The 144,179-nt window shown below is 39.6% G+C and overlaps 2 non-coding genes and 1 pseudogene across 2 annotated transcripts; 1 reads left to right on the top strand and 2 right to left on the bottom strand.

Moving 5' to 3' along the window:
- Positions 1 to 15,476: 15,476 nt before the first annotated feature.
- On the bottom strand, positions 15,477 to 15,582 carry LOC148860890 (small nucleolar RNA R71). The gene has a single exon (XR_016095299.1). It is a non-coding gene; the product is annotated as a small nucleolar RNA R71 (small nucleolar RNA).
- A 13,719-nt stretch (positions 15,583 to 29,301) lies between these two features.
- On the top strand, positions 29,302 to 129,575 carry LOC148860888 (uncharacterized; annotated as a pseudogene).
- LOC148860889 (small nucleolar RNA R71) lies at positions 98,852 to 98,958 on the bottom strand. The gene has a single exon (XR_016095174.1). It is a non-coding gene; the product is annotated as a small nucleolar RNA R71 (small nucleolar RNA).
- Positions 129,576 to 144,179: the final 14,604 nt, after the last annotated feature.

The raw sequence follows: 144,179 nt of genomic DNA, 5'->3' as shown, positions 1-144,179 counted from the left end.
CAAGACCGAGAAGATGAATGGAGAGGGGTAGAAGCCTTGAATGATAGTTGTGACAGCCACTAACTAGTTCAGTGATCGGACATGTAAGGCCTCAGAATTGGACCTCGCTAGGTATTCTCTGAGGAACTCTCCTTTCCTCTGTCGTGTTAGACAGTGTATGCCCTTAGCTCCAATCAAAATGATGTACATTATGACATTTATTTTAAATGAACAAAATACATATTTGATTCATGTTATTATGCTGTGTTTCCATGTAATACCCTTAAATTAGACACATATGAGATTTGTTCTAATTTAGAATCTTCACAGTCGTTGGATAAGTCTGGGGAGATTTATCCTGCCAAGACTGACACTGATGTGCCACCAAGTTGTTTGGCGTGTCTTGTCTTAGCTAAAAGGGTGAGACCTGAGGTACATGCAGTGTAGGTTTACTTGAAACCCTGGACTTGAATTCCAGTATTGCCCTGGACCTTGGAGATTGATGGGCAAAACTAGAATATTACACCTGACCCCTAGACTCGATTACGATATTGCACTAGGTGTCGGATTGGGCTCTCTTTGATATGCCAACCAGTGAGATCCTTAGAGGGTGTCAAAACCTGGGTATGTTGGGACAGTCCGATAATTCATCTAAGTCGGTGATCATAGTGACAGGATCAGCCCCTTTGTCGGACAAAGGAGATGATCAGGGATGCACTCTCTCTGATGGAGACCAAAACTGTCGGAAGTTGATTTCAATCGTTAAAATTTGTTTTTACAAAATATATATATATACGGATATATATATATATATATTTATGGTTTCAAATTGTCTGTAAAAGGTTTTAATTCCCGGGATCCATGTGAGTAGAGAGTGCAACAATGTTCCTTGCAGCCGAGGGAGAGGTCCCCTCTTGTCGGGCAGTGTTTGTTCATTATGGGCTGAGAGGCTAGTGTAAAACCATTGAGGGTAATACCTGATGGGCTAATCCTGCATCTACCCATAGTCCCTGGGTTTTTATAAGGTGGCTTGACCCAAGGACCACACTACCACTTAAGAGCCCATGGTGATGGGCTCAGGGGTTCACTATCCATTACAGTGAATTCGGCCAGGCCTTGTAATTGAGGTTGGGCTGAACCCATGTGGTTGATGTGAAGATCAATGTTTAGGTCCCACGCCATACAAGGAAACCCAACTGTGCAACAGTTTGGAAGGTTAGTGAGCACATGGACTTAATGGGCCTAAAACCCAATTTGAACTAGTTTAATTAGATTAATTAAAGAGGGGCAGATCTAGGATTTGGATCAGCAGATAGGATAAGGAATTATCCTTATCCACTCAGAGAGTAGAGAACCAAATACAGATTTCGATTTGGAAACTCCTAATAAGATTAGGAGGGTTGATCTAATCAACACATTAGAATAATGATTTGAATTAGGAAATTCCTAATGGGATTAGGAGCTGATCTCTTTAAGGCTATAAAAGGAGGAGGAGGGCGAACCTCCAGTCACTCAATCATATCTCATATCACAGAAAGAGAGAAGATAGCAACAGTAAGACTGCGCCATCTTCTGCTCTTGCGCCCTCCTCCTGCTGCCATTGCCAGTTCATTCTCCACCTGTAGGAGCGATCAAGAATGGTTCTTGATATCAGTTTTTGGTGAAATTTTGATCTGAAGTCGTGCCCACATACCCTCCATCGAATTCTTGCTGAAGGATTCGGTTCTTGTGAAGAACTACCTGTTGATTCTCCTCCAACCTACTTTGTATCATCTTCAATGGGAGCAGTCTTTGGAGCTTTCCTTGGGTGTGAACACCTTCACTAGGAGTTACTGCTACTCTGTATCAGGTATATCACTCTCCTACTTTTTGGTTTTCGATCTAGTTCAGTTTAGGTTCAAGATTGATCCTTGAAAATGCAAATTTTCTAAAAAATGGAATGTCATTCCCACATGGGAGAGAGAAATTTTTGAAATTTCGCCCTACCTACCTATAGGGTCTGGCTATCCATATGATGGATCCCTCATCCCTTCAGTGGCATCAGAGCCAGGTTCAAATCTTGAACCGAAATATATCAGATCTGAACCTATGCAAATGGGCAGAAGGCGTTCTACCCGATTTGCGCAAATAATTGTTTTTCTCAAAAATCGGTTCCTAGATTAAGAGCGAATGATCTAAAATTAAATCTTTTTAAATTTGATATTTATTTGGAACTGTTCTTTATAATTATCTTGATTTATGGGTTGTTCGTACGATGGAGGTCGAATTCTTTATTGGCGTAGGAAATCGCAAATTTGCAGTTCTATTAATTTTGGTCTGTAATTATTTTTTTAATTTCTAGACTGAATGTATAGGAATTTGATCTGATATAATAATTATAGAAAATTAGGGTTTTTCTATTTTATTTTATTTCAAGATCGAAGCTGGATGCACGGGAGAAGGAGATTTCACAGATGGAGAAATCGCTATCTACGATTTGTAGTTTGTGAAACTACAAACTGTGATCTAGCATCTATTTTGTAGGTTGCAGATGTACGAACAGCCCTAGTTTTGACTTTTGATTGTCTTTAATCAGTGATTTAATTTTTCAGATCAATTCTTTAATTATTTCTTGAATTAAAGTCAAACCCTAGACCCATTCGAACCAAGTTGGACCAAACTGGTTGGACCGAATCTATGGTTCAATGAGGCTGATCTCAATCCTAATTTCCCACTCTTGGGTCAAGGGATTGATGTTTAATTGTAAGAATTAAATCGGCCCACACCTGTAAGGCCCAGTTTTAAAATGTTAAAACTGCTTGAGCCCACTAACTACAGAAAAGCTATATGGGTTGAATTGCTTAATGCAATTCAACCCATATACCTAGATAATATTAATTAGTAATATTATGGATTAAATTGGGCTTTAATGATGGGCTTTACAGATATTAATTGATTGGACCAATTTTATCCCTGCATGTAATGTATGGATGTGTGATATGCAACGTTCATGGGCCATTAGCACTTGGCCCAAGCAGATACGATATTGGCTCTTGCGCTCACCATGGTTGAATGCACATCATTGTCATGGTGTTCTTAAAGATCATTGGATGATCTCCCTTTGTGGTGGGCCCCACACCTCCCTAAAGAAGATCCGTGTGAAACCCTAGCTGTTTAGGGCCCATCGAAATCTGGCTTTATGAAAGTCTATGGGAGCCACTTTTGTTTGATCTAAATTAAACTAGGGCGTAATAACTTTGTTCCCTCCTGAAATATGAGTGCATGTGATAGGGAGATTCATATGATAAACTCTCTAAAGGCCTTCCATCATTAGCATGAAGATGGGTCCTTCAGTAATGAGGAAGCGCACCATAAAATTGGACTATCTATTTGTTGTTGGATCTGTTGGAATGTTTCATAAGATGATAGGAGCGTCATAGACCGATGTGGGAGGGGCCTATCCTAAAATGGAAGACTCTCACATGGTACCTTGGCGTTCATGAATATGATGGGTGAGCACTCACTGGACAGAAAGGTTTAACCTAAAATGGCAATGAACCTTGTCTGACAGAGGCCAAAGGGAAAACTCATATGATGAGTGGATATGATCCTTCACAGAAAGGTGGTGGGGTTATAAAGCTAAAACAGTTGGCTCCATGCCCCCTATGTGATTTCTCACATTTTCAGAGACATAAGTCGTTGTTCCATCATTGATATAAGAGGGAAATCTCAGAGATGAATAAATGGAAATGGAACATAGATTAAAAGCAATATCTATGTAGATAACATGAATCAAATTAGGTTGTGGACTAATGTTTGCTTTTTGCCATAAATGGCAAATGGACAATTTACAAAGTTGTTGGATGACAACAAACTGAAAGGACCAAACTATGCTGACTGGTATTGTAACCTTATGCTGGTCCTAACTTCTGAGAAGTTGAACAAGGTGGCGAAAAACCCTGCCCTGGAGAGTCCGGGAAATAAGGCTTCTGAGGCCCGCAAGAGGGACTACCAAGAATGGAAAGAGAAAAATTCCCTGGCCCGGTGTTACATCATTGCCTCCCTAGACAATCTGATATAGAGGCAGTTCGATCAGATCAAACTAGCTGAGAACATATTGGACAATCTAAAGACAGTGTACGAAGAGCATAACCATTCTACTCGCCAAAGTTCTTGAAGCAGTTCATGACCGCCCAAATGTGCAAGAACCAGTAGGTTCATGACCATTGTCTTCGGATGATGGATTATATCAATGAACTTGATGCTCTTGGATCTGGGCTTGACCATGTCACGAAAGTAGACGCCATCCTAAATTCTCAGCCTCCTTCCATCAATCCGTTCATCATGAACTATAACATGAACAAGCAGAATGACAACATTCAGGAACTCAGCAATATGTTGTAGAGGGCCAAAAAACTGATAAAGAAGGATGAGCCTCTTGCTATGCTTGTTGAAGCTAGAAAGTCGGGCAAGAAAAAGAGGAAGGCTAAGAGAAAGCCCCAGAATAAATCCGCCAAGTCCAAGATGCAGAAAAAATACAGAGCATCAGATGGTTGTCACTTCTGCAAACAGACCAGCCACTGGAAGAGGAACTGTCCTCAATACCTGGAATCCAAGAAAAGTAATTTCAAATCCTATGTCATAGAAACCAATTTGTTGATAACTTCTGCTTCCTAGTGTATTGACTCTGGGGCTTTGACTCATGCGTGTAACTCACTATAGGGGTTCAGGATAAGCAGAAGACTGAGTGATGGAGAAGTAACTCTTTACTTGGGGACTTCTACAAGTGTTGCAGCTGCAATTATAGGAACCGTAGAGTTCATTTTCAGAGAAGGAATTATAGTTCTAAAAGATTGTCTTTATATACAGAATTTGAGAAGAATTTGATTTTTGTTTCAAAATTGTGTGCGGATGGGTATTCTATTCTTTTTGGTAATACGATTACTGTTAAAAAAAATAACAATTTCATCGCATATGGAGAACTTGAGAATGGTCTTTATGTTCTCCATCCTTCTCTGAAAACTAACATAGCTGAAACTACGTCAGATGATATCCCCTAAAAAAGAACCCGTGATACAGTTAATCCCATGTGCTTGTGGCATTACCGACTTGGCCATATTAACATAGATTGTATCACAGGGTTGGGAAAGGATGATCCTTTGGATTTTCAAACTGTAGAAGATCTTCCTAAAGGGATGAGAGATCCATCGTATGGACGCCCAAAACTTGCAGAATAAAGGGCGAATTTAAAAAAAAAAAACTTTCTCTCTTCAACTGGAAATTGCATTCCCTATTTAGAAAATCATATTTTCAAAGATCAATCTTGAACCATAAATTGAATCAGATCTGAACCAAAAGGAATAGGAGAGGATTATACCATATACGGAGAAATAATATCTCCCAACGAAGGTGTTCACACCTAAGGAAGGATCCAAAGACTGCTCCCACTGAAGATGACACAATTTAGGATGGAGCAGAATCAGCAGTGTTCTTCTCCAAGAACTCTATCCTTCGCAAGAAACAGTAGGATGGCACGTGAGCACAGCTTCCTATCAATCCTTTCACAAAGAACTAATGTCAAGATTGAATCTTGACTTCTCCCACAACTGGAGATCAAACTAGCAAACTGGGCAGCAAGAACAAGGAGGCGGCAAGAAAGAGTTTTGTAGGTTGCTTAAATCTTTCTTTAATGATTTCAGCTCTGAAGAGGATGTGAATATGTGTCTTCTAAAGGCTGCCACCCCCTCCTTCTTTTGTAACCCTAAAGGATCAGCTCCTAATCCAATTAAGAGTTGCTGATCCAAATCATATTTGGATCAAACATGCTTTTAAGTGATAAGGATAAACCCTTATCTTATCTGCAGATTTGACCAGCCTTCTCCTAATCTCATTAGGAGGTTGCTAGATCTGAATCATATTCAGATATGCACTCTCTGAGTGGATTGGGTTAAGACCCCAACCTATCTGTTGATCCATCTCATAATTCGCCCATATTTAACTTACTAAATTAGTCCAGTTCAAAATGGACATTAGGCCCATTAAGGTTATGTGCTCACTTAGCCTTCCTAACTGCTGCCCAGTTGGGCTTCCTTGTATGGGACCCAAGCATAGATCTACACATCAGCCACATGGGTTTGGCCCAGCCTTTGTTACAAGGCCTGGTCGAATACACTGCTATGGACAGTGCACCCCCTGAAACCAATCAAATAGGCTCTATGGGCCCAACACTTACCCTAAGTGGTCCCTGGGCCAAGCCACCTTGTAACACCTAGGGACAATGGGCAGATGCAAGATTATCCCACCAGGTATTATCCTCAATGGTCTTATACTCAACCTCTCAGCCCATAATTATCATACACTACCCGACAAGAGAGCACCGCTCCCTCGGCTACAAGGAATAGTGTTGCACTCTCTGCTTATATGGATCTCGGGAATTGAAACTTTTTAAAAGCATTTTAGAAACCATAATATATATATATATATATATATATATATATATATATATATATATATATATATATATATATATATATATATATATATATATATCTTTTACATCTCATATAAAATATATTTTTCAAAACAAATCTCAATGATTGAAATCGGTTGCCGACAGTCTTTGTTTCCAACAGGGAGAATGCATCCCCGATCATTACCTTTGTCCGACAAAGGGGCTGATCCTGTCACTATGATCACCCACTCAGATGAATTATCAAACTGTCCCAATATACCCAGGTTTTGACCCCCCTAAGGATCTCACTGATTGGTACATCAAAGACAGCCCAATCCGACACCTAGTGCAATATTATAATCGAGTCAAGGGGTTGGGTGTAACTTTCCAGTTTTGCCCATTACTCTCCAAGGTCTAGGGAAATACTGGAAATTTGGTCCAGTTCAAAGATTCAATTAATCCTACACTGCATGTGCCTAAGGTCTCACCTTGGCAGCTAGGACAGGCCACCCCAACCGACTTGGTGGCACAATAGTGTCAACCTTATCAGGATAGGTCTCCCCAGACCGTCTCATTGGCTGTGAACATTCTAAACTAACATGAGTCTCATCAAGTGTCCAGTTTAAGGGTATTACATAGAAATATACCAAAGGAACATGAATCAAATATGTACTTTTATTCATTTACAATAAACTCATAATGTACATCATTCTGATTGAAGCTAAGGGCATACAAAACTGTCTAACACTTCCCACTTGTGAACCTTGCCTTCAGGGTAAGATGACGAAATGGCCATTTAATGGTAAGCCAGAAAGATGTACAGGCATGCTTGACCTTATACATACAGATGTATGTGGTCCCCTGAGTGTTAGGACACGTAACCAGCACATTTATTTCATAACATTCACCGATGACTACTCTCGACATGGTTACGTGTACCTAATGAGACACAAGTCTGTCCTTTGAAAAGTTTAGAGAGTTCAGACAAGAGGTTGAGAAATGGTTATGAGAGAAATTAAGACCCTTCAATCAGATCGAGGTGGCGAGTATCTCTCTGACGAATTCAGGGACTACTTGAAGGTCAACGGGATAGTATCACAGTTAGGTCCTCCTGCTACACCATAGCTAAATGGTGTTTCAGAAAGGAGGAATAAGACCTTATTGGATATGGTCCGGTCACTTCTCGTACACTCAGAGTTACCCACATCATTTTTGGGTTACGCATTGGAGACTGCGATATACATGCTACACTAGGTGCTAACCAAATCAGTTCCGAATACTCTCTATGAGCTTTGGACTGGAAAGTAACCAAGTGTGAGACTATAAGAGGAAGAAGGGCCCTGATGGTAAGGTTGAGCCCTACAAGGCTCATCTGGTGACGAAAGGGTATACTCAGAAAGAGGAAATCGATTATGAGGAAACCTTTTTGCCGGTGGCCATGCTTAAATCTATTAGGATTCTGCTAGTTATAACAACATACCATGATTACGAGATTTGGCAAATGGATGTCAAAATTGCGTTCCTGAATGGAGATCTTACTAAAGATATCTATATGTAGCAACGGCAAGGTTTCATAATTGTGGGTCAGGAACACATGGTATGTAAATTAAATAGATCCATATATGGACTTAAACAAGCTTCTAGGAGTTGAAACATCTGGTTTGACTCTACTATCAAAAAGTTTGACTTTGAGCAGATTCTGGATGAGCCTACGTTTACAGAAGTCTAGTGGAGAGAAGGTTACGTTCTTGGTTCTATATGTAGATGACATTTTAATCATTGGGAATGATGTAGGAATGTTAACTACGGTGAAAGTATGGCTTTCACAGCAATTCTCCATGAAAGATCTTGGAGAAGCCTCCTATATACTGGGTCTTCGACTCCATTGAGATAGATCGAACGGATAATAGGATTATCCCAATCTGCTTACATTGACAAAATAGTCAAGAGATACAGCATAGAGAACTCCAAGAAGGGAAATGTTCCTTTCAGGCACAAAGTCACTCTCTCCAAGAAGATGTCTCTCAAGACCTCTAAGGAGATTTGGGGCATGAAGGACGTTCCCTATGCCTCAGTCGTAGGGTGCATCATGTATGCCATGTTGTGCACTCGTCCAGACATTGCTAAGGCAGTGAGTGTGGTAAGTAGATTCCAGGCCAACCCAAGGCAGGAGCACTAGACTGCGGTGAAAAATATACTTAAGTACCTTCGAAGGACAAAAGAGTTTTGTTTGGTATTCGATTATAGCTCACTACAGATCTAGGGGTATACTGATTCCGATTTCCAATCGGATCCAGATGATAGAAAGTCTATATCTAGGTATGTTTTCACAATAAAATCGTTTGATGTTTCCTAAAAGTCAATAAACAGGGGTCCTAAGTAGCAAAGATAACAGTCCACAACCCAATCTGATCACATTGCTGTAAGTGAGGCTACCTTATGAATAAAGGTATTCATTCTGGAATTTGGAATTCCGCACATCACCCATTCCACTGTGTGTGACAACACTGGATCTACGGGAGATTGATGTTAAAAGGTAGCATCAACGAAAAATGTAGCAAATCCATTGACTAAGCCACTAACACAGAAAGTGTTTGAAAAACACGTAAAAAGTCTGGGACTCCGGCTTGTACCCGATTGGACTTAAGTGCAAGTGGGAGCTATTAGACAGTATATGCCATTAGCTCCAATCAGATTGATGTACCTTATGACATTTCATGTAAATGTATAAAGTACATATTTGATTCATGTTATTGTGGTGTGTTTCTGTGTAATACCCTTAAACTTGACACATAATGTGATTCGTGTTACTTTAGAATGTTCATAGCCATTGGATAAGTCTGGGGAGATTTATCCTGCTAAGGCTGACACTGGTGTGCCACCAAGTGTTGGGGTGGCCTGTCTCAGCTGCCAGGGTGAGACCCAAGGTACATGCAGTGTAGCTTTACTTGAAACCCTGAATTGGACCAAAATTCCACTTTTGCCCTAGGCCTTGGAGATTGATGGGCAAAACTGGAATGTTGCACCTGACCCCTAGACTCGATTATGATACTGCACTAGGTATCAGATTGGATTGTCTTTGATATGCCAATCAATGAGATCCATAGAGGGGGTCAAAACCTGGGTATGTTGGGACAGTCCGAGAATTCATCTGAGCGGGTGATCATAGTGACAGGATCAGCCCCTTTGTCGAACAAAGGTAATGATCAGGGATGCACTCTCTCTTATGGAAACCAAAACTGCCGGCAGTTGATTTCAATCATTAAAATTTGTTTTTGCAAATTATATTTATAAATGGATATATATATATTATGGTTTCAAATTGTTTGCAAAAGGTTTTAATTCCCGAGATCCATGTGAGTAGAGAGTGCAGCAATGTTCCTTGCAGCCGAGGGAGAGGTCCTCTCTTGTCGGGTAGTGTTTGATCATTATGGGCTGAGAGGGTAAGTGTAAAACCATTGAGGGTAATACCTGATGGGCTAATCTTGCATCTACCCACAGTCCCTGGGTTTTTATAAGGTGGCTTGGCCCAAGGACCACTTAGTGTAAGTGTTGGGCCCAATAAGAGCCCATGGTGATGGGCTCAAGGGTTCACTGTCCATTACAGTGAATTCGGCCAGGCCTTGTAACAAAGGTTGGGCTGAACTCCATAGGGTTGATGTGTAGATCAATGTTTGGGTCCCACGCCATACAAGGAAACCCAACTGGGCAATAGTTTGGAAGGTTAGTGAGCACATGGACTTAATGGGCCTAAAGACCATTTCAAACTAGTTTAATTAGATCAATTAAAGAGGGGCGGATATGGGATTTGGATCAGCAAATAGGATAAGGGATTATCCTTATCCACTCAAAGAGTGCAGATCCAAATACAGATTTCGATTTGGAAACTCCTAATAAGATTAGGAGGGTTGATCTAATCTGCAGATAAGATAAGGGCTTATCCTTATCTCTTAAAGAAAGTCCAGATTCAAATAAGGATTTGAATTAGGAAACTCCTAATGGGATTAGGAGTTGATCTCTTTAAGGCTATAAAAGGAGGAGGTGGGTGAACCTCCAGTAACTCAACCATATCTTAGATCACAGAAAGAGAGAAGACAGCAACAGTAAGACTACGCCATCTTCTGCTCTTGTGCCCTCCTCCTACTACTACCATTGCCAGTTCATTCTCCACCTATAGGAGCGATCAAGAAGGGTTCTTGATATCAGTTTTTGGTGAAAAATTCATCTGATGTCGAAGCCCTCAAAATTAATGCTAGTCCCACAATAGAATTTTTGTAGTAATAGTGGTACTATGTCGAATCCCATAGGGAGCTAGGGAATAATTTCTTAGTCGAATGTGCAATACAATAGAGTAGGAAAATTAAATAATTAAAATTTCTAAAAGAACAAGAAAGCAATAGCATTATCAAATAAGAGAAATCAGTCTTACCGAATTCCGATTCAAGGGTTCGGATTAATCAATTAGTCATCGATCATAGGTAAACTTCGGCAGTCTTGCATTTCAACCATTTAACCTAAGATTTATTAGGATAGACATAATAAACCTTGTGTTTTTCTAAATCAGCTTACAAACCCAGGATTCGATTAACACTTATCACTAATCGACTGGGTACGATAGCGCTCCTAATCAGTTTTGATCTAATCCTATCCTATCTCTTATCTAGTAATCCCTCTTATCTAGTAATCTAATATCAATCATCTTATCCTTCTAAGATTACATTTGAAATTTAAATCTGAAGGGACTCTTTATTCTTGAATTCGAGTTGGCCTCTTTAATAACTAGGGCCGCTACAAGGCTTTCCTGCGAATTGGGCTTCAGCTATGGGTTGGGCTTCTCTACAAATTTTCTCCGACTACGGGCCCGATTTCGTCTTCAATGCAGACTGAATCTGTTAAAATCCAAAACATAAAAGTTATGGGCCTATCCCTCAACTTTCCAGTGCATCTTGAATTATCCAAATCGGAGTCCAGAATAGAGAGTTATGCCCAGATTACTGAATGGTTCCGAAACTGTGCAAAATCATCAAATTAGCCTTATTTTCTTCCAATCGCCTTCTTGCTTGCTCTGAATCGAAATACAAGAGTAATGAGTCCAATTAAGTGCTAAAATAATGAAAAGGAGTGAATATTTGGGGATAAAAATAGGGAACTTTCTAGTCTCATCAAGGGCTCGCCATCTGGCTGGGGAGAGCTCATCCATGATGTCTTGGGTGAAGGGTGGCTCCTTGGCAGGCTGGTTGTTCGGCTCTGTGGGTCAGACCATGGGAGGGGCTGCACTTCGTTCTGCTTGGTTGCACTCCGACTTGGTCAGGCATTGTCGAAGTTCTCTGATCTCTGCATCCCAGTTGCCCGAGCCCACAGGCGTGATTCTTTCTTTCTTGGGCATTGCTACACGATCTTTAACCGAACTGGATTCGGCAATGGAGACCAGTTCTTCTTGCATCCATCCACCAAGCCTTTCTTTTGTCGGAATCTGTGCAAATCGGTGTGTTATGCTATGGTCATCACGTTCACGGGACTGGGCCGAGGAGCCCAATCTTCTTGATGTTTGTTGCTTTTCTTGATCGGACCATCCCTTCCCCTTGTCCGACTGGCACTTTTTGGGGTCCTCAGGACGAGGATCGACTGTAGTAAGGGGTAGGAGGAGAGACGGTTTGAGGAGGTTGTGCCGCAAACCCCAGTGTTTGCATCATCGCCAAGATCTAGTCGACGTTTTTTTGCATCATTTAGAATTAGGCAGGGTCGACCGTGGTTTGCTACTGAGGTTTCTGAGTTTCGCGATGAGGAGGGATGCGATGAGAGCGGGATCCCCGAGATGGGGATCAGCCTGTTGAGCATTCAAATGTGTTTCTCGACATCTTTCTTGATCACACAGAGAGAGGATTTGGAATAGATTTTTGTGCATTTCACACAAACGGCACTAATCTGATGCTGCTCAATCCGAGGTAGTTCTTGAACCAAGGCCGCAGTCAAATAATCTTGCCAACTGGGCGGAGCCCAGGTGGAAGGAGGAAGCTACGCTCCAAGATCTGGTACCAAGAAAGTAGTTAGAGGCCCGAGGAGTTGTCCTCGAGTAGGTGCTCCAACACTCAAGTCAGTCGAGAATAGTGGGCGGTTGAGCTGAGCAATTAGAGAATGGTGCTGGTCCGAGTAGAGTAACAGTATGGAAGTCAAAAGTTGGATGCCTTACCTTGAGCGGGAGGAACCTTTTTATAGTCAAGAATCCGTGTTCTAGTCTAATGATGCTTTTGGAGTTGTCAGGATAAGGTTGCCCACCGAGGTCTTTGGGATAAGATCTAATCCCCAGCGGAGTTGTCCTCATCCATACAATGTTCTCCTGTCTTGGACGAGCTTATCCATATGACGTGGTGCCGATGTGGCCAAAGTGATAAGGCGGTCACGGAGGTGACACGTGGCACTCAGACCCTACTCAACCATGACCCAAACACTATGTATTGACTAAGTTAATATATTTTTAGCACTTATTGTATTTTTGTAATTATTGTATTTCTTCATTATCAATATATTTTCAATAATTGTGTATTTTCGCTATAAATTTTCAATAATTATTGAAAATTAAACTATTGTTATTTATCAAAGATGAGAGTATTAATTTAGTTGAAATTATGAATGTTCATGACTTGGTTCGTTTTGGTCATAGGCTATTTGGCCAACCAAATTGACCTGGTCAGGTTGGGTAGTTGGTTAGCTAAAACTGATTGACCTTTTGTGAAAATTGACACACACAAGTTGTATCTGTTTGGGTTGATTTTTTTGTTTGGTTAGTTGATACAAAAGATTTAAACTTAAAAATTTAATTTAATTTTAAAAATTACTGTGTAATTATTAAAAAATAATTTTAAAAATTAGATTTATGATATAAAACATTTTAGACTAAGAAATATGGGAAAATTTCCACTTTTCTATATTAAAATTTATATTTAAAATATAAAAAATATATATATGTATATATATATATATATGGCCAGTTTACAAATGGCCAATGTAAAACTGATCCAACTTGATAGTATTGAGAATTTTTTGAACCAAAGCCAACCTAAAATACTAGAAAACCAACCAACTCGGGTTGAGTTGATCGAGTTGGTTGGTTTCATCAGTTTGATGAATAAACCTAACTAAAATTAATTATTGTTATTTTTGTATTATAAAAAATTATTAAAAATAGTATATAAAATATGAATAATTATTAATTATTTAAAAAGTTAAAAATATAAAACAATTATATACTCTTATGTGTAGTCTATTAGGGTCATTTACTAGAAACACCTACATGGTTTTGATGATGATTCCTAATGGTTTTTACCTTAATTGAGCTGAATTTCAGGAAATTGGGAATTTGGGACAATTTAGAGTTAAGAGAACATAATACATGGTGATATGGCAGCAAGGGAAGGACTTCGGCCCACCAAGGAGAGAGGCACAACCGCAGCACTATGGGAGGCTCCAAAAGGCAGCTGACTTTAGGAGAATTGAAAAAAGGGGAGGACTCTAAACAAAAGGCTGAAAAGAAAAGTATAAAAGAAAAAGAAGGAGAGGAAACTAGGGTTCGACCCCTTGACACATGAACAAAGAGGAGAAGTGCTAGGAGAAGGATCACAATGCTGTTGAACGCGAATTGGAGAAGAGATCGAAGATTGTTGCAGAATTCCTAAGTTGTCTTCTTCTTTGATTCTGCGAATTCGGTAACCTAGATTCAATTAGGGTTTTTTTTGTTGAATCTTTCTTTCTTTCTATTATGCGAACCATGATGGATGTTAATTTAGATTTGTAATTAATATTCTAAGTTGATCTAATTGATAGTGGTTCAGACTTGGAATTTCTTGATTAGGGTTTTCGATTATAAGAGTAGTTTTGGCCGAATTATTCTTGTTTCTTGGATTACTTGAATTGCTTGAGAAAGGGTTTAGGTAATCAGATCAACTGATCAAGAAAACAGATTGAATGTATCTTAGAGATAATATGCATGATTCATTTGGCATTCATTCAGCAAGATTCAATTTCCTTCAAATTCTTTGTCCTTAACGATTCTATGGCAATTAAATTCTTGATAGAAATATAAGAATTGTTGCTCATAGATAAAGTGGGCTGTGCTCGAAAGAGGCTGCTCATACAATTAGGAATTAGCCAACCCATGACTGAATTCAACTTCGATTGGTTAGCTTAATGGTGTAATCGTTGAACCGGTTCTGCTAGTATTTTCGTGAAGCACTTCCTCTCATTACTTAAGGTGGTTTGGTCCGAGAATACTTAGGATAATTGGCTAATTAGGAGTTAAGTTTTTCCTCGTTTAACCTTTCGGATTGTCAGATTTCAAAAGGCTAAGTCAGTACTAGTATTTGTTGGATTAATCCCTGTGGGAACGATACTCTACTCATCAGTATATTATTTGATTGGCTAGTGCACTTGCTAGTGTAATCTAAATGCATCAAGTTTTTGGCGTCGTTGCTGGGGATTATCACAACAATATTAGGAACCATCTACTATTGTTAATCTGATTTGGTACAATATGTTCATGATATGTGTGTATTAGTATCTTTATGACTTTGACTTGTTCAGTTTATGACACGTAGAAGTGAAAAGGAGAGCATCATCTACGATCCAGAGATTGAACGAACTCTCCACCATCGCCTTACAGTTTCTAAGAAAGGGAAAGCTGAAAGTACAAAGATGGCCGAGCAAAGGACTACAATGGACTATGCCAAGCCAACCTTCACCGGGGCAGCCTCGAGCATTGTGAGACCAGCAATAGCTGCTAATAACCTTGAGGTCAAACCAGCAATCATTTAGATGATCCAGAACATAGTTCAGTTCTGCAGCTTGGCTAATGATGATCCAAACACTCACATCGCCAACTTCTTGGAGATATGTGACACATTCAAGCACAACGGAGTTAGTGATGATGCTGTGAGGCTCAGATTAATTTCGTTTTCGTTGAAGGACAAGGCTAAGACTTGGCTGAACTCTCTACCAGCTGGATCGATCACAACTTGGGATGAAATGGCCAGCCGCTCCCTATCCAAGTATTTCCCTCCATCCAAGATTACAAAGATGCAGAATGATATCACCACTTTCTCTCAACAGGACGGGGAATCATTGTATGAGTCATGGGAGCGTTACAAGGAATTACTGAGGAAGGTCCCTGATCCTGGATTTCTTGTATGGCTCCAAGTTCAGATGTTCTACAACAGATTGACTGAAGCAAACAAGACCATTATGGACGCTACAGCTGAGGGATCCAATAACAACAAGACCTCTGAAGTTGCCCATGCTCTTATTGAGGAAATGGCTGCAAATAACTATCAGTGGAATTCCGAGAGAGCCCAAGTTAGGATACAAACCGGCCTTCACAATGCAGACACCTATATGGCACTATCTGCACAAATCGGTGCCCTCAGCAAGAAGATCAATGAAATGTAGTTGGCAGCCATGCATGTTCATCTGTGAATGGTGTGGGGGAGGTCATATCAACACCGAATGCCAAGTTGGAAATCAATTCATGCAGTCCTCTGAGCAAGTAGATTTCGTAGGGAATTTGCAAAGGTAGCGAGACAATCACTATCCTCGTGCCTTTAACCCCGGATGGAGGAATCACCCCAACCTGTCTTGGTCAAATCAAAATGCGGTTTAACCCCTCCCTCAAAACTTTGCTCAGTCAAAAAAGAAATCTAATCTAGAGGAGTTGATGACCAAGTTCATATCAATTGCGGAAACAAGATTTCAAAATCAAGAGGCATCGATCAAGAATTTGGAGACTCAAGTGGGGCAGTTGGCACAGATGATATCTTCTAGAGTCCAAGGTACCTTGCCCAGCAATACAGAAGTGAATCCAAGGGAACAAGTGCAAGCCATTACCTTGAGGAGTGGTAAGGAGCTGCAAGAGGTGGAGAAGAAAACAAAGGAAGAAGGTAAGATGGGCACAACCCTAGAAACCGAAAAGAAGGAGGAAGAGTAATCGGATTCAAAGAAAGAGACAAGCTAAAAGCCACAAGTGCCATTTCCCAATAGGCTTAAGTGACACAAAATGAAAAAGGAATTCGGTAAGTTTCTTGAAATTTTCAAGAGTTTACATATTAACATTCCTTTTGCAGATGCCTTAGCCCAGATGTCATATTATGCAAAGTTCCTTAAGGAAATCTTGGCGAACAAAAGAAAATTGGGAGACGTGGCTACAGTTGCACTGAATGAAGAATGCCTAGCAATCCTCCTCAACAAGTTACCTCAAAAACTGAAAGATCCAGAGAGTTTTATTATTCCTTGCACTATAGGCAGTTTAAAGATTAATAAGGCATTATGTGATTTAGGAGCTAGTATAAATCAAGCATCCTAGGGGAATCATAGAGGATGTACTTGTTAAGGTTGACAAATTTATTTTTCCCGTGGATTTCATAGTGTTAAACATGGAAGAAGACGTTGATGTCCCACTTATCCTAGGGTGACCCTTCCTAGCTACAAGAAAGGTAATGATTGGTGTCCAACAAGGGCAACTCATTCTTTGGATTCAAGATGAGGAAGTAATTTTTAAAATGTTTGATGCTATGAAACATGCACCTTCTAGTGATAATTTATGTTATATGATAGATGTCATTGATTATACGGTTGGTGGGTGTTTCCAGGTTAACAGGGCGGTCGATCCCCTTGATCTATGCATACAAGAAGGAGAAGCCATAATGAGAGAAAACGAAAAAATTCAAAGCATGTTGACATACCTGAATGCCAATCCTCGGTTTCAAGGAAAGGGTTTCATCAAGTTAGAGAGCTTGGACAGACCCTCGATGCCAGAAAGCAAGTCTTCAATCGAAGAGCCCCCCACCCTTGAGCTTAAACAACTCCCACCACATCTGGAGTATGCCTTCTTAGAAGCACCATCAGCCCTACCAGTGATAATATCATCAGCCTTGACCCCTTTGCAGACGGAAAAACTATTACGGATGCTATGGGAACACAAGACAGCTCTAGATTGGAAGATAGCAGATATCAAGGGTATCAACCTGTCCATATGCACTCACAAAATTCTGATAGAGGTGAAAGAATGGTAGGATCCATCTAATGGACGCCATGAAGGGTGCGGAATGGGTGGGCGAATTTCAAAAAAATTTCCTACCTTCTTCCAACTAGGAATCAAATTCCCTAAATTTAGAATACATTATTCAAATATTCTACTTGAACCATAATCAAACCAGATCTGAACAAAAGGAAACATGAAAAATTATACCTGATCCGGAGAAACAATATCTCCCAAAGTTGGTGTTCACGCCCAAAGAAGAAACCAAGATCTGTTCCTACTGAAGATGACACAACTGTGGATGGAACGGAACCAATAGGGTGCGTCCTACACTGGATTCTTCGCAAGAATCCTCTGGAAACCTTGAACACCGAATCTTTTGGTCTTTCTTTCAAAACTGTTGTTAAGAACTGATTTCTTGACTTCCTGTTGCTGCAAAGATCCAATCTTCCAATAGGGAATGGCAGCTGCTGGAGAAGGAGACATCCAGGGACGAAGAGGGTAGAACTGTCTCTTCTCTTTGGAGTCTGTGAGAGATCAAATCTCAATTCGCAGGAAGTGTCTCTTGCATACAAAACCCTAGTTCGAAATCTGATATTTCTGTTAGGGTTTTTCTCCTCTTTCTTCTTGATTAAGAAACCTCCCAATATTTTGGGAGTTATCCCAATCCGAATCAGTATTTAGATAGGGGATAATCTTAATCCTATCTGCAGATTAAGTTAGTTAACTCGTGATCTTATCAGGAGGTTACCAGATTCAAATCTAATTTGAATTTGGTCTCTTACAGTGCATAAGGTTAAAGACCCAATCCTTTTACTAACATTAATCTCATATTCGCCCCATGAACAGGTGATCATATCAGCCCGGTTCGAAATGGGCTTTTGGCCCATTAAGTGTTTAGTGTTTAACCAGTTTCCAATTTGCTGCCCAGTTGGGCTTCTTTGTATGGCATGGGACCCAAGCATTGATCTACACACCAGCCACATGGGTTCGGCCCAGCCTTTATTACAAGGCCCAGCCGAATTCACTGAAAGACTCAGTGACCCATTTGAGCCCATCACATGGACCCTATGGGCCCAACACTTACATTAAGTGGTCCTAGGGCCAAACCATCTTATAAAAACTTAGGGACTGTGGGCAGGTGCAAAATTAGCCCATCTGGTATTATCCTAAATGGTCTTACACTTAACCTCTCAACCCTTAATGATCAAGAACTTCCCGACAAGAGAAGACCTCTCTCTCGGCTACAAAGAACAGTGCCACACTCTCCACTCACATGGATCCCGGGAATTAAAACATTTTGAAAATCTTTTGAAACCGTATATATATATATATTAATTTTGTAAAACAAAGTTCCAACTATTGAAATCAACTGCCGGCAGTTTGGTTTCCATCAGAAAGAGTGAATTCCCGATCAGTACCATTGTCTCACAAAGGGGCTGATCCTGTCACTATGACCACTCACTCAGATGAATTCTCGGATTGCTCCAACATGTCTAGGTTTTGACCCCACTAAGGATCTCACTGATTGACACTAGTGATGTGTCATAATCGATTCTAGGGGTTCGGTGTAACTTTCCAATTTTGCCCATCTGCCTCCAAGGTCTAGGGCAATACTAGAAATCTGGTCCGGTTCAAGGGTTCAAGAAATCCCATACTACATGTGCCTTGGGTCTTACCCTGATGGCTGAAACAAGCCATCCCAACACTTGGTGGCATATCTGTATCAGCCTTGGTAGGATAAATCTCCCCAGAAGTATCCAATGGCTGTGAACATTTAAAACTAACACAAGTTTCTATAAGTGTCCAGTTTTAGGGTCTTACACAGAATTATACCAAACAACATGAATCAAACATGCACTTTAATTTATTTTCACTAAATAACAAAAGTGCATCAAATACGATTGAAGCTAAGGGCATACAAGACTGTCTAACAGCTCCCGCTTGCACTTAGGTCCAATCTGGTACAAGCCGGAGACCCATACTTTCCACGTGTTTCTCAAACACCTTCTGTGTCAGTGGCTTAGTCAATGGGACTGCCACATTATCTGTTGATGCTACCTTCTGAATTAGGACGTCCCCTCTACCAATGATCTCCCGCAGTACATGGTACTTCCTCTCGATGTGCTTTGACTTCGAGTGGGCCTGAGGCTCTTTAGTCTGAGCGATCACTCCACTGTTGTCACACAACAACGGGATGGGGGATGTGCTGGACGGAATCACTCCCAATTCATGTATGAATTTCTTCATCCACACGGCTTCCTTGGCAGCTTCACTTGCGGCAATGTACTCGGCCTCGGTTGTGGAGTCTGCATTGGACCCCTATTTGCTGCTTTTTCAGCAAACATCACACGATCCTATCGTGAAAACATACCTAGATGTAGACTTTCTATCATCTGAATCCGCCTGGAAATCAGCATCGGTATACCCTAGAACTTGTAGTGAACTACCATCGAATACCAAACAAAACCCTTTTGTCCTTCGAAGGTATTTAAGTATGTTCTTCACAATAGTCCAATGCTCCTGCACTGGGTTAGCCTGGAATCTGCTTACCACACTCACCGCTTGAGCTATGTCCGGGCGAGTGCATAGCATGGCGTACATGATGCTCTCTACGGCTGAGGCATAGGGAACGTCTCTCATACCCTCAATCTCCTTAGAAGTATTGGGAGACATGTTCTTGGAGAGAGTACTCCATTTCTAAAAGGAACATTTCCTTTCTTGGAATTTTCCATGCTGTACCTTTTGACAATTTTGTCAATGTAAGGAGCCCGGGATAATCCAATTAACCGCTTAGATCTATCTCTATAGAGTCGAAGACCCAGTATATATGAAGCTTCTCCAAGATCTTTCATGGAGAACTGCTGTGATAGCCATACCTTGTCCGAAGTCAACATTCCTACATCATTCCCAATGAGTAGGATATCCCCACTGAACTTCCTATAAACACAGGGCTCATCCGAATTCAGCTCAAAGTCAAACGTTTTGATGGCAGAATCAAAACGGATGTTCCAACTCCTAGAAGCATGCTTAAGTCCATATATGGATCTATTGAGTTTACATACCATGTGTTCCTGACCAGCAGCAATGAAGCCTTGCGGCTGTTGCATGTAGATATATTCACTAAGATCTCCATTCAGGAACACGGTTTTGACATCCATTTGCCAAATCTCATAGTTATGGTATGCTGCTACAGCTAACAGGATCCTAATGGATTTAAGCTTGGCCACGGGCGAAAAGGTTTCCCCATAATCGATGCCTTCTTTCTGAGTATACCCTTTCACCACGAAGTGAGCTTTGTAGGTCTCAATCCTGCCATCAGGGCCCTTTTTCCTCTTGTAGATCCATTTGCAACCAATTGCTTTTACCCCGGAGAGTGGATCTACTAAAGTCCAGACTCCATTGGCCTCCACCCACTTATAGGAATCTATGTCTAACATAGCTTCCGCATAAGTCACGGGATCCTCTTCACTAGTCACGGCTTCCACCAGGTAGGTATCCTGGTCATAACAATATCGGACTGGTGGTCTGGATACCCGGGTGGACTTTCTAGGTTGGTCACTATCTGGAACTTGTGGGACATCTCCCACTGCTCCTGAGCTCTCCTCATCAAGAACTATTTCCTAACGGTGAGTGTCCATGATGTATTCGGATTCTAAGAATTGGGTGTTTCAACTAAAGAACACTTTCTGCTCACTTGGGTCATAAAATAGATAACCCACTGAATCCTTTGGGTAGCCTATAAATAGGCAACGACTGGTTTTGGATTCCAACTTGTCCGCACTTGTTCTTTTAACGTGTGCAAGACAACCCCAAATCTTCAAATGTCTTACACTTGTCTTCCTTCCGGTCCATAGTTCATATGGAGTTTTCGGAACTGATTTGGTTGGAACGTGATTCAACACATAGATAGCAATCTCTAATGCATATCCCCAAAAAGGTATGGGTAATTCTTAGCGTACGAGAAGTGATCGGACCATGTCCAACAAGGTCCTATTCCTCCTCTCTGAGACACCATTGAGTTGAGGTGTAGCAGGAGGAACTAGTTGTGACACTATCCCATTGTCCATTAAGTAGTCCCTGAATTCCTCGGAGAGATACTCGCCACCTCGATCTGATCGAAGGACCTTAACTTCTCTCCCTAACTGTTTCTCGACTTCCTATCTGAACTCTTTGAACTTTTCAAAGGATTCAGACTTGTGTCTCATTAGATACACGTAACCATATCGTGAAAAATCATCTATAAAGGTGATGAAATACATGTGTTGATTCCATGTCCTAACACTCAGGGGACCACATACATTAGTATGTATTAGGTCAAGTATACCTCCAGATCTTTCAGGCTTACCGTCAAATGCTCGCTTAGTCATCTTACCTTGAAGGCAAGGGTCACATGTGGGAAGATTTTCTACGGTTAGAAAATCCAAAGGACCATCCTTTACCTGTCTTGTGATTCGGTCAACACCGATACGGCCAAGTCGGTAATGCCAGAGGCACGTGGGATTAACTGTATCACGATTCCTTTTCTTGGGATTTTCGACCGACGTAGTTTCGGTTAGGTTAGTTTCTAGAGAAGGATGTAGAACATAGAGACCATTCTCCAGTTCCCCGCATGCGATGAATTTGTTATTCCATTTAACAGTAATCATATTACTAAAATAAACAGTATATCCATCAGCACACAGTTAACAAACAGAAATTAAATTTCTTCTCAAGTTTTGTACATAAAGACAATCTTTAAATACAATGACTCTTTCCCTAAAAACTAATTCTACGGTTTCTAGCGCCGCAGCTGCAACACTTGCAGTCGTTCCCAAAATTACTGTTAGACAGTTATGCCCTTAGCTTCAATCAAATTGATGTACTTTATGAGTTTATTGTAAATGAATAAAAGTGCATATTTGATTCATGTTCCCTTGGTATGTTTCTGTGTAATACCCTTAAACTGGACACTTAATGAGACTCGTGTTAGTTTAGAATGTTCACAGTGGGTCGGTCTGGGGAGACCTATCCTGACAAGGCTGACACTGTGGTGCCCCCAAGTCGGTTGGGGTGGCTTGTCTCAGCTACCAAGGTGAGACCCTAAGCACATACAGTGTGGGATTAATTGAATCTTTGAACTGGAAAAGATTTCCAGTATTGCCCTGGACCTTGGAGATTGATGGGCAAAACTGGAAAGTTACACCTGACCCCTACACTCGATTATGATATTGCACTAGGTGTCGGATCGGGCTGTCTTTGATGTACCAATCAGTGAGATCCTTAGCGGGGGTCAAAACCTGGGTATGATTGGACAATCCGAGAATTCATCTGAGTGGTTGATCATAGTGATAGGATCAGCCCCTTTGTCGGACAAAGGTAATGATCGGGGATGCACTCTCACTGTTGGAAACCAAGACAGCCGGCAGCCGATTTCAACCATTGAGATTTTTTTTGCAAAGTATGTTTTATATGAGATATAAAAGTATATATATTATGGTTTCTAAAATGTTTGCAAAAAGGTTTTAATTCCCGAGATCAATATAAGTAGAGAGTGCAACACTGTTGCTTGCAGCCGAGGGAGAGGTCCTCTCTTGTCGGGCAGTGTATGATCATTAAGAGCTGAGAGGTTAAGTGTAAGACCATTGAGGATAATACCTGATTGGCTAATCTTGCATCTGCCCACGGTCCTTGGGGGTTACAAGGTGGCTTGGCCTAGGGACCACTTAGGGTAAGTGTTGGGCCCATAGAGCCCATTCGATGGGTTTCAGGGGTGCACTATCTTTAGCAGTGTATTCGACCAGGCCTTGTAACAAAGGCTGGGCCGAACCCATGTGGCGATGTGTAGATCAATGCTTGGGTCCCACACCATACAAGGAAGTCCAACTGGGCAGCAGTTAGGAAGGTTAAGTGAGCACATGAGCTTAATGGGCCTAAAGCCCATTTCGAACTGGGCTATTTATTTAGTTAATTAAAGGGCGAATTCTGAGATGGATTAGCAGATAGGATAGGGTCCTAATCCTATCCACTCAGAGAGTCCAGATCTGAATGTGATTCAGATCTAGAAACCTCCTAATGGGATTAGGAGAAAACTAATCTAATCCGTAGATAAGATAAGGGTTTATCCTTATCACTAGAAGAGAAGGCTAATCCAAATATGATTTGGATAAGCAGCTCCTAATGGGATTAGGAGCTGATCTTTTAAGTTAACAAAAAGAAGGAGGGGGCGGCAGCCTTTAGGTGACATACATCAGATCCTCTTTAGTGCTGAAATCAAGAAGAGAGAATTCTGCACCCTGCGAATACTCTCTTGCCGCCTCCCTGTTCTTGTCGCCCTATTTTCCAGTTCGATCTCCATTTGTGGGAGAAGTCAAGATTGGATCTTGACATCAGTTCTTTGAGAAATGATTGAAAGGAAGCTGTGCTCACGTACCATTCTACTGATTCTTGCGAAGGACAAATTTCTTGGGGAAGAACACTGTTGATTCTGCTCCATCATGCACTGTGCCATCTTCAGTGGGAGCAGTCTTTGGATACTTCCTTGGGCATGAACACCTTCGTTGGGAGATATTACTTCTCTGTATCAGGTATAATTCTCTCCTATTCCTTTTGGTTCAGATCTGGTTCAGTTTAAGGTTCAAAAATGATCCTTGAAAATATGATTTTCTAAATAGGGAATGTGATTCCCAGTTGAAGGGAGAGAAAAAAATTTTGAAATTCACCCCTTATTCCGCAATCTTTGGGCATCCATGGGATGGATCTCTCATCCCTTCAGTTACACGTATGATTTGAAGCCCCGGAGTCAACACACCAGGACACAGAAGTAACTAACATATTAGTTTCTATGACACAAGTTTTGATGTTACCTTTCTTAGATTCCAGGTAGGCAAGACGGTTCCTCTTCCAGTGGCCGGTCTGTTTGCAGAAGTGACAGACATCAGATGCCTTGTTCTTCTTCTGCTTCTTGGGTTTGTCAGCTTTATTCTAGGGCTTCTTTGCCTTTCTCTTTTTCATGCCCAATTTGTTAGCTTCATCAAGCATAACCACAGGCTCATCCTTCTTTAAAAGATCATCGGCCTTCTGCAACATATTGCTGAGTTCCTGGACGATGACATTCAGCTTATTCATATTGTAGTTCATTGTGAACGCATTGAAGGAAGAGGACAAAGAATTCAGGATGGCATCCACTTGTGTGCCAAGATCTAACCTGGATCCAAGAGCCTCGAGTTCGTTAATGTATCCCATCATCCGAAAATAATGGTCATGAACTTTCTGCCCTTTGGACATCTACGCGGTCATGAACAATTTCAGGACCTTCTGTCGAGTAGAACAGTTCTGTTCTTCATACATTGTTCTTAGACAGTCCAATATGTCCTTGGCTAGTTCGATCTGATCGAACTGCCTCTGTATTGATTTGTCAAATGAGGCAATGGCAAAGCAGCGGGCTAGGGAGTTCTTATCCTCCCAATCTTGGTAGTCCCTCCTATGGGCCTCAGAAGCCCTATCACCCGGACGTTCTGGGGTAGGATTTTTTCATCACCTTATCTAACTTTTCAGAAGTTAGGACCGGCATAAGATTTCTGTACAAGTCGGCATAGTTTGGGCCATTAAGCTTGTTATTGTCAAGAAACTTTGCAAATTGACCGTTTGCCATTTTTTGATAAAACAGCAAAGACGTTAGTCCACAACCTTAATTTGATTCATGTTAGCTACATAGATATGGCTTTTAATCTATGTTCCATTCTCATTTATTCATCTCTGAGATTTTCCCTCCTTTTTCAGTGACGGAGATGACGGAATGTCTCTAGAAATGTGGAAAATCACATAGGGTGCGTGAAACCAACTGTTTCAGCTGCATAACACCACCACCTCTCTGTGACGGATCATATCCACTCATCAGATGAGTTTCCCTTTGGCCTCTGTCAGACAAGGTTCAAAGCCGTTTTTAGGTAAACGTTTTTGTCTAGTGAGTGCACACCCATCATATTCAGGTTACGCCAATGTACCGTGAGAGAGTTCCAATTTTTTGGTGAAGCCCCTCCCATATCAGTCTATGACGCCCCTATCATCTAATTAAACACTCTAACAGATCCAACAGCAAATGGATAGCCCAATTTTATGATCCGTTTCCTCATTACTGATGGACCCATCATTGTGCTAATGACGGAAGGCCATTAGAGAATCCATCATATGGATCTCCCTATCACATGCATTCATATTTGCTGGAGGGAACAAAATTACGCCCAAGTTCTAATTTAGGTCAAACCAAAGTGGCTCCCACTAACTTTCATAAAGTCAGATTTCCGATGGGCCTTAAACGGCTAGGGGTTCCGTATGCATCCCTTTTCAGGGTTGAGGGGGCCCACCATGTAGAGAGGGGGTCATCCAATGACCTTAAGGGACACCATGGCTATGATGTGCATTCAGCCATGGTGTGCGCAAGAGCCACTAACGACTTAACATGGGCCAAGTGCTTATGGCCCATGGTCACAGCACATCAAACATCCAAACATCACATGTAAAGGAAGAATTGATCCAATCAATTAACTGTTATAAAGCCCATCGAATGGCCCATTTAAAACTTAAAGCATTAACAATTAATGTTACTAGGTGTATGGGCTAAATTGTCGTTAGCAGTTCGGCCCATACAACTTTTCTCACAACAATGGGCTTTTGCAGTTTTAACATTTAAAGCTGGGCTTTACAGGTGGGCTGAATTAATCCCTGTAATTGAACATCAGATTTGGAATACTCAGTGTGAGAAATATGGACTGAAAACAGCCCCCTTCGAATCTCAGATTCGGTCCAAACAATTTTGGTCCAATCTAGTCCGAAAAGGTCCAAAACTGATTTTCAATTCAAGAATTAATTCAAGAGAGATCTGAAATTAATAATTTTTGATTTTAGACAATCACAAATAAAAAATATGGACTGTTCGTACCACATGCAAAACAGAGGTTAATCACAAAAGTTACAGTTTCATAAACTGTAAATCGCAGTATGTGATTTCTCACAATAATGGGCTTTTGCAGTTTTAACCCTTTAAAACTGGGCTTTACAGGTGGGCCAAATTAATCCATGTAATTGAACATCAGATTTGGAATAACAAGTGTGAGAAAAATGGACTGAAAAACAATCCCTTTCGAATCTAAGATTCGGTCCAAACAGTTTTGGTCCAATCTAGTCCGAAATGGTCCAAAACTGATTTTCAATTCAAGAATTAATTCACGAGAGATCTGAAATTAATAATTTTGATTTTAGACAATCACAAATCAAATATGGAATGTTCGTACCACCTGCAAGATAGAGGTTAAACACAAATGTTATAGTTTCATAAACTGTAAATCGTAGGTGGCGATTTCTCCATCTGCAAATCTCCAGCGCCGCCATCTTCTTCCTTCTTCTTTAATCAAGAAAATAAATAAAAAATAAAAATCTTATTTCTATTAATTAATTACATTCTTGATCAAATCCTATACATTCAGTCTAGAAAAATAAAAAAAATTATTTATAGACCGAATAATAATAAAAAAAGAAAAAGGGTGTGCAGACCATCTACGCCAAATCTGCACTATAATCTCCATGTTCGAACAGTCCATTAAATCAAAAATTAAATAAAGAACAATTCTAAATAAATTTTGGATTTAACAAAATTAATTTCAGATCAATCGCCCTTAACAAGAAACCATTTCTTGAAGACAAAAAAAGAAAGCAATCTGCGCAGATCTTGGCAGAACATCTTCTGTCTATCTGCACAAGGTCAGATCTAATTTTCTTTTCAAGATTCGAACCCGTGGCTCTGATACCACTGAAAGAATGGTAGGATCCATCTAATAGATGCCATGAAGGGTGCAGAATGGGTGGGCGAAACAATATTCAAGGATTCTACTTGAACCATAATCAAACCAGATCTAAACAAAAGGAAACAGGAAAGATTATACCTGATCCGAAGAAACAATATCTCCCAAAGTTGGTGTTCACGCCCAAAGAAAAAACCAAGATCCGCTCCTGCTGAAAATGACACAACTGTGGATAGAACGAAACCAGCAGGGTGCGTCCTACACACTAGATTCTTCGCAAGAATCCTCTGGAAACCTTGAACACCAAATCTTTTGGTTTTCTTGCAAGACTGTTGTCAAAAACTGATTTCTTGACTTCCTGTTGCTGCAAAGATAAAATCTTCCTACAGGGAATGGCGGCTGTTAGAGGACGAGAAATCCAGGGACGAAGAGGGAAGAACTGTCTCTTCTCTCTGGAGTCTGTGAGAGATCAAATCTCAATTCGCAGGAAGTGTCTCTTGCATACAAAACCCTATCTCGAAATCTGATATTTCTGTTAGGGTTTTTATCCTCTTTCTTCTTGATTAAGAAACCTCCCAATATTTTGGGAGTTATCCCAATCCAAATCAGTATTTGGATAGGGGATAATCTTAATACTATCTGTAGATTAAGTTAGTTAACTCTTGATCTTATCAGAAGGTTACCAGATTCAAATCTAATTTGAATTTGGTCTCTTAGAGTGGATAAGGTTAAAGACCCAATCCTTTTACTAACATTAATCTCAGATTCGCCCCATGAACAGGTGATCATATCAGCCCAGTTCGAAATGGGCTTTTGGCCCATTAAGTGTTCAGTGTTTAACTAGTTTCAAAAGAGCTGCTCAGTTGGGCTTCTTTGTATGGCGTGGGACCCAAGCATTGATCTACACACCAGCCACATGAGTTAGGCCCAGCCTTTATTACAAGGCCTAGCCGAATTCACTGAAAGACTCAATGACCCCTTTGAGCCCATCACGTGGACCCTATGGGCCCAACACTTACATTAAGTAGTCCCTGGGCCAAGCCATCTTATAAAAACCCAGGGACTGTGGGCAGTTGCAAGATTAGCCCATCAGGTATTATCGTAAATGGTCTTACAATTAACCTCTCAGCCCTTAATGATCAAGAACTGCCCGACAAGAGAAGACATCTCTCTCGGCTGCAAGGAACAATGTCGCACTCTCCACTCACATGGATCCCGGGAATTAAAACCTTTTGCAAATCTTTCGAAACCGTACATATACATATATATATATATATATATATATATATATATTAATTTTGGAAAACAAAATTCCAACGATTGAAATCAACTGCCGGCAGATTGGTTTCCATCAGAGAGAGTGCATTCCCGATCATTATCATTGTCCAACAAAGGGGCTGATCCTGTCACTATGACCACTCACTCAGATGAATTCTCAGATTGCCCCAACATATCCAGGTTTTGACCCCACTACGGACCTCACTGATTGACACATCAAAGACAGCCCGATCCGACACCTAGTGATGTGTCATAATCGAGTCTAGGGGTCAGGTGTAACTTTCCAATTTTGCCCATCTGTCTCTAAGGTCTAGGGCAATACTGGAAATCTGGTCCGGTTCAAGGGTTCAAGCAATCCCATACTACATGTGCCTTGGGTCTTACCCTGATGGCCAAAACAAACCATCCCAACACTTGGTGGCACATCAGTATCAGCCTTGGCAGGATAAATCTCCCCAGACTTATCCAATGGTTGTGAACATTTAAAACTAACACAAGTTTCTATAAGTGTCCAGTTTTAGGGTCTTACACAGAATTATACCAAACAACATGAATCAAACATGCATTTTAATTTATTTCCACTAAATAACAAAAGTACATGAAATCCGATTGAAGCTAAGGGCATACAAGTCTGTCTAACAAGAGGATGGAAGAAAGCCTACGGTTCAGCCCCAAAGACGCCTGAACCCGAACATGAAGGATGTGGTGAAAGCAAAAGTCATCAAGTTATTAGATGCAGGTATTATCTATCCGATCTCCGACAGCTCATGGGTGAGCCCCATCCAAGTAGTGCCGAAGAAAGAGGCATGACTATGGTACCGAATGCGAAGAATGAACTCATACTGACTAGGACGGTTACAGGGTGGCAAGTGTGCATTGATTACAAAAGACTGAACGAAGCCACACACAAGGATCACTTCCCTCTACCCTTCATCAATCAAATGCTAGAGAGGCTATCTGGTCATGAGTTCTATTGTTTCCTAGATGGGTACTCGGAGTACAAATAGATACCGATTTCACCAGAAGATCAGGAGAAGACCACCTTCACATGTCCTTACGGTACCTTTGCTTACAAAAAGATGCCATTCGGTTTAGGCAATGCTCCAGCAACATTCCAGATGTGCATGATGGCTATATTCTCTAATATGGTGGAGAACTTCATGGAGATTTTCATGGATGACTTTTCAATCTTTGGCTCTTTCTTCGATTCATGTCTGTATAACTTGGAAAAGGTACTCAAGCGTTGCAAGGAAACCCATCTAGTGCTGAACTGGGAAAAATGCCACTTCATGGTGCAAGAAGGTATTGTGCTTGGACATAAGGTTTCACAGAGAGGGATTAAGGTTGATAGAGCCAAGGTGGAGACAATTGAGAAGTTTCCACCACCAACATCCATCCGATCTGTGAGAAGATTCTTGGGACACGCAGGATTCTACAGAAGGTTCATCAAAGATTTCTCCAAGATAGCTAAGCCATTGTCCAAAATGGTGCAGAAAGATGTGCCCTTCAATTTCACAAAGGAATGCCTAGAAGCGTACAACATCTTGAAGGACAAGCTGATTAATGCCCCGATCATAATAGCACTGGATTGGACACTCCCTTTTGAGTTGATGTGCGATGCGAGTGATTCAGCAGTTGGAGTTGTTCTAGGACAAAGAGTGAACAAACATTTCCAGCCAATTTACTATGCTAGTAGGACCTTGAATGGAGCTCAACAGAATTACACCACGATGGAAAAGGAACTACTAGCGGTAATTTTTGCTTTTGATAAATTCCATTCATACCTAATCTTGTCCAAGGTTATTGTGTATACAGATCACTCGGCACTTAGACATCTACTTGCAAAGAAGGATGCAAAGCCAAGGTTGATCAGGTGGATTTTGTTGCTACAAGAATTCGATGTCGAAATCCGTTATAAAAAAGGCACCGAGAACCTGGCCACAGACCATCTCTCCCGGTTAGAGGATTCAGATTTGGGAGGGAAGACACCCGGCACCCTCTGAGATGATTTTCCAAACAAGCAGCTCTACTTCACTCGGGTTGATACATCCCCTTGGTATGCTAATTTTGCCAACTATCTCGTAGGAAATGTCCTCCCTCCTAACCTTTCATATCAGTAGAGGAAGAAATTCTTCTCTGATGTGAAATAGTATTTGTGCGATGACCCCTTTTTGTAAAAGCTTTGTGCAGATTAGATCATTCAGAGGTGTGTCCCCGACGAGGAGATGGAGTCGGTACTCCGATGTTGCCATGACCGAGAAGCAGGATATCATTTTGGAGCCAACCGCACGGAAGCCAAAGTGTTACAATCAGGTTTCTATTGGCCCACCTTGTTCAAGGATGCTCACAGGTATGTGTCCACATTTGACCAATGCCAAAGGACAGGTAACATCTCTCGACAAAATGAAATGCCCCTTACTAACATATTAATATGTGAAATCTTTAATGTATGGGGTATTGACTTCATGGGACCTTTCCCAAATTCTTTTGGAAATAAATACATCCTACTTGTTGTTGACTATGTGTCCAAATGGGTTGAAGCCATGGCTTTACCCACAAATGACTCTAGGAGAGTAGTCCAATTCCTTAAGAAGCTATTCACTCGATTCGGCACACCCCGCACCATAATTAGTGATAGGGGAACTCATTTCTACAACACCCAATTTGAGTGGCTGATGCGAAAATATGGTGTTACGCATAAATTTGCAACCCCATATCACCCTCAAATCAGTGGCCAAGTCAAATTAGATAATAGGGAATTAAAAAGAATTTTGGAGAAGACGGTATCCTCTTCCATAAAGGATTGGTCAGTCAAGTTAGATGATGCATTGTGGGCAAATAAGACTGCATACAAAACACCTATTGGCATGTCCCCATATAGGTTGGCCTTTGACAAACCATGTCATTTACCTGTTGAACTTGAGCATAAAGCATATTGGTCCCTGAAACTATTAAATTTTGATTTGCGGGCCACAGGTGCACATAGACGAATGCAATTGAATGAGATGGATGAATTTAGACTTGCAGCCTATGAGAATGCCAAGATCTATAAGGAAAGAACCAAACGATGGCATGACAAGAATTTACTAAGGCATGACTTTCAGAAAGGACAGCAAATACTATTATATAATTCACGCCCCCAGTTGTTCCCAGGTAAGCTAAAATCAAGGTGGTCCAGACCATTCACCATATCACAAGTTTTCCCTCATGGAGCTGTAGAGGCCACTCACCCGACACAAAGAACGTTTAAGGTCAATGGTCAGCACCTAAAACCATATATAGTGGATGAATGTTGCCTACCCCATCAATACAGAAGGTGTTTGAGAAACACGTGGAAAGTATGGGACTCCGGCAAGGACCAGATTGGACCTAAGTGCAAATGGAAGCTGTTAGACAGTCTTGTATGCCCTTAGCTTCATTCGGATTTGATGTACTTTTGTTATTTAGTGGAAATAAATTAAAGTGCATGTTTGATTCATGTTGTTTGGTATAATTCTGTGTAAGACCCTAAAACTGGACACTTATAGAAACTTGTGTTAGTTTTAAATGTTCACAGCCATTGGATAAATTTGGGGAGATAGATCCTGCCAAGGCTGATACTGGTGTGCCACCAAGTGTTGGGATGGCTTCTTTCAGCCATCAGGGTAAGACCCAAGTTACATGTAGTATGGGATTGCTTGAACCCTTGAACCGGACCAGATTTCCAGTATTGCCCTAAACCTTGGAGACAGATGTGCAAAACTGAAAAGTTACACCTGACCCCTAGACTCGATTATTACACATCACTAGGTGCCGGATCAGGCTGTCTTTGATGTGTCAATCAGTGAGATCCTTATTGGGGGTAGAAACCTGGACATGTTGGGGTAGTCTGAGAATTCATCTGAGTGAATGGTCATAGTGACAGGATCAGCCCCTTTGTCGGACAATGGTAATGATCGGGAATGCACTCTCTCTGATGGAAACCAAACTGCCGGCAGTTGATTTTAATCATTGGAATTTTGTTTTGCAAAAATAAATATATGTATATGTACGGTTTCAAAAGATTTGCAAAAGGTTTTAATTCCCGGGATCCATGTGAGTAGAGAGTGCGGCACTGTTCTTTGCAGCCGAGAGAGGGGTCTTCTCTTATTGGATAGTTCTTGATCATTAAGGGCTGAGAGGTTAAGTGTAAGACCATTTAGGATAATACCTGATGGGATAATCTTGCACCTGCCCACAATCCTTGGGTTTTTATAAGATGGCTTGGCCCAGGGACTACTTAATGTACGTGTCGGGCCCATAGGGTCCATGTGATTGGCTCAAGGGGGTCACTGAGTTTTTCAGTGAATTTGGATGGACCTTGTAATAAAGGCTGGGCTGAACCCATGTGGTTGGTTTGTAGATCAATGCTTGGGTCCAATGCCATACAAAGAAGCCCAACTGGGCAGCAGGTTGGAAACTAATTAAACACTGAACACTTAATGGGCCAAAAGCCCATTTCGAACTGGGCAGATATGATCACCTGTTCATAGGGAAAATCTGAGATTAGTGTTAGTAAAAGGATTGGGTCTTTGACCTTATCCATTCTAAGAGACCAAATTCAAATTAGATTTGAATCTGGTAACCTCCTGATAAGATCAGGAGTTAACTAACTTAATGTGCAGATAGGATTAAGATTAACCTCTATCCAAATACTGATTTGGATTGGGATAACTCCCAAAATATTGGGAGGTTTCTTAATCAAGAAAAAAGAGAAAACCCTAGCAGAAATATCAGATTTTGAACTAGGGGGTTGGAGTAAGCAAGAAACACATCTTGCAATCTAAGATTTGATCTCACAGACTCCAGAGAGAAGAGACAATTCTGCCCTCTTCGTCCCTGGACTTCTCCTCCTTTAGCCGCCGCCACTACCTGTTGGAAGATTGGATCTTTGCAGCAACAGGAAGTCAAGAAAGCAGTTCTTGATAATAGTCTTGTAAGAAAGACAAAAGGATTCGGTGTTCAAGGTTTCCAGAGGGTTCTTGTGAAGAATCCAGTGTGTAGGACGCACCCTGCTGGTTCCGTTCCATCCACAACTGTGTCATCTTCAGCAGGAGCGGATCTTGGTTATTTCTTCGGGCGTGAACACCAACTTTGGGACCAAAAAGATGTGGGTAATTCTGAGCGTGTGAGAAGTGACCGGACCATGTCTAACAATGTCCTATTACTCCTCTCGGAAACACCATTAAGTTGTGGTGTTGCACAATGGTGGGGCATGAACTCCTGGGCTTCATGGATGTGTTCATTGGTTACAATCAGATCCAAATGCATCTCAATGGCCCAGAGAACACTGCTTTCATCATCGACTGTGGACTCTACTGCTACAAGGTGATGCCCTTTGGCCTTAAGAACACCGGCGCTACCTATCAGTGGTTGGTGAATGAGGTGTTCAAAGATCAGCTCTGTCGTAATGTAGAGGCTTACGTGGATGACATGCTGGTGAAGATCAAGAAGGATGAACACCACCTAGCTGACCTCAAGGAAGTCTTCGGCATCCTTAGGAAATACAGAATGAAGCTGAACCTGAAAAAATGTGCTTTCGAGGTCAGCTCTGAAAAATTCCTGGGGTTCATGGTTACATAGAGAGGAATTGAAGCCAATCCAGAGAAGATCCAAGCCATCCTCGACATGCAGTCACCCCAGACCTACAAAGAAGTGTAGCGCCTCATTGAACTAGTAGCTGCCCTCAACAGGTTTATGTCAGAGTCCACAGATTGGTGTTGCCCTTCCTCAAGGCCTTGCAGAAGATGAAGGACTTCTAGTGGACCAAGGAATGTGAAAGGTCCTTTCAAGAGTTGAAGAGGTATCTGAGTTTTCCACCTTTCCTCACAAAGGTGAGCCCTGGGATGGGCTGTTACTCTATCTCTTGGTTGGATATGAGGTGGTCACCTCAGTACTGGTCAAGGAAGAAGGCCGAGTACAAAGGTTGATTTACTACACCAGCAATGTCCTCAATGACGTAGAAACCTCGTGCACAAATTTGGAGAAGGTAGCCCTGGCCCTAGTCACCTCAACAAGAAAGCTCAGGCCATACTTCCAAGCCTACAACGTCCGAGTGCTTACCGATCAACCTCTTAAGCAAGTTCTACAGAGGCTAGAAGCATCTGCCCGCCTAGTCAAGTGGAGTGTAGAGCTGAGTGAGTTCGACATTGACTACGCATCATGGCCCACCATCAAGGCCCATGCCTTGGCTGATTTCCTTGTAGAGTGCACCTTCACGTCATAGGATCCAGCCTCAGCATCGTAGATATGGACTCTCCATGTGGACGGTTCATCTACCAAGCAAGGCAGCGGGCCGGCCTCATCCTCCTTGGTCCAGACAACACGGTACTAGAGCATGCCCTCAGGTTCAAGTTCAAGGCATCCAACAACAATGCTAAATACGAAGCCTTGATTGCCAAACTTCGGCTTGCCCTAGACCTCAGTGCCCGGCGACTCGAGTCCTTCAGCAACACTCAACTAGTGGTCAACTACATCCATGACCAGATCCCCGAGCTGAGAACATATGAGCTCATTCAATGGCTTGAACACTTCGTCATTCAACAGATCCCCGAGCTGAGAACATATGAGCTGACACACTCTCAAAGCTAGCTAGCTCACCGCGAACCGACCTTGACACAACAATTCAGATTGACACTTTGGCCCAGTCCAACATCACCTTCCTCATCCTTCCAGTTTTGCAAGGGCCATCTTGGATGGACCCCCTAGTACAATACTTACAGGACGAAACACTACCAGAAGACCGAGTCGAATGCAAAAGACTTGCATACAAGGCGGCCAGATATTGCCTCATCTAGGGACAACTCTACTATTGGTCACATACTCTCCCCTACCTGAGGTGTCTCCCTCCCCCCTTCCGAGGCCAACTATGTCCTCAAGGAGATACATCAAGGTATCTGCGGAGATCACCCTAGCGCCCGAACTCTAGCTCACAAGGCACTTCAGCAAGGTTACTTCTGGCCAACCATGAAGCAAGATTCCACCCAGCTCGTCAGAAAGTGCGACCGCTGTCAAAGGCATTCCAACCTCCATCACCAACCAGCAGTTCCCTTGAATCCAATCACTAGACCATGGCCCTTCATGCTGTGGGGAATGGATATCCTCGGCCCCTTCCCTACTGCGGTCGGGCAAAAGAAGTTTCTCTTGGTTGTAGTGAACTACTTCACCAAGTGGGTGGAAGCCAAGGCCCTGACAAGGTATTGTTTTCCGGTTTGGCATACCTCAGGTCCTCATCACTAACAATGGCGCATAGTTCATTGATCACAAGTTTGAAGCCTACTGTGCCGACCTGAAGATCGATTATCAGACTACGTCCGTTCACCGACCTCAGAGCAATGGACAGACCAAAGTGACCAACCGAACCCTACTGCATGGCCTGAAAACCAGACATGACCAGGCCAAGGGAAGGTGGGTCAAGGAGTTGCCTGGCATTCTCTGGGCATACAAGACCACACTGCGGACAACTACTGGAGAGATGCCCTTTAGCCTAGCCTACGAGGCTAAAGCTGTGATCCCCGTGGAAATAGGCTCACCAACTCTCCCAACCGAGTTATATGATGAGGAGTGATAGCTATAATTATAACCCTAGCAAGTGCTCTAGTTATCAAGTAGTATAAAAGAATAGAAAAAGAAAATAAAAGCAAGGGCAATCAATAACTGAATATGCAATGATTAAGTGAAATCGCTAGGACAATTGGTCCGCCTAACCATTCCAATGAATATTAATGGATGAGATTAACCAAGATAATTTGTCATTCCCATAAGCTAAGGTTTTTCCAATTTTATTTAATATTCTTTCCCAAGATATATTAAACCTACTTCTATCAAGTCACCCCTCGATCCCTCGACTAGAGTTCTCAAGATAGAAATGCATTAAGTGCAAGAAAAACTTATATATTTCGATGAATCGTGTGTATATATCCCTATATACCATTCAATTCACACCATGAATTATGTGGTCTAATATATGAATTCCTCTCCCGATTCATTCATATAAACCTAATCAATTAAGAGATGGCCACTCCTAATCGCATTAAGCAAATAACTCATAGACTATATGAAAATTATGATCTTGGAAGAATCATATTAATAAAAATATATTCATTGTCATGGTTAGGCTTTCCACAGCCCTAGCTATAAATAAATCAGTTCATGATAAAGGAAATAAAGAAAACAAGAGTAAAGAAAGAACTCATGATTTCGCCCTTGGAGCTGAGATCTCCTCTTCTTCTTGCCGCCACCTCCTTCTTGCTAATCTCCTTCTTGAAGTTTTCTTGATGATATTCTTGATTAATTCAGAGGAAACTTCAGTAATTGATTGATTGAGTGATAGTTCACCCCGCCTTTATATAGCTTTAGGAGGAGGGGCTGTTTCCAACTCCTTCTTGGAGTTCTTCCTCAAAAATAGAAAGTCCTAATCTAATCCTATCCTTATCTCTTATCTAGTAATCTCAGTCTCCTTTATCTTTCTAGAATTACATCAGGAAATTAAATCTGATAGGGTTCTTTATTCTTGCATTTGTATTGGGCTTCTTTAACGAATTGGGCCGCTGCAAGGCTACTCTACGAACTAGGCTTCAGCTGCGAACTGTGCTTCTCTACGAATTTGGTTATACTTCGGGCCAGATTTTGACCTTGATGCAGTCTGAATCTATCAAAAATAAAAACATGAAAGTTGTGGAGTTTTTCTTTATTTTTCCAATGCATCTTGAATCTTCTCAATCAGAGTCTAGATGGGAGAGTTATTCCAAAATCATCTCGTGGTGCCGAAATTGGGTAAAATTACCATATTTGCCTTGTTTTTCTCCTGATGCCTTTTTTCATGCCCTGAATCGAAATACAAGAATAATGAGTCCAATTAAGTACTAATTAAGTATAAAAGACTGAATATTTGGGGATAAAAATATGATAATTTTTATTCTCATCAAGGAGTAGAACAATGAAGATCTCCACATAGAACTCGACTTGGTGGAGAAAGCACGGGACCAAGCATACATCAAGATGGCAGCATAGCTACACCAAATGGCTTAGTACTACAACTCCAAAGTCCGAAGAAGGGAGTTCAAGACTGGTAACCTCATTCTTCACAAAGTCATAGTACCCGTGCCAATAGAAGGAAAGCTCGGACCGAACTGGGAAGGACCATACAAAGTCATCAAAGTGCTCGGACCTGGTACCTACAACCTAGAAGACCTCGACGGGAAGCCCGTACCAAGGAGTTGGAATACTGGGAAACTGAGAATGTACTATCAGTGAGTCTACATCAATAAAGAGCCTTTTTTACAATCGGTTGTTCAACAGGTTGCACGACACACACTGCATACACGACACAACACATACCGCATAGTATACGCCGCGCAACACACGCTACCTAGCCTAACTCTCAAACGGTTGGAACGTCTGTGCACTAACTTGGCCGACCCTTAAATGGCCAAAGCCTAAAATGCATAGCCACATGCTAGCTTGACAACGCATAGCCGACCAAGTAAGTTGACTCAACTGACGATGGCTAGAGCCCAAAGTGGGGAAGAACAATCCCGCCTCCAAAGGACAAAGGGCAGTCACCAAACTCTGCACACCTTGTTGACGAACCGTTAGAGTAGAGCTAGTTGAGGAACGACTAGCCCTTGAAGAGCACAAAGCTCTCTGAGACCATGTGCCACTAAGCATCCCCCGAGTGACGAGAGCTAGGAAGCACTTCGGCTAGTGCAAGCCGAAGACTGAAGAACTTGGCTACACTAGACCTTGGCTAGGATAAGACTGATGCTTACAACTAAGTTCAATAGAATAAAACAGAAAATGGGACACAACAAGCTCAGAACCAAAAAGCATATTTTCTATTAATTATCAAAATTTGTACTAGTATAAAGGCTCAACATACCAAGCCGTTTACATCATGAAAAAAAAGAGAAAAAAAAGAGAACAAACACTAGAAAGGAAAAAAAATGACAGGAGAGTAGTAGGCGAACACCTTACTCCCTGATAGGACATCCCTTAACCTCCTCAGGGATAACTCCTCGAGCCTCTAACTACTTTCTTGGTTTCAAATCTTGGAGCACGACTTCGTCCTTCCTCCTCGGCTTCACCTAGTTGGTAGGATTATCTGAGTGTGACCTCCGTTCAAGAACTACCTCGGATTGAACAACATTATATTAGTGTCGTCTGTGGGAATTGTTAGTACATAATTTGGTGATATATTTTGTAAAAAAATAAAATTATTTTTTATGATTTTAATAAATATTTTAAAGTTATTATATAATTTTTTAGAATATTTAAATAATTCTTACATTTTTTTAATCCAAACCTTCTTTAGATAAATATAGATAAAAAGTTGGAGAGAGGATAAATAGGAATTATAGATAATTTAGGAGAGAAACTATCTACTACCTACTAAATTAGAGATAATTTTGGAGATAAATAAGAATTAGAGATAATTTAGAAGATAAATAGGAATTAGAGATAATTTTAGAGAAAGTGGCGGATAGTAGTGGAAGTAGTTTAGGAGAAATTTTAGGAGAAGAGATTATTTATGTTATTGGGAAAGTGCATCCCCTTGGTTGTTTCAAAAATGACATGGAATTAAAAAATAAAAAATTCAAAAGAAGGAGAAAATTTCTAGACTTCCTTGTTTTAATATATATACTAGTGGGAACCCGTGCGATGCATGGGATTTATTAAGTGAAAGATAAATAATAGAAATGGTCATTTACTAAAATACCCTTATAGTTTTATGGATTTACTAAAATCTACCCTATAATTAGCATTTTACTAAAACACCAATTATAATTTACAATTGATTTAATCAATCTTCCATTAGATGATACTAGAAAATGACAGTGTTGACCCTAATGTTCATTTAAATAAATTTAATCAAAAGAAATAGAAATAAAATACCATGTTTACCCTTAATAAGAAATGTGCAACCACTCATGGGCCTAATGGCAAAACAAACACTACTTAATGAAAGGTTGATTAAGTAAAGAAATTGTAAAATATATGGGATGTTTTAGTAAAATGAAAATTATAAGGTAGGTTTAAGTAAATATGTAAGACTATAAGGTGTGTTCTAGTAATTGACCCTAATAGAAACACATAAGAGTATACAATTGTTTTATATTTTCAACTTTTTATATAATTAATAATTATTCATATTTTATATACTACTTTTAATAATTTTTTATAATATAAAAATAATAATAATTAATTTCAATTAGGTTCATTCATTAAACTTATGAAACCGACCAACCTGATCAACTCGGCTCGAGTTGGTCTGTTTTCTTGTATTTTAGGTTGGCTTTGGTTAAAAAATTTCCCAATTCGATCAAGTTGGATCAGTTTCACTTTGGCCATTTGTAAACTGACCAAAATCGAACAACCTAATCTTGGATATATATTAATATTTTATATTTTAAATATAATTTTTAATGTGAAAAAGTGAGAAATTTCCCATATTTATTAGTCTAAAATATTTTATTTCATAAATCTAATTTTTAAATTTATTTTTTAATAATTGCATTGTAATTTTTGAAATTAAATTTGTTATTTTGTAAAAATATAAAATTAATTTTTTTGTTTTTAATAAATATTTTAAAGTTATTATATAATTTTGTTAGAATATTTAAATAGTTCTTAATTTTTTAAATGAAACTTTCTTTAGATAGATATAATTTTTTAAACGAAACTTTCTATTAAATTAGAGATAATTTTGGAGATAAATAGGAATTAGAGATAATTTAGAAGATTAAGAGGAATTAGAGATAATTTTGGAGAAAGTGGGAGATAGTGGGGGACATAGTTTAGGAGAAATTTTAGGAGAAGAGATTATTTAGGTTTTGTGAAAATGCATCTCATTGGTTGTTTCAAAAATGACATGGAATAAAAAAATAAAAAATGAGAAAAGATGAGAAAATTTCTTTATTGCCATGTTTTAATGTTTACTAGCGGGGACTCGTGCGATGCACAAGATTTATTAAGCAGAAGTTAAATAATAGAAAGGGTCATTTACTAAATTATCCCTTATAGTTTCATGGATTTAGTAAAATTTACCCTATAGTTAGCATCTTACTAAAACACCACTTATAATTTGCAAGTTGGGCTTCAGCTGCAAATTTGGCCTTCCTACGAATTTTCCCCAACTTTGGGCCCGGATTTGACTTTGATGCAGGCCGAATCTGCAAAAGCCCAAAACATAAAATTTGTAGCTTTCTCTCTTATATTTTCAGTGAGTCTTGAATCATCCCAATCGAATCTCGGATACAAGAGTTAGGTCCAGATTACTGAATGGTGCCGAAACTATGAAAAATCATCCGACTTGCCTTGCTTTTTCTCCTGATGCATTCTTTCATGCCCTGCACCGAAATACAAGAAGTATGAGTCCAATTAAGTACTAATTCAGTATAAAAGACAAAATATTTGGGGATAAAAATATGATAAATTTTATTCTCTCAAATCCCCCCACACTTAAACTTTGCCTGTCCTCGGGCAAGACAAAACTCAAGCTAAAATAAAACAAGAACAAACTAACTATCCTACCGATTTTTAAACTCAACTCTCCTTCATCTTTTTCTACAAATATTCTAGGTTAAATATTGTAACCGTTAAATCAACATAACCAATCCATACATGACTCATTCATCAGTCAATCCAATTCTAGCTACTACAAATCAGGTAGAAAACTAGGGAAAACATTTTTACCTCCTCTCTCTCTCTCTCTCTCTCTCTCTCTTTTTCTTTTTTTTTCTCTCTTTTTTTCTCTTTGGTGGAAGTGAGTGCATTTTATGCTCCATCTCACTTTTAGGATTACTTGGTCAGTAAGTGCATTTTATGCTCCATCCTACTGTTTGAATTGTTGGCTAGTAGGTGCATTTTATGCTCCATCCTACTATTGAATTACTTGACTGGTAGGTGCATTTTAGGCTCCATCCTACAAAAAATATTCACCCTAGTTACTTAAACCTGAATTTAGGACTAGCTTAATTGGAAATGGCTTCAGATAAGTCACACACCCCCGGATCGTACCTCATTACTAGGTTCGCAAGAGTTTTCCTAGAACATTGTTTCAATTGATTTCAAAAAGAGTTGAGGTTTTGATTTTTTATTAAAGCAAATGCAGAAAACATGACCTAAATCAAATTTTAAAACACAACCTAAATTCTAACCTAAATCCTAAATCCCCTTCCCCACACTTAAAACTTACATTGTCCCCAATGTGAGGTTAAATGCAAAGAAAGGGCAAAAAAACTTAACTAGAATTGTAAAAACAAAAAGAAAAAGAAAAAAAAAAACAAGCTTCCCTTATCATAAACCGGATCCTCTAGGTCTTGTTGTTGCAACTTTTGATGTTTTCCCCTCTCATCCATTAAGGGTGTGTTTAAATATGGAATAGGGGCTTGCAAAACAGAGGGTAATGGTCTCTTATAAGAAATCGACAACATCATATAATGAGCATTACCTTGTTTGGGCTTGGACCCTTCTTGACCGACCTCCAAATTGTTCAAAACCTCATTAACTTCCTCATCCAAGTTATCTTTCAAATCTCTTTCAGGATAAGGGAGAGGAAGTTTAACAACATCTAAACTCAGTTTAGGTGTACTCCCTTCGATCTCCATTTGAGAATCGGCTACCTCAACTTCCTAGTCATTATTTTGGATCTCACCAATAGTCTTCCTGCTTCTTAAGGCAATGCCATTCACTTGCTCCCTTGGGTTCTTCTCCGTGTTGCTGGGTAGTCGTCCCTCTTTTCTTTCCGACAACAGATTCACAATCTGCCCCATTTGAACTTCTAAGTTCTTGATCGATGCTTCTGTTAGACAGTTGTATGCACTTAGCTCTAATTAGAATGATGTACATTATGAATTTATTGTAAATGGATAAAGTACATATTTGATTCATGTTCCTGTGGTGTGTTTCTGTGTAATACCCTTAAACTGGACACTTATGAGACTTGTGTTAGTTTAGAATGTTCACAGCCGTTGGATAAGTATGGGGGGATTTATCCTGCCAAGGGTGACACTGGTGTGCTGCCAAATGTTGGGGTGGCCTGTCTCAGCTGCCAGGGTGAGACCCAAGGCACATGCAGTGTAGGATTAATTGAACCTTTGAATCGGACCAGATTTCCAATATTGCCCTGGACATTGGAGATTGATGGGCAGAACTGGAAAGTTACACTTAACCCCTAGACTCGATTATGATACTGCACTAGGTGTCGGATTAGGCTGTCTTTGATATGCCAATCAGTGAGATCCTTAGCGGGGGGTCAAAACCTGGGTATGTTAGGATAGTCTAAGAATTCATCTGAGTGGGTGATCATAGTGACAGAATCAGCCCTTTGTCGGACAAAGGTAATGATCGGGGATGCACTCTTTCTGATGGAAACCAAGACTGCTGGCAACCGATTTCAATCGTAGAGAATGCAACACTGTTCCTTGTAGTCGAGGGAGAGGTCCTCTCTTGTCGGGCAGTGTTTGATCATTATGGGCTGAGAGGTTAAGTATAAGACCATTGAGGGTAATGCCTAATGGGAAAATCTTGCAGCTACCCATAGTCCCTGGGTGTTACATGGTGGCTTGGCCCAGGGACCACTTAGGGTAAGTGTTGGGCCCATAGAGCCCATGTGATGAGTTTTTGGGGGTGCACTGTCCATAACATTGTATTCGGCCAGGCCTTGTAACAAAGGCTAGGATGAACCCATATGGCTGATGTGTAGATCAATGTTTGGGTCTCACACCATACAAGGAAGCCCAACTGGGCAGCAGTTTGGAAGGCTAAGTGAGCACATAACCTTACTGGGCCTAAAGCCCATTTCGAACTGGGCTGATTTGATCAGTTAAATAAGGGGTGAATTCTGAGATTGGATTAGCAGATACGATTGGGTCTTAACCCGATCCACTTTGAGAGTCCAGATCTAAATGAGATTCAGATATGGAAACCTCCTAATGAGATTAAGAGAAGGTTGATCCAATCTATAGATAAGATAAGGGTTTACCCTTATCACTTGAATGGAATTCTGATCCAAATCATATTTGGATCAGCAACTCCTAATGCGATTAGGAGCTGATCCCTTTAAGGTTATAAAAGGAGGTGGGAGCGGCAACCTTTTAAAACACTTCACATCCTGTCTATAGAGCTGGAATCACAGAAAGGAGAATTTCGCAGCTCTACGAAATTCATTCTTTCCGCCTCCTTCTAGCCGTCGCCTCACCTGCCAGTTTGATCTCCAGTTCAGTGGGAGAAATCAAGATAGGATTTTGATATTAGTTCCTTGTGAAGGGATTGATAGGAAGTTGTGCTCACGTGCTATCCTGCTAATTCTTGCGAAGGATCAGGTTCTTGGGAAGAACACTGCTAATTCTGCTCCATCCTGCATTGTGCCATCTTCAGTGGGAGCAGTCTTTGGATCCTTCTTTGGGTGTGAACACCTTCGTTGGGAGATATTATTTCACCGTATCAGGTATATCCCTCTCCTACTACTTTTGTTCAGATCTGGTTCGGTTCATGGTTCAAGAATGATCCTTGAAAAATATGAATTTTCTAAAATAGGGAATGCGATTCCCAATAGGATAGAGAGAAATTTTTGAAATTTGCCCATTCTATTCCTTAAGATTCGGGCGTTCATACGATGGATATCTCATCCCTTCAGTGGTATCAGAGCCGTGTCGAAGTCTTGAATTGAATTGGATCAAATCTGAACCTGCGCAAATGGGCAGAAGGTGTTCTATCCGATATGCGCAGATATAAGGTTTTTCGGGAAAATTTGTTTCCAGTTAATGGGTGATTAATCTGAAATTAAATTTTATAAATCTGATTATTATTTAGAACTATTCTTTATAATTTTCTTGATTTATGGGTTGTTCGTACACATGGAGATCAAAATCTTGATTGGCGAAAGGAACCTGCGATTTTGCAGTTTCTTGATTATTTTATTACATTTGGTTTGTAAAATAATTTTTTTTTTTTTAGACTGAATGTATAGGCATTCAGTCTGATGTAATTATAATAGAAATTAGGTTTTCTATTTATTTTTATTTTGGATCGAAGATGGCAGTGCAAGGAAGGAGATTTCGCAGATGGGAGAATCACTATCTATGATTTGCAGTTTATGAAATTGCAAACTGTGATCTAACCTCTGTTTTGTAGGATGGATTATAAGAACCGCCCTATTTGACTGATTCTTGTTATTCTTTTATCAGTATTTAATTTGAGATTAATTTCTTGAATTAAATCATTAATTAAAGATCAAACCCTAGACCCATTCAAACCAAATTGGTCCAAACTGGTTGGACCAAATCTAGGGTTTGATCAAGGCTGAATGTCACCCCCTTTTCTCCCACTAATGGGCCTAAGGATTGATGATTAATTGAAAGTTTAATTCAGCCCAACCTGTAAAGGCCCAATTTTAATATGTTAAAACTACTAAAAGCCCACTTCGCAAATAAAACTATATGGACCAAATTCATCAACTCTAATTTCGGCCCATATACCTAGATAATATTAATGGTTAATATTATGGGCTTTAAATGGGCATTATAGATATTAATTGATTGAATCAATTCTTTCCTGCATGTGATGTATGGATATGTGATGTGCTACGTTCATGGGCCATAAGTGCTTGGCCCATGTTGATTCGAGAGTGGCTCTTGCGCACACCATGGCTGAATGCACTTCATTTCCATGGTGTCCCTAATGGTCATTGGATGACCTCCCTTAGTGGTGGGCCCCACACCTCCTAAAGAGGATACTTGCGGAACCCTAGCCGATTTGGGCCCACCAAAATCTAGCTTTATGAAAGTTAGTGGGAGCCACTTTGGATTGACCTAGATCAAACTAGGGTGTAATTTCTCGTTCACTCTAGCAAATATGAGTGCATGTGATAGGGAGATTCATATGATGAACTCTCTAAAAGCCATCCATCATTAGCATGAGGATGGATCCTTCAGTAATGAGGAAACACACCAGAAATTGGGCTATCCATTTGTTGTTGGGCTTGTCTGAGTGTTTCATAAGATGATAGGGGCGTCATAGACCGATGTGGGAGGGGCTTCACCAGAAAATGACTCTGAACCTTGGCGTTCACGAATATGATGGGTGAGCACTCACTGGACAGAAAGGTTTACCTAAAAACGGCTCTGAACCTTGTTTGAAAGAGGCCAAAGGGAAAACTCATATGATGAGTGGATATGATCCTTCACTGAAAGGTGGTGGGGTTTTGCAGCTGAAACAGCTGGCTCCATGCACCATATATGGTTTCCCACATTTCTAGAGACAAGTCACTGTCTCCATCACTGAGATGGGAGGGAAATCTCAAAGATGAACAAATGGAAATGGAACATAGATTAAAATCCATATCTATGTAATGAACATGAATCAAATTAGGTTGTAGACTGATATTTGTTGTTTAACAAAAAAATGGCAAACAACCAATTTACAAAGCTTCTTGACGACAACAAGCTTAAGGGACCGAACTATGCCGATTGGTACCACAATCTCATGCTGGTCCTAACATCTGAAAAATTGGATAAGGTAGTTAAAAATCCTGCCCCGGAGCATCCGAGCGACAGGGCTTTTGAGGCTAGAAGGAGGGAATTCCAAGATTGGGAGGGTAAAATCTCCCTAGCCCATTGCTATGTCATTGGCTCTCTAGACAATCCGATACAGAGGCAGTTTGATCAAATCGAACTAGCCAAGGACATATTGCTCAGACAGTGAGTGTGGTAAGCAGATTTCAGGCCAACCCAGGGCAGGAGCACTGGATTGATATAAAAAACATACTTAAATACCTTCGAAGGACAAAAGAGTTTTGTCTGGTATTCGATGGTAGTTCACTATAGATCCAGGGGTATACTGATGCCGATTTCCAATCGGATCCAGATGATAGAAAGTCTACATTTGGGTATGTTTTCATGATAGGATCGTGTTCTGTTTGCTGGAAAAGCAGCAAACAGTGGTCCACGGCAGACTCCACAACCGAAGCCAAATACGTAGCCATAAACGAAGCTGCCAAGGAAGTCGTGTAGATGAAGAAATTTGTTCGCAAATTGGGAGTAGTTCCATCTAGCACATCACCCATCCCGTTGTTGTGTGACAACAATGGAGTGATTGCTCAGGCTAAGGAGCCATGAGCCCACTCGAATTCGAAGCACATCGAGAGGAAGTACCACATACTGCGGGATATTGTTGGCAGAGGGAACGTCCTGATTCAGAAGGTAGCGTCAGTGGAGAATGGGACTCCGGCTTGTACCAGATTGGACTTAAGTGCAAGTGGGAGCTATTAGACAGTTGTATGCCCTTAGCTCCAATCAGAATGATGTACATTATGAATTTATTGTAAATGAGTACATAATCGATTCATGTTCCTGTGGTGTGTTTCTGTGTAATACCCTTAAAGTGGACACTTACACGACTCGTGTTAGTTTAGAATGTTCACAGCCGTTGGATAAGTTTGGGGAGATTTTTCCTGCCAAGGCTGACACTGGTGTGTTGCCAAATGTTGGGGTGGCCTGTCTCGGCCGCAAGGGTGAGACCCAAGGCACATGCATTGTAGGATTAATTGAATGTTTGAACCGGACCAGATTTCTAGTACTACCCTGGACCTTGGAGATTGATGGGCAAAATTGGAAAGTTACACCTAACCCCTAGGATCAATTATGATACTACACTAGGTGTCGGATTGGGCTATCTTTGATATGCCAATTAGTGAGATCCTTAGTGGGGGTCAAAACCTAGGTATGTTGGGATAGTCTGAGAATTCATCTAACTGGGTGATCATAGTGACAGGATTAGCCTCTTTCTTGGACAAAGGTAATGATCGGGGGTGCACTCTCTCTGATGGAAACCAAGACTGCCGGCAGCCAATTTCAATCGTTGAGATTTGTTTTGCAAAATATATTTTATATGAGATATAAAAGTATATATATTATGGTTTTCAAACGTTTACAAAAGGTTTTAATTCCTGGGATCCATGTGAGTAGAGAGTGCAGCTCTGTTCCTTGTAGCCAAGGGAGAGGTCATCTCTTGTCGGGTAGTGTTTCGTCATTATGGGTTGAGAGGTTAAGTGTAAGACCATTGAGGGTAATGTCTGATGGGCTAATCTTGCATCTACCCACAGTCCCTAGGTGTTACAATGTGGTTTGGCCAAGGGACCACTTAGTGTAAGTGTTGGGCCCATAGAGCCCATGTGATGGGTTTCAGGGGGTGCACTGTCCATAATAGTGTATTCGGCCAGGCCTTGTAATAAAGGCTGGGCTGAACCTATGTGGTTGATGTGTAGATCAGTGTTTTGGTCCCACGCCATGCAAGGAAGCCCAACTGGGTAACAGTTTGGAAGGCAAAGTGAGCACATAACCTTATTGGGCCTAAAGCCCATTTCAAACTAGGCTAATTTGATGAGTTAAATAAGGGGCGAATTCTGAGATTGGATTAGCAGATAAGATTGAGTCTTAACCCTGTCCACTCACAGAGTCTAGATCTAAATGAGATTCAGATTTGGAAACGTCCTAATGAGATTAGGAGAAGGTTGATCCAATCTATAGATAAGATAAGGGTTTACCCTTATCACTTAAAGGGAATTTTGATCCAAATATGATTTGGATTAGCAACACCTAATGGGACTAGGAGCTGATCCCTTTAAGGTTATAAAAGGAGGTGGGGGCGGCAACCTTTTAAAACACTTCACATCCTATCTTCAGAGCTGAAATCACAGAATGGAGAATTTAGCAGCCCTGCGAAATTCATTCTTACCGCCTCCTTCCTGCCGTCGCATCACCTGCCAGTTCGATCTCCAGTTCAGTTGGAGAAATCAAGATTGGATCTTGATATCATTTCCTTGTGAAGGGACTGATAGGAAGCTGTGCTCACGTGCCATCCTGCTAATTCTTGTAAAGGATTAGGTTCTTGGGAAGAACACTACTGATTCTGCTCCATCCTGCACTGCACCATCTTCAGTGGGAGCAGTCTTTAGATCCTTCCTTAGGCGTGAACACATTCGTTGGGAGATATTATTTCTCCGTATCAGGTATATCCCTCTCCTACTACTTTTGTTTTGATTTGGTTCGGTTCATGGTTCAAGAATGATCCTTGAAAAATATGATTTTTCTAAAATAGGGAGTTCGATTCCCAATAGGATATAAAGAAATTTTTGAAATTTCCCCATTCTATTCCACAAGATTCGGCCGTCCATACGATGGATATCTCATCCCTTCAGTGGTATCAGAGCCAGGTCCAAGTCTTGAACCAAATTGGATCAAATCTGAACCTGCGCAAATATAAGGTTTTTCTGGAAAATTTGTTTCCAGTTAATGGGCGATTAATCTGAAATTAAATTTTATAAATCTAATTATTATTTAGAACTGTTCTTTATAATTTTCTTGATTTATGGGTTGTTCGTACACATGGAGATCAAAATCTTGATTGGCGCAGGGAACCTATGATTTTGCAGTTTATTGATTATTTTGTTACATTTGGTCTGTAAAATAATTTTTCTTTTATTTTTAGACTTAATGTATTGGCATTTGATTTGATGTAATTATAATAGAAATTAGGTTTTCTGTTTATTTTTATTTTGGATCAAAGATGGCGGTGCAAGGAAGGAGATTTCGCATATGGGAGAATTACTATCTGCGATTTGCAGTTTATGAAACTGCAAACTGTGATCTAACCTCTGTTTTGCAGGATGTATTGTGCGAACAACCCTATCTGACTGATTCTTGTTTTTCTTTTATCAGTATTTAATTTTAGATTAATTTCTTGAATTAAATATTTAATTAAATATCAAACCCTAGACCCATTCGAACCAGATTTGTCCAAACTAGTAGGACCGAATCTAGGGTTTGATCAAGGCTGAATGTCAGCCCCTTTTCTCCCACTAATGGGCCTAAGGATTGATGATTAATTGAAAGTTTAATTCGGCCCAACCTGTAAAGGCCCAATTTTAATCTGTTAAAACTGCTAAAAGCCTGCTTCGCAAATAAAGCTATATGGACCAAATTGATCAACCCTAATTTTGGCCCATATACCTAGATAATATTAATGGTTAGTATTATGGGCTTTAAATGGGCTTTACATATATTAATTGATTGGATCAATTCTTCCCTGCATGTGATGTATGAATGTGTGATGTGCTACGTACATGGGCCATAAGTGCTTGGCCCATGCTGATTCGATAGTGGCTCTTGCGCACACCATGGCTGAATGCACTTTATTGCCATGGTGTCCCTAATGGTCATTGGATGACCTCCCTCAGTGGTGGTCCCCACACTTCCTGAAGAGGATACTTATGGAACCCTAGCCGATTTGGGCCCACCGAAATTTTGCTTTACGAAAGTCAGTGGGAGCCACTTTGGTTTGACCTAGATCAAACTAGGGCGTAATTTCTTGTTCCCTCCAACAAATATGAGTGCATGTGTGTAAAGGCCTTCCATCATTAGCATGAGGATTGGTCCTTCAGTAATGAGGAAACACACTAGAAAATGGGCTATCCAATTGCTGTTGGGCTTGTCTGAGTGTTTCATAGGATGATAGGGGCATCATAGACCGATGTGGGAGGGGCTTCACCAGAAAATGGGAACTCATATGATGAGTGGATATGATCCTTCATAGAAAAGTGGTGGTGTTTTGCAGCTGAAACAGTTGGCTCCATGCACCCTATGTGGTTTCCCACATTTCCAGAGACAAGTCGCTGTCTCCGTCACTGAGATGGGAGGGAAATCTCAGAGATGAACAAATGGAAATGGATCATAGATTAAAAGCCATATTTATGTAGTGAACATGAATCAAATTAGGTTGTGGGCTGATATTTGCTATTTTATTAGAAATTGGCAAATGAACAATTTGCAAAGCTTCTTGACGACAACAAGCTTAAGGGCCCGAACTATGCCGATTGGTTTCGTAACCTCATGTTGGTCCTAACATCTGAAAAATTGGATAAGGGCCCGAGCGATAGGGCTTCTGAGGCTAGAAGGAGGGAATTTCAAGATTGGGAGGATAAAAACTCCCTAGCCTGTTGCTATGTCATTGCCTCTCTAGACAATCCGATATAGAGGTAGTTCGATCAGATCGAACTAGCCAAGGACATATTGGATAGTTTGAAGATGTTGTACGAAGAGCAGAATCGTTCTACTCGGCAGAAGGTCTTGAAGCAGTTCATGACCGCTCAAATGTCCAAAGGGCGAAAAGTTCACGATCATTGTCTTCGGATGATGGGATATATCAACGAGCTTGAAGCCCTTGGATTCGGGCTAGATCTTGGAACGCAAGTGGATGCCATCCTTAACTGTTTGCCTCCTTCCTTCAACCCATTTATAATGAATTACAATATCAACAAGCTGAATTCCAGCGTCCAGGAACTCAGCAACATGTTGCAGAGAGCTGAGGATTTAATTAGGAAGGATGAGCCTGTGGCTATGCTTGCTGAAGCTAACAAATTGGGTAAGAAAAAGAGGAAGGCAAATCGGGCATCGGATGTGTGTCACTTCTGCAAACAGACCGGCCACTGGAAGAGGAATTGTCCTCAGTACCTGGAATCCAAGAAAGGTAATTTCGAATCTTGTGTCATAGAAACCAATTTATTGGTGGCTTTTGCGCCCTATTGCATTGACTCCAGGGCTTCAACTCATGTGTGTAAGTCACTACAGGGCTTCAAGGTAAGCAGAAGGCTGAATGAAGGTGAAGTGATACTCTACTTGGGGACTTCTACAAGTGTTGTAGCTACGACAATAGGAACCGTAGAGTTATTTTTTAGAGAATGATCCATTGTACTTAAAGATTTTTTTTTTGTGTAAAATTTAAGAAGAAATTTGATTTTTGTCTCAAAACTGTGTGCGGAGGGATATTTTGTCTTTTTCAGTAATACGATTACTATTAAAAGGAATAACAGATTCATCGCATACGGGGAACTGGAGAGCAGTCTCTATGTTCTACATCCTTCTCTAGAAACTAACATAGCCAAAACTACGTCGGCTGACATCCCCCCAGAAAAGAGTATGTGATATAGTTAATCCCACGTGCCTGTGGCATTACCGACTTGGCCATATCGGTATTGACCGAATCATAAGACTGGTAAAGGATGGTCCTTTGGATTTTCTAACTGTAGAAGATCCTCCCACTTGTGAGCCTTGTCTTCAGGGTAAGATGACAAAGAGGCCATTTAACGGTAAGCCTGAAAGATGTATAGGCATGCTTGACCTTATACATACTATAATGTATGTGGTCCTCTGAGTGTTAGGACCTGTAACCCGCATGTGTATTTCATTACATTTACTGATGATTATTCTTGGTATGGTTATGTGTACCTAAGGAGACATAAGTCTGAATCCTTTAAAAAGTTCAAAGAGTTTAGACAAGAGGTCGAGAAACAGTTAGGGAGAGAAATTAGGACCCTTCGATCAAATCGAGGTGGCGAGTATCTCTCTGACGAATTTAGGGACTACTTAAAGGTCAAAGGGATAGTATCATAGTTGACTCCTCTTGCTACACACAACTTAACGGTGTTTCAGAGAGTAGGAATAGGACCTTATTGGATATGGTCCGGTCACTTCTCGTCTGTTCAGAGTTATCCACATCCTTTTGGGGACATGCATTGGAGACTGCGATATACGTGCTGAATCGGGTTCCAACCAAATCAGTTCCGAAGACTCCCTATGCGCTTTGGACCAGAAAGAAACCAAGTGTATGACACTTGAAGATTTGGGGTTGTCCGGCACACGTTAAAAGAACGAGTCCGGACAAATTGGAATCCAAGACCCGCCGTTGCCTATTTGTAGGCTACCCAAAAGGCTCTGTAGGTTACCTATTCTATGACCCAAGTGAGCAGAAGGTGTTCTGCAGTTGAAATGCACAATTCTTGAAATATGATTACATCTTGGACAATCATTGTTAGGAAATTGTTCTTGATGAGGAGAGCTCGGATGTAGTGGGAGGCGTCCCACAAGTTCCAGTTAGTGACCAGCCTAGAAGATCTACCCGGGTATCCAGGCCACCAGTCTGTTTTGGTTATGACCTAGATAGTTACTGATGAGAGTAGAATTTATCACATTTTTATCCCCAAATATTTTGTCTTTCATACCTAATTAGTAGTTAATTGGACTCATATCTCTTGTATTTCGGTTCAGGGCATGAAAGAAGGCATCAGGAGCAAAGAAAGACAAATCAGATGATTTTTCATAGTTTCGACATTGTTCAGTAATCAGGGCCTAATTCATGTACCCGAACTCCGATTGGGCTGATTCAAGACCCACTGGAATTATAATAGGAAAAGCCACAACTTTCATGTTTTGGGCTTTCACATATTTGAACTGAGTTGAGGTCAAATCCGGGCCCAAAATTGAGACAAATTCATAGGAAGGCCCAATCCGCAACTGAAGCCCAACTTGCAAAAAAGCCTGGCTGAAGCCCAATTCGCAGAGGAGGTCTAATACGAATCCAAGAACAAGAAACTGAGAAGAGTCATCCTAGATCTAAATTCTTGATGTAATCTTAGAGAGATAAAGGGATTGAGTTCATTAGATAAAGTGATAAGAGTAGAATTAGGATAGAACTTTCTATTTTTGTAAGATCAACTTCAAGAGAAAGTAGGAGACCACCCCTCCCCTTTAAGCTATATAAGGGAGGGGGAGGACCTGCTTTAGGCATCACTCAATCTTTGGAGAGAATCAAGAAGCAAAGGAGCAATCAGTCAAGAAAGGAGAAGAAAATCAAGAAATTGAGGGAAGGTGATCAAGAATTCAAGAAACTTCAAGAAGAAGGTGGCGGCAAGAAGAGGATATCTCAGCACCATGGGTGAATTCAAGAGTTTTTTCTTTCCCTTTGTTTGCATTGATTCTTTTATCATGAACTGATTTGTTTCTTGCTAGGACTATGGAAAGCCTAACCATGTTAATGAATATATTTTTATCTCTATGATTTATCGAATATTGTGATTTCCATATAGTCTATGAATTATTGTGCTTAATGCAATTAAGAGCTTGGCCACCTCTTAATTGATTTGTGTTATGTGAATGAATTGAGAGAGGAATTCACATAACCGACTGAATAATTCATAGTGTGAATTGAATGGTATATAGGGATATATATATATATATATACATTCATATGAATTTAATGGTTTTTCTTGGACTTAATGCACTTCCATCTTGAGAGCTCTACTTGAGAGATCGAAGGGTTACCTAATGGGCGTAGGTTTAGTATATCTTGAGAGAGAATATTAAATAAATTTGGGAAGACCTCAGCTTATGGGAATGATAAATAATCTTGGTTAATCGAACCCATCAACATTCATTACATTGGTTAGGTGGACCAAAAGTCCTAGCGATTTCATCCATTGCATATTCAGTTAGTGATCACCTTTGTTTCTATTTTCTCTTTCTAGTGTTTATTTTCAGTAGTTCTTGCTCAAATCTGAATTTCGATTGTCCAGATAATTAGGGAAGATGGTGGTTCTAATACTTGTTTTGTTAAATGTCCGTGGGAACGATATTATTATACTACTTGATAACTAGTGCACTTGCTAGGGTTATATATTTATAGCTATCAGTTACCACATGGAAGCCTTGACTAGTGAGGAGGATCCCGTGACTTATGCGGAAGCTATGTTGGACATAGATTCCCTTAAGTGGGTAGATGCCATGAGAGCTGAGATGGACTCAATGGAGACCAATGAAGTCTGGACTCTAATAGATCTTCCCCCCGGGGTAAAAGCAATTGGTTGCAAATGGATCTATAAAATGAAGAAGGGCCCCGATGGTAGGGTTGAGACCTACAAAGCTCGTCTGGTGACGAAAGGGTACACTCAGAAAGAGGGCATCAATTATGAGGAAACATTTTCGCTTGTGGCCATGCTTAAATCCATTAGGATCCTACTATCTGTAGCAACATACCATGACTATGAGATTTGTCAAATGGATGCCAAAACTGCGTTCCTGAATGGAGATCTTACTGAAGATATCTATTTGTAGCAGCCGCACGGCTTCATAGCTACAGGTTAGGAACACATGGTGTGTAAACTAAATAGATCCATATATGGACTTAAGCAAGCTTCTAGGAGTTGGAACATCCGATTTGACTCTACTGTCAAAATGTTTGACTTTGAGCAGAATCCGGATAAGCCCTTTATTTAAAGGAAGACCAGTGGGGACAGGGTTACGTTCTTGGTTCTGTATGTAGACGACATTCTACTCATTGAGAATGATGTAGGAATGTTAACTATGGTGAAAGTGTGGCTCTCACAACAATTTTCCATGAAAGATCTTGGAGAGGCCTCCTATATACTAGGTCTTTGACTCTATAGAGATAGATCGAGGTGGATAATAGGATTATCCCAATCTGCTTACTTTGACAAAATTGTCAAGAGATACAACATGGAGAACTCCAAGAAGGGAAATGTTCCTTTCAGGCTCGGGGTCATTCTCTCCAAGAAGATGTCTCCCAAGACCTCTGAGGGGATTGAGGGCATGAAGGACGTTCCCTATGCCTCAGCCATAGGGATCATCATGTATGCCATGCTATGCATTCGTCTTGACATTGCTCAGGCTGTGAGTGTGGTAAGCAGATTTCAGGCCAACCCAGGGAAGGAACACTGGACTGCTGTGAAAAACATACTGAAATACCTTCGAAGGACAATAGAGTTTTGTCTGGTATTTGACGGTAGTTCACTACAGATCCAGGGGTATACTGATGTCGATTTCCAATCAGATCCAGAGGATAGAAAGTCTACATCTGGGTATATTTTCATGATAGGATCATGTGTTGTTTACTAGAAAAGCAACAAACAGGGGTCCATGGCAGACTCCACAACCGAAGCCAAATACATAGCCGCAAGTGAAGCTGCCAAGGAAGCCGTGTGGATAAAGAAGTTTATTCATGAATTGTGAGTAGTTCCATCTAGCACATCACCCATCCCATTGTTGTATGACAACAATGGAGTGATTGCTTAGGCTAAGGAGCCACGAGCCCACTCAAAGTTGAAGCACATTGAGAGGAAGTATCACGTACTGCGAGATATTGTTGGTAGAGGGGATGTCCTGATTCAGAAGGTAGCGTCAACAAAGAATGTAGCAAACCCATTGACTAAGCCACTGACAAAGAAATTGTTTGAGAGACACGTGGAAAGTATGGGTGTCCGGTTTGTACCAAATTGGACCTAAGTGCAAGTGGGAGCTGTTAGACAATTGTATGCCCTTAGCTCCAATCAGAATGGTGTACATTATGGATTTATTGTAAATGAATAAAGTACATATTTGATTCATGTTCCTGTGGTGTGTTTCTGTGTAATACCCTTAAACTGGACACTTATGAGACTCGTGTTAGTTTAGAATGTTCACAGCCGTTGGATAAGTTTGGGGAGATTTATCCTATCAAGGCTGACACTGGTGTGCTGCCAAATGTTGGGGTGGCCTGTCTCAACCGCCAGGGTGAGACCCAAGGCACATGCAGTGTAGGATTAATTGAACCTTTGAACCGGACCAGATTTCCAGTATTGCCCTGGACCTTGGAGATTGATGGGCAAAACTAGAAAGTTACACCTGACCCCTAGACTCGATTATGATATTGCACTAGGTGTCGGATTGGGCTATCTTGGATATGCCAATCAGTTAGATCCTTAGCGGGGGTCAAAACCTAGGTATGTTGGGATAGTCTAAGAATTCATGTAAGTGGGTGATCATAGTGACAGGATCAGCCCCTTTGTCGGACAAAGGTAATGATCGGGGATGCACTCTCTCTAATGGAAACCAAGACTGCCGACAGCCGATATCAATCATGGAAATTTGTTTTGCAAAATATATTTTTTATGAGATATAAAAGTATATATATTATGGTTTTCAAACATTTGCAAAAGGTTTTAATTCCTGGGATCCATGTGAGTAGAGAATGCAGCACTGTTCCTTGTAGCTGAGGGAGAGGTCCTCTCTTGTCGGGCTATGTTTGATCATTATGGGCTGAGAGGTTAAGTGTAAAACCATTGAGGGTAATGCCTGATGGGCTAATCTTGCATTTGCCCACAGTCCCTGGGTGTTACAAGGTGGCTTGGCCCAAGGACAACTTAGGGTAAATGTTGGGCCCATAGAGCCCATGTGATGGGTTTCAGGGGGTGCATTGTCCATAATAGTGTATTCGGCCAGGCCTTGTAACAAAGGCTGGGATGAACCCATGTGGTTGATGTGTAGATAGACCTTTTCATGTGTCGACCGGAACCAGGCTCGGGCTGGGCTTTTACTGTGTATTAACAAATTTTTTTAAGGCTCGAGCCCGAGCTCGGCCCGACCATCGGGCCTACAACTTGGGCCTGAGCCCGACTCTCATAAAAAGCTCGAAGCCCGAGTTTGGGCCCGGGCCCGAAATTTAGCCTATACTATTATTATTATTAAAGTTGAAGCAGCTAAATAGATAGAGAGAGAGATTGAAATTATAAAAAAAGAATAAAAAATATATATATATATATTAAATTATAAATATATATTTTAATAAATATTATATTATTTATATATTTTATATAATATAAAATACATATTATATATTTATAAAATATATAATACTGAGTCGGGCTAGGCCGGGCTCGGGTCGGGCTTTTTTGACAAATCCTGAGCCCGGCCCGAAACACAGTCGGGCTTACTGTGTTAAGCCCGAGGTTAGTCCTGCATGCCTAATTATATGACTAAGCCTGGTTGGGGTGCGGGCCGGGCCGTCGGGCTACCGGCCCATGAACAGGTCTATGTGTAGATCAATGTTTGGGTGCCACGCCATACAAGGAAGCCCAACTGGGCAGCAGTTTGGAAGGCTAAGTGAGCACATAAACTTATTGGGCCTAAAGCCCATATCGAAATGGGCTGATTTGATCAGTTAAATAAGGGGCAAATTCTGAGATTGGATTAGTAGATAGGATTGGTTTTTAACCCTATCCACTTAGTCCAGATCTAAATGGGATTCAGATTTGGAAACCTCCTAATGAAATTAGGAGAAGGCTGATCCAATCTATAGATAAGATAAGGGTTTACCCTTATCACTTAAAGGGAATTCTAATCCAAATATGATTTGGATCAACAACTACTAATTGGATTAGGAGCTGATCCCTTTAAGGTTATAAAAGGAGGAGGGGGCAGCAGCCTATTGACACACTTCACATCCTGTCTTTAGAGCTGAAATCACAAGGGAGAATTTAGCAGCCTTGCGAAATTCTTTCTTGCCGCCTCCTTCCTACCGCCGCATCACTTGCCAGTTCGATCTCCAGTTTAGTGGGAGAAATCAAGATTGGACCTTGATATCAGTTCCTTGTGAAGGGACTGATAGGAAGCAATGCTTATGTGCCATCCTGCTAATTCTTGCGAAGGATTAGGTTCTTGGGAAGAACACTGCTGATTCTGCTCCATCTTGCACTGCGCCATCCATCTTCAGTGCGAGTAGTCTTTGGATCATTCCTTGGGCGTGAACACCTTCGTTGGGAGATATTATTTCTCCATATCAAGTATATCCCTCTCCTACTGCTTTTGTTCAGACCTGGTTTGGTTCATGGTTCAAGAATGATCCTTGAAAAATATGATTTTTCTAAAATAGGGAATGCGATTCCCAGTAGGATAGAGAGAAAATTTTGAAATTCACCCATTCTATTCCGCAAGATTCGGGTGTCCATACAATGGATATATCATCCCTTCAGCTTCATGACTTAAAAGTCTCTTATCTTGTTCTTGGAATTTTGCTTCAGTAGCATTGATGAACTTAGAAATCATCTCTTCCAAATTACTCTTTTTTTCTTGTGGGGGCGGCTGTTGTTGGAATCCCATGGGTGCCTTTTGCTGATTGTTGTTCCATGAAAAGTTTGGATGATTCCTCCCCCCTGGGTTGTATGTATTTGAGTAGGGGTTGAAATTTGACCTACCAGTATGAGAGATAAAATTAGCATTCTCATGTGAGGCAAAAGGACTACCTAATGGATAATCATAATTAGTATGTCCTATTTGACTACAGAAATCACATGGGATGCTAGATGATGTATTTATTGTTGCAACATTAGTACTCCCCTCTGATTGGTACGATCATTGCTCCACTGGTAACTGTTTGACACCATCTCCTCCACTAGGTCAAAGGCTTCCTTTGGTGTTTTTCTCATGATTGTGCCACTTGCTGCTGCATCAATAATGGAGCAATAGGATGGAGTAATACCATTATAAAAAGTTTGAATTTGATGCCAAACTAGTATTCCATGGTGAGGATACTTCCCAAGCATCTCTTTAAATAAAGAAAAAAAATCCAAATTAACCAAGGTTAACAAGTTCTAATATTATTTTAAGATTAAATCCCTCGTAACGACTTCAAAAACTTGATAGCTATATTTATAACCCTAGCAAGTGCACTAGTTATCAAGTAGTATAAAAATATTGTTCCCACAAGGATTTAACAAAATAAGTATTAGAACTACAGCCTTTCCTAATTATTTGGACAATCGAATTTCATATTTAAGAGTAAAACTAATGAAAAGCAGAAAAAGAAAACAAGAGCAGAAGTAACCAATCCTGAAGTATAAAACGATTGATTGAATCCACTAGGACTTTTGGTCCACCTAACTATTCCAATGAGTATTAATGTATGAGATTATCCAAGATAATTTATCATTCCCATAAGTTGAAGTCTTTCCAATTTTATTTAATATTCTCTCTCAAGATAATACTAAAACTACTTCTATCAAGTAACCCTTCGATCTCTCGACTAGAGTTCTCAAGGTAGAAGTGCATTAAGTTCAAGGAAAAACTATTACATTTAGATGAATCATGTGTATATACCCCTATATACCATTCAATTCACGCCATGAATTATGTGGTCTGCTATATGAATTCCTCCCTCTATTCATTCACATTAACCTAATCAATTAAGAGATGGTCACTCCTAATAGCATTAAGCAAGATAACTTACAGACTATATGAAAATCATGATCTTGGATAAATCAGAATAAAAATATATTCATTGTTATGATTAGGCTTTCCATAGTCCTATCTACAAATAAATCAGTTCATACTAGAGGAAATAAAATAAACAAGAGGAAAGAAAGAACTCATGGTGTCGCCCTTAGAGCTGAGGTCTCCTCTTCTCCTTGCTGCCACCTTCTTCTTGTAGTCTTCTTGCTTCTTGACTGATTGCTCCTCTCCTTCTTGATGCCTCAAGCTGGTCTGCCCCCCACCCTCTTTATATAGCTTTAGGAGGAGGGGCTCTCTCCAACTCCTCTTAGGAGATTATCCTCAAAATTAGAAAATCCTAATCTAATCCTATTTTATCTCTTTATCTTTCTAGGATTACATCACAAATTTAAATCTGATAGGAATCTTCTCAGTTTCTTGTTCTTGCATTCGTATTAGGCTGCCTCTGTGAATTGGGCTACTGCAAGGCTTTTCTGCAAGTTGGGCTTCAGTTGTGAATTTGGCCTTCTTGCGAATTTGCCCCGACTTCGGGCCCGGATTTGACTTCGATTCAGGTCAAATCTACGAAAGCCCAAAACATGAAAGTTGTAGCTTTCTTTCTCTTTCTAGCGAGTCTTGAATCAGCCCAATCGGACCTCGGATACGAGAGTTAGGCCCAGATTATTGAATGGTGCCGAAACTATGAAAAATCATCCGATTTGCCTTGTTTTTTCTCTTGATGCCTTCTTTCATGCCTTGCATCGAAATACTAGAAGTATGAGTCCAATTAAGTACTAATTCAGTATAAAAGACAGAATATTTAGTGATAAAAGTATGATAAATTTTATTCTAATCAATGGTAGTGAAAAATTATAGTGTTGATCCTAATGTTCATTTAAATAAATTTAATCAAAAGAAAATAAAAATAGAAATACCATTTTTGCCCTTAATAAGACACAGGCAACCACTTTGTTGGTTATATTTGGTCAATTTTGTTTTTATACAAAAAAATGTGTTAAGGGTATTTTTGGAATAAAAAATTGTGGGTCTAATGGCAAAACAAACACTCTTTAATGAAAGGTTGATTAAGTAAATAGTTGTAAAATATTTGGGATGTTTTAGTAAAATGAAAACTATAAGGTAGGTTTAAGTAAATATGTAAAACTATAAGGTGTGTAGGAATGGCAACAGGGCATGGATCATATTCCCCATCCCCGACTCCGATTCTGAAATTAACCCCCATCCCCGATCGCCGATGGGGATGGATTCCCTATCGGGACCCAAATGTTTTTAGATAATGGTATTTTTTAATTAAATTTATTTAAAGTAAATAAAAATTTTAAATTATAAATAATGTTTTAAATTTGTTTTGATATATATATATATATATATATATATATATATATATATATATTGTATATATGTATATGTATATGTATATACATATACAAATATATATGTATATACATATATACATATATATGTATATGTATATATATATCCCTATCCCTGCCCCCTCCCTGCCAAAACAATCCCTATCCTTGACCCCATCGGGTCGGGAAAGTCGGGTCCCTGTCGAGGATGGGGAAAATTGCCATCCCTAAAGGTGCATTCTAGTAAATGACCCTAATAAAAACACATAAGAGTATATAATTGTTTTATATTTTCAACTTTGTAAATAATTAAAAATTATTCATATTTTATATTTCTACTTTTAATAAAATTTTTATAATACAAAAATAACAATAATTAATTTCAGTTAGGTTTATTCATCAAACTAATGAAACCGACCAACCCGATTAACTCGATTCGAGTTGGTCGGTTTTCTAGTATTTTAGGTTGGCTTTGGTTAAAAAATTTCCCAATTTGACCAAGTTGGATCAATTTCACTTTGGCCATTTGTAAACTAACCAACATCAAATGACCTAACCATGGATAGATACTAATATTTTATATTTTAAATATAATTTTTAATATGGAAAAGTGGGAAATTTCCCATATTTCTTAGCCTAAAATTTTTATATCATAAATCTAAATTTTAAATTTATTTTTAACAATTGCACTATAATTTATAAATTATTATTTTTCTACTTTTATAAAAATTAATATTTATTAATAATAATTTTATACTTTAATTTATATTTATTATATAATTATATATACTAATATTAATATTTATTGCATTTTAGTAATTATTAATTGTTTTTTGTGATAAATTTATTTTCAATAATTATGTATAAATTTATTTTTGTTTCGTTATTTAATAGAAAACTTTCACTAATTATTAGGTTTAAACTACTGTAGGTATGTACAGCCCACCCGTACCCTCAGAGAACACTTAGACACCAAGAGTAATACCATAGAAGCACTTACGAGTGGCTTGCAATCAACCCCCACGCTGCAATGAACTTATGGTACACCGCCACCTTTACAATGAACCCGCAAAACATTAAGCAAAACCGCGATAAACCCGTGGTCCACCAAGTCCAGTCAACGTCCGAACCTAAATGAACCTCAAAAAGTCCCGCGCAAGAGACCTAAACACACCTAAGTGTGTGATGGAGCCACACTTACTGTGACATGCGATGAACTCACAACCCACAGGCCTACTCTTAATTCTAAGCGTTTGTTATTGATACTCTCGAGCATCCACAACTCTCTCATTTTTCTAAGCTCTTTACCTAAAGATCTTCACCTTCCTTCACTCTCGAGGCTTCTCTTCGTCTTTCAAAGAGACCACTCCCCAACCTAGCCTTACCCCACCATTCTATAGTAGAATTTCTGGTTCGTCTTTGATTACAAAGAATGGCCTCAAGAAGGATCAAATTTACCGCCATCCCCTGAGGAGCAAAGCAACATCCAGGAAAACAACAAACCTAGAGTCAAAAACCAGCAGGAGATGGAAACGCCCTTCCAGGCTGATATCGAGATCTTATCAAACAATGTCTATGGGTTTGAAGCGCTCTTCGAAGAATGGTTTAGGAAACTCGACCAGAACATGGAAGAAATGAGGAGCGCCCTCCAGATCCTGCTCATCCATTTAGCCCAAGCTGAACAGACCCCCACTACTACTACCCCTCGCGTCCCGAATTCCAACCCTAACCCTAGTCGCCTTGACCATCGTCCCAGAACAGCCCCATAGGGCCAATCCGACCCCAACCCAAGCAGGCTCCCTGCCTACTCACCAGTTTTGTGCTTTCCCCTGTGCCGACCCGGTATCAGAGACCCCTCTTAGTAGAGACGAGTTGAGGGAGTACATTCAGGGACTGGTGGTTGAAAGTCGCAGTCGGGCCCAAGATTCAACAATCCTATAGAAAGGGGTAGCCCGCAGGAGCACATCAGCAAGTTCGAGGACATCCTAGGCTCCTTCGCTCTCAATGGGGATTTATAAGTGTGAGAGTTTTCAAAGTTGCTGACCAGCCCAGCGTATACATTGTTCGTAAGTTTCACCTCTAGGAACATTGATTCATGGGGCAAGCTAGCCAAGAAGTTCTTATCCAAATGGTTCACCTTAGAAAGGAAGTTGACAATGGCCAATCTACGGAATGTAGAGCAGGGATCGAGAGAGGACTTCTTGGCATATGTCATGATGTTCCAGAAATGTACGCATTCTATTTTCGATGAGCATACCGCCGAAAGAATTTTTGTTGAGCGGTGCATCCAAGGTATACGTCGTACCTATACAATTAACATAAAAAATATCGAAGTCAAAAACCTTCAGCAAGCCTTGGAGATGCACGGAGAGAATGGTGCGAACGTCAAAGACACTTCCCCTTACAACAGAAATGAGGCGGACACGATTGACAGGAGGCCCAGGAATAACGGAGGAGCCAGACAAGGGATGTATCAACGAGTACCATCAGATGCCAGGAGTAGACCTAGAGAAAGACAAGCATGGAGGATGGTGGTGTAACTACCATCAAATACCTCATCATGACCTAATGGACTGTTTCACCTTGAGGAGGATATTCACATAGAAAGTAAAGCAAGAGCGGTTTGTAACGAAAGACTCGACTCTCGTGGAAATCGACCCCTTCTCGTTCTATACCCAAGGAGGCAACATCAACATGGTAGGGCACCCAAACAGTACTTAGCTAATGCTTTGATAGAGAAGCTGGAGCAAAGTGAAGAGTTATGATAATTCTTCACCAAACAGGGGGCCAACACAACAACATAGAAGTTGGCCATCAGGGTGTTAGACAGTTTTGTATGCCCTTAGCTTCAATCAAAATGACGTACTTTATGAGTTTATTGTAAATGAATAAAAGTGCATATTTGATTCATGTTCCCTTGGTATGTTTCTGTGTAATACCCTTAAATTGGACACTTAATGAGACTCGTGTTAGTTTAGAATGTTCACAGCAGGTGGGTCGGTCTGGGGAGACCTATCCTGACAAGGCTGACACTGTGGTGCCACCAAGTCAGTTGGGGTGGCTTGTCTCAGCTACCGGGGTGAGACCCTAGGCACATACAGTGTAGGATTATTTGAATCTTTGAACTGGACCAAATTTCCAGTATTGCCCTGGACCTTGGAGATTGATGGGCAAAACTAGAAAGTTACACCCGATCCCTAGACTCGATTATGATACTGCACTAGGTGTCGGATTGGGCTGTCAATGATGTACCAATTAGTGAGATCCTTAGCAGGGGTCAAAACCTGGGTATGTTGGGACAATGAGAAATCATCTGAGTGGGTGATCATAGTGACAGGATCAGCCCCTTTGTCGGACAAAGGTAATGATCGGAGATGCACTCTCACTGATGGAAACCAAGACTACTGGCAACCGATTTCAATTGTTGAGATTTGTTTTACAAAATATATTTTATATGAGATATAAAAGTATATACATTATGATTTCGAAATGATTTGCAAAAGGTTTAAATTCCCGGGATCCATACTTGAGAGAGTGCAACGCTGTTCCTTGCAGTCGAGGGAGAGGTCCTCTCTTGTTGGGCAGTGTATGATCATTATGGGCTGAGAGGTTAAGTGTAAGACCATTGAGGATAATACCTGATGGAGTAATCTTGCATCTGCCCACAGTCCCTGGGTGTTACAAGGTGGCTTGGCCCAGGGACCATTTAGGGTAAGTGTTGGGCCCATAGAGCCCATCTGATGGGTTTCAGGGGGTGCACTGTCTATAACAGTGTATTCGGCCAGGCCTTGTAACAAAGGCAGGACTGAACCCATGTGGCTGATGTGTAGATCAATGTTTGGGTCCCACGCCATACAAGGAAGCCCAACTGGGCAGCAGTTTGGAAGGCTAAATGAATACATAACCCTAAATGGGCCTTAGGCCCATTTCGAACTGGGCTAATTTGATTAGTCATTAAGGGGCGAATTCTGAGATAAGATCAGCTGATAGGATTGGGCTCACACCCTATCCATTCAGAGGGTCCTAGATCTAAATGAGATTTAGATCTAGAAATTTCCTAATTAGATTAGGAGATGGCTGATCTAATCTGCATATAAGATAAGGGTTATCCCTTATTTTAAAGGGACTTCTAATCTAGATATGATTTGGGTTAGCAACTCCTAATGGGATTAGGAGCTGATCCCTTTAAGTCTATAAAAGGAAGAGGGGGCGGCAACCTTTAGACACAACAGACAACCACCAGCAACAGTCTTGTCTTCAGAGTTGAAATTACAGAAGAGAGAATTCTGCACCCTGCAAATTCTCTCTAGCCGTCTCCTTCTTGCAGCCGCCGCCTACAGAAGTTCGATCTCCATTCCTTAGGAGAAATCAAGATTGGATCTTGATTCCAATCTTTTGGATAAAAGATTGGTGGGAGTTGTATTCACAAGCCGTCCAGGTGAATTTTAGAAGGATCAAGTTCTTTTGGAAGAACACTGTTGATTCTGCTCCACCCTGCACTGCACCATCTTCAGTGGGAGTAGATTTTGAATCCTACCTTTGGTGTGAACACTTCCATTGAGAGATATTATTTCTCTGTATCAGGTATTATCTCTCCCTACTCCTTTTGGTTCAGATCTGGTTCAGTTTATGGTTCAAGAATGATCATTGAAAATATGATTTTCTAAATAGGGAATTCAATTCCCAGTTGAAGGGAGAGAATTTTTTTTTTTGAAATTCACCCCCCTATTCCACAATCTTTGGGCGTCCATGTGATGGATTTCCTATCCCTTCAGTGGTATTAGAGCCATGGTTCAAATCTTGAACCATTCTGTTTCAGATTTGAACCTACACAAATATTGAGAAGGCGTTCTACCCAATTTGCGCAGATATGGGTTTTGGGAAATTTGTTCGCAAAACAGATGGGCAAATAATCTGAAATTAATTTTAAATAAATTTGATTATTATTTAGAATAGTTCTTTATCATTTTCTTGATTTATGGGCTATTCGTACAAGAGGCGATCGAATTCTTGGTTTGCGTAGGGAGAACTGCAAGATTTGTAGTTTATTGAATTTATTTATTACATTTGGTCTATAAATAATTTTATTTTATTTTTAGACTCAATGTATAGGCATTTGATCTGATGTAATAATTAATAGAAATAGGATTTTTATTTATTTTTAATTTTGGATCGAAGATGGCGGCGCAGAGAAGGAGATTTCACAGATGGGAGATTCGATATCTGCGATTTGCAGTTTGAGAAACTGCAATCTGTGATCTAACCTTTGTTTTACAGGATGGAGTGTGCGAATGACCCTGATTAACTTATTCTTGTTTTTCTTTTATCAGTTATTTAATTTCAGATTATTTTCTTGAATTAAGGATTTAATTAAAGATCAAACCCTAGACCCATTCGAACCAAGATTGGTTGAAACTGTTTGGACCAAATTTAGGGTTTAATCAAGGCTGAAAGTCAGCCCTAATTTTCCCACTAATGGGCTTGAGGATTGATATTTAATTAAATGGTTAATTCGGCCCAACCTGTAAAGGCCCAGTTTTAAATAGTTAAAACTGTTAAAAGCCCACTTTAAAGGATAAAGCAATATGGGCCGAACTGGGTAACCCTAATTTAGCCCATATACCTAGATAATATTAATGGTTATGTTATGGAATTTTAACGGGCTTCCAATGGGCCTTACAGATAATTAATTGATTGGATCAATTTATTCCTACATGAGATGTATGGATGTGTGATGTGCTGCGTACATGGGCCATAAGTGCTTGGCCCATGCTCATTCAACAATGCCTCTTGCGCACACCATGGCTGAATGCACATCATTTCCATGGTGTCCCTTTTGGTCATTGGATGACATCTCTTAGTGGTGGGCCACACACCTCATCAAGAGGTTACGTGCAGAACCCTAGCCGATTTGAGGCCCACCGAAATATGGCTTTATGAAAGTCAGTGGGAGCCACTTTGGTTTGACCTAAATCAAATTAAGGCGTAATTAACTGTTCCCTCCAGCTAATATGAGTGCACGTGATAGGGAGATTCATATGATGAACTCTCTAAAGGCCTTTCATCATTAGCATGAGGATGGGTCCTTCAGTAATGAGGAAACACACCAGAAAATGGGCTATCCATTTGCTGTTGGGCTTGTCTAAGTGTTTCATAAGACGATAGGGGCGTTATAGACCGATGTGGGAGGGGCTTCACCAGAAAATGGGAATCTTTCACGGTACCTTGGTGTTCACGAATATGATGGGTAAGCACTCACTGGACAGAAAGGTTTACCTGAAAACGGTTTTGAACCTTGTCTGACCGAGGCCAAAGGGAAAAATCATATGATGAGTGGTTATGATCATTCACAGAAAGATGGTGGGGTTATGCAGCTGAAACTGTTGGCTCCATGCATCCTATGTGATTTCCCACATTTCCAGAGACAACCCGTAGTCTCCGTCACTGAGAAAGGAGGGAAATCTCAGAGATGAATAAAAAGAAATGGATTGTAGATTAAAATCCATATCTATGAAATGAACATGAATCAAATTAGGTTGTGGACTGATGTTTGCTCTTTTATCAGAAAATGGCAAACGGAACTTTTGCAAAGCTTCTTGATGACAACAAGCTTAAGGGCCCAAACTACGCCGACTAGTACAGGAACCTTACGCTGGTCCTAGCTTCTAAAAGGTTGGACACAGTTGCGAAGAATCCTGCCCCGGAGCGTCCAGGTGACAGGGCTTCTGAGGCCCGAACGAGAGACCATCAGGAATGGGAGGACAAAAACTCCCTAGCCCGGTGTTACAGCATTGCCTCCTTGGACAACCCAATATAGAGGCAGTTTGATCAGATCGAACTTCCCAAAGACATATTGGACATCCTGAGGACAATGTACGAAGAGCAGAATCATTCTACTCGACAAAAGGTCTTGAAACAATTCAAGACCACTCAAATGTCCAAGGGCCAATAGGTTCACGACCATTGTCTTCAGATGATGGGTTACATCAACGAACTGGAGGCTCTTGGATCCGGGCTGGACCTTTCAACCCAGATAGATGCTATCCTTAATTCTTTGCCTCCTTCCTTTAATCAGTTCATCATGAACTACAACATGAACAAGCTGAATGTCAGCTTGCAAGAGCTCAGCAATATGTTGCAAAAAGCTGAAGAACTAATTAGAAAGGATGAGCCTGTAGCTATGCTTGTTGAATCTAGCAAAACGGGCAAGAGAAAGAGGAAGGCAAAGAAGCCTCAGAAGAAAGCCACTAAGGGTAAGAAGTAGAAGAAAGACAAAGCATCGGATGCTTGTCACTTCTGCAAGAAGACCGGCCACTGGAAAAGGAATTGTCTTGCCTACCTGGAATCCAAGAAAGGTAATTTCGAAACTTGTGTTATAGAAACCAATTTATTGGTAGCTTCTGCGTCCTGGTGTATTGACTCCGGGGCTTCAACTCATGCGTGTAACTCACTACAGGGGTTCAAGGTAAGCAGAAGGATGAGTGAAGGAGAAGTCACTCTCTACTTGGGGACTACTGCAACTGTTGCAGCCCGGTAATAGGAACTCTGGAGTTAATTTTTAGAGAAGGAAAAGTTGTACTGAAAAATTGTCTTTATGTACAAAACTTAAGAAGAAATTTGATTTCTGTTTCAAAACTGTGTGCAGATGGTTATTCTGTCTTCTTTAGTAATACGATTACTATTAAAAGAAATAACAGATTCATCGCATATGGGAACTGGAGAACGGTCTCTATGTTCTACATCCTTCTTTAGAAACTAACATAACCGAAACTATGTCAGCTGAAATCCCCAAGAAGAGAGCCCGTGATACAGTTAATCCCACATGTCTGTGGCATTACCAACTTGGCCACATCGGTGTTGACCGAATCACAAGGTTGGTAAATGATGGTCTTTTGGATTTTCTAACTATAGAAGATCTTCCCACCTGTGAGCCTTGCCTACAAGGCAAGATGACAAAACGGCCATTTAATGGTAAGCCTGAAAGATGTACAGGCACACTTGACTTAATACATACTGATGTATGTGGTCCCCTGAGTGTTAGGACACGAAATCAACATGTGTATTTCATCACCTTCACAGATGATTTTTCACGATATGGTTACATGTACCTAATGAGACAAGTCTAAATCCTTTGAAAAGTTCAAAGAATTTAGACAAGAGGTCGAGAAACAGTTGGGATAGTATCACAATTAGCTCAGGGACTACTTAAAGGACAATGGGATGGTATCACAATTAGCTCCTCCTACTACGCCACAACTGAACGGTGTTTCAGAGAGGAGGAATAGGACCTTATTGGATTTGGTTCGGTCACTTCTCATACACTCAGAGTTACCCACATCCTTTTGGGGTTATGCATTAGAGACTGCGATTTACATGCTGAATCGGGTTCCAACCAAATTGGTTCCGAACACTCCATATGAACTTTGGACCGGAAAGAAAACAAGTGTTAGACACTTGAAGATTTGGGGTTGTCCAGCACACGTTAAAAGAACGAGTGCAGACAAGTTGCAATCCAAGACCAGCCATTGCCTATTTGTAGGCTACCCAAAAGGCTCTGTAGGTTACCTTTTCCAAGTGAGCAGAAAGTGTTCTGCAGTCGAAATGCCCAGTTCTTGGAGACTGATTATATCCTGGACACCCATCGTCAGGAAATTGTTCTTGATTAGGAGAGCTCAGGAGTAGTGGGAGATGTCCCACAAGTTCCAAGTAGTGACCAACCTAGAAGATCCACAAGTCCCACAAGTTCCCAGAAGTGGGTGGAGGCCATGAGAGCAGAGATGAACTCAATGGATACCAATGGAGTCTGGACTCTAGTAAATCCGTCCTCTGGGGTAAAAGCAATCGGTTGCAAATGGATTTATAAGAGGAAGAAGGGCCCCGATGGTAGGGTTGAGACCTTCAAAGCTCGTCTGGTGGTGAAAGGGTATACTCAGAAAGAGGGCATCGATTATGAGGAAACCTTTTCGCCTGTGGCCATGCTTAAATCCATTAGGATCCTGCTAGCTGTAGCAGCATGCCATGATTATGAGATTTGGCAAATGGATGTCAAAACTGCATTCCTGAATGGAGATCTTACTGAAGATATCTATTTGCAGCAGTCGCAAGGCTTCATAGCTGCGGGTCAGGAAAACATGGTATGTAAACATAATAGATCCATTTATGGACTTAAGCAAGCTTCTAGAAGTTGGAACATCCGTTTTGAATCTCCTGTCAAATCGTTTGACTTCGAGCAGAATCCGGATGAACCCTGTGTTTATAGGAAGTACAGTGGAGATAAAGTTACCTTTTTGGTTCTGTATGTAGATGACATTCTACTCATTGGGAATGATGTAGGAATGTTGCTACGGTGAAAGTATGGCTTTCACAGCAATTCTCCATGAAAGATCTTGGAGAAGCCTCCTATATACTGGGTCTTCGACTCTATAGAGATAGATCGAAGCGGATAATAGGATTATCCCAATCTGCCTACATTGACAAAATAGTCAAAAGATACAACATGGAAAACTCCAAGAAAGGAAATGTTCCTTTCAGGCACAGAGTCACTCTCTCCAAGAAGATGTCTCCCAAGACTTTTGAGGAGACTGATGGCATGAAAGACGTTCCCTATGCCTCTGCCATTGGGAGCATCATGTATGCCAACCCAGGGCAGGAGCACTGGACTGCTGTGAAAAACATACTTAAGTACCTTCAAAGGACAAAAGAGTTTTGTCTAGTATTCGATGATAATTCACTACAGATCGAAGGGTATACTGATGCCGATTTCCAATCGGATCCAGATGATAGAATGTCTACATCTGGATATGTTTTCACGAAAGGATCGTGTGTTGTTTTGTTAAATGTTAGCAAACAGAGGTCCTAAGTAGCAAATTAATAGTCCGCAACTCAAGCCGAACGAATTGCCATAAGTGAGGCTGCCTTATGAATGAAGGTGTTCATTCCTAGATTTAGAATTCAGCACATCACCCATTCCACTGTTGTATGACAACACTGGACCTATGGGAGGATGATGCTAAGAGGTAGCATCAGCGGAGAATGTGGTAGACCCATTGACTAAGCCACTGACACAGAAAGTGTTTATGAAACACAGGGAAAGTCTGGGACTCCGGCTAGTACCTGAATGTACCTAAGTGCAAGTGGGAGCTGTTAGACAGTTTTGTATGCCCTTAGCTTCAATCAAAATGATGTACTTTATGAGTTTATTGTAAATGAATAAAAGTGAATATTTGATTCATGTTCCCTTGGTATGTTTTTGTGTAATACCCTTAAACTAGACACTTAATGAGACTCGTGTTAGTTTAGAATGTTCACATCCAGTGGGTCGGTCTGGGGAGACCTATCCTGACAAGGCTGACACTGTGGTGCCACCAAGTCGATTGGGGTGGCTTGTCTCAGCTACCGGGGTGAGACCCTAGGCACATACAGTGTAGGATTATTTGAATCTTTGAACTGGACTAGATTTCTAGTATTGCCCTGGACCTTGGTGATTGATGGGCAAAACTAGAAAGTTACACCCGACCCCTAAACTCGATTATGATACTGCACTAGGTGTCGGATTAGGCTGTCTTTGATGTACCAATCAGTGAGATGCTTAGTGGGGGTCAAAACCTAGGTATGTTGGGACAGTCTGAGAATTCATCTGAGTGGGTGATCATAGTGACAGGATCAGCCCCTTTGTCGGATAAAGGTAATGATCGGGGATGCACTCTCACTAATGGAAACCAAGACTGCCGACAGTCGATTTCAATCCTTGAGATTTGTTTTGCAAAATATATTTTATATGAGATATAAAAGTATATACATTATGGTTTCAAAATGATTTGCAAAAGGTTTTAAATTCCAGGATCCATACTTGAGAGGGTGCAACACTGTTCCTTGCAGCCGAGGGAGAGGTCCTCTCTTGTCGGGCAGTGTATGATCATTATGGGCCGAGAGGTTAAGTGTAAGACCATTGAGGATAATACCTGATGGGCTAATCTTGCATCTGCCCATAGTCCCTGGGTGTTACAAGGTGGCTTGGCCCAGGGACCACTTAGGGTAAGTGTTGGGCCCATAGAGCCCATCTGATGGGTTTCAGGGGGTGCACTGTCTATAACAGCTTATTCGGCCAGGCCTTGTAATAAAGGCTGGGCTGAACCCATGTGGCTGATGTGTAGATCAATGTTTGGGTCCCATGCCATACAAGGAAGCCCAACTGGGCAGTAGTTTGGAAGGCTAAATGAATACATAACTTTAAATGGACCTTAAGCCCATTTCGAACTGGGCTAATTTGATTAGTCATTAAGGGGCGAATTCTGAGATAAGATCAACTGATAGGATTGGGCTCACACCCTATCCAATCAGAGAGTCCTAGATCTAAATGAGTTTTAGATCTGGAAATTTCCTAATTAGATTAGGAGATGGCTGATCTACTCTGTAGATAAGATAAGGGTTATCCCTTATCTTAAAGGGAATTTTAATCCAGATATGATTTGGGTTAGCAACTCCTAATGGGATTAGGAGTTGATCCCTTTAAGTCTATGAAAGGAAGAGGGGGCGGCAGCCTTTAGACACAACAGACAACCACCAGCAACAGTCTTGTTTTCAGAGCTGAGATCACAAAAGAGAGAATTTTGCACCCTACAAATACTCTCTAGCCGCCTCCTTCCCGCAGCCGCCGCCTACAGCAGTTCGATCTCCATTCCTTGGGAGAAATGAAGATTGGATCTTGATTCCAATCTTTTCTTAAAAAGATTGGTGGGAGTTGTATTCACAAGCCGTCCAGGTGATTTTTGAGAAGGATCAAGTTCTTTTGGAAGAACACTACTGATTCTGCTCCATCCTGCTCTACGCCATCCTGCTCTACGCCATCTTCAGTGGGTGCAGATTTTGGATCCTACCTTGGTCGTGAACACCTCCATTGAGAGATATTATTTCTCTGTATCAGGTATTATCTCTTCTTACTCCTTTTGGTTCAGATCTGATTCAGTTTATGGTTCAAGAATGATCCTTGAAAATATGATTTTCTAAATAGGGAATTCGATTCCTAGTTGAAGGGAGAGAATTTTTTTTTTGAAATTTTCCCCCTTATTCCGCAATCTTTGGGCGTCCATGTGATGGATTTCCTATCCCTTCACAGGGTGCTGGCCGAAGTATTTTGACACCCCTATAACCGTACAACTGCGACCATTGCAGTGTCAAGTTCACAGCGGAGGACATGTTGGCCGCTAACCCTCATCACAACAGACCCCTATACATCATGGCGAAGATAGGGGGTTTTGACATGAGAAGATCGATGGTCAACCTAGGAAGCTCTGCTAACCTCATTTCCATCCATACACTAGAATTAATGAATTTTCTAAAAGAGGATATCAAAGGATTGCCTTTAGAGGTACCAAATTTCAGCGGGAACCTGTTTATCATCGAAGGGTCTATCGAACTGCAGAATGCGATCGGGCGATTTACCATAATGCAACAATTCCAAGTAATCCTAGGAAGGACCTGCTATTACTCCCTCTTAGGTCATCCACTAATCTATGTCCTCGCCTTTGTCCCTTCGAGTTACCACTAATGCATCAAAGCCAGATACCGAGGGAGATCGATAAGGATCCCAGCCACCAGGGCCCCGTTCGATAAGTCCGAAATGCACTTCTAAGACGCCATCTACTTCACGGAGTTAGCAGAAGATGACAAAATAAGGATAGCCAAAGTCGAGGGAATGAAGCTACCGCACCAACCGGAACGTCGAAAGAAAATCAGATGCGTCTGGATAACAGGGGACGATAGGAAGGAACACTACACCATCGTCGAGGACAATTGTGAGTTCCGGGAAGCTCATGGCTGGCTCAAAGGAGTTGGAGTCACCACCCATTTTTTAGAGGAAATGGGCCCTCACTTTCGGGTTTGAAAAACTCGATTTAGGTCTTTGATAGTGGCTCCATTTTCCAAGGTAAAGGTATACAACCAAGAGATTTCAAGTTCTAAGGATTGGGAGAGGGAAGGTATTAGGCACCCCTCTCTCCAAGCTGCTGTAGCTGCCCAAAACGGGAGTTATTCAGGCTCAAAATCTGACAAAACACCAATTAATGGGATTTCTCAAAGCTCTTGAATCTCGGCAAAAACATTCACAACTTTGCCCAAAATTAAATCTGGAGGAAGCTGGGAATGCAAGTTTGCCAAAATTTAAGATTTTAAGTAGTCTGAAACTAAACTAAAGCAGGGAGGTGGGGGGCGAGAGGCTTACCTCTCGTATACAACCTTAAAACCAACTTTCCAACAATTGAAAGGACTTCAAATGGAACTTGAGCATGGCAGGGGCTGGTCTGAATGCTTCTGGTGTTAGGTCTAAAAAGCTGGGGATGGGGCTTGAGCTTGGCTTCAGGGATTTCGGGATTGTAAGCAGAATGGGGGGGGGGTATAGAAGTTGGAAAACTGCCCTCTTCCCCTCTTCTTCTCTTTTCTGGGGCCTTTCTTAAGTTTCCTTTTCTCCCTTTCTTCCGTCCCCCCCCAAGCTCGAGCTGGGCCTCTATTTATAGAGAAAATGGAAGGAGATGGGCGGAGCTCTTTTACCGAAATAGGCAAAGATTCTTCAAAGAAATATGTGTATAGCCATGCTTTGTTGTTTGGTGAAACATTTTCTTTGATTTGGAGGTGGTTTTCATGGGTTTTGTGCCTCCAATGGGAGTGCCATATGACATGGGTTTGACATCAGTCATCACCCTTTTGAGACTTAGGTTGGGATAGATGACGTGGCAATTTGATCTATTACGTCAAAATGGTATATTTTTAGTTTAATGGTCAAGAGAATGAGTCTGGTCATGAAATTTGGCATAGTGGTGAGGTCTGATCGGACAAATGGGGTTGGGATGATGGAGATCTATGGTTGACAAGTTCGGATTTACGTAATTTGCTGAAATAGAACCTTTGTTCGATGAAGGGTCAAATGGAGGAATTTTGGGGTGAAATTTGGTGGGTTGGTACTTTTGATCATCAAAAATCTAATTGAAGTGATGGATCTTTGATCAGGGGTGCAGATTGATTGATTTAGTTCAGATCATGGTCTTACCTTATGGAATCTTACTTTTTCAACGGTCAAATGGAGGTGTTTGGTTGTGAGATTTGACATCCTAGGGTTTTCTAGGTCTCCGAATACAGTGGCAAGGTCTGATTTATCATGTGAGGTTGGGATGATGGATGGTAGATTCTAATTAATGAGATTTATTGGAATAGGGTCTAGGCTTGATGGGGGGTTAAACGAGGGAATTTTGAGCTACAATTTGGTAGGTAGGCATGGATTAGGGTGAGGAGTCAAGTGGATGGTTCTGATCTTAGAAATATATTGTCAGCCTTGGTAATTATTCAGTGCCATCCGAATGGGATCTTGATGTTTTTGCGGTTGGTTATTGAAGATTTGTGGTGGGATTTGCTAGTTGATTATTTCCTAACGATCATGGGGTGATGGATATGTTGGATTAAATTTTGGAGTTGGAATTTGGATATCGCATAGATTAGGGCCATTCGAAAGGAGGTTGGTGTGATGAATGGTGGATCTTTTGAGTTTAGTCATGGAAATTGATGTGTAACTAAGTTATAGTTTTTTAAGTCCAGGGATGATTACTGATTAAGGTTCTTGTTTGTCCTATGGATTGTGTCAAAGTAGGGTTTTTGTTGGGTTTGGAAAGTCTCAAGTTGATCTAGTTGTGTTTCTGAATTTTTGGGGTCTAAGAGGGAGTACAAAGAGGTAGTGCGAAGGGACTGAGCAAAAATTGGGTGCTAACAGCTGCCCCTCTTTGTTGGAGGTAGCAAGATGTCGGACAACAAAGATAAAGAAGAGCAAGAAGATTTTTGTGAGTGCCAAGAGTTTGGAGGAGGAAATTTTGCTATTGGAATTTTAGTCAAGGTTGAAGTTGATGTAGTACAAAACTTTTACTTGGTAGGTGTTGTATCGTCCCATGCCTTGGAAGGCAATTGCAACTATCAAACAAACACGAGAAAAACATAGTGGTGCCACCTCAAAAATAGTTAGCATTAGTTGATGTTTGATTTTTTGTTGTTTGCTTGCATATGTTTTGAAGGATTTGATATTTTTTAATTTGGGATCAAGCTCCTTAAGTTTTTATTTTTTTTTTATAGTTTTCTAATTTGTTATTTGTTGGATGTCTATAGGTTAAGTTTGTGTGTGTTTGACCCTTTTCTGTTGTGGCATTTGAATTGATGATTTGATGAAAGACTATAAATCTTGATTTGATTTGATTTTTTTTACTAATTTAGGTTTTTGAAGATCGAATTGTTATTTGATTCAAATGTTTGGTGAAAGTTTACTAAGTTGATATGGATTTTGGTTTTACTATTTGAGTCCTTTTTAGGTTTTGATTTTGATTTAAATGTTTGATGAATTTTGAATTTTCATGAGTTTTGATTTTTTGAATATGTTTGATTTTTTTTGCAGGTTTCATTTAATTTAAATATTTGATCGACTTTGGCTCTCGATTTTGATTTTTGAAATTGGATATTTGATTTGAATATTTTATGGTTTTGAATTTTTATGGGTTTTGATTTTTAAAAATATTTGATTTTTATGGGTTTTATTTTATTTAAATATTTGATGGGCTTTGGCTTTTGATTAGTAATTGATTTGAATATTTGATGGTTTTTGACTTTTGATTTGAATTTTTATGGGTTTTGATTTTTGAAAATTTTTTATTTTTTATGGGTTTTATTCGATTTAAATATTTGTTGGACTTTGGCTCTTGATTTTGATTTTTTTAAATTGGCTATTTGATTTGAATATTTTATGGTTTTTGAATTTTTATGGGTCTTGAGTTATGAAAATATTTGATTTTTATGAGTTTTAATTAATTTAAATATTTGATGGTCTTCGACTTTTGAATATCTGATGCTTTTTGACTTTTGATTTGAATTTGAAAATATTGAAATTGGCTATCTGATTTAAATATTTGATGGTTTTGGACCTTTGATTTTTGTATTTGAATTGAATATTTGATGAATTTTGTCTTTTGATTGGCTATTTGAATTTTTTATGGTTTTTGACCTTGGACTGATTTTGGATTTTCATTAGCTATTTGATTTACATATTTAAAGGTTTTTTTACCTATTATTTGGATTTTTATGGGTTTTAATTTTTAAAATTTGATTTGAATATTCGATGGATTTTGACTCTTGATTTGAATTAGTTGATTAATTTATGGATTTAAAATATTTGATGGAAGCATATCAACTTAATATGGATTTTGATTTTTTTTTGAATTCAGTTATTTGAAATGGTTAACAAAAGTTTATGGGTTTTGATTTTCCCTTCTTTTTTTGGGTTTGTTTTGATTTTTGAAAACATTCGATGGAAGTTTAATATGGATTTTGATTTGAGTTTTTACGGGTTTTTGTTTTTTGAAAGGATTTTGATTTTTTGTTTGTTTTTTTTATGTATTTTGATTTTTGTTTTGGGATGGATTTTGATTTCTACTTTGGATTTTTACAGGTTTTGATTTTGAATGTATTTGATGGATTTTGATTTTTGTTTTGGGTTTTTCACAGGTTTTGATTTTGAACATATTTGATGGATTTTGATTTTTGTTTTGGGTTTTTTACAAGTTTTGATTTTTGAAATTAGTTATTTGATTTTGAGTTTTTACAGGTTTCGATTTTTTAAAATATTTGATGCAAGTTTAATATGGATTTTGATTTTTTTTACAAGTTTGGATTTTTGATGTTTGATGTTGAAATCATTTTAGGAAATCATTTTGAAAACTTAACAAAGGTCCTGTGATTGATATATCACGTGTTGTCATTTTGAGAGGTAATAAGATCCCTTCGGATAGGAGTTACTTGTGCATTAAAACATTGATAATTCAGGCGACGAAAACTATGTGGTGCAAAGCGTATGGTGTTAAAGTAAGTCTAATGCCCCTTGCAATGGTCTGGATTTCATAAAATGTGGTTTGGTCATAATTTATCAAGCTTTTTGTGCTTCTGGACATTCTACCATGCATTGGGGGAAAAAGATCTTTGAATTCTACAATTGATCTTAGGAATGCTCGAAATGAAAGTTTTTTCTCTTCTTTGAGTGATTTGCCTAGAGGTATCTCACATGGGATTTTTTTTTTTGGATTAGGCCAAGTGATTGCTTTTGATCGACTCCAAGATTTTGCACGAAAGTAGGCCGTGCAAGGTGATAAATTTTGATGGTAAGAGATTATTGCAGAGAGATTTTGGTGAATTTGGATGGGTATTTGATTATGCCCGAACGCCAAGTGCACAAAGAAAAAAATTTTGATGGGTATTCGACTATGCCCGAAGGTGGATCACACAAAGTGAGAAATTTCGATGATATTTGATGGGTATTCGATTATGCCCGAAGGCAAATCATACCAAGCAAGAAATTTTAGTGATATTTGATGGGTATTTGGTTATGCCTGAAGGTTGATTGCACAAAGCGAGAAATTTCGATGATATTCGATTGGTATTCTATTATGCCCAAGGTAGGATCACCCAAAGTGAGAAATTTTGACGATATTTGATGGGTATTCGATTATGCTTGAATGCGGATCACACAAAGTGAGAAATTTTGAAGATATTTGATGGGTATTCAATTATGCCCGAAGGCAGATTGCACAAAGCAAGAGATTTCAATGAATATTCGATTATGCTCGAAGGTGGATTGCACGAAGCGAGAGATTTTGGTGATATTTGATCTCAATTTTGATGATTTTTATGGGTATTCGATTATGGCTAAAGGTGGATTACACAAAGCAAGAGATTTTGATGATTTTCGATGGATATTTGATTATGCCCGAAGGTGGATTGCACAAAGCAAGAGATTTTGATGATTTTTGATGGATATTTGATTATGCCCGAAGGCAGATTGCACAAAGCATGAGATTTTGATGATTTTTTATGGATATTTGATTATGCCTAAAGGTGGATTGCATGAAGCAATAGATTTCAGTGATGTTTGATTTTGATTTTGATGATTTTTGATGGGTATTCGATTATGCCCGAAAGCGGATTGCAAAAAGCATGAGATTTGGATGGATATTTGATTATTCTTGAAGGCGGATTGCACGAATGATGAACCTTCAATTTATCTATAATTTTTTAAGACTTTAGCATGGATTTTTATGTCGGTTTTATTAATTTTTGCCTTAATTTAGCTTAATGCTAAGAATAAGTTTCAGGGATAATTAATCCAAGAAAAGGAAGGAAAAAGGCAAGAAAAGAATGTTCAAAAAGACCAATTTCAGCCCAGCCCGGTTGTGGAAGCAAGAGAGAGCACTTCAGCTCAAGAAGAGCAAGTGGATTCCTTGAGAAAACCCAAAAAAAGAAAGCCAAGCTAAGAGTAGAATTCAGCCAGCTAAGAAGGCTCATTCTCAGCCCAAAAGAGCAGCTCAAAGTATAGCTATCATGTGCTAAGAGAGAGCCTAAGTGCAGTCCAAATAGCAGTTCTTAGGAGGCTTTCAAGATAGCTCTAGAAAGTTCAAGAAAGGGGTGTAATACACCCCATTCTAGAGGCTTCAAGAAGGGGTAAGAGCCCCCTTGAAAAACTATATAATGAGGCCTCTAAGAGGGGGGAGAGGTGTTCAATTGCTTGAGAGGAAGGCTCTCCCACTCTTAGAGGTTCAGTCACCTTGAGAGAAGAGAAGAGAAGAAGGCTAGGTGCAAGGAAGAAGAAGAAGAAAGGTTGAAGGAAGTTCTACTCAAGCAAGCAAGAAGAAGAAGAAGGTGAGTTCGAAATTGGGGGTTTGTGATTCAAAGATCTTTTGTAATAACTCAATTGTAGTTTCATTCTCCTTTAATTTGAATTCAGTTTCTTTGTTATATTTTCTTTCCTCTTTTTCCTTTTTCCATTCTTTCTTGATGTATTTCAGCTTGTAAAATTTCAGTTTAGCAATCAAATTCTTTTTGATTCATTCGAATGGTTATGAATTGTACTTGAAGTTTCTTGAATAGGGGTTAAATTGTAGATTAATTCGGCCAATTAACCTTCAAAACTCAATCAGATCTGAGATTGCAAGATCTGAATTGATTGAAAAAGAATTCAGATCTGCAAATTTCAGATTGGCCGAATGGATTTAAAGCTTGGAATTCCTACAGTGCTTGAGAGAGGTTCTAGGAATTCGGATCTACTATTCAAGAACTGAATTGAGTGCAAGGTTAGAGATTGAAGGGATAGGATATCCATCACATGGATGCCCAAAGATTGTGGAATAAAGGGGCGAATTTCAAAATTTTTCTCTCCCTTCAACTGGGAATCGTATTCCCTATTTAGAAAATCATATTTTCAAGGATCATTCTTGAACCATAAACTAAACCAGATCTGAACCAAAAGGAGTAGGGGGGATTATACCTGATACGGAGAAATGGTATCTCCCAATGGAGGTGTTCATGCCCAAGGAAGGATCCAAAATCTACTCCCACTAAAGATGGCGCAATGCAGGATGGAGTAGAATCAGCAGTGTTCTTCCAAAAGAACTTGACCGTTCACAAGAATCAACAGGATGGCTTGTGAATACAACTCCAATCAATCTTTTCTCCAAAAGATTGTTATCAAGATCAAATCTTGATTACTCCTATAGAGAGTAGGAGATCGAACTACTGGAGGCGGTGGCTGCAGGAAGAAGGCGGCAAGAGAGTATTCGTAGGGAGTAGAATTTTCTCTTCTTGTGATTTCAGCTTTGAAGACAGGAGTTGTGTATTGCATGTCTAAAGGCTGCCGCCCCCTCCTCATTTTATAATCTTAAAGGGATCAGCTCGTAATCCCATCAGGAGTTGGTGATCCAAATCATATTTGGATTAGAAGTCCCTTTAAGTGATAAGGGATAACCCTTATCTTATCTGCAGATCAAATCAGCCATCTCCTAATCTAATTAGGAGACTTCCAGATCTAAATCATATTTAGATCTTGGACTCTTTAAGTGGATAGGGTCTGGAGCCAATCCTTTCAACTGATACATCTCAGAATTCGCCTCTTTAAGTGATTAATCAAATTAGCCCAGTTCGAAATGGGCTTAAGGCCCATTTAAGGTTATGTATTCATTTAGCCTTTCAAACTGCTGCCCAGTTGGGCTTCTTTGTATGGCGTGGGACACAAACATTGATCTATTCATCAGCCACATGGGTTCAGCCCAGCCTTTATTACAAGGCCAGGCCGAATACACTGTTATGGACAGTGCACCCCCTGAAAATCATCTCTTGGTCTCTATGGGCCCAACACTTATTCTAAGTGATCTCTGGGCTAAACCACCTTATAACACCCAGGGACTGTGGGTAAATGCAAGATTAGCCCATCAGGTATTATCATCAATGGTCTTACACCTAACCTCTCAGCCTATAATGATCATACACTGCCCGACAAGAGAGGACCTCTCCCTCGGCCGCAAGGAACAGTGTTGCACTCTCTGCTTATATGAATCCGGGAATTAAAACCTTCTTGCAAACATTTTAGAAACTATAATATATATACTTTTATATCTCATATAAAATATATTTTGCAAAACAAATCTCAACGATTGAAATCGGCTGCCGGCAGTCTTGGTTTCCATCAGTGAGAGTGCATCCTTGATCATTACCTTTGTCCGACAAAGGGGCTGATCCTGTCACTATGATCACCCACTCAGATGAATTCTCAGACTGTCCCAACATACCTAGGTTTTGACCCCCACTAAGCATCTCACTGATTGGTACATCAAAGACAGCCTAATCCGACACCTAGTGCAGTATCATAATCGAGTTTAGGGGTCAGGTGTAACTTTCTAGTTTTGCCCATCAATCTCCAAGGTCCAGGGCAATACTGGAAATCTGGTCCAGTTCATAGATTCAATTAATCCTACACTGTATGTGCCTAGGGTCTCACCCTGGTAGCTGAGACAGGCCACCCCAACCGACTTGGTGGCACCATAGTGTCAGCCTTGTTAGGATAGGTCTCCCCTGACCGACCCACTGGCTGTGAACATTCTAAACTAACACGAGTCTCATTAAGTGTCCAGTTTAAGGGTATTACACAAAAACATGCCAAAGGAACATGAATCAAATATGCACTTTCATTCATTTACAATAAACTCATAAAGTAAATCATCTTGATTAAAGCTAAGGGCATACAAAATTGTCTAACAGGTCCCACTTGCACTTAGGTCCAATCAGGTATTAGCCGGAGTCCCATGCTTTCCACGTGTTTTTCAAACACTTTCTGTGATAGTGACTTTGTCAATGGGTCTGCTACATTTTCCACTGACGCTACCTTCTGAATCAGGACGTCCCCTCTACCAACAATCTACCGGAGTACGTGGTACTTCCTCTCGATGTGCTTCGACTTTGAATGGGATTGTGGCTCCTTAACCTGAGCAATGGCTCCATTGTTTTCACACAACAATGAGATGGGTGATGTGCTGGACAGAACTACTCCCAACTCATGAACGAACTTCTTCATCCACACGGCTTCTTTGGCAGTCTCACTTGCGGCAATGTAGTCAGCCTCGATCGTTGAGTTTGTAGTGGACCCCTGTTTGCTGCTTTTATAGCAAACAACACATGATCCTATCGTGAAAATATATCCAGATGTAGACTTTTCTATCATCTGCATCCGATTGAAAATCGGCATCTGTATACCCTTGGATCTGTAGTGAATTACCATTGAATACTAGACAAAACTCTTTTGTCCTTCGAATGTACTTAAGTATGTTTTTCACAACAGTCCAGTGCTCCTGCCCTGGATTGGCCTGAAATTTGCTTACTACACTCACTACCTGAGCAATGTCAGGACGAGTGCACAGCATGGCATACATGATGCTTCCTATGACAGAGGCATAGGGAACGTCTTTCATGCCATCAATCTCCTCAGAAGTCTTGGGAGACATCTTCTTGGAGAGAGTGACTCCGTGCCTGAAAGGAACATTTCCTTTCTTTGAGTTCTCCTTGCTGTATCTTTTGACTATTTTGTCAATGTAGGCAGATTGGGACAATCCTATTATCTGCTTCGATCTATCTCTATAGAGTCAAAGGCCCAGTATATAGGAGGCTTCTCCAAGATTTTTCATGGAGAATTGCGGTGAAAGCCATACTTTCTACTCGAGGTCAAACGATTTGACAGCATGTCAAAATGGATGCTCCAACTTCTAAAAGCTTGCTTAAGTCCATAAATGGATTTATTAAGTTTACATACCATGTTTTCCTGACCTGCAGCAATGAAGCCTTGCGGCTGCTACATATAGATATCTTCAATAAGATCTCCATTCTGGAATGCAGTTTTGACATCCATCTATCAAATCTCATATTCAGGGTATGCTGCTACATCTAGCAGGATCCTAATGGATTTAAGCATGGCCACAGGCGAAAAAGTTTCCTCATAATCGAAGCCCTCTTTCTGAGTGTACCCTTTCACCACCAGATGAGCTTTGAAGGTCTCAACCCCACCATCGGGGCCCTTCTTCCTCTTGTAAATCCATTTACAACTGATTGCTTTTACCACGGAGGGTGGATCTACTAGAGTCCAGACTCCATTGATCTCTATTGTGTCCATCTCTGCTCTCATGGCCTCCATCCACTTCTTGGAATCTATGTCCAACATAGCTTCCGTGTAAGTCACGGGATTCTCCTCACTAGTTAAGGTTTCCACCAGGTAACTATCCTGGTCATAACCATAACGGACTGGTGGCCTGGATACCCGAGTGGATATTCTAGGTTGGTCACTACCTAAAACCAGCGGGACATCTCCCACGATGGGTGTCCAAGATGTAATCGGTTTCCAAGAATTGTGCATTTCGATTGTAGAACACTTTCTGCTCACTTGGGTCATAGAATAGATAACCTATAGAGCCTTTTGGGTAGCCTACAAACAGGCAACGACTAGTCTTGGATTCCAACTTGTCTGCACTCGTTCTTTTAACGTGTGCTGGACAACCCCAAATTTCAAGTGTTTGACACTTGGTTTCTTTCCAGTCCAATGTTCATATGGAGTATTTAGAACCGATTTGGTTGGAACCCGATTCAGCACGTAAATCACAATCTCTAATGCGTAACCCCAAAAGGATGTGGGTAACTCTGAGTGTATGAGAAGCGACCGGACCATATCCAATAAGTTCCTATTCCTCCTCTCTGAAACACCATTAAGTTGTGGTGTAGTAGGAGGAGCTCATTTTGATACTATCCCATTGTCCTTTAAGTAGTCCCTGAATTCGTCAGAGAGATACTCGCCACCTCGATCTGATCGAAGGGCTTTAATTTATCTCCCTAACTGTTTCTTGGCCTCTTGTCTAAACTCTTTGAACTTTTCAAAGGATTCAAACTTGTGTCTCATTAGGTACACGTAACCATATCGTGAGAAATCAGCTGTAAGGGTGATGAAATACATGTATTGATTCTGTGTCCTAACACTCAGGGGACCACATACATCAGTATGTATTAGGTCAAGTGTGCCTGTACATCTTTCAGACGTACCGTTAAATGGCCGTTTTGTCATCTTGCCTTGTAGGCAAGGCTCACAGGTAGGAAGATCTTCTACAGTTAGAAAATCCAAACGACCATCTTTTACCAACCTTGTGATCCGGTCAACACCGATGTGGCCAAGTCGGTAATGCCACAGACACATGGGATTACTGTATCATGGGCTCTCTTCTTGGGGATTTCAGCCGACATAGTTTCGGTTATGTTAGTTTCTAGAGAAGGATGTAGAACATAGAGACCGTTCTCCAGTTCCCCGTATGCGATGAATCTATTATTTCTTTTAATAGTAATCATATTACTAAAGAAGACATAATAACCATCTGCACACAGTTTTGAGATAGAAATCAAATTTCTCCTTAAATTTTGTACATAAAGACAATCTTTAGTACAATTGTTCATTCTCTAAAAAGTAACTCCACAGTTCCTATGGTCGCGACTGCAATAGTTGCAGTAGTCCCCAAGTAGAGTGTGGCTTCTCCTTCACTCAACCTTCTGCTTATCTTGAACCCCTGCAGTGAGTTACACGCATGAGTTGAAGCCCCAGAGTCAATACACCAGGACGTAGAAGCTACCAACAGATTGGTATCTATAACACAAGTTTCGAAATTACATATCTTGGATTCCAGGTAGGCAGGACAGTACCTTTTCCAGTGGTCAGTCTTTTTACAGAAGTGATAGGCATCCGATGCTTTGTCTTTCTTCTGCTTCTTCGGTTTGGCAACCTTCTTCTAGGGCTTTCTCTTTGCCTTCCTTTTCTTGCCCGATTTGCCTGTTTCAACAAGCATGGCAATGGGCTCATCCTTTTAATCAATTCTTCGGCCCTCTGCAACATATTGCTGAGTTCCTACAAGCTAACGTTCGGCTTGTTCATGTTGTAGTTCATGATGAATGGATTAAAGGATAGAGGCAGAGAGTTGAGAATAGCATCAATCTGTGTTACCAGATCCAGCCCGGATCCAAGAGCCTCCAGTTCGTTGATATAACCCATCATCCGAAGACAATGGTCGTGAACTTGTTGGCCCTTGGACATCTGCGCGGTCATGAACTGTTTCAAGACCTTCGGCCGAGTAGAACGATTTAGCTCTTCATACATTGCCTTGAGACTATCCAATACGTCTTTGGCAAGTTCGATTTGATCGAACTACCTTTGAATTGGATTGTCCAAGGAGGTAATGATATAGCAGCGGGCAAGGGAGTTTTTCTCCTCCCATTCTTGGTATTCTCTTCTACGGGCCTTAGAAGCCCAATCTCCCGGACGATCCGGGGCAGGATTATTGGCTACCTTATCCAACTTTTCAGAGGTTAAGACCAACATAAGGTTTTTGTACCAATCAGCATAGTTTGGGCCCTTAAGCTTGTTGTCATCAAGAAGCTTTGCAAAAGATCCGTTTGCCATTTTTTAATAAAAGAGCAAACATCAATCCACAACCTAATTTGATTCATGTTCATTATATAGATACGGATTTTAATCTACATTCCATTTCCATTTATTCATCTCTGAGATTTCTTTCCTTTCTCAGTGACGGAGACTACGGGTTGTCTCTGGAAATGTGGGAAATCACATAGGGTGCATGGAGCCAACTGTTTCAGTTGCATAACCCCATCACCTTTCTGTGAAGGATCATATCCACATCATATGAGTTTTCCCTTTGGCCTCTGTCAGACAAGGTTCAGAGCCATTTTTAGGTAAACCTTTCTATCTAGTGAGTGCTTACCCATCATATTCGTGAACGCCGAGGTACCGTGAGAGAGTTTTCATTTTCTGGTGAAGCCCCTCCCATATCAGTCTATGACACCCCTATCATCTTATGAAACACTTAGACAAGCCCAACACCAAATGGATAACCCATTTTCTGGTGTGTTTCCTCATTACTGAAGGACCCATCCTCATGCTAATGATGGAAGGCCTTTAGAGAGCTCATCATATGAATCTCCCTATCACTTGCACTCATATTAGCTGGAGGGAACAGTTATTACGCCCTAGTTTGATTTAGGTCAAACCAAAGTCTCTCCCACTGACTTTCATAAAGTCAGATTTTGGTGAGCCTTAATAGGATAGGGTTCCGCACGTAACCTCTCGATGAGGTGTGGGGCCCACCACTGAGGGAGGCCATCCAATGACCAAAAGGGACACCATGGCAATGATGTGCATTCAGCCATGGTGTGGGCAAGAGCCACTATCGATTAAGCATAGGCCAAGCACTTATGGCCCATGTACGTAGCACATCACACATCCATACATCTCATGCAGGGATAAATTGATCCGATCAATTACATTCACATAATCCATCATGCAAAACAGAGGTTAGATCACAATTTGCAGTTTCATAAACTGCAAATCGTAGATTGCGAATGTCCCATCTGCGAAATCTCCTTCTTTGTGAAATATCCCTTTCTGCGCCGCCATCTTCGATCCAAAAATAAAAATAAATAGAAATCCTATTTCTATTAATGATTACATCAAATCGAATAACTATACGTTGAGTCTAAAAATAAAAAAAAAATTTACAGACCCAATGTAATAAATAAATCAAGAAACTGCAAATCTTGCAAGTTCCCTGCGTAAACCAAGAATTCGATCTCCTCTTGTACGAACAACCCATAAATCAAGAAAATTATAAAGAACTATTCTAAACAATAATCATATTTATAGAAAATTAATTTCAGATTATTCGCCCATTAATTTTGGGAACAAATTTCCCAAAACCCATATCTGCACAAATCGGGTAAAATGGCTTCTTCCCATTTGCGCAGGTTCAGATCTGAAACAAAATGGTTCAAGATTTAAAACTTGGCTTTGATACAACTGAAGGGATAGGATATCCATCACATGGATGTCCAATGATTGCGGAATAAGGGGGTGAATTTCAAAATTTTTTCTCTCCCTTCAACTGGGAATTGTATTCCCTAATTAGAAAATCAGATTTTCAAGGATCATTCTTGAACCATAAAATGAACCAGATCTGTACCAAAAGGAGTAGAGAGGGATTATACCTGATATGGAGAAACAGTATCTTCCAGTGGAGGTGTTCATGCCCAATGAAGGATCCAAAATCTGCTCCCACTGAAGATAGCGCAGTGAAGGATGGAGCAGAATCAACAGTGTTCTTCCAAAAGAACTTGACCCTTCGCAAGAATCAACAGGATGGGTTGTGAATACAACTCCAATCAATCTTTTTTCCAAAAGATTGTTATCAAGATCAAATCTTGATTACTTTTGTAGAGAGTAGGAGATCGAACTGCTAGAGGTGGCGACTGTAGGAAGAAGGCGGCAAGAGAGTATTCGTAGGGAGAAGAATTCTCTCTTCTTGTGATTTCATCTCTGAAGACAGGAGTTGTGTATTGCATGTCTAAAGGCTGCCGCCCCCTCCTCCTTTTATAATCTTAAAGGGATCAGCTCGTAATCCCATTAGGAGTTGGTGATCCAAATCATATTTGGATTAGAAGTCCCTTTAAGTGATAAGGGATAACCCTTATCTTATCTGCAGATCAGATCAGCCATCTCCTAATCTAATTAGGAGGCTTCCAATTCTAAATCTTATTTAGATCTTGGACTCTTTAAGTGGATAGGGTCTGGGCCCAATCCTATCAGCTGATCCATCTTAGAATTCGCCCTTTTAAGTGACTAATCAAATTAGCCTAGTTCGAAATGGGCTTAATCTCCATTTATGGTTTTATATTCACTTAACCTTCCAAACTACTGCCCAGTTGGGCTTTCTTGTATGGCGTGGGACCTAAACATTAATCTACACATCAGCTACATGGGTTCAGCCCAACCTTTGTTACAAGGCCAGGCCAAATACACTGTTATGGACAGTGCACCCCCTGAAAACCATCTCATGGTCTCTATGGGCCCAACACTTACCCTAAGTGGTCCTTGGGCCAAGCCACCTTGTAACGCCCAGGGACTGTGGGCAGATGCAAGATTAGCTCATCAGGTATTATCCTCAATGGTCTTACACTTAACCTCTCAGCCTATAATGATCATACACTGCCCGACAAGAGAGGACCTCTCCCTCGGCTGCAAGGAACAGTGTTGCACTCTCTGCTTATATGGATCCCAGGAATTAAAACCTTCTTGCAAACATTTTAGAAACCATAATATATATACTTTTATATCTAATATAAAATATATTTTGCAAAACAAATCTCAATGATTGAAATCGGCTGCTGGCAGTCTTGGTTTCCATCAGTGAGATTGCATCCCTGATCATTACCTTTGTCCGACAAAGGGTCTGATCCTATCACTATGATCACCCACTCAGATGAATTCTCAGACTGCCCCAACATACCCAGGTTTTGACCCCCGCTAAGGATTTCACTGAGTGGTATATCAAAGATAGCCCAATCCAACACCTCGTGCAGTATCATAATCGAGTTTAGGGGTCGGGTGTAACTTTCTAGTTTTGCCCATCAATCTCCAAGGTCCAGGGCAATACTGGAAATCTGGTCTAGTTCATAGATTCAATTAATCATACACTGTATCTGCCTAGGGTCTCACCCTGGTAGCTGAGACAGGCCACCCCAACTGATTTGGTGGCACCACAGTGTCAGCCTTGCTAGAATAGGTCTCCCCAGACCGACCCACTGGCCGTGAACATTCTAAACTAACATGAGTCTAATTAAGTGTCCAGTTTAAGGGTATTACACAGAAACGTACCAAACTGTCTAATAGAGATAACTTGCACAATTCAATTGGTGATCAATTCAGATTTGAATTGATGTTTTAGAAGTGTTTGAAGAAATGCATGCATGGGGATTAGATTCTTGCTGGAGATAGAAGAATCGCCACTCATGCATAGGATGAACATGCGCTTGAGAGAGGTTGTTCATGACCTTGGAGTTTCACCAAAACAAGGCTCAATCATGATTTATTCGAATGATCCAAATTGATAGATTGCTGAATTCTGAGATTGTCATTTACTGCTTACTCTTCTAACCTGATTTAAAGGCAATTGGGCCAATGATTTAGATAGATTTTAGTTTAGAATTTTTAGCTTTCATTAAAATTTTGATTTATTTGTTAAACAGATAAGAAATACTCAATTTAGTATTGGTAATTGTTTCCTAAATCCTCGTGGACACGATACTTCACTCACTACTTTATTACTTGAACGGCTAGTGCACTTGCTAGTGTCACAATGAGCCACACATCAAGTTTTTGGCGCCGTTGCGGAGGATTTAGGGAAGCAATATTAGGAAACATTAGGCATTCTTAATTTGGTCTCAGTCATCATTGCATTCATAGATGGTTTTAATTGCTTCATTTTACATTTTAGCTTTGAATGCAACAGCTATACTGATTTAATTATGTTTCTTCTTTCTTCAGTAGATTACTTCATTTCCTTGTTTCGGTTTCATTTTAATAAAGATAGATTTGATTTCCTTTCAATCTTGGTGTTGTTACTTTCAAAATGAAAAAAAAAAGAAGAAAAATTCATTACAACATAAGTGTTGTAGATCTGAGTTGCATTCGACACTCAGATTAGCAGAACTCAGAGCTGTAGCACTCTGCTGAAAAGACTTAGTTAGTTTGTGTTTCAGCCTTTTATTTTTTTATTTTTTTCATTACAAAAAGGAAAATAATATAAAGTGAAAAGGAAAAAAAAATGAGATCATATGAACAACAAGAGGGGCAATTGAGAATTCAGATCAGCACTCAGATCTGAGTTTAGATCTGAGTTCCTCTTAACACAGATCTGAACTGATGCAAATTTGAGGTGAATTGGGTGTCATAACCACCCCAATTTACCATAGGACACTTCTGCTGCTCCTCAAAGGAAATTTGGTAGCAATGAATGAAGGTAAGGCAATTGAGAATTCAGATCCAAACTCAGACTTGAGTTTAGATCTAAATTCTACTATTACAGATCTGCTCAGTTCAGATCTGAATTCCTTTGAACTCAAACCTAAACCGATGCAAGTTTGAGGTGAATTGGGTGCCATCACTACCCCAATCCACCCTATGATACATCCAACCTGACTCAAGGGTGAATGGATAGCAAAGAATGAGAGAAATTCAAATCTGAAATGCAATTGATATGGATAGCAAAGAACTGATTTTTAATTCTGCATCTTAGAATTCAGATTTGAATGCAGTAGCTTTTATTACTGATGAAGCTGATCTTCTTTCCTAATGCTGAATTGCTTCATCTTTGGTTCCTGTTTTAGTTTAGGTAGTTTAGTTGATTGCTGGTTTGTTTATCAAAAATTTCATTGCTGATTTCTTTAACTGTTAGCTGATTTCAGTTCTTTACAAATCTACATATATTATTCTTCATTACTGATATTACTACTCTATTTTTTTCTATTGCTGATTTGTTTGGTTTTGATTACTGTTTTAGTGCTTCTAGTTTAGCTGGTTTTTGGGTCTATATAGCTCATAAAAACAGGGGAGTTCAGATCTGTACACAATAGATTTCAGTACTGAAATAAAAAATCAGATTTGAGAACACCGAAAAAAAAAAAAGATTTTGTTTAGTAGTATAGTTGCACTACTGCTTTGTGTTCTATTTCATCTCAAAAGAAAAGAAAAAAAAATCAGATCCCAGCAGCCACACCATGGTGAATACAGGTCTGATTTCAGATCTTTTTACTACTAATTGAATTTGGTTTTGTGTAGATCTGTATACAACATGTTTCATTGCTGATATCAGTGGGTTATCCTGCTGATTTGCTCAGCTTTAGTATGGCTATGGTGTTTGGTGATGCATAGCTCATCAAAACAGTGGGTTCAGATCTGATATTTAGTAGCCTTCCAATATGGAAATCAGACCTGAGCACAACTGTACTATTATTAGTAATTGTTGTTATATTTGTTGCTGTTCTCAGTGGCTTCTGAGATTTCAGAGCTGATCTCAATTTTGTGTGTTAGATAGTTTTGTATGCCCTTAGCTTCAATCAAAATGATGTACTTTATGATTTTATTGTAAATGAATAAAAGTGCATATTTGATTCATGTTCCCTTGGCATGTTTCTATGTAATACCCTTAAACTGGACACTTAATGAGACTCGTGTTAGTTTAGAATGTTCACAGCCAGTGGGTCGGTCTGGGGAGACCTATCCAAACAAGGCTGACACTATGGTACCACCAAGTCGGTTGGGGTGGCCAATCTCAGCTGCCAAGGTGAGACGCTAGGCACATACAGTGTAGGATTAATTGAATCTTTGAACTGGACCAGATTTCCAGTATTGCCCTGGACCTTGGAGATTGATGGGCAAAACTGGAAAATTACACCCGACCCCTAGACTTGATTATGATACTGCAATAGGGGTCGGATTGGGCTGTCTTTGATGTACCAATCAGTGAGATCCTTAGCGGGGGTCAAAACCTGGGTATGTTGGGACAGCCTGAGAATTCATCTTAGTGCGTAATCATAGTGATAGGATCAGCCCCTTTGTCGGACAAAGGTAATGATCGGGGATGCACTCTCACTGATGGAAACCAAGATTGCCGGCAACCGATTTCAATCGCTGAGATTTGCTTTTGCAAAATATATTTTGTATGAGATATAAAAGTATATATATTATGGTTTCTAAATGATTTGCAAAAGGTTTTAATTCCTGGGATCCATATAAGCAGAGATTGCAACACTATTCCTTGCAGCCAAGGGAGAGGTCCTCTTGCCGGGTAGTGTATGATCATTATGGGCTGAGAGGTTAAGTGTAAGACCATTAAGGAGAATACTTGATGGGCTAATCTTGCATCTGCCCATAGTCCCTGGGTGTTACAAGGTGACTTGGCCCAGGGACCACTTAGGGTAAGTGTTGGGCCCATAGAGACAATGAGATGGTTTTCAGGGGGTGCACTGTCCATAACAGTGTATTCGGCTAGGCCTTGTAACAAAGGCTGGGCCGAACCCATGTGGCTGATGTGTAGATCAATATTTGGTTCCCACGCCATACAAGGAAGCCCAACTGGGTGGTAGTTTAGAAGGCTAAATGAATACATAACCTTAAATGGGCCTTAAGCCCATTTCGAACAGGGCTAATTTGATTAGTCACTTAAGGGGCGAATTCTGAGATGGATCAACTGATAGGATTGGGCCCAGACCCTATCCACTTAGAGAGTGCAAGATCTAAATAAGATTTAGATATGGAAACTTCCTAATTAGATTAGGAGATGGCTGATCTGATCTGCAGATAAGATAAGGGTTATCCCTTATCACTTAAAGGGACTTCTAATCCAAATATGATTTGGGTTAGCAACTCCTAATGGGATTAGGAGCTGATCCCTTTAAGTCTATAAAAGGAGGAGGGGGCGGTAGCCTTTAGACATGCAAGCTACACACTCTTGTCTTCAGAGCTGAGATTACAAGAAGAGAGAATTCTGCACCCTACAAATACTCTGTTGCTGCCTCCTTCCTACAGTCGCCGCCTACAGTAGTTCGATCTCCAGTTCTTGGGAGAAATCAAGATTTGATCTTGATACCAATCTTTTGGAGAAAATATTGGTGGGAGTTGTATTCACAAGCCGTCCAGTTGATTCTTGCGAAGGGTCAAGTTCTTTTGGAAGAACACTGCTGATTTTGCTCCACCCTGCACTGTGCCATCTTCAGTTGGAGTAGATTTTGGATCCTTCCTTGGGCGCGAACACCTCCATTGGGAGATACTGCTTCTCTATATCAGGTATTATCCCTCCCTACTCCTTTTGGTTTAGATCTGGTTCAGTTTATGGTTCAAGAATGATCTTTGAAAATATGATTTTCTAAATAGGGAATTTGATTCCCAGTTGAAGGGAGAGAAAATTTTCGAAATTTGCCCCTTATTCTGCAATCTTTGGATGTCTATGTGATAGATTTCTTATCCCTTCAGTGGTATCAGAGCCATGGTTCAAATCATGAACAATTCTGTTTCAGATCTGAACCTGCGCAAATAGGGAGAAGGCGTTCTACCCAATTTGCGCATATATGGGTTTTGGGAAACTTGTTCCGAAAATTGATGGGCAAATAATCTGTAATTAATTTTATATAAATTTGATTATTGTTTAGAATAATTCTTTATGATTTTCTTGATTTATGGGTTGTTCGTACAAAAGGAGATAGGATTCTTGGTTTGCGTAGGGAGAACTGCAAGATTTGCAGTTTCTTGAATTTATTTATTACATTTGGTCTATAAATAATTTTTTTTTATTTTATTTTCAGACTCAATGTATAGGCATTCAATCTGATGTAATTATTAATAAAAATAGAATTTCTATTTATTTTTATTTTTGGATTGAAGATGGTGGCACAAAAGGGAGATTTCACAGAGAAGGAGATTTCGCAGATGGGACATTCGCTATCTGCGATTTGCAGTTTATGAAACTGCAAAATTGTGATCTAACCTCTGTTTTGTAGGATGGATTGTGCGAACAGCCCTGTTTGACTGATTCTTGATTTTCTTTTATCAGTTTTTTAATTTTAGATTATTTTCTTGAATTAAAGATTTAATTAAAGATCAAACCCTAGACCCATTCGAACCAAGATTGGTTCAAACTGTTTGGACCAAATCTGGGATTTAATCAATGCTGAAAGTTAGCCCTAATTTTCCCACTAATGGGCCTAAGGATTGATATTTAATTAAATGGTTAATTCGGCCCAACCTGTAAAGGCCCAGTTTTAAATAGTTAAAACTACTAAAAGCCCACTTCAAAGGATAAAGCTATATGGGCCGAACTGGATAACCCTAATTCAACCCATGTACCTAGAAAATATTAATGGTTAATATTATGGATTTAAAATGGGGTCACTTCTCATACACTCAGAGTTACCCACATCCTTTTGGAGTTACGCATTAGAGACTGCGATTTACGTGTTGAATCGGGTTCCAACCAAATCGATTCTGAACACTCTATATGAACTTTAGACCGGAAAGAAACCAAGTGTCAGACACTTGAAGATTTGGGGTTGTCTGACACACATTAAAAGAACGAGTGTAGACAAGTTGTAATTCAAGACCAGTTGTTGCCTATTTGTAGGCTACCCAAAAGGCACTCTATGTTACCTTTTCTATGACCCAAGTAAGCAGAAAGTGTTCTGCAGTCGAAATGCACAATTCTTGGAGACCGATTACATCCTGAAAACCCATCGTCAGGAAATTGTTCTTGATGAGGAGAACTCAGGAGTAGTGGGAGATGTCCCAGAAGTTCCAGGTAGTGACCAACCTAGAAGATCCACTCGGGTATTCAGGCCACCAGCCCGTCATGGTTATGACCAGGATAGTTACCTGGTGGAAACCTTGACTAGTGAGGAGGATCCCATGACTTACATGGAAGCAATGTTGGACATAGATTCCCAGAAGTGGGTGGAGGCCATGAGAGCAAAGATGGACTCAATGGAGACCAATGGAGTCTGGACTCTAGTAGATCCACCCTCTAGGGTAAAAGCAATCAGTTGCAAATGGATTTACAAGAGGAAGAAGGACTCCAATGGTAGAGTTGAGACCTTCAAAGCTCGTCTGGTGGCGAAAGGGTACACTCAGAAAGAGGGCATCGATTATGAGGAAACCTTTTGCCTGTGGCCATGCTTAATTCCATTTGGATCCTGCTAGCTGTAGCAACATACCATGATTATGAGATTTGGCAGATGGATGTCAAAATTGTATTCCTGAATGGAGATCTTACTGAAGATATCTATATGCAGCAGCCACAAGGCTTCATTGCTGCAGGTCAGGAAAACATGGTAATAGATCCATTTATGGACTTAAGCAAGCTTTTAGAAGTTAGAACATCCATTTTGACTCTGCTGTCGAATCGTTTAACTTCGAGTAGAATCTGGATGAACCCTGTGTTTACAAGAAGTACAGTGGAGATAAGATTACCTTCTTGGTTCTGTATGTAGATGACATTCTACTCATTGGGAATGATGTAGGAATGTTGACTACGGTGAAAGTATGGCTTTCACCGCAATTCTCCATGAAAAATCTTGGAGAAGCCTCCTATATACTGGGTCTTCGACTCTATAGGGATAGATCAAAGCGGATAATAGGATTGTCCCAATCTGCCTACATTGACAAAATAGTCAAAAGATACAACATGGAAAACTCAAAGAAAGGAAATGTTCCTTTCAAGCACGGAGTCACTCTCTCGAGGAAGATGTCTCCCAAGACTTCTGAGGAGATTGATGGCATGAAAGATGTTCCCTATGCCTCTGCCGTAGGGAGCATCATGTATGCCATGCTGTGCACTCATCCTGACATTGCTCAGGCAATGAGTGTAGTAAGCAGATTTCAGGCCAACCCAGGGCAGGAGCACTGGACTGCTGTGAAAAACATACTTAAGTACCTTCGAAGGACAAAAGAGTTTTGTCTAGTATTCGACGGTAATTTACTACAGATCCAAGGGTATACAGATGCCGATTTCCAGTCCGATCCAGATGATAGAAAGTCTACATATGGATATGTTTTCACGAGAGAATCGTGTGCTGTTTGTTGGAAAAGCAGCAAACAAGGTTCCACTGCAGACTCCTTGACCGAGGCCGAGTACATTGCCGCAAGTGAGGCTACCAAAGAAGCCGTGTGGATGAAGAAGTTCGTTCATGAATTGGGAGTAATTCCGTCCAGCACATCGCCGATCCCATTGTTGTGTGACAACAATGGAGCTATTGCTCTGGCTAAGGAGCCACGAGCCCACTCGAAGTCGAAGCACATCGAGAGGAAGTACCATGTACTGCGGGAGATTTTTGGTAGAGGGGACGTCCTGATTCAGAAGGTAGCGTCAGTAGAAAATGTAGCAGACCCATTGACAAAGCCATTATCACAGAAAGTGTTTGAGAAACACGTGGAAAGCATGGGACTCTGACTAGTACCTGATTGGACCTAAGTGCAAGTGGGAGTTGTTAGACTGTTTTGTATGCCCTTAGCTTCAATCAAAGCGATGTACTTTATGGGTTTATTATAAATGAACAAAAGTGCATATTTGATTCATGTTCCCTTGGTATGTTTCTGTGTAATATCCTTAAACTGGACACTTAATGAGACTCATGTTAGTTTAGAATGTTTACAGCCAGTGGGTCGGTCTAGGGAGACCTATCCTGACAAGGCTGACACTGTGGTGCCACCAAGTCGGTTAGGGTGGCCTGTCCCAACTGCCAGGGTGAGACCGTAGGCACATACAGTGTAGGATTAATTGAATCCTTGAACTGGACTAGATTTCCAGTATTGCCTTGGACCTTGGAGATTGATTTGCAAAACTGGAAAGTTACACCCGACCCCTAGACTTGATTATGATACTACACTAGGTGTCAGATTGGGCTGTCTTTGATGTACCAATCAGTGAGATCCTTAGTGGGGGTCAAAACCTGGGTATGTTGGGATAGTCTGAGAATTCATCTGAATGGGTGATCATAGTGACAGGATCAGCCCATTTGTCAGATAAAGGTAATGATTGGGGATGCACTCTCACTGATGGAAACCAAGACTGCCGACAGCCGATTTCAATCATTGAGATTTGTTTTTGCAAAATATATTTTATATGAGATATAAAAGTATATATATTATGGTTTCTAAATGATTTGTAAAAGGTTTTAATTCCTGGGATCCATATAAGCAGAGAGTGCAACACTGTTCCTTGCAGCCAAGGGAGAGGTCCTCTTGTCGGGCAGTGTATGATCATTATGGGCTGAGAGGTTAAGTGTAAGACCATTGAGGATAATATTCGATGGGCTAATCTTGCATCTGCCCATAGTCCATGGGTGTTACAAGGTGGTTTGGCGCAGGGACCACTTAGGGTAAGTGTTGGGCCCATAGAGACCATGAGATGGTTTTCAGGGGGTGCACTATCCATAACAGTGTATTTGGCTAGGCCTTGTAACAAAGGCTGGGCCGAACCCATGTGGCTGATGTGTAGATCAATGTTTGGGTCCCACACCATACAAGGAAGCCCAACTGGGTAGAAGTTTGGAAGGCTAAATGAATACATAACCTTAAATGGGCCTTAAGCCCATTTCAAACTGGGCTAATTTGATTAGTCACTTAAGAGGCGAATTCTGAGATGGATCAGCTGATAGGATTGGGCCCAGACCCTATCAACTTAGAGAGTCCAAGATCTAAATAAGATTTTGATCTGGAAACCTTCTAATTAGATTAGGAGATGGCTGATCTGATCTGCAGATAAGATAAAGGTTATCCCTTATCACTTAAAGGGACTTCTAAACCAAATATGATTTGGGTTAGCAACTCCTAATGGGATTAGGAGCTGATCCCTTCTAATTACAAGAAGAGAGAATTCTACACCCTACAAATATTCTCTTGGGAGAAATCGTGATTTGATCTTGATACCAATCTTTTGGAGAAAAGATTGGTGGGAGTTGTATTCACAAGCCGTCCAGTTGATTCTTGCAAAGGGTCAAGTTCTTTTGGAAGAACATTGATGATTCTGCTCCACCCTGCACTGTGCTATCTTCAGTAGGAGCAGATTTTGGATCCTTCTTTGGGCGTGAACACCTCCATTGGGAGATACTGCTTCTCTGTATCAGGTATTATCCCTCCCTACTCCTTTTGGTTCAGATCTGGTTCAGTTTATAGTTCAAGAATGATCCTCAAAAATATGATTATCTAAATAGGGAATTCGATTCCCTGTTGAAGGGAGAGAAAAATTTTTGAAATTTGCCCCCTTATTCCGCAATCTTTGGGCGTCCATGTAATGGATTTCCTTTCCCTTCATTGTGTAGAACTGATGTCTGAATTGCTATCTCACATTCCTTTGTACACTGATTTCAGTTCTGTGTATTGACCTTCAGTAGCACAGAATAGTAGCCTTTTAATATGAAGCTCAGATCTGAACACAATCACTGCTGATCCGCATTTGGCTGTCCTCAGTAGCTGCTTGCATTTCAGATCTGATTTCAGAACTGTATATTACTGTTCTCAGTAGCTACTGAGATTTCAGCTCTCAACAGTTCAGATCTGTGTAATTAAATTTCATCCTTGATTTCAACAATATAAAGAAAAGGAATTTGTAAACTGTTGTTCTACTCAGAGATTACTGAATTCAGACCTGTTTGTAAACTGTTTCTGAATTTTGTATATTGAATAAGATGTTGGTTCAGATCTGCTTTTAGTTTGCTGTATTTATTTATTTTAGGATGTAGGCTTTTGTATTCCAATAATTCACTTTACATTTTCAGTTTTGATAAGGTTAGTTATTTATATTCTTCTATGTTATTTTGTTTACTGCCTTGACTTTCATAGTTCTGACAAGCAGAGTCGAGCTGGAGGACATCCTCTACGACCCGGAGATTGAAAAAACCCTCCGTGTCTGTGTAAGAGCAGCCAGACAAATCCAACAAGAAGCTCAAGAAGCTCAAGAAGCTCAAGAAATGGATGAATAGAGGACTATGATGGATTATGCCAAACCCAAACTCATTGGAGCTGCCTCTAGCATTATCAGGCCCAATATTGCTGCTAATAACTTTGAAATCAAACCGGCCATCATACAAATGATTCAAGACACGGTGCAATTTTGTGGTTTGGCCCACGAAGATCCCAATGCACACATTTCTAACTTTTTAGAAATATGTGACACCTTCAAACACAATGGGGTAAGTGATGATGCCATTAGGCTGAGGTTATTCCCATTTCTTTGAAGGATAAAGCCAAAGCATGGTTGAATTCATTACCAGTAGGATCAATAGCTACGAGGGATGAAATGGCCAGCCGTTTTCTCTTTAAATATTTTCCCCCTTCTAAAACTGCTAAAATGAGGAATGACATCACTACTTTTTTCTAGTAAGAGGGGGAATCTTTATATGAGTCATGGGAACGATACAAGGAGTTGTTGAGGAGAGTTCCTCATCATGCCCTTCCCATATGGCTACAAGTGCAGGCTTTCTATAATGGTCTTACCGACTCAAATAAGACCATATTAGATGCTGTAGCTGGAGGGTCCATAAGTAATAAACTCCTGAACTTTCCCATGCACTTATTGAGGAAATGGCAGCCAACAACTATCAATGGCATTCTGAAAGGACAACTCAGCCTTAGGATTGATGTCCAACAAGGACAACTCAGCCTTAGGATACAAGATGAGGAGGTTATTTATAAATGTCTGGTGCTATGAAACATGCACCCTCTAGTGATGATTCTTGTTTTATGATTGATGCCATTGAATTGACAATTGATGAATGCTTTCAGGTAAGTAGATTAGCTGATCCTCTTCAACTCTGCCTCCAGCAGGGAGACATGGAAAAAGGAGAAAATGAAGAATTAAACTTCATGATAGCATACCTAAACAATAAGCCTCAATTCAAGGGAAAGGGGTTTCTCAAGTTAGAGAACCTAGGCAAATTTCCTGGACCATTAGGTAAGCCATCATCCCAAGTCCCCCCACCCTTGAATTGAAGCAATTACCTTCCCATTTAGAGTATGCTTTCCTTGAGGCACCATCAGATCTCCCCGTAATAATTTCCGCAGCACTAAATCCCTTACAAAAAGAAAAGCTATTAAGAGTGTTGCGAGAACACAAAAACGCTATAGCTTGGAAGATAGAGGATATCAAAGGCATTAATCCATCAATCTGTACTCAAAGAATTTTGATGGAAGAGGACAGCAAGCCTTCCGTTCAGCCCCAAAGGCACCTGAACCCCAAAATGAAAGAAGTGGTAAAGGCTGAAATAATTAAGCTGCTAGATGTCGGGATCATTTCTCCTATTTCTGATAGTTCTTGGGTAAGCCTTGTACAAGTTGTGCCCAAAAAAGGGGGTATGACTGTTGTTCCAAATGAGAAAACTGAACTCATCCCTACTAGAACCGTCACGGGATGGCGTGTGTGTATTGATTGTAGAAAATTAAATGAAGCCACCCGGAAGGATCATTTCCCTCTCCCATTTATGGTCCAAATGTTAGAGAGGATAGCTGGGCATGAGTATTATTGTTTCTTGGATGGATATTCAGGGTACAACCAGATACCAATTGCACCAGAAGACCAAGAAAATACCACCTTTACTTGCCCATATGGTACATTTGCATACCGAAGGATGCCCTTTGGGTTATGCAATGCCCTAACAACCTTTCAGTGATGTATGATGTCTATATTTTCTGATATGGTTGAAAATTTTATTGAGATCTTTATGGATGATTTTTCAGTTTTCGGTTCTTCGTTTAATGCATGTTTAAATAATCTGGAACAGGTGCTTACTAGATGAGAAGAAACACATCTTGTGTTGAATTGGGAGAAATGTCATTTTATGGTGCAAGAAGGCATAGTTCTTGGCCACAAGATCTCTCAAAGAGGTATAGAAGTCGACAAGGCCAAGGTGGAGGCAATTGAAAAATTGCCACTCCCTACATCTGTTCGTTCTTTGAGAAGTTTCTTAGGACATGTCGGATTCTATAGGAGGTTTATTAAGGATTTCTCAAAAATTGCCAAGCCATTATCTACCTTGGTTCAGAAAGAAGTGACTTTTGAATTTTCAATTGAATGCCTTCATGCTTTCAACATCTTGAAAGACAAATTGATCCATGCACCTATCATGGTAGCACCCGATTGGACCCACCCATTTGAATTAATGTGTGATGTGAGTGATTCTGCTATAGGAGCTGTTTTAGGACAAAGAGTGAACAAACATTTTCAGCTAATTTACTATGCTAGCAGGACCTTGAATAGACCCCAACTCAATTACACCACTACTGAAAAAGAGCTGCTAGCAGTAATATTTGCACTTGACAAGTTTCATTCATATCTGATATTGTCCAAGGCTGTTGTCTACACAGATCACTCGACATTAAGGCACTTGCTTACCAAGAAAAACTCAAAACCAAGACTGATCAGGTGGATTCTTTTGTTGCAAGAGTTTGACATTGAGATTAGAGACATGAAGGGTGCTGCAAACTTGGCTGCTAACCATCTCTCCTGGTTGGACAAGGTAAGCTCAAAAGAGGAAATAACTAGAAACATTCAGGAGGAATTTCCGGATGAACAACTGTACTCAATCCAGGAATACTCATCTCCTTGGTATGCTGATTTTGTTAATTATCTAGCTGCACAAGTCCTTCCTCCTAACCTTTCATATCAATAGAAAAAGAAATTCCTTTCTGATGTAAAATACTATCTGTGGGAGGAAACATTTTTGTATAAATTGTGTGCAGATCAGATCATAAGGAGATGTGTCCTCGAGGAGATGGAGTCGGTACTCCACTTTTGCCATGATAAAGAAGTAGGAGGTCATTTTGGAGCTAGCCGCATTGCAGCCAAGGTTTTGCAATCAGTTTTTTATTGGCCCACACTTTTCAAATATGCCCATAGGTACGTGTCCACATGTGACAAATGCCAAAGATCGGGAAACATTTCCCGATGGAATGAAATGCCCCTTTCCAATATCTTGATCTGTGAAATCTTTGATGTTTGGGGTATAGATTTCATGGGACCTTTCCCAAATTCTTTTGGTAATAAGTACATCCTCGTTGCAGTTGACTATGTATCCAAATGGGTAAAAGCCATGGCTTTACCCACAAATGACTCAAGGAGGGTGGTACACTTCCTAAAGAATCTATTCTCCCGATTTGGCACTCCGCGAGCAATAATTAGTGATAGGGGAACTCACTTCTGCAATAGCCAATTTGAGAGGTTCATGTAGAAATATGGAATTACACATAAATTAGCTACCCCTTATCACCCTCAAACTAGTGGCCAAGTGGAGTTGGCTAACAGGGAACTCAAAAGAATTATGGAAAAGACCATAGCATCTGCTAGAAAAGATTGGTCCATCAAATTAGATGATGCATTGTGGGCATACAAAACTGCATTTAAGACACCCGTTGGCATGTCCCCCTACAGATTGGTCTTTGGTAAAGCATGCCATTTACCAGTTGAATTAAAACACAAGGCCCATTGGGCTCTTAAATTTTTAAATTTTGACATTCAGGCCACAGGGGCTAAAAGGCAGATGCAATTGAATGAATTGGATGAATTCAGACTTGCTGCCTATGAGAATGCCAAAGTTTATAAAGAAAGAACCAAAAACTAGCAGGATAAGAACTTGCTGAGACGGGAATTTTATGTAGGCCAACAGGTATTGTTATATAATTCCCATCTCTGCTTGTTTCTAGGTAAGCTGAGATCCAGGTGGTCTGGACCCTTTACCATTTCACAGGTTTTTCCCCATGGGGCTATAGAAATCACCCACCCGGTACAGGGAAAATTTAAAGTAAATGGTCAGCACTTGAAATCATATTTAATGGGAGGTACTGTACCCCCTCCATCCACTGTTTATCTTGATAACCAATAATCTTCTTTGCTTGATCCAAAACAGGTTAAGGCATCTCTTTGTCATTTACCCTTTTAGAATATTAGATAGCAAAATAAAGATCTTCTCAAAATTCCAATTCTTTAAGGGCACTGTTCATCCTTTTCTTTTCTTCAGTTTGCTCTAGAAAGAGTGATTCCCTAACACTATGAACATTGAGGACAATGTTTATCTTAAGTGTGGGGGAGTGAGCCCGAGGCTAGGGTATGGGGGTTGAAACCATGCACCTCATTCACCCCAACACACATATGCAGGCAATGACATAACCAAAAAAGACTGGAACCCCTCAAGTTCATTACTATTTATTTGATGATTTTTAAGAAGGAATTCAATGAGTTGAAGGAGACTGATGTACTTGTTAAGTTTTTATTCTTGTGAATGACCCAATTTGATATATGCATTAGAAAAGGGGGAGCTGAATATGCTTTTTAGCATGACTAGCCCTAACTATCTTCATGTGTATGGAAGTCCTTGATTTCATGGTTAATGGTCAAGAGAGCTAGTGCACATCTTAAGTGTTGATTATTGAGGTTCAGTAATTGCAAAGAAGGACAAAAGTCCAAATTGACTCTGCTATTTTGAGCTGAATAGTAAAACTAGCAGCTCAGAATATGAGTCCTATTTACCTACCTCAAGTAAGTGACTAGTGTGAGATGGAGCATAAGATGCACTCACACAAAAAAAAAATAGAGAAAGAGAGACAAGAGTGTGAGATGGAGCATAAAATGCACTCACACCAGAAAAAAGAAGAAGAAAATGGTGAGATGGAGCATAAGATGCACTCACACAAAAAAAAAATAGAGAAAGAGAGACAAGAGTGTGAGATGGAGCATAAAATGCACTCACACCAGAAAAAAGAAGAAGAAAATGGTGAGATGGAGCATAAGATGCACTCACCCTTAGAAATAAGTAATTGTGGTGACAACTGAGGTTCAAAGGGGCACTCTAAAGTTGAACTCTCATTAAGATTAAGTTACAGATGTGAAACTTAGTGAAATTTGATTATTAATCTTGACAATTAAGGAGCTGATTTATATATGAATTAGGAGTGAAGGCTAGACTATGATGAAATTCATATTCTCCTTTCCTTGGATCTTATACATACATTAAATGGCAATTTACAAGAATAAGAGCTGAGCACTTACAAAAGTTCCCCGACTACTCAATGCATATCTATCTTAAAAAGTTCACCAGGTAAATGGTGAGAACAGAATGGGGGAATGTTCAGTTTATGGCTGATGTCTTTGCTTGAGGACAAGCAAAAGCTTAAGTGTGGGGGTATTTGATGAACCTACAATTTATCTATAATTTTTTAGGACTTTAGCATGGATTTTTATGTCGATTTTATTAATTTTTGCCTTAATTTAGCTAAATGCTTAGAATAAGTTTCAGGGATAATTAATCCAAGAAAATGAAGGAAAAAGGCAAGAAAAGAATGTTCAAAAAGACCAATTTCAACCCAACCCAGTTGTAGAAGCAAGAGAACTTCGACTCAAGAAGAGCAAGTGGATTCCTTGATAAAACCCAAGAAAAGAAAGCCAAGCTAAGAGTAGAATTCAGCCCAGCAAAGAAGGCCCATTCTCAGCCCAAAAGAGCAGCTCAAAGTATAACTATCATGTGTTAAGAGAGAGCCTAAGTGCAGCCCAAATAGCAGCCCTTAGGAGGCTTTCAAGAGAGCTCTAGAAAGTTAAAGAAAGGGGTGTAATACACCCCATTCTATAGGTTTCAAGAAGGGGCAAGAGCCCCCTTGAAAAACTATATAAGGAGGCCTCTAGGAGGGGGGAGAGGTGTTCAATTTCTTGAGAGAAAGGCTCTCCCACTCTTAGAGGTTTGGCCACCTTGAGAGAAGAGAAGATAAGAAGGCTAGGCGCAAGGAAGAAGAAGAAAAAGGGCTGAAGAAAGTTCAAGTCAAGCAAGCAAGAAGAAGAAGAAGGTGAGTTCGAAATTGGGGGTTTGTGATTCAAAGATCTTTTGTAATAACTCAGTTGTAGTTTCATTCTCTTTTAATTTGAATTCAGTTTCTTTGTTATATTTTCTTTCCTCTTTCTCCTTCTTCCAATCTTTCTTGATTTATTTTAGCTTGTAAAATTTCAGTTCAACAATAAAATTCTTTTTGATTCATTCGAATGGTTATGAATTGTACTTGAAGTTTCTTGAATAGGGGTTAAATTATAGATTAATTCGGCCAATTAACCTTCAAAACTCAGATCTGAATTCTTAGATATGTGATTGCAAGATCTGAATTGCTTGAAAGAGAATTCAGATCTGCAAATTTCAGATTGGCCGAATGGATTTAAAGCTTGAAATTCCTAGAGTGCTTGACAGAGACTCTAGGAATTCAGATCTACTATTCAAGAACTGAATTGAGTGCAAGGTTAGAGATAACTTGCACAATTCAGTTGGCGATCAATTCAGATTTGAATTGATGCCTTAGAAGTGTTTGAAAAAATGCATGCATGGGGATTAGATTCTTGCTAGAGATAGAAGAATCGTCACTCATGCATAGGATGAACATTCGCTTGAGAGAGGCTGTTCATGACCTTGGAGTTTCACCAAATCAAGACTCAATCATGATTTATTCGAATGATCCAAATTGATAGATTGTTGAATTCTGAGATTGTCATTTACTGCTTACTCTTCTAACCTGATTTGAAGGCAATTGGGCCAATGATTTAGATAGATTTTAGTTTAGGATTTTTAGCTTTCATTAAAATTTTGATTTATTTGTTAATCAGATAAGAAGTACCCAATTTAGTATTGGTAATTGTTTCCTAAATCCTTGTGGGAACGATACTTCACTCACTACTATATTACTTGAATGGCTAGTACACTTGCTAGTGTCACAATGAGCCACACATCAATGAAGCAAGAGATTTTGATGATTTTCGATTATGCCCGAAGGTGGATTTCACAAAACAAGAGATTTGGTTGATTTTCGATGGATATTCGATTATGCCTAAAGGCGGATTGCACAAAGCAAGTGATTTCAATGATATTTGATTTTGATTTTAATGATTTTCGATGGATATTCGATTATACCTAAAGGCGGATTGCACAAAGCAAGAGATTTCAACGATATTTGATGGGTGTTCAATTTTGATGATTTTTGGTGAAAGAAAGTTGGATGATGAATGACTTTTGGATTTGGACTACTTATATGAAAGAAACTTGCACAAAATGACTATGAAAAAAGGTGGCTTCGGATTTGGATAGATAGTGCATGCCAAGACTTTTAGATGGTTGTGATGAAAGATTTTGGATTTTCTAAAAAACTTTTGGATGGTTTGAAAACAAATTTTTGGATGCTTTAGATGCACAAAAAAGATAATGCAAGACTTTTTTTTTTGCTACAAGGGACTTTGATGCCACGGGGGTATTTGATGCCATGATGCATTTTAATTCCATTAAGGACTTTGATGCTATGAGAAACTTTAGTGCCACAAGGGACTTTGGTGCCACGGGGGACTTTGATGCCACGAGGGACATTGATGCCATGAAGGACTTTGGTGCGATGAGGGACTTTAATGCCATGAGGAACTTTGGTGCCATGGGGGACTTTAATACCACGAGGGACTTTAAAACAGATTCCATGATCAATCAATGATTTTTTTGCCGTAGTGCTGGAAATGATATGCCCATCTGGAAGCTTGATGTTTTTAAAAAGAAATGTAAGCAGGTGAGGACCTTTTTCTTCTTTTCCTGTGATGATTGGTCATTTTAAACATTTGGGCTGAAGAAGAATATAATGCATATGATGATGACAAGTGGTTGACAAGGATTAGATGAAAGGTGATAGTTTACTTCTAACAAAACAATGACATTTAAAAGATCCTGTTTGCCCTTAATGTGGTGTGAGATTTGATGATAGCAACCCTGTTAGTTCCAAAGATATGTCTTTGAAATGTTAGAGCCAAATGGAAATTCACTTCATGAATTACCCCCTTGGAGTAGAGGTTGAATCTTCACAATTTTGCTGAACCAAACTTCTTGTGCCTTGATATACTTACCCCAAGTTTAGAATGCATCTTTCTATCTTTTTGTTTTTTTTTTTTTGTTGTTTCTTCTCACCCCTTTTGCCCCTGGTTTTGTGTTTCCAGGTCCGACTTATTTTCTTCTTCTTCTTCTTCTTCTTCTTCTTCTTCTTCTTCTTCTGCTTTTTTTTTTTTTACTTGGGGGGCCTATACTTGATCCTATCATTGTCAACGAAAAAAGGTGTGCCCAAAGTTAGCTTGCTAATCTCTCAAATATCGAGAATGTCTTATTAGATGGGATGAAACGTGGCTTAGGACATGATTCATAATCAAACGATAGGTGGCTCAAATATTCTTTTGACATAGGTTTTAGATGCTTGAATTGACAGATGGGGCCTTTAGAACATTTTTTTAGCTTTTTTCTTTTTATTTTATTTTTCGCTTTTCATGTCTTTCAATGCTATGAGCCATACATCTTTCTTGATTCAGAAGGACTTTTTGTTGGGGTGAAGAATGAGGTGGGGTTATTGGAAACAGATGTTTAGCTTAATTGCCCCTATTTTTTTTTCTTTCTTTCATTTTTCCTTCAAAACTACACTTTGATGCCTTACTTTTTCCTCTTTTTTTTGGCTTGTTGTAAGGGCATCCGAATATTTGACATCTGTCTCTTGAGAAAGGGGGTAGTCAAAGAAGAGGTTCAGAGGATTGGTTAGTGGATCAGAGATAAGGTGAAATGATTGATAGATGGCCTCCCTTCATCTCTTGATTGTATGTATGACTTATGAAATGAAATACCTGTTAAGCTTGTTCCCAGTTGATCCTTCAAGGGAGAAGTATTACTTTTGATAATATTGAGGTCCTTTAGTGAACTTACCCTTAGTTCCTTTTGCCTGTTTTTATGCTATTTTCATGATTTTTCTTTCTTTTTCTTTGTCTTCTTTTTTTTTTTTTTGATTTTCCCTTTTGATTCAAGCATCTTTGGAAACTTGTGTGTTTTGTCAAAGAAGGGTTTAGATGAAAGGCTCAAATGGCTGACTATCGTCCGAATGAATGATAAGGGACTAAGGGAAATGATCGACCAAAAATGGCCTCCAGTCCTTTATTTGATCGATGAGCAGTTGACATTGGTTGTGATGCCGTTATGCTGACTTAGGAATAGTTGATGTGGAGTCGATTTAATGCCTTACTGCCTTCAGTGTGTTATTTAGGGCTTGTCCCTCCTTTCAAATATTTTCTTCTTTGAATTTCCACTTGACAATCAACTTTTCTCAAAAACATATCGATGAGACTTGTTACAAGTTTTCTGTCATTAAATCTTGATACACTGAAAGGGTAAATTAGGCATAGTTGAATTCATTGTTTTGTTGGGAGTAAGCATTGGGGGACAAACATAGATTGGTAAAAGGCGAAAAGTAAGATTCTATTAAGTAAAAACTAAGTACATTGAGCTTTAAGGCACAAAGAAAAACAAAGTTTGGTGCAAATGTGCTTTAGATGGCAATATGTCCATAAGCTTGAGCCCTAGGGTTGTATTGGCCATCGTCAATGAGGCATTGGATTGCACATTTCAATTACCAACGATCATTGGTCTCATGTCCTGGTCCTTTATGGTAGGCACAGTAAGCCTTTTGGTTAAAATTCTTTGGATCCACAGGAGGCTCCCAAGGTAGTAAATGAAGGTATCCTTTCTCGACCAAGATGGGCAAAAGTTGGGAAGGTTGGGAAGGTAGCGGACTGAACTTCTTTACCTCTTTCTTGGATGGTTGGGGCAGTGGTGTGGGATTAAAATCTGGTGGTGTTGCCCCTATGCGGGAGATTAGCCAATCAACTTTGAAGGTTAATAGGTTCATTGCTTTTTGAAGTTCTTCGATCTCTTGTTAGATTTTGACCTAATATTTGGTAGGTGAGGTCATCTTTCCTGCTAAGAGCATTAGACTTTAGATGGGATACAAACTTGCATGGAATGAATGCAAAGATGATGCAAGCAATTTCTAGACTACTTGGGTTGGTACCTAGAGGGTGTCTGGGTGGATAACCTAGGGTTTTAGGTGTATTTGAGGGTCCTAAGGTTTTTATTTGAAAGTCCTAATGTTTTATTTTTATTGGATTATCCGAGTCGTACCGAAGTGCTAATGCCCAGGTTGCCTACGTACCCCTTGTGAGGGATTAGACTTGTCATAGTTCTTGAAAATGTTACAGATTTGATTACATATTTTAGTTATGTTTTAAGGGACATTCTCTGGTATTGGATGTTGACTTTGAGAACTGTGCGATTGTTTGTTGAATGCCCTAGTCCTTGGAGCTCTTTGGTAGGGAATTGGGAATTTGCTTAGGTGATAAAGGTGTTAGCTGCGAAGGTAGGGAAGCGAATCATCTCTTCACATTACTTTTGAAGGGATTAGTTAAAGTTCATCATTTCTGTGTTGAAAAGAAAGGTTGATGTATGGTGGCAACTATAGTCAGATTTTTGATCTCAACTAGTGGATTTGTTTATGCTAGGCAGATTTTCTCATGCTTAACTCCCTATTCGATGCATGCACCAGGAAAGTTTGTCCTATGTCATCCTAAGGTGCTCTAGATGAACAAAACTCTTGATGAATTGTTCTGCCAATTTTCCCCATGTCCTCTAAGTGTCTAGGTCAAGCTGGGTATGCCAATCTAAAGCAGCTCTTTTTAGGCTCTTAGATCCAAGCTACAACATGTCTTGAACAATAAAGGAGGATGTGAGCTCTGAGACAACTAGATCCATTATACTTGTGGAATTTTGGGGTTTTAACATTGTTAGGAAGGTTTAGGTTATGATGAGGTCACTTGATTATATTTTTTGGTTGGGATGCTCATATGTTCTTCAGTGGGACGTTGATGAGAGGCTTACTCTACGATGATCCTAAATGGGCTCTTTTTAGTTTAAGAGGGATTTGAACTTTTGTTTGATTTGCATTGATGTTTTAAAGTTGGTTGTCTAAAGGGCCTATGTTGTTGGTTCTGTAATGGTACCAATCTAGGTTGCAGGCATCTAACATGTGGGCTAAGGATTAGTTCTAGGGATTAAGCATGAGATGACATGCGATATGCTCATGAAAATGATGAAGTGCGGGCAAAAACAATGGAAAAGCACAACCAAACCGACCTGCCCCTAGTATGCATCTAGAGCTATTGAGGCTACTATGACTTGGCTAACTAGATATTGGATCCTAAGCAAGAACAGGTCGAGGTTAGACATGACTTGTGAGGGTGTAGGGTGCTAGGGATGAGATTGAGGTAATAGACTTGGTGTGAAGTGCAAGGGTTGTCAATTCTACAATGGCTACTAATTGAAGGAGTCCTAAGAAAGCTAGATGTGTAGTGATTGGATATGATAGTTTCCTTGGAGTGGGTCAAGGGAACCTAACAAGGATGTACAAGAATGAAAGAATCTATGGTCAACTAAACTAGCTCATGCAAGGAGGATGTCTTAAACTAGTGGACCTCTATCGAAAATTAAAATCGAAAGTAAAACTAAGATTGAACTTGAAGTTGGAACACAAATACAATGTTTAAAGAAATTTTGAAAAATCTTTTGGGGTTTGAAGAATTCAATTAAGATTTGGAAGAACATTCATGGACTTTAGTGTTTTTCTCAAGTTTGTGGAATGTTTATTTTTGCAATTGACTTGAAATTATGTGAGTTAGGATTTGATAAAGAGACTTTATTTGATAATCCTTAGAATAGAATCTCATGGTTTGACAATGGACCTTTCTTTTATTTTTGTTGACTTGATAGATAGATTTTTATTATGAGTTAGATATTGGGATTTGATGCTATTTGGTACATTTGTTCTTTTTCCTTGTTTTATTATTAATTTTGGGACTTCGATAACTAGTGTTGTAATTAGGACCAAGTTCTAGTTTAGAAATATTCTTGGGTTTTTGAAAAGGTCAAGGCTTGAAGAAATGTCAAGAGTAATTAGTTTTTGTACCACACTTTTGAAACAACAATGCTTTTGTTGTTGCTCCCCAAGAGCAAACTCATTGGGTCAAACATCTACTCAGTTTGGAGAAGAGCAAGAAAGATATTTGAGATCGAAAGTTTATGAATGATCATGAGAATGGCTTTACGATACTGGCTAAGGAACTATCAATCCCTACACCATGCGTGTACCTACTTGACATCTCAGAGTTTTAAAGGTACAGAGGTACATGTGGCCTTTAGATGTTATTTCTCAAGAATAACTCATAGAGCCAAACATCTACTTGGCCTAAGTTCAGATGAGGGAATGAAGCATCCTTTGATATTAGTCAAGGGAGGGTTAGACCCTTTACCATATATATCTACCAAATCTTTTTAGAGTTTGAATACTTAGAATGGGTAGAAAATGGACATAGAACACAAGACAAATGATAATTTTAATGAAACTTTTCAAGAGTTGAACTCATAAAGTCATGCATCTATTTGGTCAAGAGATGGACACAGGACAAATGATGAAAGGGGTAAAAAAAGGATTTTTGATGCTATTTCTCAAGAGCTAGGCTCATAGAGTCATGCATCTATTTGGCCAGACCATGGGACAAATAATGAAAGGGGTCAAAATGGTCGTTTTATGCTACCTTTCAAGAGTTGAGTTTATAGAGTATACAAAAGCCTAGAGTCAAAAGATGGTCATTTTAGATGAGAGTTTTAGATTCTGATAATTATAGTTTTGATTTTGATCTTAATTCCCAGATTTCATATCCTTAATATTTTTTATTATTGTAGTTTGAATCTTATATGAAACTTATAGATCTGATTTTGATTTTTTTCAGTTGGTTTTGATTGTTTTTATCTTGCATTTGGAAAATGGGCTTCTTTGATTGGTGGCTAGTTTGAAGGTTTTGGTGGATTTTTTGAGGACCAAAGTCTAAGAGGCAAACACCTACTATCCTTCCCCTAATAGGTAAAATGAGATTCTAATTTTATTTACATGAGAGTGTGTGAATTATGAGTGTTCAAGCATGCAAGAAAAATGAATAGGAAAGCAAAAAAAAACAAGGGGAGAATGCAGCCACATGTTTAAAATCCTACAAGTATCTAGGTGGCCACATTTGGGGATCTAATAGACGCTAAGTTCTCTTGATGCTTTTTAACTAAAGAACAAGGAACAAATTCAATTTACTACTACCCAAAACTAATCTAAACACATTCAGTTATAGAGAAAGCAAAAACTACAAATTTTGAGAGATTACTAGAGAAAAAGAAGGGGTGAAAAAAAACCCAAAAAAAACAAAAAGAAAAAAAGGAAAAAAAACCAAAAAAAAAAACAATGGGGCTTGGCAGACAAGAACTTTATGATATTTTTTGCTATACTGAAGGCTAGTTGTGATAGACATTCAGTGCTCTATGACAAGGGTTGCGATGCGATAACTAGGCATGGGAAGGGTAGACAGGTGCAATTAGGTGTGATAAGACTGAAATACAGTGCGGCGGGTAGGTCTTACGTTGCGACTTTGAGCTTCTGAGTTGGGATAATGTTGAGTTGCGATGAGCCTATGGATTGCGATGAGGTTGGGTTGAGTTGCGACTTTGAGCTTCTGAGTTGGGATATGAAGGGATAGTAAATCCATCACATAGACACCCAAAGATTGCGGAATAAGGGGGCGAATTTCAAAAATTTTTCTCTCCCTTCAACTAGGAATCGAATTCCCCATTTAGAAAATCATATTTTCAAGGATCATTCTTGAACCATAAACTGAACCAGATCTGAACCAAAAGGAGTAGGGAGGGATAATACCTGATACAGAGAAGTAGTATCTCCCAATGGAGGTGTTCACACCCAAGGAAGGATCCAAAATCTACTCCCACTGAAGATGATACAATGCAGGGTGGAGCAGAATCAGTAGTGTTCTTCCAAAAGAACTTGACCCTTCACAACAATCAACTGGACGGCTTGTGAATACAACTCCCACCAATCTTTTCTCCAAAAGATTGGTATCAAGATCAAATCATGATTTCTCCCAAGAACTGGAGATCGAACTGCTGTATGCGGCGGCTGTAGGAAGGAGGCGGCAAGAGAGTATTTGCAGGGTGCAGAATTCTCTCTTCTAGTAATCTTAGCTCTAAAGACAAAGATGTGTAGCTTGCATGTCTAAAGGCTGCCACCCCCTCGTCCTTTTATAGACTTAAAGGGATCAGCTTCTAATCCCATTAGGAGTTGCTAACCCAAATCATATTTGGATTAGAAGTCCCTTTAAGTGATAAGGGATAACCCTTATCTTATCTGCAGATTAGATCAGCCATCTCCTAATCTAATTAGGAGGTTTCTAGATCTAAATCTCATTTAGATCTTGGACTCTCTAAGTGGATAGGGTCTGGGCCCAATCCTATCAGCTGATCCATCTCAGAATTCACCCCTTGAGTGACTAATCAAATTAGCCCAGTTTGAAATGGGCTTAAGGCCCATTTAAGGTTATGTATTCATTTAGTCTTCCAAACTGCTACCCAGTTGGGCTTCCTTGTATAGCGTGGGACCCAAACATTGATCTACACATCAGCCACATGGGTTCAACCCAGCCTTTGTTACAAGGCTTGGCTGAATACACTGTTATGGATAGTACACCCTCTAAAAACCCATTAGATGGGCTCTATGGGCCCAACACTTACCCTAAGTGGTCCCTGGGCCAAGCCACCTTGTAACACCCAAGGACTGTGGGCAGATGCAAGATTAGCCAATCAGGTATTATCCTCAATGGTCTTACACTTAAACTCTCAGCCCATAATGATAATATACTGCCCGACAAGAGAGGACCTCTCCCTCGGTTGCAAGGAACAGTATTGCACTCTCTGCTTATATGGATCCTAGGAATTAAAACCTTTTGCAAATCATTTCGAAACCATACTTTATATACTTTTATATCTCATATAAAATATATTTTGCAAAATAAATCTCAATGATTGAAATCGACTGCCGATAGTCTTGGTTTCCATCAGTGAGAGTGCATCCCCGATCATTACCTTTGTCTGACAAAGGGGCTGATCCTATCACTATGATCACCCACTCAGATGAATTCTCAAACTGTCCCAACATACCCAGGTTTTGACCCTCGCTAAGGATCTCACTGATTGGTACATCAAAGACAACCCAATTCGCCACCTAGTGCAGTATCATAATCGAGTCTAGGGGTCGGGTGTAACTTTCCAGTTTTGCCCATCAATCTCCAAGGTCCAGGGCAATACTGAAAATCTGGTCCAGTTCAAAGATTCAATTAATCCTACACTGTATGTGCCTAAGGTCTCACCCCGGTAGCTGAGACAAGCCACCCCAACCGACTTGGTGGTGCCACAGTGTCAGCCTTGTAAGGATAGGTCTCCCCAGACCGACCCACTAGCTATGAACATTCTAAACTAACATGAGTCTCATTAAGTGTCCAATTTAAGGGTAATACATAGAAACATACCAAGGGAACATGAATCAAATATGCACTTTTGTTCATTTATAATAAACTCATAAAGTACATCATTTTTTATTGAAGCTAAGGGCATAAAAAACTATCTAATAGGTTAATGTTGAGTTGCGATGAGCCTATGGATTGCGATGAGGTTGGGTTGAGTTGCGATGAGCCTATGAATTGCGATGAGGTTGGGTTGAGTTGCGATGAACCTATGGGTTGCAATGAGGTTGGGTTGAGTTGCGGTGAACCTATGGGTTGCGATGAAGTTGAATTGAGGGTGCGATGAGCTTCTGGGTTGTGGTAAGGTTGAAAGGAAACGTGATTTTGGATTTTTGGGTTGCGATAAGGTCAAAAGGAAGTGAGATTTTGGACTTCTAGGTTGCGATAAGGTTGAAAGGGAGTGTGATTTTGAATTTCTGGGTTGTGATAAGGTTGAAAGGAAGTGCAATTTTGGATTTCTGTGTTGCAGTAAGGTTGAAAGGGAATGCGATTTTGGATTTTTGGGTTGCGATATGGTTGAAAGGAAGTGCAATTTTGGACTTCTGGGTTGCAATATGGTTGAAAGGGAGCACGATTTTGGATTTCTGGGTTGTGATATGGTTGAAAGGAAGTGCGGTTTTTGACCTCTGGGTTGTGGTAAGGTTGAAAGGAAGCGTGATTCAAGATTTCTGGGTTGCGATAAGTGATGAACTTACAATTTATCTATAATTTTTGAGGACTTTAGCATGGATTTTTATGCCGGTTTTATTAATTTTTGCCTTAATTTAGCTTGATTGCAAGAAAGATTTCAGGGGGAGCCAAATCAACAAAACGAAGGCAAAAGCAAGAAAAGAAAACCCAAAATTTATCAAGTTCAGCCCGGCCCAGCCATAAGAGCAAGTGAAACTCTTTGGAAAATCCAAAGGAAGAAGCCTAGCAAGAAGGAAATTTCGGCCCAGCCCATTTTTAGCCCAAATAACAGCCTAGAGTGTAGCTCACTTGAGCTCAAAAGCAAGCTAGGTTGTAGCCCAAATAGCAGCCCAAAGGGAGCTAGGGGCGGCAACTCCTAGATGTTTCTTGAAGAGAAGGAGGGAGCACTCTAGAAGGTTCATGAGGGGTGTAATACACCCAATTCTAGAGACTTCAAGAAGGGGCAAGAACCCCCTTGAAAAACTATATAAGGAGGCCTCTAGGAGGGGAGAAAAGTGTTCAATTGCTTGAGAGGAAGGCTCTCCCACTCTTAGAGGTTCGGCCACCTTGAGAGAAGAGAAGAGAAGAAGGCTAGGCGCAAGGAAGAAGAAGAAGAAGGGCTGAAGGAAGTTCAAGACAAGCAAGCTAGAAGAAGAAGGTGAGTTCAAATTGAGGGTTTGTGATTTAAAGATCTTTTGTAATAAATCATTTGTAGTTTCATTCTCTTTTGATTTGAATTCAGTTTCTTTGTTATATTTTCTTTCTTCTTTCTCCTTGTTTCCATTCTTTCTTGATGTATTTCAGCTTGTAAAATTTCAGTTCAGCAATCTAATTCTTTTTTATTCATTCAAATGGTCATGCATTGTACTTGAAGTTTCTTGAATAAGGGTGTGATTGTAGATTAATTCGGCCAACTAACCTTCAAAACTCAGATCTGAATTCTTAGATCTGAGATTGCAAGATCTGAATTGCTTGAAAGAGAATTCAGATCTGCAATTTTCAGATTGGGCGAATTAATCTACAGCTTGGAATTCCTAGAGTGCTTGAGAGAGACTCTAGGAATTCAGATCTACTATTCAAGAACTGAATTGAGTGCAATGTTAGAGATAACTTGCACAATTCAGTTGGTGATCAATTCAGATTTGAATTGATGCCTTAGAAGTGTTTGAAGAAATGCATGCATGGGGATTAGATTCTTGCTAGAGATAGAAGAACCGTCACTCATGCATAGGATGAACATGCGCTTGAGAGAGGCTGTTCATGACCTTGGGGTTTCACCAAACCAAGGCTCAATCATGATTTATTCGAATAATCCAAATTGATAGATTGCTGAATTCTGAGATTGACATTTACTGCTTACTCTTCTAACCTGAATTGAAGGCAATTGGGCCAATGATTTAGATAGATTTTAATTTAGGATTTTTTTTAGCTTTCATTAAAGTTTTGATTCATTTGTTGATCAGATAAGAAGTGCTCAATTTAGTATTGGTAATTGTTTCCTAAATCCTCGTGGGAACGATACTTCACTCACTACTTTATTACTTGAACGGCTAGTGCACTTGCTAGTGTCACAATGAGTCAGACATCAAGTTTTTGGCGCCGTTGCCAGGGATTTATAGAAGCAATATTAGGAAACATTGAGCATTCTTAATCTGGTATCATTCAGCATTGCATTCATAGTTGGTTTAATTTGCTTAACTTTACATTTTAGCTTTGAATGCAACTGCTGTACTACTGTAGTTATGTTTCTTCTTTCTTAAGTAGATTACTTTCTTTTTCTGGTTTCAGTTTCATTTTAATAAAGGCATATTTGATTTCTATTCAATCTTGGTGTTGTTCCCTTCAAAAAGAAAAAAAAAAAAGAAAAAATTCACAAAAACATGAGTGTTGCAGATCTGCGTTGCATTCGACACTCAGATCAGCAGATTTCAGATCTGCAGCACTCAGCCGAAAAGAATTGCTTGTGTTTCAGAATTTTATTTCTTTTTCCATTACAAAAAGAAAAATATATATATATATAAAATGAAAAAAAAAAAGAGATATTTTGAACAACAAGAGGAGCAATTGAGAATTCGGATCAGAATTCAGATTTGAGTTCAGATCTGAACTGATGCAATTTTGAGGGGAATTGGGTGTCATCACCACCCCAATTCACCCTAGGGCACTTCTGCTATTCCCCAAAAACAATGTGGTAGCAATAACTGAAGGTAAGGCAATTGAGAATTCAGATCCAAACTCAGACTTGAGTTCAGATCTGAATTCTGCTGTTATAGATCTGCTCAGTTCAGATCTGAATTCCTCTGAACTCAGATCTGAACCGATGCAAGTTTGAGGTGAATTGGGTGCCATCACTACCCCAATCCACCCTATGATACATCCAACCTGCCTCAAGGGTGAATGGATAGCAAAGAATGAGAGAAATTCAAATCTGAAATACAGTTGATATGATGTGAGGACTGAACTGATACAGAGCATACTATGAATTTTGGGTGGACTGAATTCTTGGCTTTACCCACTTGTACCCAATCTAAATTTGCTGAGGATGTGTGTTTGGATTGAATAATTGTGATGCCTCACATATTCAATAAAAGCAGCAGTGCATTCCACTAGCATTTAGAGCTGTAGCAAGGCTGCTACAGTACAGCAATTAGCATGAAACTCCACTGCTGATCTAGTTAGCTCTCTTTCCCATTGATGATCTACTTCATATTTGATTGCTGATTTAGTGTAGCTGGTAGATGTAGTTCTTCAGATGTAGTTCTTCAGCATTGCATTCATAGTTGGTTTAATTTGCTTAATTTTTCAATTTTGCTTTGAATGCAACTGTTGTATTACTGTAGTTATGCTTCTTTTCTCTTTAGTAGATTACTTTATTTTCCTTGTTTCAGTTTAATTTTAATAAAAGGAGACCTGTTTTGCTTTCTATCTTGAAGTTATTACCCTCTAAAAGAAAAAAATCACAAAATCATGAGTGTTGTAGATCTGAGTTGCATTCGGCACTCAGATCTGCTATAGCAGAACTACAGCACTCATCCGAAAAAAAAAAATTTTAAATGAGTTCAGATCTGAATTGCATTCATCAATCAGACCTGCACTCATCCAAAAAGATTTTGGTTGCATTGCTGTATTTTGTTTTAGTTTTCTTCCTAAAAAAAAAGAAAAGAAAAATAGAAAAAGAAAAGAAAAAGAAAACAATGAAAAAATAGCATGTGAGTTTTCAAATCTAAAACTCAGATTTGAAGTTCAGATCTGTGTTCAGCCGGTTGCAGGACTGCATTCTGCTAGGTTCAGATCTGAGTTCATCTAAACTCAGACCTGAACCCACTCTATTTTGATGTGAATTCGGGTAGTGACAGCACCCAATTCACAATTTGATGCATCAGACTTGCCTCATTGATGAAAATTTAAGCCATGAGTGGTAAAATCAGTTCTGAAGTGCATGAGAATCAGAGGCAGTATAAGTACATAATCTGAAATTTTTGTGAACTTGATGTTTTGTTATCTTTTAAATCACTTGCACCCAATCTGAATTGGTTGTATTGGATTAGGACTGATGTTTGTGAGGTCCAAAAAGAGCTTCATATTTTTGATGTAATGGTATTCAGATCTGAATCAAGGCTGCTTTCATTATAAAATTGCAGATCTGATTTCAGGTCTCTGCAATCAATTGAGGCATACAAGACATTTAAGTTGGGACTTGAAAGAGAAGTCTTAAGCTCTTGGGATCAAACTTATTTCAGACCTAACTACAACAGATTTTAGACCTACTTATTGATATTAGGTTTGGAGTTTTTGTAAGTGACTGTTCTCAAAAGTTAAGTTTTCAAATCTGATTTTTTTTTTTTTTTTTTTTTGGTTAGAACTTGAAGAGCAGCTTAAAGATCATAAATTCAGCAATGATTGTAGATCTGTTTACAGTAGATTTTAGATTTGTTTACTTATGTTCATTTATGTTTAGAATAGTGTGTAATAAACTCCATTGCTGATTTAGCTAGCTCTCTTTTCCATTGAACATCTACTTCACACTTGAATGTTGGTTTAGTTTCAGTAATGGAGCTATGTCTTTCTAATTAGCAAAATTATTAGTGTGGATCAGATCTGCATACATTCACTTACATTTCTGAAATTCTAATGTAGATCTGAGCACACAACAAAAAAAAAAAAAAAAAAAAATCAAATAACTTTGGTAGTGTGCTGATTTCAAGAACTCTTAGACTTCTAGGCTAGTTTCAATCTTGTAAATCACTTGTTTATCACTTGCATATCAGATTCCAAGAGATATTTTTATTGGCTTTTGATCTTGTTTTTTTTAAATTTATTTATTTATTTATTTTTTGTTAGATAGAATTCAAACTTCTTGGCCTTGTAAGTTTCTGTTGTGTATTACAGACTGGTTAAATTATTTACATTGTTTGGAATTGTGTATAGTAGTCGTTTTATTATTTGGTTTAAATTATTTTTAGTTAGAACAAAGCTCTTGATCTCTCTTGCAAGTAAATTCTAGCAGAAGAGGCTCCCACCAAAAGAACTCTTGCATATCTGGAAATTAATCTTCAGGAAGTCCTCTATACACCCTTCTCTTTACTTGGAATTTCTCTTGCTAGCTTTATTGTTACTGCCTAACACTACGAACATTGAGGACAATGTTCATCTTAAGTGTAGGGGAGTGAGCCCGAGGCTAGGGTATGGGGGCTGAAACCATGCACCCCAACACACATATGCAGGCAATGACATAACCAAAAAAGACTGGAACCCCTCAAGTTCATTACTATTTATTCGATGATTTTTTTAAGAAGGAATTCAATGAGTTGAGGGAGACTGATGTACTTGTTAAGTTTTTATTCTTGTGAATGACCCAATTTGATATATGCATGAGAAAAGGGGAGCTGAATATGCTTTTCAGCATGACTAGCCCTAACTATCTTCATGTGTATGGAAGCCCTTGATTTCATGGTTAATGGTCAAGAGAGCTAGTGCACATCTGAAGTGCTGATTCTTGAGGTTCAATAATTGCAAAGAAGGACAAAAGTCCAAATTGACTCCGCTATTCTGAGCTGAATAGTAAAACTAGCAGCTTAGAACATGAGTCCTATTTACCTACCTCAAGAAAGTGACCAGTGTGAGAAGGAGCATAAGATGCACTCACACCAAAAAAAAAAAAAAAAAAAAGAGAGAAAAGTGTGTGAGATGGAGCATAAAATGCACTCACACCGAAAAAAAAAAAAAAAAAGAAAAGAGTGAGATGGAGCATAAGATGCACTAACCCCTAGAATTAAGAAATTGTGGTGATAGCTGAGGTTCAAAGGGGCACTCTAAAGTTGAACTCTCATTAAGATTTAGTTACAGATGTGAAACTTAGTGAAATTTGATTATTAACCTTGACAATTAAGGAGTTGATTTATATATGAATTAGGAGTGAAGGCTAGACTATGATGAAATTCATATTCTCCTTTCCTTGGATCTGATACATATCTTAAATGGTAATTTACAAGAATAAGAGTTGAGCACTTACAAAAGTTCCCCGACTACTCAATGCATTTTTATCTTAAAAAGTTCACCAGGTAAATGGTGTGAACAGAAGGGGGGAATGTTAAGTTTATGGCTGATGTCTTTTCTTGAGGACAAGCAAAAGCTTAAGTGTGGGGGTATTTGATGAACTTACAATTTATCTATAATTTTTGAGGACTTTAGCATGGATTTTTATGCTGGTTTTATTAATTTTTGCCTTAATTTAGCTTGATTGCAAGAAAGATTTCAGGGGGAGCCAAATCAACAAAAAGAAGGCAAAAGCAAGAAAAGAAAACCCAAAATTTATCAAGTTCAGCCCGGCCCAGCCATAAGAGCAAGTGAAACTCTTTGGAAAATCCAAAGGAAGAAGCCTAGCAAGAAGGAAATTTCGGCCCAGCCCATTTTTAGCCCAAATAACAGCCTAGAGTGTAGCTCACTTGAGCTCAAAAGCAAGCTAGGTTGTAGCCCAAATAGCAGCCCAAAGGGAGCTAGGGGCGGCAACTCCTAGATGTTTCTTGAAGAGAAGGAGGGAGCACTCTAGAAGGTTCATGAGGGGTGTAATACACCCAATTCTAGAGACTTCAAGAAGGGGCAAGAACCCCCTTGAAAAACTATATAAGGAGGCCTCTAGGAGGGGAGAAAAGTGTTCAATTGCTTGAGAGGAAGGCTCTCCCACTCTTAGAGGTTCGGCCACCTTGAGAGAAGAGAAGAGAAGAAGGCTAGGCGCAAGGAAAAAGAAGAAGAAGGGCTGAAGGAAGTTCAAGACAAGCAAGCTAGAAGAAGAAGGTGAGTTCAAATTGAGGGTTTGTGATTCAAAGATCTTTTGTAATAAATCATTTGTAGTTTCATTCTCTTTTGATTTGAATTCAGTTTCTTTGTTATATTTTCTTTCTTCTTTCTCCTTGTTTCCATTCTTCCTTGATGTATTTCAGCTTGTAAAATTTCAGTTCAGCAATCTAATTCTTTTTTATTCATTCAAATGGTCATGCATTGTACTTGAAGTTTCTTGAATAAGGGTGTGATTGTAGATTAATTCGGCCAACTAACCTTCAAAACTCAGATCTGAATTCTTAGATCTGAGATTGCAAGATCTGAATTGCTTGAAAGATAATTCAGATCTGCAATTTTCAGATTGGGCGAATTAATCTACAGCTTGGAATTCCTAGAGTGCTTGAGAGAGACTCTAGAAATTCAAATCTACTATTCAAGAACTGAATTGAGTGCAAGGTTAGAGATAACTTGCACAATTCAGTTGGTGATCAATTCAGATTTGAATTGATGCCTTAGAAGTGTTTGAAGAAATGCATGCATGGGGATTAGATTCTTGCTAGAGATAGAAGAACCGTCACTCATGCATAGGATGAACATGCGCTTGAGAGAGGCTGTTCATGACCTTGGGGTTTCACCAAACCAAGGCTCAATCATGATTTATTCGAATAATCCAAATTGATAGATTGCTGAATTCTGAGATTGACATTTACTGCTTACTCTTCTAACCTGAATTGAAGGCAATTGGGCCAATGATTTAGATAGATTTTAATTTAGGATTTTTTTTAGCTTTCATTAAAGTTTTGATTCATTTGTTGATCAGATAAGAAGTGCTCAATTTAGTATTGGTAATTGTTTCCTAAATCCTCGTGGGAACGATACTTCACTCACTACTTTATTACTTGAACGGCTAGTGCACTTGCTAGTGTCACAATGAGCCACACATCAATAAGGTTGAAAGGAAATGTGATTTTGGACTTTTAGGTTGTGGTAAAGTTGAAAGGAAGTGCAATTTTGGATTTCTGGGTTGCGATAAAGTTGAAAGGAAGTGCGATTATGGATTTCTGGGTTGCGATAAAGTTGAAAGGAAGTGTGTTTTTGGACTTTGAGGTTGTGATTTAGATGAAATATGGTGCGATTTTGAAGAAGTGTTTCGGGTGAGACCTTGGTTGCGATTTCAACAAAGGTATGATTATGGGTGAAGCTTTAGGTGCGATTTCGGAATCGGAATGGCTTTGGGTGATTGTTGATAACTCTTTATTTTGATGCCTTAACGGGCATCATTTTAGGGTTACCTAGGCCTTAGAATTGTCAAAATGTGCCCTTTTCCCAATTAAATTTAATATTGTGACATCTGAGGGTCCCTATGCAAATCCTAGGAAAATTAGGGAAGTTTCAGGACTGAAATGCAGTTTTTGGGAAGTTGGTGTGAATTCCAGTTGAGAAAGGGGGTATTACTATGAACAAGTGAGCACAAGAGGGCACTTCCTATATGCTAAACCCAGAATGGCGCCCCTCCTACTATATTAGCATACTCCCCTCTCCTTGGCAAATCCTAGGGCGCCTCCCCACTCATTCTTTTCACCTCTAACAAACCCTATCCGCCTCCAACTAATAAATCCTCACCTTCCATTCCTTTTAATCTCTACACTCCATTCTAGGCCACCCTTTCTTTAGCATTCTAACCCTAGGGTGCCACATAACTTCTAATCCCCACCATTCAGCCTTTAGCCAATAGATCTCAGCCCTATATTTCACTCTCTATCTCAGCCATTCACTCTAGGGTGCAACCCACTCCTTTTAATCTCCACCTTTCAGCCCTAAGTGCCTAAATCTACACCATCCAATATTAGGAGTCCAAATCTCAGCCATACATAATATTGGGCGCCCTCTCCTCTTCTCAACCTTAAGATCATCTTATAACAATCCTAACCCTCCATTCTCAACCCCAGGGCACCCATATTTCTATAGAAACTCAGCTGCCACCCCCTCTTTCTCTCTAATCCCAGTTATGTCCACCCTTCTCTATTAAAAGGACCTAGGGGCCTTGGAGAGGGGGTTGGTCAATTCAGCTTGTTCACAAGGCTAAGATTTCTTGAGGAGTTCAAGGGTTGTAGAAAGGAAGGATGCCCAGATCTTGTTAGGAGGCTAAGGTTCCTACAAATAGTCCAGCCAATCTGCAACTACCGCTACTAGATTTGATCATACATCCTTTTCATTTTCTTCATTTTCTTTTATGTTATTTTTATTTTAGCAATCTTTTAGATGTAATTTCTGTTCGTTTGTGTGTTTTGCAGATTTGAATTCGTCCGGTTCAAGCTAAGGTGTCTCGAGGGGTTCGAGGACTGAACGGAGGGAGAAAGTTTATATTTCATCTTCCTGGATAGCTACCATGGTTGGATCCGAATTTTGGATCACTTTTATTTATTTCTTTTGTTGATTTTAGTGTTCTTTAATTTTTGAACATTAATTATTGTCTTGTTTAATTACGAACCTTTAATTTCAGCATTAATAAATTTTATTTTCTTATTTTCTGCAAATCCTAGATCCAGTTTCCTTTTTATTTGTCCAGAACAAAAAAAATAACTTTTATTCTTGCTTCCCTATGGGTTTGACCCCTTCCTCACCACGTACTACGTTGTTTAAGGTTATGTGACGATTGGAAAAATTTATAAATCTCTAAATTGATGTTTCAAAATGGTTAACAACACGCTTCCATCAACACCATGTTTTTGGTGCTGTTGTCGGGGAAGCAACGGGGAAAAAATTTTATTTGCTTTGTCCGGATCTGTTTCATTATTTTTTTATTTTCGTTTGATTACTTGATCTGTAATCTCGTTTTAATTTTTGTTTCTTTTTTATTTTGAAAGACGTAATAGCAAAAGGTGGGGTACCGGAGCATTGCCGGACTGTTGAAGAAGAAATGAGAAGAGAAGAGAAATTGGGATTACAATTCAGGTGTAGTCGTCCCAATTTATTCTTGTTTTTTTTTGAATTGTTTTTGGTAAAATTGGGTTTTCGAATTCTTAATTAATTATTTTTTTGATAGATCCAATTTATTTTTTTTAGTATTATTTTTTGTTTTGTTCTTAGATCTAATTTTTTCTTTGTTTTAATATCTTGAATGAAGTAGACTTTTATTTAGGATTGTTAGGTTCTTTTTTTTTATTTTCTGATTAGAAACTCACTTCATTTTTTTTTATTTAATGTCGCATATTCTTTTTTGTTATTTTCTGTTTAATCTTTAGAGTAACGATTTCCCTTGTTAGTATTTATTTTTGTAGTTGTTAATTATTTTTTTAGCGTAATTAATCTTTTTATTTTCAGTTTTCTATAATTATTTGTTGCTTTATTTAATTGCCCTTTAATTAATTAATTATTTAATTGATTAATGAATTGTTGATTAGAAGATTATTCAAAATTTCAAATTTGATTTTAAAGTTCAAATTTGAATTTTAATTCGAATTTGAATTTGAATTTAAATTTCAAAAAAAATAAAAAAAATAAAAAACAAATATAAACAAAAAAATAAAAAAATGAAAAGATTTAATTAATATTTTAAATTTTTTGCATTTGCATTCCAACATTTAGGCTTGATATGTTCTAAATCATGCATCGTATAGGATTATTTAATTGCTGAAATTATTTTGTTAGTTGTTAATGTGTTAGGGTTTTTCATTTTTAATTGCTCCTTTTGCTTAATTAGTTTGTTTTATATTTTATTTTATTGCTGAATTACATATTAGAGATAGTTCATGCATTGTAGTTAGTTGCATTTATTTTGTTTTTTTTCATTAAATTTAAATAAGATAAGGTGGGGATTTCATCACCCTTCCTTGGCCCAAAATCCACCACCCTTTCACGTGCGACTCAACCTAAGCCTTAATTTAAAATTTGGATAGCAAGATCCTTTAGGGGGCTCCACACATTTGGTTCAAAAGTGTGCTGAATTTTAGGGAAGCTTGTGATTACTTTCCCTAACCGAATGTTGGTGTCTAAGGAAAGAGGTTAAATGACTAAGCCTAAGCAGGTTTTGTGGTTACTTAATTAGGTACTTGCGAGAGCAAGGGGAGCCTCCCACATCCCCACCTTTTACTTGGCTAACCAAAGGGAGTGGTGTAATTCCAAGTGAACCTAAGAGGATTCACATTGGTTGAACCACTAGTTTAGGAAACCTTAGTTCAGCCCATAGGTCGTGTGTTTGAATTGCTTGCATTTAAAAAAAAAAAGAAAAAGAAGAAGAGAAAATAAAAAATTTAAAAATTCAATTTTGAATTTAAATTTCAAAATCTAAATTTGAATTTAAATTTCAAATTTCAGAAAAAAAGAAAAAAACTTTAAAACAAAATAAAATGACTTCAACGGTCGGAGTTTGTGGAATGAGAAATTACTTCCAACCTGAGCCACAGATAGATTGGTACCATGTGTCTCAACAATTGGATAAGATTAATGGGATGACCCAAAGACTTGATCAAGTCCTTGCATTTCGTCAACAAATTGGCTCATACCCAACCTTGTTACCCTACCCAACATGTTCCATCTGTGCAAGCCCAGCCCATCATGTTAACTAGTGCCCTGTGGCGGGCCCATGTCAACCAATCATTCCGAAGCAAGTACATGTAGCTAATGGATTTTTCCAACCCAATGCTAACCCATTCTTTCGCCCATATAACCTTGGGTGGGAAAATCAGCCCAACTTCGCTTATGGGGCCCAAGCCCAAGAAACCACCTTGCTAGATGTGCACTCTCAATGGCTTGAAGCCCAGACTCACTATGAGTATAATGATTACCTTGGGCCTCAACTGGATCTGCCATGTCAACCCTATCCTCAACCCTATCAAACCGATTTACCTGATGATATGTTTCTACAACTCCAACAGCTGGTCTTAGCTCAACAACAATCAATCCTAAGATTAGAGAGCCAAGTAATTCAGCTCATGGAAGCTAACCTGTAGTGGGAGAATGATTCAATGCTTAGTAAGCTGGTTGTTAACCCCAGAACCGAACCCCTAGGTCTTCCCCAACACCTTATGACTTCTAATGTCCAACACTTAGAAAATGCTGGAGAAAATTTCAGCTCTTGAAAGTGGAGAAAAGTTTGAAGGCTGGTATGAGTCTGGAAGTTCTTCTGCCTACCCAGACCAGAATTGTTGTAGAATAAATGTAAATAAAAACCTCAGAGAAAATGGTCCGATCCTAGCGGATGACCCGACGAAGGAAGCTAATGTTTTAGCGAAGTCTCCACATCCATTACGGTCTTGGCATACTATTGAACCTTTCCCAGAGCTAAAGAGTGAACCACCTGTGCCTTCTCTTGAGTTTCCTCCACAACTAGAATTAAAACCCTTGCTGGACTCCCTTAAGTATGTGTTTCTAGGACCCAACCAAACAGTACTGGTAATTATAACAGTCGATTTAACCCCATTACAAGAGAAACTGAAATTGCTTGATGTCTTAAAAGAGTATAGGGGTGCCATTTATACGGAGGAGGGCGCCAAACCAAGTAGGGAAATGCAAAGGCAGTTAAACCTAAATATGAGAGAAGTGGTCAAGCAAGAAGTAATCAAGATCAAGTGGTTGGAAGCGGGTAATATCTACCTAATTTCATATAGCAGTTGGGTAAGTCCTATGCAAGTGGTGCCTAAGAAGGGTGGGCTCACCGTGGTCACCAATGATCAAGGTGAAGTGATCCCCATCCAGCTTACCACGGGATGGTGAGTATGCGTCGATTTCAGGAAACTCAATGCAGTCACGAAAAAAAACCACTTCCCTCTGCCCTTTATTAACCAGATTTTGGAAAAACTTGTTAGACAGTTTTGTATGCCCTTAGCTTCAATCCGATTTGATGGACTTTTGACATTTAGTGTAAATAAATAAAGTTCATGTTTGATTCATATTGTTTGGTATAATTCTGTGTAAGACCCTAAAACTGAAACTTATAGAGACTTGTGTTAGTTTTAAATGTTCACAGCCATTGGATAAGTCTGGGGAGATTTATCCTACCAAGGCTGATACTGGTGTGCCACCAAGTGTTGGGATGGCCTGTCTCGGCCACCAGGGTAAGACCCAAGGCACATGCAGTATGGGATTACTCGAATCCTTGAGCCGGACCAGATTTCTAGTATTGCCCTGAACCTTGGAGACAGATGGGCAAAACTGGAAAGTTACACCTAACCCCTAGACTCGATTATGATACTTCACTAGGTGTCGGATCAGGCTGTCTTTGATATGCCAATCAATGAGATCCTTAGCGGGGATCAAAACCTGGGTATGTTGGGACAGTCTGAGAATTCATTTGAGTGGGTGATCATAGTGATAGGATCAGCCCCTTTGTCGGATAAGGGTAATGATCGGGAAAGGCAAAGGCACTCTCTCTGATGGAAACCAAACTGCCGGCAGTTGATTTCAATCGTTGGAATTTTGTTTTGCAAAATTAAAATATATATATGTATATGCACGGTTTCAAAATGTTTGCAAATGGCTTTAATTCCCAGGATCCATGAGAGTGGAGAGTGCGGCACTGTTCCTTGTAGCCGAGGGAGAGGTCATCTCTTGTCGGGCAGTGCTTGATCATTAAGGGCTGAGATGTTAAGTGTAAGACCATTTAGGATAGTACCTAATGGGATAATCTTGCACCTGCCCATAGTCCCTACGTTTTTATAAGATGACTTGGCCCAGGGACCATTTAATGCAAGTGTTGGGCCCATAGGGTCCATGTGATGGGCTCAGGGGTTTACTGAGCTTTTTAGTGAATTCGGCTGGGCCTTGTAATAAAGGTTAGGTCAAACCCATGTGGCTAGTGTGTAGATCAATGCTTGGGTCCCAAGCCATACAAAGAAGCCCAACTGGGCAGCAGATTGGAAACTACTTAAGCATTGAACACTTAATGGGCCAAAAGCCCATTTCGAGCTGGGCTGATATGATCACCCATCTATGGGGCGGATCTGAGATTAATGTTAGCAAAAGGATTAGGCCTTTAACCTTATCCACTCTTGGAGACCAAATTCAAATCAGATTTGAATCTGGTAACCTCTTGATAAGATCAGGAGTAAGCTAACTTAATCTGCAGATAGAATTAAGATAATCCCCTATCCAAATATTTATTTGGATTGGGATAACTTCTAATTTAGGAGGTTTCTTAATGAAGAAGAAAGGAGGAGAAACCCTAAGAGAAGAGAAAAACATTAGACTTTGATCAAGGGGTTTTTGAGAAAGCAAGAAAGCATCCTGCGAACTGAGATTAGATCTCATTCACACTCCAAAGAGAAGAGAAGCAATTCATCCATCTTCGTCTCAGGAGTTCTCCTACAGCCGTCACCACTCTCTCTAACAAGATTCGATCTTTGAAGAAGAAAGAAGTCAAGAAATCAGTTCTTGACATCAGTCTTGCAAAAAAGACTGGAAAAGATTTGGTGTTTAGAGTTTCTAGAGGATTCTTGCGAAGGATCCAGTGTGTAGGATGCACTCTGCTGGTTCGTTCCACCCACAGCTGTGTCATTTTTAGTAGGAGCGGATCTTGGTGTCTTCTTTGGGCGTGAACACCAACTTTGGGAGATACTGCTTCTCCGGATTAGGTATATTCCTCCATTTTCTTTTTGGTTTAGATCTGGTTTGATTATGGTTCAAGTAGGATCCTTGAATATTGTATTCTAAATTTAGGGAATATGATTCTCAGTTGGAAGAAGGTAGGAAAAATTTTGAAATTCGCCCACCCATTCCGCAACCTTCTTTGCGTCCAGTAGATGGATCCTACCATTCTTTCAAAACTTGCAGGGCAAAAATATTTTTGCTTCTTAGATGCATATTCTGGGTATAACCAAGTAGCCATTTACCTTTAAGACCAAGAGAAAACTACTTGCACCTATCCATATGGCACATTTGCCTTCCGAAGAATGCTATTTGGATTATGTAATGCACCAACAACCTTCTAGAGGTGTATGATGGCAATTTTCTTGGAAATGGTAAGTGACTTTCTGAAAATATTTATGGATGATTTCTCTATCTTCGGGGATTCCTTTGAAACTTGTCTCGAACACTTATGAAAAGTTATTCAAGGATGCATCAAGAGAAATTTGGTACTCAGTTGGGAGAAGAGTCACTTCATGGTCCAAGAGGGTATTGTCTTAGGTCACATATTTCCAAACGAGGGATTGAGGTAGATAAGGCAAAAGTTGACCTAATCTCTAAACTCCCACCTCCCACCTTTGTCAAGCAAATATGCTCATTTCTTGGACATGCTAGTTTCTATCGTAGGTTCATTAAGGACTTTTCCAAGATCTCTAGGCCTCTGTGCAATTTTTTGGCGAAGGTTGTCCCATTTAATTTCAACGAAGCTTGTCTTAAGGCTTTCGATTATTTGAAAAAGGCATTGACCAAAGCCCTAATTCTTCAACCTCCTGGCTGGTTGTTGCCCTTTGAAATTATGCGTGATGGCTCTAACTATGCCATCGGAGAAGTTTTGGGACAAAGGGTGGATAAATGTCTGGTGGTAGAATATTATGCTAGCCGCACCCTATCTGAGGCTCAGTTGAATTACAACACTATCGAGAAAGAATTGTTAGTTGTTGTATTTGCTATGGAAAAGTTTCACCCATACCTATTGGGCACCAAAGTTGTTATATATTTTGATCACTCAGCCTTAAGACATTTGTTGTCTAAGAAAGAGGCCAAACCTAGGCTCATCAGATGGATCATTCTTTCGCAAGAATTTGACCTTGAGATTCAGGATAAAAAGGGCTCCAAAAATGTAGTAGCTAATCATCTATATAGAATTCAAATTGAAAAGAGCGAGCCTATGCATGACTTTTCCTTTCCAGATGAACACCTCCTGGTTGTTTCCCATAGTACACCCCGATAGTTTGCTCATATTGTCAACTATTTAGCGGTGGGTAAAATTCCTGAGGGGTGGTTCAAGAATGAGAAGAATAGATTCTTCTCACAGCTCAAATATTATTTATGGGAAGATCTTGAGCTATTCTGTATCTATTTGGATCAAGTAATCCGAAGATGCGTCACCGAGTCTAAACACCGAAATATCCTTAATTTTTGTCACTCTTGCTTGTGGGCGCACTTTTTGGCAAAGAAAACGGTGACCAAAGTACTACAAAGTGCCTTTTATTGGCCAAGTTTATTTAAGGATGCCCATGCTTTTAGTCAAAATTGTCTAAGATGCCAAGTTGTAGGGAATATGTTCCGTAGAGACATGGTGCCACTTAATCCCATTCTAACTATAGAAATCTTCGATGTTTGGGGTATTGAGTTCATGGAATTGTTTTTGCCATCATCCGGTCATGAATACATCCTAGTGATAGTTGATTATGTGTCAAAATGGATTGAGGTGATAGCAACTCAGACCAATGACCACAAAGTTGTAATGAAATTTGTTCAAAAGAACATTTTCTTTAGGTTTAGGTGTTCATGAACAATCATTAGTGATGGGGGGTCACATTTTACTAATGCGCAATTCTGTGCTTTGCTCTACAAATACGAAATCGCTCATAAGATAGCAACCCCCTACAATCCCCAAACGAATGGTCAAATGAAAGTTCCCAATCAGGATATTAAGAGTATTCTACAAAAATCCATTAGGCCTAACCGAAAAGATTGGCCCAACAAATTGGACGATGTACTTTGGGCTTATCGGACGACATATAAAACTCCCATTGGAATGCCTCCTTATAAGTTAGTCTTCGGCAAAGCTTGTCATCTTCTTGTAGAATTAGAGCATCAGCCGTATCGGGCCATCAAAAAGTTTAATTTTGACCTAACCTTAGTAGGATCCCACCGGGCAATGCAATTAAGTGAGCTAGGAGAACTTCGCATTAAAGCTTATGAAAGCTCTCACATTTATAAAGCCAAAATGAAAGCATTCCATGATAAAAATATTTCAAGAAAAATATTTGAACCTGATAAAAAAGTTTGGCTCTTTAATTCCATGCTGCGGTTGTTTTCAGGAAAATTAAAGTCTAGATGAGATGGGCCATTTGTTGTTGATAAAGTATTCGAGCATGGTGCGGTTAGAATAGTTGATCCTAAGAATGGAACCATGTTCAAGGTCAATGGTCAAAGGCTTAAACCATACATATAAGGAGTATTTGAGAGTAGAGTTGAGACATTTAGTCTGAGTGATCCAATTGCGTCTAGATGAAGACGTTAAACTTAGCGCTAGTTGGGAGGCAACCCAAAATAGTTGTTTTTAGGAATTAGAGTTTTTGACTTTTTTTCTTGATTCGAGACCAGTTGGTAGACCTTGAACCCCTTGGGAAAAACCCTCTTGATTGTTCCCTTTGGCCCAAGAGCCTTTTGCATCAATCTAGTTATGCCATTGGGGACAATGGCATTTAAGTTGGGGGGTGAGATAAGAGAGAAAATTTTGAAAAAAAAATTGAGAATCTAAGCCTTTAAATTTATAGAATTAAAATTTCATTGAAAAAATTAAAATCTTTTTTTCATTAAAAGAGATTCCCGAATAGAAAAGTTGAGGAAACTGATAAAAGAATATTAAATTTTGTAGAAATTGGTTGCAAGTGACAGGTGTTAAATTGGTCTTATTTGAATATTATCGAAACTATTAAGAAATTGAAAATACTCTCAAGTTTTCCCCTGTAAAGATAAGAATAGAAACATTGAGAAATTAGACAGAAATTCTTCAAATTGTTAGAGACAGTGGACTACCCTGAATAGAGTTTTAAAAAATAAAAAGAATAAAAGGTCATTGGACCCCCTAGACTTATTAATCGGGTCTCTTCACTTAAGTTAAGTGTCGAGACTAGCATTAAACGGGAAAGATAAGGCCAGAGACACTTACCTAACACTTAGTAACTGGGTCTCTTCACCTAAGTCAAGTGTCGAGGTTCATGTCAAACAGTGGAAGGAAGCAACAAAATGTGTGTGCATATCAAGTTTAGGAGTAGAAATCCAATGTCAGAAATGATAAGAAGAATACCTGCCTGATTTTAAAAATCAATCTCAGCTTATCGAGAGAGTTTACAAATGAAAGGGTATATAATATTTTTAAATTGAATTTTTATAATGCTCAAAGCATGATGGTTTTACCCCTTAAACCCAATACTGATTTATAAACAGTTTGAGAATTCTAGAATCAGGATACTTGGCTGATTTTGTTAAGGACGATCTTGCAATGGGAATGATCTTTTTTACTTATAATTTTAAGGCTGCATTGCTAAGGGACTAGCAATGATCAAGTTGGGGGTGTGATAACTCTGTATTTTGATGCCTTAATGGGCATCATTTTAGGGTTACCTAGGCTTTAGAATAGTTAAAATGTGTCATTTTCCCAGTTAAATTCAATATTGTGACCTTTGAGGGTCCCTATACAAATCCTAGGATAACTGGGGAAGTTTTTGGGCTGAAATATAATTTTTGGGAAGCTGGTGTGAATTCTAACTGAGAGAATGGGTGTTTTTATGAAAAATTGAGCACAGGAGGGCACCTCCTATCTGTTAAACCCAAAATGGCGCCCCTCCTACTGTATTAGCATACTCCTCTCTCCTTAGCAAAACCTAGGGTGCCTTCCCGCTCATTCTTTTCACCTCTAACAAACCCTAATCGCCCCTAACTACTAACTCCTCACCTTTCATTCCTTTTAATCTCCACCCTCCATTCTAGGCCACCCTCTCTTTAGCATTCTAACCCTAGGGCACCACATAACTTTTAATCCCCACCATTCAGCCTTTAGCCACTAGATCTCAGCCCTATATTTCACTCTCTATCTTAGCCATTCACTCTAGGGTGTCACCAACTCCTTTTAATCTCCACCTTTCAGCCCTAAGTGCCTAAATCTCCACCATCCAATCTTAGGAGCCTAAATCTCAGCCATACATAATATTGGGTGCCCTCTCCTTCTCTTCTCAGCCTGAGGATCATCTTATAATAATCCTAACCCTCCATTCTCAACCCCAAGGCACCTATATTTCTCTAAAAACCCAATTGTCACCCTACTCTTTCTCTCTAATCCCAGTTATATCCACCCTTCTCTATTAAAAGAACCTAGGGGCCCTAGAGAAGGGGTTGGTCAATTCACCCTGTTCACAAGGCTAAAGTTTATTGAGGAGTTCAAGGGTTGTAGAAGGGAAGGACGCCCAAATCTTGTTAGGAGGGGTTCCTGCAAGTAGTCCAACCAATCTACAACTACCGCCACTTGATTTGATCATACATCCTTTTCATTTTCTTCATTTTCTTCATTTTCTTTTATGTTATTTTTATTTCAGCAATCTTTTAGGTTTAATTTCTATTTGTTTATGTATTTTGCATATCTGAATTCATCTGGTTCAAGGCTAAGGTGTCTCGAGGGGTTCGAGGGCTGAAAGGAGGTAGAAAGCTTGAATATCATCTTCCCGGACAGCTACCACCACTGGATCCAGATTTCAGATCACTTTTATTTGTTTCTTTTGTTGATTTCAGTGTTCTTTAGTTTCTGAACATTAATTATTGTCTTGTTTAATTCCAAACCTTTAATTTCAACATTAATAAATTTTATTTTCTTATTTTCTGCAAATCGTAGATCCATTTTCCTTTTTATTTGTTTGGAACAAAAAATAATAATTTTTATTCTTGCTTCCCTATGGGTTCGACTCCTTCCTCACCACGTACTACATTGTTTAAGGTTACGTGAGGATTGGAAAAATTTATAAATCTCTAAATTTGTGTTCTGAAGTAGTTAATGGCACGCTTCCACCAAATCTCCTAATACCCATCAAAAATGTTCGCAACTCCGCCTAGAATTGATTTGAGGTGATGCTATCGGGTCTTAGATACTAGTTTCCCTAAGACCCTCACCTCTCTACCTCTTTTTCTTAATTTGGAGGAAGCTAGGAATGCATGTTTCCCAGAATTTAAGGATTTTAAGCAATCTGAATCTAAACTAAAGCAGAGAGATGGGAGGTGAGAGGCTTACCTCTCGTGTACAACCTTGAAACTAACTTTTTAGCAACTGGAAGGACTTCAAATGGAACTTGAGCAAGGTAGGGGCTGGTTTGAATGCTTCTGGTGTTAGGTCTAGAAAGCAGGGGATGAGGAGTTATAGAAGTTGGATAACTGCCCTCTTCCCCTATTCTTCCCTTTTCTGGGGCCTCTCTTAGGTTTCCTTTTCTCCCTTTCTTCCTCCTCCCCAATCTTGAGTTGTGACTCTATTTATAGAGAAAATGGAAGGAGATGGGTTTGAAATTCGCTCAGCTACAATGTTTGTGACTGAGTAGAGTTCTTTCATTGAAATAGGCAATGATTGTTCAAAGAAATAGGTGCCTAGTCAAGCTTTCTTGTTTGGTGAAACATTTTATTCGATTTGATGGTGGTTTTCATGGGTTTTGTGCGTCCAATGGGAGCTTGGGGCGTTCCTGACATTGCAGTCTCGTATTTGGGGCTATCAGTGGTAGAAAATGTAAATTTGATGAACTTTTAAAAGCTACTTTGTCTTTTTTGGGTCTTAAGTAGGGGTTTGTTTGATATTTTGATGTTTTTGGGTCTATTAGGCCTTGTTTGAATGGTCAAGGTGTTCTAATGGGTCAAGAATGGGTTTGACATCAAATGGGGGTGTCTGGTTGTGAGATTTGACATCCTTGGGTTTTTTGGGTCTCCGAACACATTGGCAAGGTCTGATTTGTCATGTGAGGTTGGGATGATGGATGGTAGACTCTAATTAATGAGATTTATTGGAATAGGATCTAGGCTTGATGTGGGGTTAAATGAGGGAATTTTGAGCTATGATTTGGTAGGTAGGCATGGATTAGGGTGAGGAGTCATGTGGATGGTTCTGATTAGAGAAATATATGGTCAATCTTGGTAATCATTCAGGGCCATCCGAACAGGATCTTGATGTTTTTGCGGTTAGTTGTTGAAGATTCATGGTGAAATTCGCTAGTTGATTATTTCCTAGCGATCTTGGGGTGATGGATATATTGGATTTGATTTTGGAGGAGTTGGAATTTGGATATCCCATAGATTGAGGCCATTAGAAAGGAAGTTGGCGTGATGAACGATGAATCTTTAGAATTTAGTTATAAAAATTTATATGTAATTAAGTTATAGTTTTTCATGTCTGGGGATGATGTCTGATCAAGGTTCTTGTTTGTCCTGTGGATTATGACAAATGAGGGTTTTTACTGGGTTTGGAAAGTTTCAAGTTGACCTGGCTGTGTTTATAAGTTTTTGGGGTCTAAAAGGGAATACAAAGAGGTAGGGTGAAGGGACCGGGCAAAAATTGGGTGCTAACAACAATGAGGATGATGAACCACCTGTAGCTAAGAAAGCGACCCCTGAGGTATGATTTTGCAATTTGTTTAACGTAGCCTTATCACAACATATATTTAAAAAATGGAGAAAAGAAAATGAAGTTTATTTTCCAAAATAGATTCAACCTTAATTTATATTTCCCAAATCAAATATATCTTTTTCTTTCAAAATTTTTCATTTTTCTAACAGAAGACTCTAAGTAATGTCTCAACTAGTACCATTTCACCACATCGCAAACCGATGTCACATCGATCTCTAATGGAAGTAGTGCGGCTTTTGAAAGTAGGCTTTATCAAACCTATAGCTCATCGGTGGCTCGCTAATGTGGTTCCAATAAAGAAGAAGAATGGGCAACTGAGGTTAGTACCTTGCCCACCTAGTCCCTTAACAATAGCCAAACACCCAAATACTAACTTCACCTTATCGCAAATGTTATGTTGATATTTGGGACCTAAACAGGGCTTGTCTGAAAGATGAGTTCCCCTTCCCGACATGGAAGTGTTGATAGACTCAATTGCGGGATGCACCCCACACAACCTTCAAGACACCCATAGGGAACATCTATTACAAGATGATGCCTTTCGGCATCAAGAATGCTGGGGCCACATACCAAAGAGCGATGACTACTGTTTTCCATGACATGATTCAAAAGAAAATAGAGTGTTACATGGATGACATAGTTGTCAAGGAAAGAAGAAGAGAGCAGCATTTAGAAGTTTTGAGAAAGGTGTTTGCAAGATGCAAAGAATTCAAGTTAAGACTGAACCACTAAAATGCACATTTGGGGTACAGTCCAGAAAATTCCTAGGATATCAAGTAGATCAGGCCAGGATACATTCAGATGAAAGCAAGGTTAAAGCCATCTTAGATCTTCTGCCACCAACGAATGAGTCCCAGTTAAAAACATTCCTATGAAAAGTCTCATGTTTAAGAAGGTTTATCCCCGGCCTCACGCACGCAGCTCTACTGTTGATGAAATTAGTCAAGAAATTTACTGAATTCAGATGGACTCAGGTGCATCAAATTACTTTTGAGCAATTAAAGGCAACATTGACTAAGGCACCAATGATGCCACTACCAAAGAAGGGTGGGAATTCAGAATATACATGACAACAGGAACAGAAGCCATAGGATGTCTACTAGCACAGGAGGATAAGGGCAAAGTGGAACTCCCCATCTACTACGCCAGTAGAACCCTTAAACTGGTGGAAAGGAACTATTCCCACATGGAGCAATAGTTCCTGGCCATGGTTTTTGCTACACAAAACTTTAGGCACTACATCCTAAGGCAAAAGGTGAGGCTCATCGCACGAAATGACACAATCAAGTTCTTCGTGGATAGACCTCCTCTCTCTGACAGACTCGTTAAGTGGTTGATGCAGTTCAATGAGTACGTGATAGAGTACACACAGGGAATCCACATATGGATGGGAGATGAAGGGATGGGAGATCCATCATATGGATGGCCGAACCCTATAGGAAGGTTGGGCGAAATTTCAAAAATTTCTTTACTCCCATCAGGGAATCCTATTCCCAATTTAGAAAACGGTATTTTCAAGGTTCGTTCTTGTAACCAAACTGGACCAAATCTGAAACCAAACAAGGGAAGGATATACCTGATATGGAATCCACACAATAATGCTCCTCCCAACGTATGAGTTCATGCCCAAAGAGAGTAACAAATTCTCTCTCCATTGAAGATGACACAGCTTAGAGTGAGCCAGGATCAACAGGTAGTTCTTCACCAAGTACTAGTGATTCTTCAGCAAGAATCGAATGGGACAGTGAGCATAGCTTCTAAATTGTTTCTTCTGCCAAGAAACAATATTAAAATCGAATCTTGATCCAATCCAGAACTGGAGATTGAACAGGGTGGGGTGGCAAAAGCAAGAAGAAAAAGAGCAGAAGGCATGAGCAGTCTAACTGTGTTGTCTTCTCTCTGTGTTCAGTGAATGTGTCTTTGGAGGTTCGCCCAGCTCTCTTATTTATAGCCTTAAAGAGAAAATTTCCTAATCCCATTAGGAGTTTCCTAATCCAAATCTTTTATTTGGGTTTGGACTCTTTAAGTGATAAGGATAATCCCTTATCTTATTTGTAGATAAAGATCAGCCTTCCTAATCAAATTAGGAGTTCCTTTGATCTAAATCTTTATTTGGATTTGGACTCTTTAAGTGGATAAGGATAATCCTTATCTTATTTGTTGATCCAAATCCCAGATCTGCCCTTATTTAATTAATCTAATTAACCCAGTTTGAAATGGGCTTTTAGGCCCATTAAGCTTTCAGGCTCACTTCCACTTTAATGCTGGCTAGCTTGGCTCTCTTTGTATGGTGTCAGACCCTATCATTAATCTACACATCAGCCACATGGGTTCAACCTAGCCTCTGTTATAAGGCCTGGCTGAATTCACTGTTGAATACATTGAACCCCTGAGTCCATTGCTATGGGCTCTTAATGGACCCAACATTTATACTAAATGGTCATTGGGTCCAACCATCTCATGAAGGCCCAAGGACTGCGGGCAAATGCAAGATTATCCCATCGAGTATAACCCTCAATGGTCTTACACTTCACCTCTCAGCCCATAATGATCAAACACTGCCTGACAAGAGAGGACATGTCCCTCGGCTACAAGGTACAGTGCTACACTCTCTACTCACATGGATCCCGGGAATTAAAACCTTTTTGCAAACATTTTGAAACCATAATATATATAAGTATATCTCTATATAAATATATTTTGCAAAAACAAATTTCAATGGTTGAAATCAACTACCAACGGTTTAGGTTTCCATAAGAGAGAGTGCATCACCGATCATTCACTTTGTCCGACAAAGGGGCTGATCCTGTCACTATGATCACCCACTCAGATGAATTCTCGGATTATCCCAACATACCCAGGTTTGACCCCCTCTAAGGATTTCACTAATTGCCATATCAAAGACAACGCAATCCGACACCTAGTGCAGTATCATAATCGAGTCTAGGAGTCAGGTGTAACATTTCAGTTTTGCCCATCTATCTCCAAGGTCTAGGGCAACACTGGAATTTTGGTCCGGTTCAAGGTTTCAAGAAAACCCACACTACATCTACCTCAGGTCTTACCCTGACAGTTAAGACAAGCCACCCCAACCAACTTGGTAGTGTATCAGTGTCAGCCTTGGTAGGATAAATCTCTCTAGATCTATCCAACGACTGCGAAGATTCTAAACTAACACGAGTCTCATAAGTGTCCAGTTTAAGGGTATTACACAGAAACACACCATAATAACATGAATCAAATATGTACTTTATTCATTTACAATAAATGTCATAATGTACATCATTCTGATTGGAGCTAAGGGCATACACTGTCTAACAATAGACCTATTGGCCACTTTCCCATCAAGCTCTGACTTTTCCATATCAGAAGAGGTTCCCAGAGACATACCCATGATCGCCCTAGCCGAAAGTAGAGAGTGGATCCTATCCTTCGACGGGAAAAGCACGAATACCTCAGCCAGCACTAGAGTAATCTTAACTTCCCCTGACGGACAAACCTTTGATTACTCATTTAAGCTTCAATTCCTTGTTCCCACAATATAGTAGAGTACGAAGCATTGGTCCTCGGCTTGATAAAAGCCATAGAAGCTGGTGCAAAAAAGATAAAGGTAATTGGTGACGCCAAGATGGTAATCAAAAAGCTTGACGGAAGCACGATGGTAAAGGAGCTAACCATCCTACCATATAGGACCCTGACCTAAAAGCTAGTTCACAACCTGGATGTAGACTTCAAACATCAGAATAGAGCTAAAAACAGGTTCACCAATGCATTATCAATCTTAAGTCGAAAATGCAAGCCAATCTAGAGCTAATATGGATTACCATCCAATTGGTTGATAAACAATCAACTTTTACCCTAAGAGACCGAGTGGAAGATGAGGAACAAATAGCAGCAAACGATTGGAGATATGAAGTAATACAGAAGCTACAAAGTCAGGCCATAGGGGCATAAGACATTAGGCTAATCACAAAGTTCCAATTGCTGAATGGGGTGCTATATCACAAAGAATCAGACGTATAAGGACATGGTGCCTAGGCAAGTTAGAGGCAGAAGCGGTGCTGCACAAAGTTCATAAGGCCAATTGTGGGGATGTCACAAGTACTCTATTTCGTAAACTGCAATGGCTAGGGTATTACTAGCCCACGATGAAGTGGGACTCTACTAAGGTACAAAGAGAATGCGACAAATGCTTCCCACAGGCAAACAACAAATAATTTTGACTAGTTTGTGATGAGGACTAGAGGAGGATGTACATAGAGTACCTGTGGGAACACACACTCCCCATGGATATCCAATTGTGAAGGAAGCTATTATCTAAGGTCAAGAGGTTTTTCCTCTAAGACGGAATGTTGTACAGGAAATCACATGTAGGAAAGCCTCTACAATGCTTAGCCGGTGAGAAGATTGATGACGTATTAGAAGCAGCCCATAGCTTTGAAACTGCAGCTAACCAAGGACAACTTGCACTACATAACCACATCCTATTTTTATTGACCGACTATGATGGAAGACATGCAGCAGCATGTGCGTCGATGTCACAAGTGCCAAATCTACGACGAAAGAATCTACAACCCTGCCAATAGCCTGCATCCAATCATCACAATTTGGGGTGTAGACCTCATAGGAAAGATACACCCACCCTCTAAGGGGTATTGTTTCATCATCGTAGCCATAGACTATTTCACCAAGTGGGCAGAAGCCATCCCCTTACAACAAATCTGTGCAACCAACATTGCAAACTTCCTGAGACAAAACACAGTCCACAGATTCAATGTACCAATGTGGATATGAACTGGTAATGGCCTGCCAATCAAAAATCAAGAAGCCCGTGAACTTCTAGGGCAGTACGAGGCAAGATTAGAAACTTCTACAACATGTTACCCCCAGGGCAACAGTCAGGTAGAGGCCACAAACAAGACACTACTAAGAATGTTGAGCAAAATAGTGGCTGATAATCAAAAGGATTGGGCAGATAAACTATCAGAAATACTTTGGGCTTATCGCACATCCATCAGAAAAAGCATACAGGTGACACCCTACTCCTTAGTCTATGGTCAAGAAGCAATACTCCCAGCAGAGATAAAAGTTGTGTTTTCTAGGATAGCCTTCACAATGGGTAAGAAGATCAGGCCAAAAGACTTGGATGCATTACTTGCAGACAGACTCAAGGTAGTAGATGAAATTAGAGAGGTACCTTTGTAGAAGCAAAGCAAATACAAACAGACCCTAGCTAACAACTTCAACAGACAATTAAGGCCTTGAAATTTCAATGAAGGAGATAAAGTATTAAAGACAACTCTCAATGTTAGATAAGGCAAATCCGCAGGAAAGTTCACACCAACATGGGAAGGGCCCTACTTGATAAAAGAAGCCCACCGTTGGGGCTACTATGTATTAAAAATTGTAAATATAGGCAAAGATGATGAAACCATAAATGGTTATTGGTTGAAACCTTACTTTGATTAGCTATGCACTTTTGTAATTACACAAGCCAATGCGCATGTTTTATGAATAAATCTATTATGTTTTAGATGATCTTTCTTGTCTCTGCTTGTGATGAAGTCTAGCATTATCATTATGATAAAGTCGCCCTACCCTTCAATTAAGAATATATGCATCTGTGACAAAATGAATTATTCCTTTATTTGCTCATATACATGTCTTGTTCATAACCATGATTTGTGACAAAATGAATGAGCAATCTTTTATTTACTTACATACATATCTTACTTATAGCCATACAAGTTGTTCCGTTATACTTACAAAGCCCCGGACACCCCAAGCACTCTATTAACCCCTGGCACCCCAGGCACACATATAAAGCTCTGGACACCCGAGGCACCTCAGTAACCCTGTCACCCCAGGCACACTACAAAGTCTCGGACACCCCAGGCACTCTACTAAGCCCTGGCACCCTAGGCACATACAAAGCCCTAGACACCCTGAGGACCTCAATAAGCCCTAATACCCTAGGTAGACATACAAAGCCCCAGACACCCCAGGCACTCTACTAAGCCCTAGCACCCTGGGCACACATACAAAGCCCTGGACACCCCGGGCACCTCAGTAAGCCTTGGCACCCTAGGCACACTACAAAGCCTTGGACACCCTAGGCACTCTACTAAGCCCTAGCACCCCGACCACACATACAAAGCCCTAGACACCTCGGGCACCTCAGTAAGCCCCGACACCCTAGGCACACATATAAGGCCTCGGACACCTTAGGCACTCTACTAAGCCCTGGCACCCCAAACACACATACAAAGCCCTAGACACCCCGGGCACCTCAGCAAGCCTCGACACCCTAGGCACAAACAAAGCCCTAGAAACCTCAAGCACAAACAAAGCCCTGGCAACCCCAAGCACAGAAAAAGCTCTGGCAACCTTAGACATAGAGAAAGCCCTGGCAAACCCAAGCACAGACAAAGCCCTAGCAACCCCAAGCCCCACCAAAGCCCTAGCAACCCCAGGCATAGCCATACCTCCATGTAACCATTGGGGGGCTTCATTGATGACAGAAGTGATTTCTACTCAATTCATACAAATACTCTGGCTAATCGCGATGAACTTATAGAAAATAAACCCCATCTTCTCTACATTGACAATATAACTTCACTAGCAAACAACACTTTGTTCCTCCAAACATAGTTGCGATGAAAGTCCAACCTATGCTACCTACTAATATCATGATTGAGCCCAACTCACGATAAAACTAGAATGATGCAAGGAAGATTGGCATGACTCTTGCACAAGGATGGGCACACATCCACAAAATCATCAGAGTGCTCCGTTGACAGAACGCATGACCCCCCCACCGAAATTCAAAATCACAGATACCCACTCTCACAGCAAAATCTGGGAGACCAAATTTCACCCTATAATTTTGGGAATAATAAATTATATTTTAGCATAGAAGTTGTGTCAATGCATGCTTTATGGTTGGATAGGAGAGTTTGGTTTTTCCCATCCCATAAAATATTAAAACTTAAGAATTATAATTTATAAATTATAGTTAAGCATAGGATTTTTAATGAAGTTATAATTATCTACAATATATTTCTTCATAAAACCATTAAAATATATTAGTTTAATGTATATGCACCTCATTGAGGTCTTATATTTAGTGTTGTTGATGTATTTTATGATTTATTAAAGTATTTATAATGTTTTCAAGTATATCTATGTGTATCTTAGTTTTTCTCCGATATGCATGTGTATCCAAGGCGTATCCCGATACATCTGTTAAAATTGCCTTTTCGATACACTTGGCATTTCCGATACTTTGAACCTTGACTTGTCATTGAGAGATGTTTCTAATATATGATTGGAATGTACCACAAAATGCTCATAAGATTGCTCTGTATGCCTACTCAGACTGTATATATATGGTTATTGTGGGCATGGTTTTCAAAACCGGACCAGACCGAACTATCAGAGTGATATCATTTGTATTTTTTATTTGAGAATATATTTAAAATTATTTACATTTTAATATTTTCCCTTATTTTAAGTAAATTTATTTTTTAAAAAGTACTATTAATTAAAAATTTTTGGGAATTTAGGTCCTAGCAGGGAACCCATCTCCGTCACAGATCAGGGATGGAGGACAAATTTTTTCCTCGACGAGGATCAAGGTTGAGGATGGGGACTATGACCCCGCCTCATTTCCATTCCTAGAGGAGATATTCATTATTCAATGAGGAATTGAGGACTAAGCGCAAAATCTACAAACAAGGACCTACCCATTTCCCAAATTAAAATTTAGAATCAAACTACATAAAGTTGATATATCAACTTTGTAAGAAAAAACCCTCCATTTCTATGGAGAGATTAAGTCCAGTCATCGGAATGATGATGAATCAGTTAAAACCCATAAAGGGTGAAAAAAAGCAATTGTTTGGAAAGCCATAAAAAAGAGAGGTTATTAAAATCAACTTCGATGCCTCATGTATCTCGGAAGGTTTGTGCTCCATCATTTGCATTGCTAGAGATCATTGTGGTTTGGTGCGTGACCTGAAGGCATATATTGCATTGGTCTTGCCTCCGTCAACGTTGCTGAAGCTTGTGGGTTGCTTGGGAAGTGCTTAACCTTGGGACTTGGGAGTTAAGGTATATTTGTTTTTGTGACCTTTGTCCCCAGGCTTGTGGAGCACTTTCCTGTTTTATAAGAAAAAAAAAAACGCAAAACCTTTCTACTTCTCGATATGTCCCCTTAGGTAATGGAGTAGATTCCTACGTGAGAGCACCCCAGTAATTACTGTTCTTTATAATAATAATTATTACTGTTATTATTGTTATTAATTACTCTTATTATTACTGTCATTAATTATTTATATTATAACAGTAATTACTAATTATCATAGTAATTAATAACTATAATTTAATAATTATTGATTATTACAGTAATTTAATGAATATATAATTAGTGGTTATAATTAATAATTATTGTTATTATAAATATTGTTATTAATAAATATTGTTTATAAATTTAGTAATTATTGTTATATTAATAATAATGAAAAATGTTATTAAAAGTATTGTTGTTGATTATTTAATAAAATATTATAGTTACTCACTATTACTGATAAATACTTTTAATTTAATTTAATTTTGGTAATTATTAATTTAATGAATATTGTCGATAATTCCTATTCATAAATTTAATATTTACTGTAATATAAAAATAACTAAATAATATTATTAAAACTATAATTTAATTTAAATGGTATAATTACTTACTATTATTAATAAATGTTGTTAATAACGTTCTAACAATTGATAGTTCAACCGTCTAGTTCGAACGGATGGCCTATTCTGACAACAAAAATTACAAGCAAAAAATTATGGAACCGTTCTGGCCACTGGTTTTCGGGTCGACAATTCGATCATCCAATTCGAACGGATGGTCCATTATGACAACAAAAATTATAGGCCAAAAATTGAGTTTGTGAGGTCCATTAAATAGTATCATACGTGTTATATCATTTGAGTGTGTAACTCATACAACCCTGAAAACGGAACCATTTTGGCCACTGGTGACAGGCCTATTCTGACAACAAAAAATTACAAGTAAAAAATTATGGAACATAAGGCCATCGATTTTTGGGTCAACGATTCGATCGTCTGGTTTGAACGGACGACCTATTCTGACAACAAAAATTACAAGCA

The sequence above is a fragment of the Nelumbo lutea genome, chromosome 4, assembly GCF_056320005.1.
Source record: "Nelumbo lutea isolate HS-2025 chromosome 4, American lotus-T2T, whole genome shotgun sequence".
Classification (NCBI taxonomy): Eukaryota; Viridiplantae; Streptophyta; class Magnoliopsida; order Proteales; family Nelumbonaceae; genus Nelumbo; species Nelumbo lutea.
The sequence above is the reverse complement of the archived record's forward strand: the minus strand, read 5'-3'. Positions and strand labels throughout refer to the sequence as shown.